The 115,693-nt window shown below is 44.8% G+C and overlaps 11 protein-coding genes and 1 long non-coding RNA gene across 17 annotated transcripts; 10 read left to right on the plus strand and 2 right to left on the minus strand.

The window, feature by feature from the left end:
* The first annotated feature begins 3,409 nt into the window (after positions 1–3,409).
* On the plus strand, positions 3,410–15,981 carry LOC6603224. The gene is given in 12 exon segments (XM_026989481.1): positions 3,410–6,702; positions 8,127–8,477; positions 9,239–9,701; positions 9,790–10,553; positions 10,630–10,894; positions 10,969–11,139; positions 11,233–11,781; positions 12,066–12,521; positions 14,345–14,529; positions 14,595–15,112; positions 15,167–15,360; positions 15,432–15,981. Coding segments are annotated over 11 exon segments (7,134 nt in total). The 5' UTR covers positions 3,410–3,427; the 3' UTR covers positions 15,304–15,360; positions 15,432–15,981.
* Positions 15,982–17,011: 1,030 nt separating this feature from the next.
* On the minus strand, positions 17,012–18,521 carry LOC6603223 (box C/D snoRNA protein 1). Its single transcript, XM_026989649.1, has 3 exons — positions 18,487–18,521; positions 17,641–18,428; positions 17,012–17,579 (listed from the first exon to the last, which is right to left on the minus strand). Exons 1-3 carry the CDS (start codon positions 18,519–18,521, stop codon positions 17,359–17,361), a joined length of 1,044 nt encoding a protein of 347 aa, XP_026845450.1. The 3' UTR covers positions 17,012–17,358.
* A 561-nt stretch (positions 18,522–19,082) lies between these two features.
* On the plus strand, positions 19,083–22,373 carry LOC6603222 (folylpolyglutamate synthase, mitochondrial). Its single transcript, XM_002028182.2, has 4 exons — positions 19,083–19,551; positions 19,619–19,795; positions 20,547–21,385; positions 21,461–22,373. The coding sequence occupies exons 1-4, from the start codon at positions 19,255–19,257 to the stop codon at positions 21,858–21,860; spliced, it is 1,713 nt and encodes a 570-aa protein (XP_002028218.2). The 5' UTR covers positions 19,083–19,254; the 3' UTR covers positions 21,861–22,373.
* Positions 22,374–23,303: 930 nt separating this feature from the next.
* On the plus strand, positions 23,304–29,441 carry LOC6603241 (NK1 transcription factor-related protein 2). Its single transcript, XM_002028181.2, has 3 exons — positions 23,304–23,733; positions 27,892–28,408; positions 29,132–29,441. The coding sequence occupies exons 1-3, from the start codon at positions 23,658–23,660 to the stop codon at positions 29,385–29,387; spliced, it is 849 nt and encodes a 282-aa protein (XP_002028217.1). The 5' UTR covers positions 23,304–23,657; the 3' UTR covers positions 29,388–29,441.
* Positions 29,442–30,535: 1,094 nt separating this feature from the next.
* Positions 30,536–31,436, plus strand: LOC6603240 (sperm flagellar protein 1). The gene has a single exon (XM_002028180.2). The coding sequence runs from the start codon at positions 30,537–30,539 to the stop codon at positions 31,266–31,268; it is 732 nt and encodes a 243-aa protein (XP_002028216.1). The 5' UTR covers position 30,536; the 3' UTR covers positions 31,269–31,436.
* Positions 31,437–35,697: 4,261 nt separating this feature from the next.
* LOC6603239 lies at positions 35,698–41,007 on the plus strand. The gene is made up of 4 exons (XM_026989650.1): positions 35,698–35,737; positions 39,919–40,042; positions 40,097–40,288; positions 40,363–41,007. Exons 1-4 carry the CDS (start codon positions 35,712–35,714, stop codon positions 41,005–41,007), a joined length of 987 nt encoding a protein of 328 aa, XP_026845451.1. The 5' UTR covers positions 35,698–35,711.
* Positions 41,008–41,273: 266 nt separating this feature from the next.
* Positions 41,274–42,581, minus strand: LOC6603237. The gene is made up of 2 exons (XM_002028177.2): positions 42,373–42,581; positions 41,274–42,318 (listed from the first exon to the last, which is right to left on the minus strand). The coding sequence occupies exons 1-2, from the start codon at positions 42,399–42,401 to the stop codon at positions 41,412–41,414; spliced, it is 936 nt and encodes a 311-aa protein (XP_002028213.2). The 5' UTR covers positions 42,402–42,581; the 3' UTR covers positions 41,274–41,411.
* A 1,242-nt stretch (positions 42,582–43,823) lies between these two features.
* LOC6603236 (putative glutathione-specific gamma-glutamylcyclotransferase 2) lies at positions 43,824–45,444 on the plus strand. The gene is made up of 2 exons (XM_002028176.2): positions 43,824–43,843; positions 43,941–45,444. The coding sequence occupies exon 2, from the start codon at positions 43,950–43,952 to the stop codon at positions 44,916–44,918; it is 969 nt and encodes a 322-aa protein (XP_002028212.1). The 5' UTR covers positions 43,824–43,843; positions 43,941–43,949; the 3' UTR covers positions 44,919–45,444.
* Positions 45,445–45,658: 214 nt separating this feature from the next.
* On the plus strand, positions 45,659–69,474 carry LOC6603235 (syntaxin-binding protein 5). 6 transcript variants are annotated; one of them, XM_026989929.1, is made up of 23 exons: positions 45,659–45,799; positions 50,104–50,702; positions 51,047–51,144; positions 51,259–51,447; positions 52,133–52,267; positions 52,362–52,425; positions 52,490–52,697; positions 52,793–52,868; positions 52,960–53,114; positions 53,691–53,872; positions 53,959–54,441; positions 54,501–54,643; positions 56,214–56,391; positions 59,458–60,508; positions 66,996–67,112; positions 67,204–67,326; positions 67,733–67,852; positions 67,923–68,381; positions 68,476–68,584; positions 68,658–68,744; positions 68,818–68,913; positions 68,980–69,104; positions 69,207–69,474. In XM_026989929.1, the coding sequence occupies exons 2-23, from the start codon at positions 50,580–50,582 to the stop codon at positions 69,461–69,463; spliced, it is 4,578 nt and encodes a 1,525-aa protein (XP_026845730.1). In that variant the 5' UTR covers positions 45,659–45,799; positions 50,104–50,579; the 3' UTR covers positions 69,464–69,474. The 6 variants fall into 6 exon arrangements, with proteins under 6 accessions (XP_026845730.1, XP_026845733.1, XP_026845735.1 ...); XM_026989932.1 differs by lacking the exon at positions 59,458–60,508 and adding an exon at positions 64,277–64,952 and having other exon boundaries at positions 45,660–45,799; XM_026989934.1 differs by lacking the exon at positions 59,458–60,508 and adding an exon at positions 64,277–64,838 and having other exon boundaries at positions 45,661–45,799.
* A 10,303-nt stretch (positions 69,475–79,777) lies between these two features.
* LOC6603233 (casein kinase I) lies at positions 79,778–81,942 on the plus strand. Its single transcript, XM_026989567.1, has 4 exons — positions 79,778–79,804; positions 80,662–80,809; positions 80,911–81,685; positions 81,783–81,942. Exons 2-4 carry the CDS (start codon positions 80,731–80,733, stop codon positions 81,940–81,942), a joined length of 1,014 nt encoding a protein of 337 aa, XP_026845368.1. The 5' UTR covers positions 79,778–79,804; positions 80,662–80,730.
* A 437-nt stretch (positions 81,943–82,379) lies between these two features.
* On the plus strand, positions 82,380–84,481 carry LOC113565985. The gene is made up of 2 exons (XR_003408876.1): positions 82,380–84,140; positions 84,188–84,481. It is a non-coding gene; the product is annotated as an uncharacterized LOC113565985 (long non-coding RNA).
* Positions 84,482–86,667: 2,186 nt separating this feature from the next.
* Positions 86,668–109,191, plus strand: LOC6603232 (protein TIS11). The gene is made up of 4 exons (XM_026989416.1): positions 86,668–86,797; positions 88,076–88,451; positions 106,181–106,554; positions 106,651–109,191. The coding sequence occupies exons 2-4, from the start codon at positions 88,392–88,394 to the stop codon at positions 107,603–107,605; spliced, it is 1,389 nt and encodes a 462-aa protein (XP_026845217.1). The 5' UTR covers positions 86,668–86,797; positions 88,076–88,391; the 3' UTR covers positions 107,606–109,191.
* The last annotated feature ends 6,502 nt before the right edge of the window (positions 109,192–115,693 follow it).

Genomic DNA, 115,693 nt, shown 5'->3' on the forward strand with positions numbered 1-115,693 from the left:
TCCGCCAGTCACTCAGTTCGTGTGCGATTACGTACATCTATTCAAGAGTGTTAGAAATAACTTCTTGAAACGACATAATTACACCAGTCGGAAAACCGACATGGAAAGTTATCGAAAAGTTTTATGAAGTCGATTCATTAAACTCTTTTCGTTTGGCACCTAAGCTAACAGAAAAGCACATCGATCCGAAACGATTTGATTACATGAAAACCAATTTGGCGGTCAACATATTTTCAAATACCAAGTGATTCAATCAAAATTCCCTGGAAGAGTATTTCGACGATTAAAAGCGAAACAATTGGCTGGCAATATGATAGCCCAAGGAGGATCCCAGTCCCATACTCCTCTCCATCTGCAAGCCGAACTCCCCCAAAGTCAGTGCCAAGAGCCCAGGGACAAGGTGTGATATGATATGAAATATATATATATATATGATATATATTACAAAGGAAAACAAGATGGAAGATGAAGAGTAGTTTCATCTGCAATGAAGTCAAATAAATTGTGTGCTCATTTTTTTATGAAATACGTGTATGCCCTCGGGTGACCGAGCTATTGGTTACATACACCTGGGAGATACGATTTTCGATAAGAAAAATACGCCTTCCTAGCAACTGGAATGCTTTAATTCCTGGTTCGATGGCTGGTCTGTGATTACATCTATTTTTGTAACTCAATTGATTGTTAAAAAAAACGTAACAAACACCCAAGCTATTGGTCAGACGGTTAAGTGTTGCACTGCAGCCAGCTTAAATGTCCGCGCTATAGTCTGCGATCAGGCAGCAGTAAGCACGGCGGCTCTTGAGAAAATAGACCGTGAAAGATTGATCAGTCCGCCAGTCACTCAGTTCGTGTGCGATTACGTACATCTATTCAAGAGTGTTAGAAATAACTTCTTGAAACGACATAATTACACCAGTCGGAAAACCGACATGGAAAGTTATCGAAAAGTTTTATGAAGTCGATTCATTAAACTCTTTTCGTTTGGCACCTAAGCTAACAGAAAAGCACATCGATCCGAAACGATTTGATTACATGAAAAGTCAGTCTTTTGAAGACAAGGATGCAGCCTTTGCTTTGTGCTGGTCGGTGGTCGTCCAATTGGCGTTAGTCTGGGTCGCAAAGGTTGAAGTATGCTCAGCGTAAAAGATTCGTTGCGGTGGTTTGAAGACGCTCCTTGCAGATTGGGTGAAGAGGTTAAGCTCCGAAAAGAAAATTGGTTGCGGTGGTTCACGTAGGCTCTGCGGAGAAGATTGGTTGCGGAGGTTCAGCTCCGAGGAAAAATTGGATGCGGAGGTTCAATTATGCTCTGAAGAGAAAATTGGGTGCGCAGGTTCAATTACGAATGTGAATGTTCAAGCACGCGACTTTGCTTATATTGCCTAAAGTCAGCTGTTCGCGTCAGAGTAGTCCTAACGCGTTCTTTGTAATGGTCACACTATGCATATCGCTTGGTATTGTGACCGTTTGCGACTGTAGTATTGGACTGCGATGTTGCTGTGTGAGAGCGTTGCCCTCGCGCTTTTGTGATTATCATTTCAAAACAACAGTCACTGCTCTTTTACGAATAACTTGTTGTTGACTTTTTTGCTTAAATCTTATTTTAGACACAAATAAATTAAAGGACGCATATAAAATAAGCCTATTTTGTAGGAACTTGAATCATCAATGGGGTAAAATTCTGTGTTTAGGGCTGACAGTCCTCTCCAGCGAATAATATTAAACCAAATATCAAAATAGAGGAATATGATATCCAAGGAACATTAGTCCTTTGTCGACCAGTGGGCAATAAAATACACTCCACGTAAATTGTGAATCTTGAAGAGTAACGCAGCTTAGGTGAGATATATTTCGTGGTCTTTTTTAACGTAAGATGAAGGATAGCATGTACCTAAAAGAGTAATTATTGTTTTGTATAGTTTTCGACGGTAGAACTCAAGTTGTTATCTAGTTTAAATAAAGGGGGTTTAAATGGGCTGAATTCGTTTTTCATCGATATATTTATGGTATATTTTGGTATATTTCTGAGGGCCAGTCTTTATATTGTATCGGTAAATGCGCATCCCTAGTCGAGTTGGCATTTGCACGGCAGGAAAATCTTTAATGGTTAAATAGACTACCAATTTAACTACAACTAATTTAGTAAATGTATTTGTTAGTCAATATCGAGAACAGTTCTTTGTGCGTGTAAAACAACGAGTTTTTTGTGTAAGTAATGGCCCAAAATTGTCCATATCTCTGCTAATTGAAAGCTGTTGCGGAGCGGAGCAAAAAAAATTAAACGGACGGCCTGACAACTGACATCCACTTGTACTTGCGTGCGTGTGTGTGTGTGTGTGTGTGTTTGTGTATGTGTGTGTGTGTGAGAGCGGCTCTCAGAAGGCGGTGTGTGTGTGACTTTCCTGTGTTAACAGCAGTGTTATTTTTATAATAAATTGACAATGGCAACTGACCAAAGAGCCTAACCAAGAAGTATTATTATAGTACATATGAAGCAAGTGACAATCCGCAAGAATCTGGGGACTGGCGACATCCGCTGGGATCACCACCGCTATAGCCACTCTTTCCATCTCTCTCTCTCTCTCTCTTCAAACCACTGCTCCAATTATTTTTTTGTTTCGAGTGTTTTCACTTTTGACGTTCAAAGCAAAAGGAAAAAAGATCGCATTGAAAATATTGAAATAATTTATATATACAACCGATCAGCCCATCGAAAATTATTAACTTGCAAATCCAGAAATCAAGAAAAAAAATAATCAAAACGAACTCACGAAAAACCTGCTGCGTTAAGAAGAGAGCGAAAACAGTGGTAGGGTAACCAGTAACAGAAGAGGAAGAGAGAGGGATAGAGTAACAGCAGAGGCGGCTGAGGAGGGGAATGAACGGACGGACGGACCCAAAAGCAAACGTCCACGTAAACTTTTAACGTTTTGCTTTTGATGTTTTTTTTTTTGCATTTTTTCTTAACTGAACCGAGGTTCTGTTTTTTGTTTTTTTTTTTGTATGGCGATAAGGATTTTATTTTATTTCATGGGAGAGCATAAGAAGAAACGGTAACTTTGCATACATACATATACATAATTCATCTGGAAAAACGGGTTTTTTCGTTACCGAGCTGCGATGTCTTGGCTGAAGGCTCGTGCTCGTGCCCGTGTGCTCAGCCTCACAGAGGCATTCAAGGAGGCCGGCAAGGGAGGGGAGGATGTAATGGAAGTGTGTGTGTTGTCCACTGCGGCGGATTCAATGGGTGAAACATTCAATGGAAATTATGCAAGAACTGGGCAGGAACAGGTAGTAGTAGCGCCCGCTGGCATTTTGATTCGATTCGATTTGATTCCCTGCTCCTTCTTCTGTGTGCAAGTGCGTGTGTTTCCTGATAACTAATCAGTGAAATTTCCTGTTCTTACAGCTAAAGGAGAGCCCGAACATGCTGCATAACAATGCTCCCTGGCTGCCAACTCAGCAGCATCCTCAGCAGCAGGCACAGCTGCAGCAGCACCAGGCACATCTCCATCAGCAGCAACTGCAACACCAACACCAACAGCAGCAGCAGCAGCAGCCGCAGCCGCAGCCTGTCTATGCCAGCCAAATTTTCCAACAGCAACAGGCACCACCACCACTTGGCCAGCAGCAACAATACTGGCCAGAGGAGCAGCAGCACCCGCAGCAGCAGCAGCAGCCGCCGCTAAATTACAGCAACTACTTTGCAGTCCCAGGTGGTGGTCAGCAGGCGCCATCGAATCTGCCTCAGCCAGAGTTACATCCCCCTCAAATGTATTACCATCCTCCTCCACCTCAAACAACAACTCCGCAACATCAGATGAATCCCGAAGTCCCAATGGATTCCTTTGACAACAGTAGCAGCAGCATCCAGAATAACAACAACATCAACACCGGCAGCACCATCAGCGGACGGAACGATGGCTGGGGAGACTGGGGCGATTGGAATGAGACGAATAATAACAGCAACAACAGCAACAACAATAGCCAGAGCCACAGCAACGAGGCCGTGCTGGAGCCACCGCCAAGTAACTTAGTCGAGGATGCATTCAACATGCAGGGGTCGCAGGGCAGCAGCTGGCAGGCCTTCGCCAACCACAACAACAACAGTAGCAACAATTTGGAACTTCCGCCACCCGTGGAACAGCAGCCGCTACAGCCACCACCGCTACAGCCACCAACGCTACAGCCACCACCGCTACAGCCACCACCGCTACAGCCACCACTGCTACAGCCGCTGCAGCAGCACCTCCAACAACTCCATTTTCAACAGCCTCCGCTAGAGGTGGGCCAGGAACCAGAACTAGATGCGATTGTTCCGCCGCGAGCCTTTCAGAATCAACCATCTGCGACTGGAGGGGCAGAAGTGGCGCCAGGAGGAGTAGGTGGATTGGTGGCAATAGCTCCACCTGCTGCCCTGCCACCGATCACAGCCAGTCCAGGCGGCAACCCCTTCAAGCGTTCCACTGGACCCAGCAAACGGGTCAACATACTGGCCGCCACACAAGCAAGTGCCTCTGCTCCTCCGCAGCCGGCCACGGCACTCGCGCCACTACCAGCACAAGGTCCTGTGACAGCAGCAACAGCAGCAGTAGTAGCACCAACAGCGGAATCTTTCAATATATTGACAACGCCGGCAGTTCCGGGATCGATTCCCACAGTTGCATCCTCCATTTTACCCGCGCCATCCACACAGCAGCAGCAGCTGGTGATTCCGCCACCACTCCACGAGTCGTCACCCCTGGAGATGGGGGCCGCCTATGAGAACCTGGAGGTACTGGCCGCACCCAACGACGAGCGGGCACAGTATCTGCAGACCAGTCACCTGTCGGAGCAGCCCGAGGGGGAGGGGGAGGCCAACTGGGAGGCGGAGACGGATACTGGCCTGCTGCCGCCGCCCGGTTTGTCGCGTTTGGTGCTGGGCCAGCCTGAGTTGGAGCAGCAGCGACTCGTCACGGGCACCGAACAGCCACCGGCCACGGCCATGAATGTTGTTCAGGCGGCCCTTCATATGGAGGAGCGTCAGGCCGATGGCGAGGACACCTCCGAGGGGGAGCAGCCGCCCCTCCGTGTCGATGATCGCAATCTCTATCAGACGCCGCCACGTCGTGTGGTGACGGGTGTGGAGACGACTCCCAACGTGTCTGTGCGGGAGCAGCGTGAGGTTGTCCTCGATGGCGAGAATCTGGAGGATCGAGACGAGCCACCACCAAACCTTGCCTTAGGCGGAGTTCCGGCTGTCGTTCCGGAGCTGCCGCTACAGCAACAACTACATCACAGCCTCCCCGAAGATGCCGAGGCCATGCATCACAATCCCGCATCACAGTCGGCTCCAGCGGCTGCCTCTTCCGGCGCCATCGCCTCTCACCAGCAGCCCCTGCAGCAGAACCAGCAGCAACAACAGCAACAACAACAGCAGCAGCAGCAGCAACAGAGATTGGAGAAGAAGCGTCCCCAAGCCGGCCAGAGGATGTCGCGGATAGGAAATGCCTCCTTGGACCTGGAGTCTGACGAGGAGTCGGACGATTTTCTGCTCAGCGAGCGCGAGCGAGAACGCGACAGGGAGCACGATCGACGAGAACTGCTCGATGATCGGCGCGGACGTCGTGGTGGTGGTGGGGGTCATGGCCACTACAACAACTACGACGGCGAGACGGAGGACTCTGTGCGGGGCGCCGGCCCACCCGGACCTGGGGAGAGCAAGTCCGTGCGGGACAGTCATCGCCGCAGCCACGAGGGCAACAGCCAGCCGTCGACGCATGGTCGGCGTCGCAATCCTGACACAGACCTGGAATGGGAGCGGGAACGCGATCGGGATCGGGAGCGCAACTGGCGCCGGCGATCGAACAAGTACCACAGCGGTGGAGAGGATCAGGAGCGTTACCCGGAGCACTCTCGCCGCTACAACAACAGCAACTACGATGGAGAGTCCGATGGTCCCGACTCGAGCCACATGGGCGCTGACAGCGAGATGCTGCTAGATGGAGGAAGCGTTGGCCCCGGCGGCGGACCCAGCAGCATAGGTGGCCGCAGCAGCAAGAATGGCGGCAGAGACCGCCAGAGACGCACTGGGACCGCGCCCGAGGACGACTACGACTATGATGACTATGAGCGAGAGCGTGGCCAATACTCGACTCGTCGCTCCATCAAGCAATCGGAGAAGAGCAGTCGCCAGAGCGGTGGGAGGCGCGATCGCGATCGTGGTCATGAAACCACCAGCGATCAACGGCCACAGAGGCGCAGCAACGATGATAGCACCCTGGAACGGCGACGTCGCCATCCGCATCCGGATCAACGGCACTGGGACGGGTACGAGGAGTACCGCCGGAAGAGCTCTCGCAACAGCGACCTGGAAAAGGAGCGCACCAATGGCGGTGGTGGCGGCGGCGGCGGTGGCGTTGGCGGTGGCAGTGGCAGCTCCAAGCGACGCAACTACGCCCCGTATGCGGGAACTGGCTACGATCCGTACGGAATGTACGAGCAGATGTCGAGAAATCCCCGAGCCTATGCGGACACGTACGCCAAGTTCTATGCCCAAATGCTCAACTCGATGACGGCAGCGGCTCCGTACAGCATGGCCGGTGTCGCTCCGGTCCAGCACCAGCATCATCAGCAGCAGACGATGATTAATGCAGGAGTCCAAATGACGGATGTCATGCGGACGACTGGTAAGGAGGGTGACCTGCTTACAGAACGAGAACGGTAAGTGGACCAACTGGATCCTGTATCCTGCATCCGTTTTCAAAAACGGTTGACTTCAATCCTTCAGCCCGCCGCCCCCTCAGATCTTGCAGAAAGCGAGACACTCGCTGGTGTTGAGACGTCACCAATGCGGTACCTTCCAATTGGAAATTGTCTGGATTCTGTTGCGACACCTTATTTGCTATAAGTGTTTCGTCGTCGAAGCTTTCCAAAGAGAGAAAGAGAGAGCGAGCTAGCGATTCTCTCATACTCTCTATCTCCCTCCAATTGGTGCCGCATTTGTCAAAAATCCATCCCTCTGCAAGGTCGCGAAGGGGTTAAAGGTTTTCGGGTATTGTCGACCGAGTATTGTTTTTTGCATTCCTTGAGTTTGTTGGTTTATACGTTTTGTTAACTTTATACCTACAACCACCCACCCACCCATACATTGTGCGTGCATACATGTACCCGTATGTACATGTACAATATGTATGGCTATCTCTCTCCCTCTTAATCAGTCCTGATTCCCCATTCCCCCCTCGTTGACGTAGCAATTGCTCCCTTATCCGTATCCGTATCCGTATCTGTATCCGTACCTGTCTCCGCGTGATGCTAATCTCAAATGTTGATTAACACGTGTATACCCACCGCCTCCCACCCGTTCCACCTTCTGTTCCACCCGTTAATTGTTGAGGTTGGATTTTGGGAATTAACCCAAAGAAATGCTAATTTGTAGAAACTCGTAATGATTAGTTAATGATTAGATAGAAAGAGGTTCTCGGTGTACTATCGTAATACCGATCGATCGTGTACTATCCTGTATGCGTATTGCCGTACCTTGCACACAACACACCCGCTCTTCATCCACCGTCATCATCGCCACCCACCCACCCACACACCCACTCATGAATCGATCTGTTCGTTCCGCTCAACCTGATCTTTCATTCGCCTTGCGCATGCTCGCCTCAGCTTTCTCTTTTCTGTGCGTGTATGTAGGTGTACTCCACATCTCACTCACTTAATGTTCCGTTTCGATCCGTTCCAGCTCCTGCTCCAATTCCATTCCATGTGTGTGTGTGTGTGTGTGTGTGTGTGTGTGTGTGTGTGTGTGTGTGTTGTTGTTGTTTTCTACTAACAAAGCACATCAGAAGCAAAGCAATTGCAAAAGAAGCAAGCAATAGCAAAATCAAGGTACACCAACATTAAGGTATGACAGTCCGCCACGGCGCTCTCTCGCTCGGATCGCAGATGCGGCTACTATGTGAGCAGAGAATGGTAGATCCTGGTCCTGCAATGGCTCACCTTACTTTTGGTATACCATGATCGTATACTGTGATCGTATATAACCTTTAAAACACTGTTCTCGTTTCTAACCAAATTCATAAAAACAAAACGCAAAAACGCCAAACATCATTTGTGCCTTCCTCCCTACTCCCCATGTCTAGGTATACACACGCATACATACAAAATCAAGCTAACGACAACCATCGTCGAAATTATACCGAGCTGCTCTACCAGAAACAGCTCCAGCAACAGCTCCAGCAGCAGCTACAGCAGCAGCATGAGTTCCTTAACCGCAGCATGGTGGCCATGGAGGCGGCGACGGACAGCAGTGCCAGCTTCTATGGCGGCGGTGAATCGTTTAGCACCCGGAGATTTATCTATGGGCATCATTTCCTGGCCAGTGCCCGATCGCTAAGCAATCTAAATGCGGCGGATCCGAATGGAACAGGACGAAGCTCACGTTGCAGCGGCCTATATTATGCTGGCTCTGAATGCGGCCTCGATATCAGGTGGTCACAAAATCTCAATGAAAAGTCTCTTTTTCTCTCTAAATATATCCAAACAACAAAGTCCTCCGCTCTACTGAGTCTTCGTTACTCTCCAGCTCTCGTAGGTCCTCCTTCTCCTTCCTCCTGGCATCCGGGACGTTTTTATGCATTTACAAGGATCACAATGTCTGTCCCACTCCCACTCCCACTCCCAATCCCACTCTCACTCCCCATCCCACTCACTCATGCTTTGGCTTTGTCCATTACATTCCATCTGTTTGGTTATGCGCCAGGGCTGTACGGAGGAAAGCTTTTGGGTTTCTATCGACTTATCGATTGCTTTTGGGCGCCCCATCTCTCAGGTCTATCTTTTTCAGTGTCTCTCGCTGGGATGTGTTTTGGGGAGTTATGGAGTTTTTTGGGGTGGGGGGAAATTAGTCCGTCCGACTGAATAGAATCTAAGCAAATAATCAAATCATTCCATTCCGTTCCATTCCGTTCCATTCTTCTCTCTTTTTTTTTCTTATCTACTGACGAAACGTTTATACTCTGCTGCATGCGGAGGGGCACTTTCTAAGTCCATCCTCTCGCCGATCGATCCCCTGTCGCCCGTCCCCGTGTCCCATATATCCCTCCCCGCTGTCCTGCCTTCAGTTTTGCATGGAAAACTTTTGTTAGTTTCACATTTGATTTGTTTCCATTATTTTGTGTGTTGCCCTCCTTTCTCACTTTTCAACTCGTTTCTAATCTATTCTCTGACTGTTGTTGCTGTTCTGCTCGCCCAGAGCTGGCGATGTGGCAGCAACTTCTCTGTCCTCTTACGGTGGCCTGGCTGCGGCTGCAGCTGCAGCTGCCCCGACATCGGTGGCCCGTCCGCCCAGGAGGCGCACCCCACTTATGTACAACCGGCCGCATCTGGTAGCCTCGTACGCGATGAGCCTGCTACTGAAGGTGAAGCCAAAGTACGCCGGACGCGGCCGCCTGCGCAACGATGTGGAGGTGGCGGCACCGCGCTTCCGTGACGGCACAAGCAGTTTGCTGCGCATGTACCCGGGACCCCTGCAGGGCCGCAAGTTGCATAAGGACAAGATCATTAGTTTCTGCAAGGAGCAGATACGACTCGGCCCCAACCGCGGCTGCACGCTGCTGTATGCCACGCAGAAGAAGCCCCAGGGCTCCGTGGAGAAGTACCGGTCCTCGCATGCACTCATGTGGAATCTGCTCATCCTTCTGCTGCGCCAGAACGGGGTAAGTCATTTGTAATTCGTCGTTCACATTCACAGCGTATCCTGGGCATCCTTCATTAAGCTCCTCCACATTCTCTTTCGCCCCTTAGTACATTGCCGACACGGATGTGGGCGATCTGCTGCTGGAGAACCAGCAGGAGTATCCCTACAATCCGGCCGAGCTGGATACCACGTCCGAAACAGAGCCCGACGCCTATCCAGAGGCATCGGAGCGAGCGGAGCCAGCTGTGGATTCGGAAGCTGAGAGCGAAGCGGCTGCCACCAGGGCCAGTCCATCCCCAGACGACGACGACGAACAGACTGCCGTTCCTGGCGCTGGATCTGGTGCTGATGCCTCCAGTGGTGCTGGCGGCACGGGGAAAGGGAATCCAGCGACGCTATCGGAGCAGGCGGCCACGGACAAGTTCCGCAGCTATGTCCTGCGCGGCAATGTGGAGGAGGCTCTCCAGTGGGCCACCGATAACAACCTGTGGACGCACGCCTTCTTTCTGGCTCTGTACGAGGACCGCTATGCCCTGACAGACGTGGCCCAGAAGTTCCTCAATCGCGCTATCAAGGCCAACGATCCGCTGCAGACGCTCTACCAGATGAAGAGCTGCCACACACCGGCCTGCGTCAGCCAGCTGAGGGACGAGCAGTGGGGCGACTGGCGCTCCCACCTCTCCATTCTCGTGACGAACAAGTCGCGCCAACCGGAGTACGATCGCAGCTCGGTGGTAGCCCTGGGTGACACTCTCTTCCAGCGCGGGGACATATATGCGGCCCACTTCTGCTATCTGGTCGCCCAGGAGGAGTTTGGACGATACGACAGCTCAGCCACCCAGCTGACGGCGCTAACGGCCAACGTTCCGAGGTAAATGGCAATGTCCAGTGCCCATCGATCATAGCTCAAAGATAGCACTTTCCAATATTCTGATTCTGATCCACAGACTCATCCTGCTGGGCGCCTCCCACTACAAGCATTTCAACGAGTTTGCCAGCAACGAGGCCATCATCATGACGGAGATCTACGAGTACGCCCGCTCGCTGTTCGACCAAAAGTTCAGCATTCCCAACTTCCAGCACTACAAGTTCCTGCTGGCCACGCGCATCCTCGACTATGGACAGCATTTCCGCTGCACCAACTACCTGGAGCAGATAGCTAAACACATTGAACTCAAGCCCGAGAGCTATGACAGTGATTTTATTCAGCGCGTAAGTTCTGAGAACCCTCTAATGCAACCCGCTTCCTTTAAATTCTGTGACGCCATGTGATGTGTTTTCTCTAGGTTTGCGGCCTGGCCGAGCGTTTGCGCTACCACGATCCCATCCTGATCAATCGGGTGTCGTTTGCAGGTCCTCCGATCGGCAACAACAGCGGCAGCAGCAGCAGCAGCAAGGACCCCTCCGCGCCTGAGGAGAAGGCCTGGTTGCGTCAGCTGCGGGACATGGCCGATGTGGTGAGTGATCCACTCGAATCTCTCTGTGCAATTGTTTTCTCTTGACCGAGTTTTTGTTTGATTTTCGATTGGCAGGAGCTGCAGGTGCAGCAGCAACAGCAACAGGAGCTGCAGCAGCAGCAACAACAGCAACAACAGCAACAGCAGCAGAACGACATCGATCAGCAATTCGCGCAGGTGAACCAACAGTTCCGGGAGCTTAATATGCAATATGATGGTGGCAACTTAGAGGATACCCTACATCTGCCCAAGGAGCAGCCACCTTTGCCTGATGTGCACCAGCAACAGCTGCCAGAGCAGCAGATGCACCAGCAGCAGCAATACTACGAGCCAACGCCGCAGACGCAGCTGCAGCCTCACGTACAGCCGCAGGAGGAGCTACCAACTGAACCGTATGGCCAGCAGACCCAACAGTTACAGCAGCAACCGCAACAGATGTACTACGATCCCAATGCAACAACAGCACAGCACTACGAGCAGCAACAGCAACAGCAGGTTGCTGCCCCGTATGGCGGCCACATAGAACCAGCGGCCGAGGCATATTCTGGTGGTGCCCAAACAGTGGATCCAGCGGCAGTTTCAGCTCCTGGCTATGGATATGACTACTGGTCGGGCACGCAGCAGCCGCCCTATGGCGATGAGGTGGGTGCTGGAATGATTTCCATATAGAAAGTGGAAGAATGTTTGTTTCTTTTGTTATTTATGTCCCTTCTGTCCCTTGATATGTCTTGCCCCTGATTCTTCCATGTGTTGTTTTGTTGTATTTGATTTCGTTCTAAGTTTCTGAGTTCTTTTCTGTCGTGACCCTTGACCCTTGTGTTCTGTTGTAGCCATGCAAATAGGAATCCATATAAATATGCTAACGAGTTTCTAATTCAAACACACACACACTTCAACGCACACATGCACACATTATTGGAATGCAGCGAACGGAAGGAATTGAGAATTTAAATGAGAACCAAGATACAGACACAGGACATGAGGATAAGGATAAGGACAAGGAGGATGAACAGAATATGTTACAGCTGCAACAAAAGCAGCAACAATATCAGCTTCAGCTGCACCTGCAACAGCACTTGCAACAGCAGCAGCAAAAACTAAAGCAACAACCACACTATCGCAGTAACAGCAGCAACAATCCCTTGAAAGGCTCGAAGGCACCAGTTACAAAGTCTGGCATGGAGATGGAGAGGACAAAGACACTCCTCCGCCAAATGGCAGCATCCTCCGCTACTAAGCCACAGACAGCAGTCACAACACGTCTCACAAAAGCAGAACCAGCAGCAGCAGCAGCAGCAGCAGCAGCAGAAGGAGCTATTGAGGCAGCAGAAGCGATGACAACGCCAGCGCCAGCAGCAACAAAGGCATTCAATTTGAATGATGTAAGTAGCTTTACTACCATAAATAAACGACACCAAGCTACCAGCAACAGCAGCAACAGCAGCAGCAGCAGCCACAGCAATATTTGCAACCGCAGCAGCATATCAACTACACTTGCCGCCGCCGCAGCATCAGCAGCCATTCCTAAGCAATTAATTAGTTGTAGAAAATCGAACATCAGTCAAAATAGTTGTCATGTTTTATCAACGCCCAAAACGCTTACAACGCCCACACGTTTCATAGCCGCTAGGGCGGCCATAGCGAAGTCCTCCACAGCGTCCAAGATCACAACAACCACAACCAGCGGAGGAATCAGAGGAGGAACAGCAGCTGGAACAGGAGCAGGATCAGGATCAGGAGTAGTTAAGCGGGTCAACTTTAACTTACCATCGACCATTGATGAGTCCTCCGAGCAGGAGCAGGAACTGGAAATCGGACAACAGAATGAGAACAGTATGGCTTTGGCTCAGGCCCAGCCGCATTTTAAGCCGACGGCCGCGGCCACTAGGCTCTGCCGCAAGCCGCACATCGTATTTAATGGGACCTATCCAATTGATATGCCCCTGAGTCAGGCGCAGGCGCAAGCCCAGTCCCAGACCCAGGATCAGACTCAGTCCAAGAGCAACAGCTATGACCCAGAGGCGAATGCAGATCGCAGCGAGTTGCAGCGCTATCGGTACATGCTACGTGACTACGTGATCGATGAAGATGCCGAGGGCGAAGAGCAGGCCGAGGAAGACGACGAGTTTGCGGAGGAGCTGATGGGCTATGGGGATGAGGATGACTGCTACGATGACGACGATGATGACGACGAAGATGGCGACTACTATGGGATGGTGCAGGACCATGATTTCCTTAACAAATATGGCATCATCCAGAGCAAGCCATCGGCTGGACAAACTAGAGCTGGAGCTGGAACAGCAGCCTCAATCTCAGCGGTTGGGGCTGCCGCTGCACAGCCACAGCATGTGTGGTCGATGCAAGAGCTGATTGCGAATCCCGCCATTCCGCTCAACTACAAGAAGATGTGCTCCGAGGTGGAGCAGAGTCTGAGTAAATTCGAGACGTATCTGGATAGCAAGCAGCAGCAGCAGAAGAAGAAGGGAGGAGCAGTGCGAACCTACGAGATTGATGCACCCACCAGCAGCAGCCACAGTCAGGGGGAGGCGCTTAGTTCTAAGAAAAGATTGTAAACAGACACAGTCTTGGCCCTGTGCCCGTAGTCGAATAATCCAGCAATCGATTGCATCGATTCCTTGATCTCACTACCAAAAAACAGAACAGTAGTTTTCTTGCCAAAATCTGTCAGTTATTTGAGAGAGGTGAAAGAGATCGTTTGGAGTTTGAGTACCTGGAGCTTGTCTAACTGTTAAACTATATATAGTATATATATATATATATATATATATATATATATATATATACATATATATTATATCCTTGTAAGCCTTCGCTAGCCCATAAGCCTTTTAATGATACTGAAATCTGTCTACCGAGATATACAGATAGGGAGAAAATATGATCGAATGTGAAGAGAGTGTTTTGACTGCGCCAGTTTTGCCCGTTTGCCCGTTTTGCCCACGATTCTGTTTCTGTTGTTCATTTATTCCGCCCCGAACTAACCAACTAAAACTAGAACTAAAGCTACAATTAAAACACAAACTAAACTCGTATTTTCATTGTTAACTAACCTTGCATACTGCATACTACGTTCTGAAATAGCCAAAGATCTCAAGAATAGTACCTATCGACAGCTACAAATCAAACAACTAATCCAATGCCATTTTTTAACTCCGCATTCGAATTCCGAATTCGCATTCGACAGCTTCAGCATCAGCAACAACAGCCACAGGGTGGGAGACCAGCAATCTCAATGCCAAAATCCAAGAGCTACGGGGATGAGGACGATGGTGCGGCTACGGGCACGGTCACGGCCACAGCCCGAGCAGCGGCCGGCAGCAAGCCAGCAGCAGGAGCAGGAGGCAAACAAGGATCGGGTGGAGAAATTGGGTAAGTCTCGACACTTCAAGAGACCCATCAATCATCCTAATCATATTTCTCTCTTGTGTGTGCAGTGCACCTGGCAATCAGAATGCCGGTTGGTTCGGGGGATTGTGGAACAAGTTGTCGCTGAAACCGAAGAACCAAATGATTCTGCCGGATGACAAGAATCCCACCATTGTGTGGGACAAAGAGCGCAAGTGCTGGACCAACACCGAAGGCAATTCGGATGAGGCGGAAAGCTTTAAGCCGCCGCCAAAGATGAGTGACTTAGGCATGGGAATGGGCATCATGGGTGCGCCACCTCCAAATATGCTGGGCAGCATGCCCTCACCCCATCTGATGAGTGGGCACGATGCGGTGGCGGCGGCGGCCCCACAGCACCCACAAATGTATGGGAATCCGCATGACTATGCAGCTGCTGCTGTCCCGACGCCCGAGCTATATCCAGCGACGGTGCCATCGCCAGCTCCAGCGCCTGCGATACCATCGCCAGACCTCGGCATCAACACACAAGCAGCACTGGCACCAGTTCCCGGTGGCACCCAGCCCAAGCTGCAGTCGAACATGTTTAAAATGCAGCGCAATCGCAGTAAGATATGCCCCCCGCAAAAGAGAGAGTGCTCTAAACTATTCCCTTCTGCAGCTCTAAAGAACTCGTATGTGGACGTGTTCAATCCTTCGGGTGCGCCCATGTCAGCGGCGTCCGAGAATGTCCTGGCCCCCATAATGGCGCCGGCTGCAGTGCCACAAGGGGGTTACTTTGTTCCAGGAGGACCCTGAATGCGCTCCTGCGCATTAGCAGTAGCGGGGGTGCCAGAGCCCAAATGCCAGCGAAATGTGAGTGGGACCGGTCCGTAGCCCACAGTGGAGCCTCCTCCTCGACTGATTCGATATATTTCTCTTTCTAGCTGAACTTCGAGCTACGTAAAGACTACCATACCAGAAGACCAGACCACACACGCGCACATAACCAGAGCACACGCACACACACACCCATTCACCCTGCCACCTGCCTGCCTGCCACATGAAACACACACACAAAAGGTGACCACAGGTGGTCACAGGGGCGGGGGGAAAAATTTCGCAGGAGAAATGTCACTTTCCGCCACGCCCCAACAACAAAAACTACTGATCAAGATGATCCGATTCTAACTTGCATTAATTTACTTTGTTGTCTGTCCTTTACCAACCTTATCTTGGTGTTTGTGTGTGTTAGTGGTGTGTGTGTGTGTGTGTGTATGTGTCGTGGTGCATGTGTACGACCATCCTTCGAACGATCTTTAAATGTTTAGCGAAAAGATGAAACCAATTTGTGTACTAATAGCAAAATATATATGTAATACCCATCCCCCCCCATCCAGTCCCCCTCTATCGCGTTCTATCCTAAAATCCCACTCCCACTCCCCTCCCCAACCCAACAAAGCAATTTCTGTTTATATATATGATATTTCTTTTGTATGTTGCATAGTTTTTATGATTATTTTTTTTTTTGTTGTTGTTGTTGTATAGAGCTGATGTATGAGAAGAGAATGATGACAAAGAGATATGTATTCAAAGAGCGGGAGGTGGGAGCGCAGGACACACAAGACAGAACAGAACAGGTCATTGGTTTATGCATTATTCACCTTTTAAAAACAACTATCTACCTATCTATCTATATATACGAGTATATGTATATACAAATATGTATGTGTATGTGTGGTATGTGTGCACCTATCTCTAATCGAAATTCTTGTGTGTTTTCTATATAGTTGAATTATCGAATTGATAGATGCGATCCTCGACTTTTTTTTTTTTTTGGTTCTCTGTGTCCCTTCTGAGATGCGATGCGATTGGTGTGCAAAATATGATTCAATATGAAATATGATTCCAATTACTATATATTATTTTGTTTTATATTTTATTCTGTTAGAATTGAATTGTGTTTATTTTTGTTGCTTTGATGCTTTAATGCTTAATTTAAATTAAAACGAAAAACTGGTGCAGGCAAAAACGATAAAAACAAACCCTAAAATATGGAAAGAAGAAAGGCAATGATAAGGCAAACCTATATACATATAAATATATATATATATAAGCACACATATGTATTATGTACAAACATCTATAAAATCGAAATTTCTGCTAATTGGTGTTTCAAAATTAAACTAAAGATCCTCCGGTCCAGCCTGCTGATATACTTACATATATATAGACATACATACATATGTATATACTGCATATACGAGTATATAAAGGTACCAATTGCTGTACTGAAAACCGAACCGAATTGTACACAAATGTCCCAAATTAGCCTCAAGCTGTAACTTGTTTTTTCACACTTCGATATACATATATATATATGTATATATATATTATGATTTCTGATGGTTGGGACGAACAGATCCGATCCCCAATTCGAGCAGAAACTTGGTATACAATTCTAAACGTTTAATTAGCCTAAAATAAATCCTAAATCAAATGTGTATGAGAGAAAAATACAACAAAATTTATGTAAAAATACATCCAACCACATCATTATTTTATTTGGCAGCGGTAGGACATGCATAAGGCTCTGTTTCATTCACGATCTTTACTTTATTTTTCATTATCGTAGTACTGGCCAGAGAAGGACATAAGGCATCTGTTCTGATTTATCTTCGCTTGGGCTGCTTGCGACTTCCCCGCTAATATTCAGGTACTAGATAATGTTACACAGGATCCTCTTATTAAGGCTAAGGGTCGATCAGACGCTTGGATCTTCCCTAGTTTCCTTCTGTTTTGCCACAAGCTAGTCAGAGACTACCAAATCTCAATCTTAAACTCTGTCGCTTCTGCTTTGGCTCTTCTCTTGGTTTACAGCTCGATGTCTTTACGAAACATTCCTTCAATACCACAGTGATCTGTGTCCCCGTCGTCGTCAGAATAAGCAGAAGCCAATGCATGGTAGACATCGTGAATCTCATCAAAATCGTGCAGTATCTTTGCCTTTTTCGGTGTATTCGCAGATGCTGGCTCCTCCTCTTCCGATTGGGAATCAGATGCGTTTCCTGTGAGCTCATCATCCGATTCTTTATCTGTAAGGAAAGTGAAATGAATTTCAGGAGTTACACGCACCTAGAGGACTTGAAAACTCACCACTGTCTATCGTCTCGTAGCCAGCCGGAGGATGCGGCGCATAGGTGACAAAGATGGTGGGGAACTCCACAATAGTCTTGCCGGAGAGATTCTCGCGCAGCGTTTTGTTTGCCTCCAGGTGATAGCAGCGAGTGGCGCTGCGCCGGACGCCCTCGGCCTGCAGCCAAAAGCTCAGGCCACCAATGCCCACCGTTTGATAGCGGACGAGGCATTTGCGATTCTTGCGGGCTGTCTCCTGCTTGGGATCCACATACTTAAGGAGGAGGGCGGCCAGAGTCAGTTCTTCATCACAGCGAGCATCCACAAAGTGGGCGGACTTCGTCTGGTCATGCTCCTCCTTCTCTTCCTCTGCAGCATTCGCAAACAGCCAATCGATGCGCCAATAGAAGCGATTCCGCTTCCAGTCCAGAAATGTGGTGTTCTCCTTGTGCCGACTGAAGAGCGGCAGCAGCAGGGAAAGCTTAATGTTCCGCTTTTGGGCTGCCGCGCGCATGCGATGCTGCGGCCCTGGCAGGTATCGCTGCTGCTGGGTATAGCGCTTGGCGTGGTCGCCCTTGCGGTCATCCGCGTACCGCGTGCACTCCTCCAGGAAGTAGTAATCGCTCATCATTTCTCGGGCCGTCATCTCGCTCAATGGCACGAACTTGGTGCGATCCCGCAGACCATCGCAGTCGAGCTCCCTCTTGTGTATCTGGACGCAGGCCACGCTGCAGGTCTTCACTTCGCACTTGGGGCAGGCATATTGGGCTTCCTTTGCGGCACAGACCTCGCAAAAACCCAGGCGCAGGCTGTCCGAAAATATTACGTCTTGAATTTCACTCAAATTCTCATTGAAATATACCATACCTTTTAACAGAAGTGCCCGCCTTTTCCTCCGACATTTCATTGACTGAGCGTATGTATGATGAATAGCGCGCACGTGCTCTCCATCTTGTTTTACTTTATGATCAGCTGTTCTTCAAATTCGGTGTTGGTTGCTTCTGTGTGTGTATCATCAAGTTGCCTTTGCACAAAATGTAAATCTTGTTCAGATCTGGTGCGCTGACGTCTCTGAAAACAGAATAAATTTTTGTAATTCGAAACTGACGAGTGTGTGTATTGCTTATGATCAAAACAAGGAGACTGGAAAATGTTTATTTTCTGACACACACATGTCTGCTTATTAGCCGCGTTTGTGTGTGTGGGTATTGCGCAGTATTGGTTGCATTGCATGTGCTCGGTGGCGTTGCCACTTGTGATGAAAATGTTGACAAAAGTTATCGCTTGCGTACTCAGCTATCGCAGTCGATAGTCATATGGCGGCAATTTGTTATCTTGCATAATATTCAAATAACAATTTGTTTATCTATTTATTTCGCTTATATATGTGTGCACATATAATTTGCCTACGTGTTTCGATTAAGCCACTGGTCTATCTTATCTGTCAATAGACCGCACGCACACGCGCTGTCTAAAGAAATTTGATATTTCAGATCTTGTGTAAACCGTGTTATTAGTTATTATTCCCACTTAAGCGTACATATCTGTCGTTCTAACCAGCATAATTGAGACCCGTACCTTTTAAATTGAATTGTGAGAGACCTGGGTTCTGAGTTAACAGTGGTCTCTATAAATATGACTGCTCGTCGGCTATTGAGCTCAGTACGTGAATACAGCAAGACCGTACGCCGAGCTGCGATAGTGACTGAAATGTCGATAGATGAGATTCGACGGGGGCCAAGGCCCACGAAACAGCTGTGCACATCCCACATCCGCAACAACATTGAGATGCCGACCAAGCTCCTATCGAATGCAGCAGTAAAGCAGCAGGAGAGCCCAACCCTGGAGAAGCTGGTCTTCGATCCCAAGGGACTGGTCAACAACAACAATGACACCGCAACGGACAACAAGGATGTTAATGCCGAATTTGAGGTGAGTGTGTGTTCTATCTCCTGCTCCTCCTCGCCCTGTCTCCATATCTCTCTTGGTATATTTTCAGGCGGCCATCAAGCAGCTAAACATTCTGCAGTCGAACGATGTTACAATACGCAACTCAATGGATAATCCCAGGGTGAACACAAAGGCGGATACTCTCAAATATCTGGAGCGCAGCGGCCTGCCCCTGACCAAACTCGAGCAGCTGTCCTTCATCCATGTGGCGGGCACCAAGGGCAAGGTAAGCGCTGATAGCTGAGGGCATTTTTGCCTGAACCAGTTTTTTGTTTGTTATCCAACATCCAAAATCCAATATCCAACATCAACAGCTGGAGCCCACCCAAATTAACAGTTGCTCTCGCACGCTCTCTGCCAGAGACTGAGAGAGCGCTGCACCACAATCAGGTTTCTCAGTCACCTCTCGCAAGTTTAATCGCTCATTTGCTGATTAGATTATTTTAGCTTTCAATTTGAAATTTGTTTATAGATTGATATGTTTTGGTTGTACCTGGTACCCGGTACCCGTTACTCGTTGCTTACTGGCGGGGTATATTCTATTCGCAGAAGCAGAAACAGAGCTCCGAGACCCCATAAACAAAATATCACTTTTCATTGGGGTTCTCGTTTATCTTCATCTGTTTCGTATCAGATCGTATGGAATTCGTAATTTACAAATACTACAGGCCTAATCTCCGTCAAATATCGTTAAGAGGCATGGGCATCTATTTACAACCCTAAAACTTAGTTTTTTGGCAGTGTATTCGTAGCTAATTCATATTCGTTTTTCGACAGCTAAGATCCTTTGCGACTACACCTATAATAGCTCTCCACTGCTCTGCTATAGTGGGTATCATATAGTCGAAATACCCTACTACGCCTATTATCCATCGCCATTATTTCTTGCCGAGCATTGAGCTTTGGCCGCAAGATAGGAGCATATATACATACATACTCGTATATGTACGTGCATATTGACACCTCCTCCTTTGCAGGGCTCAACGTGTGCTCTCACGGAATCCCTGCTGCGTCACAACGGAGTTCACACTGGATTCTTCAGCTCTCCGCACATTGTGTACACCACTGAGCGGATCCGGATCGATGGCCTTCCGCTGGCCAAGGAGAAGTTTACGAAGCAGTTCTGGAAGGTCTACAAGCGGCTGCAGGAGCGGCAGGAGTTCGAGCTGGACATGCCAGCTTATTTCAAGTTCCTCACGATCCTCGCCTTTCACGTGTTCATCGAGGAGCGTGTGGACGTTGCCGTGCTGGAGGTGGGCATCGGAGGGGAGCATGACTGCACCAACATTGTGCGCAATGTCCGCACCGTTGGGATTGCCTCGCTGGGCCTGGAGCACACCGAGCTGCTGGGCAACACGCTCCCGGAGATTGCCTGGCAGAAGGCGGGAATCATCAAGCCGGGTGCCCATGTCTACACGCATGTCAGCCAGCCGGAGTGCCTGCAAGTGATCCGCCAGCGGGCGCAGGAGAATCAGGCCATTCTCCACGAGGTTCCCCCAACCCGGCACTACTTTCAGTCGAATCAGTATGCCCAGCATTGGGACAACTTGAACCAAGTCGTTAAACTCAACGGATCTCTGGCCATTCATTTGGCCACCGACTGGCTGTCCCAGACCAGTGGACCCCTCCACCGCGACTACACCCTCAACGAAGCAAAGCTCGAACCGGAGATCCTGCTGGGACTGCTGAATGCTCACTGGCCTGGCCGCTGTCAGCTGGTGGAGTACCGGGGCATGCGCCTCCACCTAGACGGAGCCCACACCATGGAGAGCATGGCCGTGTGCACAAAATGGTTTGCCGAGAGCATCAGCCAGAGGTGAGTGTGCTCTGATTGTTAAATTACTCTCTGAACTCTTTTAACATTCTTCTTTCGGTCCTGTTCCTGTTGCAGTTCCAGTCCCAGGATTCTCATCTTTAATCGCACTGGAGGCTCGGATATCCGACAGATGCTTAGCCTGGTGAATCGCGCCTGTGCCTACGACATGGTCTGCTTTGTACCCAATTACGCCACCTCGAATCCTAACGCTCCTAGCCAGGTGATGGTCCGCTTCAGTCCCGAGCAGCGGATGATGCGTGTCCGCGACATTGCCACACAATGGAGTCAGATGTGCACGCAGGAGAAGCAGCCCGATAGCGGTCAGGTGTACAGCACCCTAACGGACGCCTTTACCTCCATCCGGCAGCGCTTTGACACGGACAACGGCCACATAGAGGTGCTCATCACGGGCTCCATCCATTTGCTGGGCGCTGCCATTTCCGCTTTAAACTACATGGATCAGTCGCAGACCTAAAACGTAACACCCCTCCTTGAGTTCATTGACAATAGCATACCTTTCCTTACAGATCTTTAGACAATAATTATGAATACTATGAAACCTTAAGTTAAAGCGAATAGTGCAACCTATTTTCCCATTTCTAAATCCTTAAAGAATAATTACAAAACTATCAGTTAATCAAAAAAAGAAAAGAAACTCGAATCGTAAAAATGAATCTGTTTTGGTGGAAATATCATCAATCGATGCGATCGGTTTTTAAGCAGACGCTCTAATTTAAATTTTGCAGGAATGAAAAAAGAAAAAGCCTTGCAGATCATAGTCCCATCGAGTCCATGGCATCGAGAGGATACATTAATCCTATTGGTTCGAATACGTTTTTAAGCTTTTGATCTAAATCTTAAGATCTATGTATTTTATAGTTTCGAAACAGCTTCCCTCTGTGCGTTAAATTATGTGGATATCGATCCTATTTAACAATATTTATCTTTATTCGTTTATTCTATTAAATTGTATACTTTCAAATTATAAGGAAACCTGTGTAAATCCTATATATGTATATGTTCATATAATCAAAGCATACAGTTTTCCGACGGCGAATTACCACTTGCACCGCGTTCACGCTCGCGCCCGCTTGTTACTTGCACACGGGGACACAACAAACAACACACACTGGTGCCACTCGCACTTGCTCCTTGCACCAACTGGCAGTGCATTCGAATGGCGACTGTCGACTGTCTCTGAGGCTGAGCAGAATGAACCGTGACTCTGGTTAGACTTTTAAGGGTGGTGTCTGGCTCTGGCTTTGGCTTTGGCGGGGGTGGCTTATGCATATGGTTATGCTTTTGCCACCGGATGGATGGATGGATGGACTGGCAGTGGCAGTGGCCAATCGGGGAGCGGCAACCCTGGTCGCGGAGGAGCGGGATGGCATCAGTGCGATGCGAGCAGTGCTCTTTGCTCTCTGCGCACTCTCCCGCAAAACGCACGTTGCAAACAAAATGGCTAACGTCGGAACGTAACGGAACGGAAGTTGGCTGTGTGCAAGCGGGATGGCAGCTGGATGACATGACTTATTAAATAACGGTTAAATGGCATGTTAACGGTAACACAAGCAGCAGCAGCAGCGGCCATTGCAAAGTTTCCAAAGCTTCTGCTTCTGCTTGTGCTGCTGCTGCGGACAACGACGACTGGGCTGGCGCTGGCGCTGGCTTCGGCTTCGACTTCGACTTCGAGCGCTAAACTGTCCCGTTTACAGCAACAAATCCACGTAATTCACTTCTGTCACTGTATGTGTGTATGTGTCCCTGTGGCTGAGGGTGGGAGCCTGTGCCCCGTCCTGTGTCTGCTCATGTTCGCTAAAAGGATTAATAAACGTTCAGCATTTCGCATTTCAGTTGTTCATTTGACTCGGCGCTTAGCGGTTCAGCTGCTGCTTCTGCTTCTGCTGCTGTGTGCGTGCTTGTGGCAAGATACATAGATTCAATTCAATTACAACTAAAATACCGTCGAGAAGAAGATTGCAGCACCAAAATTTCCATACATTTTTTACCGTCGGCTAGCAGCAGGGACTGGGACTGGTACTGGGACTTGACCTGAAGCATTCTGAAACATTCCGGGTATTCCGTGCACTCCGCCGTATTGTTTTTGTTCATGTTCAGCTAAGTGCGATAAAAATGTTAGCCAACAGCAAGGCTCTGACGGGGCATTTGCACTTGCAACACAGTAACTAACTATATTGAAACACAAACGGAAACAACGAAAGCGGAAACGGAAACCGCAACCTAGAAAACCCATCCTAACCTATACATCAAAATGCAAAGCTCGAAATCGTTTTTAATACGCGACCTGCTGGGAGACCTGATCAATCGGCGGCAAACGGCGGATTCGGGTGAGTGTCGCCACTAGGATATACAGGCATATGAAAAAGGATCAATTATGGTATGGAGCTGCCATGGTGCTTGCTCCACAGCTATCATCATCATCGGTACATTCTTCTTCGATAGACAACGAACGTTAGACGATGGACGACAGACGTTAGTTTGTTAGATATTTTTTAGAAGAGCTCAGCATATTCGTCTCAAGAGTTTCGGATATTTTTCAGATATTTAGGTATCCGGTACGAAAATCCATATTTGAGGATTTTTCTTATAAAACCCCTTTCTATCCTGAACCAACAAAAGCTTAAAAGAACGTAATTTTTACGAAATATAACATGTTTTATGTTTTACTTTAAAAACCAACTCAAAAAAGTCAAGATCATTGCAAAATAATTATTATTTCTTTTTATAGCAGTCAGTAAAAGCAGACCTTATAGTCACAATTCCCATTATCATCTTAAGAGAGAAAATTACTTTAATTAATGAATATTAATGAACATTAATGAATATAACTGATTATACACCTCAAACATTTCTCAGCCTTCTTGCCAAAATAGATGGAATGTCAGCGATAGATGATAGCATGATTATCTTATCACAAAGAAAAAAACAAGATATGAAATGCTCTTTGTTTATTTCGGAAAATAAACAAGGCTGCCTGCGATCACTGCGACGAATTCTGACGCCTGGGAAGCACTGATGATTACTCGAGCATTGTCCATGATCATTGATCATGTTTGTTTGTGCTTCTCGCGAGATAGCTGCACAGAACTCTCGCGTTTATCAGTCCTGGTTAAATGTCCAACCGCCTTGAGACTTTCCATCAGAATCAGGCTATAATCAAGAAAACCAGAAAAGCGCCAAAGAAACCAAAAGTCAAGTCGCTTATGCGAATATTCCCTTCGATTTCATACATGTACATATATTTATTAGGTATGCTAAACGTCTTGCTACAGCCGTATATTACACACCTACATATTTATGACTCTATGTTGGGCCAATTAACTTGTTCCCTGTCTGCATCCCCATCCCCTTTGATGTTTTTGTTGTTTTTCACGGAGGGGGAGTTTCGGCTTAAAACCGCTGACAAATTGCCTTTCTCTCGCTCTTTGTCTGCCTCTAGCATTTAAATCTCACACCTCGCTCAATTATCGCAAAACAAAACTTTTAGTCCAAAGGAAGGGGAACGGAGAGGGAGTGGGAGAGGAGAAGAAACGAGAGTGAGAGTACGATGAGGGGATGGTTGAAGGAGGTGTGGGGCAGGAACGGGACACAAACAAACGCTTTGGGCAATAATTTAATTGTGCACTGCTTGCTTTTCCTATACCCTTACAGAGGATATTCTAGTCCATACATATGTACTTATCCTTTGTGAAAGATACATCCACACATTTCGAGAACCTATAACGCTTCCATTTCCAAATCGTATTTTTAAAACTTGTTTCAGTGTACGTTGTTTATATCTGAACCTGTCTGAATGTTGGACCTTTATTAGTTCCTTCGTCCGATAGTCTTCTGGCTCTCGTCCACTGATTTCTTGTGCGCCATTAAAAATACAATGTTATAGGTGTTTGTCTTCCTGTTCTTCCGATTGTTTCTATGCTAATAAAAACTAACTAATAGTTATTATATGAATATTGGAGATAAGACAGACATCAAATAAATCGAAAGTAATATTCCAATAGTTATTGTTCAATTTAAAAAAAATAAAGAAATCAAAAAATATATGATATGAATCTGCTGCATATGTACTTATTGGAAATTTCATATTTAAATTAAATATATTTTCTACGAACTTCATAGATTTCCGACTATTATATATAGTTTATAGTATTTTACTATATATTTAGGGGGAATTCACTTTAATATCACCTACTTAACAACAGAATATTTAATTTATATATGGCTGAGTTTATACACACTTGATAAATGATTGGTACGCCAGGGTATCTCAAGTTCGGTGCCCAAAAGAGAGTCCTTTCTGGCGTTGCAGTTGTTGGCTGGTAACCTGTGCTCGAGCAATTTGTCACGTACAGGCACTTTGATTGTTTAGCCCCAGTACGGGGAAATGGAAATGTGACTGAAACTGGAACTGGAACTACAACTGAGAGGGCGGGGAGTGGCATTGGAGTGTGACTGCAATTGCGAATCCTTTTACAGAGGACTGTCCTGCCCTGCCCCAGGTGCCTGGCTCCATGCGGCTGGCTTTGTTTTGTGCCCTACTGTATCCGTGGGCCTCCCTGTAACGTGTGGCTGTGCTTGTGCTCATGTAATTATCATTTTGCTGTTGTCTTCTAGTTATGCATGACATTAAATAAAGTTTAACTCAACAACTAAAACTATTTAGAGGCTAATTGTCTGCAGTTATGTGCGAGGTGGGATGTGTGATGTGCAACTTTCTTAGCTCCTGGCGGTGGTTTCTTCGGTGCCTGGTCTGGTAGTTGGCGGAATTCCACCTCGGTATCCGTTCTCTCTTCCTTCTGGCTGTCCTTTTGGTTCTAGTTCTAGTTCTCCCAGGTATCTCAGTATTTAAGACACCTAACACTGAACAATTGTCTATGATTTGCCATGAATGGATTTCCTTTAAGCGAGAACTGGGCTCTGTTGCCGCCCTTACAGTCGAAGTAAAAGACGCATTTAATCTAAACAACAAAAACGAGTCTAAATTGGTGGCACATGCCAGGATATATCTCTCTTGAATTGAATCGTACTTTTCCCTTTACGTACGTACATATAGTATATGTCTGTCGCACTTCAAGTGCCTATTAAATGGCAATTGTGCCACAAATTGATACGACGTGACTTTTTAAGGAAAAGAAAGAACTCACTCGAGACGCTCCACAGGATGCCCACACACATTCACGCACAAAAACATGCACCAACAGGCACAGCACACATACTCGCATATGCATAATTGAATAACCTTTCATCCAGGAACAGGAACAGGACCAGTACCAGGACCAGGACTCTGTCTCTCTCTCTTTCGCTCTGTATGCTTCTGTTTCTGTGCTGTTGCTGGTATAAATAGAATGAAAAGTCGAATTGAATCCCATTTGGGGTTAAAAAACACACACAAATATAGAAATAATTTCCGCAACGGGGAATCCTCATTGAGCGAGAGCGGACACACGTGAGCGCCCCCGGGGCGGACCCTGAGAGGCGAGCGAGATGACGTCAAGGATGAATCTGAATCGTGAACCATGGTCCTGCTGCTGCGAGTGGGAGTGATGGAGCAAACAAAGTACATTCCAATGGGAAGCAATTGAGAGCTCGAGACGACACGTGAATTTAATCAGGCAGCCCCGCAGCGACTGCGACTCAATCGTGGACTCAATCTTGAGACGGGCACAACAGGATATGGGATCAGGATTAGGATACGTGGCGGATATATATAACATGTTGATTGCTGCAAAGTGCAACTCCGCATCCTATAATATTCAATCTGCTTCAATCTGCTCTCCGTCCGCCCTGCACTGCCCTGTGCCGTGCTGTGCTGTATGTCTTCCTAATGGACCAACGCCCACTTGAGGCAGTGCCTTGTGCTGTGATGCGTTGTCTATTGCTGGACGCCGTTAATGAGTTGACTTGGCCTGGCTGTGGCCCTGAGTCAAAAGTGGCTGCACGCGCCTCTTTCGGGCTACACTTTTAGCTTAAAAAAAAAAGAAGAAGGATGAAACGCATTAACGCTGCGCTCAAAAGCAGACTACAGTCTCTCCACAGTATCTATATCTTTCTGTTTGCAGTGGTCGTCTCTTCCCTCTATACTTTATCCCCTTCTGCGACTTCGAGCGATCAATAAACTTTGAGAGGAACTGGCATAGCGGTTGAATTGAATTGTTTTTTAAAAGCATCCTCCCCCTCTCGTATTCTGCTTCTCCACTTGCTTTCCATCTAGAATCAATCCCCTTTCCAGAAACAGCTCTCATTCGATTTCGATTGCGAATCTTACAGCTTTACTTCTTTAATAATGGATTATGCTAATGAAATTTTCGGATCCAATTAAATCCTTTAAAAATGGCTTTACATATTTCGTTTAGTCCGATTAGAAGGCCTACACTCTTATTCTGACTGACCGACCGAAACGAATACCGAATCCCACCGAATCCCACCGAATCGAGTGGGTTGCCTGTTCATGCAGGGCTCTAATGTGTATGCTTTCTTTTGTTCAGAAATCGAGCTCTCCAACGATGATTCGGACATTGATATTGAGGATCGATCCACTCCCGACTCGACGGCGCATGGCTGCCAGCAAGACCTGTTGCTGTCGCACCATCACCATTTCCACCACAATGACGACTCCAGCGTGGAGTCATGCGGCACGGGCACACCGGGTCCTGGGTCCGGTGTCGGATCGGGGCTGAGTGCCGCAGCGGCTGCGGCGGGCGTGGCAGCCGGTCTTTTGGCGGCGGCGGCGGTTAACGGTGCCAACAGCAGCGATCCAACCGGAGGAGGAGGAGGCGGAGGCCCAGGCAGTGGCGGCGGCAGCTATGCGGAGCACAAGCTGCAGATGAGCAAGAGCGGACGCAAGCCGAGACGACGACGCACGGCCTTCACCCACGCCCAGCTGGCGTACCTGGAACGGAAGTTCCGGTGCCAGAAGTACCTTAGCGTGGCCGATCGCAGCGACGTGGCCGAGACGCTCAATCTGTCCGAGACGCAGGTGAAGACCTGGTACCAGAATCGACGGTAAGTGCCATCCGAAACCAATTCATTCACCATGGATTTGATTTTGGTTTGAATACAGTTTTCTTTTCATTCAAATTTGTGAAAAGTACCAGATATACTCGAACATATATGGCAGTGTAGAGATCTACGATCTCTACTATCTCCCCCTGCAAATAATAGAAAAGCTGTCACGTATGAGTGATATTCTGTTGCTCAGACTTTTTCTTCGTATACAAATATTTACAAGAATTTACGAAATACGAGAATCTACCTGGTAAATAATACGTACCAGGTGTGGAATATGTACGTGGATACTTGTATGTATATCCGTGCTATTCACCAGAACTGCCTCAGTTTCAAGAGATGTGTGGCTGCCTGAATTCCAGTAGCCATCGGCTCCGCTTTCCTTCAAAGAGTATCACTTCTAATATGTTTACACTCGTATTCGAGGGAAACCCACCAAGCAAACAAATCGAGTGGAACTTGATCTCTCATATTACGAGTACGAGAGCACCAGGAAGTCGCCAGTCCGCACACGAGTCGACTGTTGCGACAGGTGGACAGGTGTAGCACCTTCTAGATTTCAAAAGTGGGGGGATCTCGAATACCAGAACACCGTCACCGATTGTCATGGATCATGTTTGTGATTGGATTCAATTGGTGTACACGTATTTGGGATTCTTAGTAAATATTTAAGTGGAAAAAGCAACAATGATGTATCTAACGAGTGTTCTCTTTCCGCAGCACCAAATGGAAGCGACAGAACCAGCTGCGTCTGGAGCAGCTGCGCCACCAGGCCACGCTCGAGAAGGACTTTGGTGTGCCGGAGGGCGGCGGTGGTGGTGGGGGCTTGGGCTGCTGCCCCACCGGCCTAAGCAGCTCGTTCAGTGCCGCCGCCGCGGCGGCCGCTGCGGCCAGCAATCCGTGCAATTTCTTGACCTCCGCTGCAGCGGCGGCAATCTTCCGGAATGTGAGCTATGTGCACGGCTGCCCCATGTAGAGATGCACCGCCCGCCCGCCCCTTTCCTGACCCCCAGATTCCCCGATTTCCCGATTCCCCGATTCCCAGATCCCCAGTGGCCTATGTACATATATATATTATGGGAAATATAATGGTTCTTGTGCAATAACATACCCAGATGTGGAGCGGATAACAGAGGATGCTCGTTCTCGTACTTATATACCAAACGTACCCGATATTGCGCACATATGTACATACGTACATATGTATATGTCCTTATATAAACCGATATAATCACGAACTAGGCTTAGTCAATTTACTCTTAACTGTAATATACACCAAACATGAAACCCAATTTTGTTCTCATTTTTTTTGGCCAGAATAAATATTTAATTGCTATATCTTCGGTGTTTTTATTTTAATTGGGGATCACAGAAGGATTGGATGAGTGCCACAATCCACATTCCACATTCCACATTCCACAAGGTATGTGAGTATGGGTATCTTTCAGTTAAAGTATGGACTCACCTTGCGACATACCATGTGTATGTGGGACACGTATACTCGTTTGCGGCTAGAGATAAACATTCCTTTGCAAATGATTCATTGGTCGATAGAATCGAGCTGCGGTCCTTATGGATATGGATACATACTATGTATGGTCATTCTCTATGATTCGTCGCTTTCCGTTTTTCTCGAATCTTCAAAATTATGGATGAAATGGATGATGAACACAGATTTTCGTCTTTTATGGGAGCGGAGTGGATGCGCGCAAAATTTTGAAATATGTACACTTTTAATAGTGATATGATATCCCGGGAGAGGCGTGTGGATATGAATCTGGACGAAGAGACATAACTACATCGATTTGGAAATGAATACGGACAAAGAATATATATATATATATATATTCCTTCAGACTCTTACACACAAAACTAATACAAGTACATCACGGAAATCTCTGCGCGTACTGGGTAATGTAAATAAAATATAGTTCGGTATATGCAACCGAATCAGTTTTCATTTCAAATTTAGGCCTGTAGTGTAGATTTTGTTGTCTTTTTATAAACAGACACCGACATGTCAAATCTTTTACTGAGAGTATCGAACACATACTCGTAACATCAGAACCCGATATATTTTTGTAATTTATCTTCGGTTTTCCGCATATTCGAATGTTACGGCAATATGCATACTATAAACAATAAGAATCTCAGCATCGAAGAGTTGGCGGAGGTGCACGATTGGCTTCTGCAGAATAATATGGGAACGCACCGGCTACGGCGCGATTTTTCCGACGTCTTGCCCTTGGCAGAGATATTGAAGCGCTCCTATCCGCGCCTGGTGGACGTCTACAATTACCCGAAGAAGTGCAGTGTACAGCTGAAGATGGCCAACTGGGAGACATTCAATTTCAAGGTGCTGTCCAAGCTGAACATTAAGCTAAGTCGTGAGTTTATTGAACTGCTGTCAAACAACGCACACGGGGCTGCCGAGGTGTTGCTTCATGAAATCATTCGACTGGAGAAGCGGCAGCGCATGCAGGAAGAACGCAGTATAACGATGCGTCAGGAGCAAGCCTGGGCGGAGAATGATGAAGTGAAAATCGTTGTGATCAGCAAGCAGGTTGGAGATGCCATTGTTCAAGTACCGCAGAAAATGATCCTCTACTCGCTCTATGAGAAAATGGCCCAAGAGAACATGGCGAAAGATGTCATGTTGGACTCCTACCAGCAGCGACTGACTCACATGGAGAACATCATCAAAATCAAGACGGAACGTATCGATGAACTTCTAATGCAGATGGGAAAGCTACCCCCAAAGATGGCTCCTGCTGTGACATCCAGTTACTTCCTTACTGACGATGGAAAATATCAATCTCTGGCTCCAGCCCCTTCTCTCGCCTCAGACAGAAAATGATGCTAGTTTTAAAATGATGGCTAATTCCAGCGACGTCCCATACACCCATACAAGTATTAATTTGTATTTAAGTTATCGTTATACTCGTATCTATCATCCACCACGATTGCACTTCATGGGTTGTGAGCCACCGAAGGATCGGAAATAATAAATTCATTGTTTATTGTAGCTTTCTTTCCAAGGCTCGTTTATTAAGGGCTCTATATATTTTATATGATGCAGCTATTATTATCAATAATTTTAAAATTGTTAGCGCCCTTTTGGTGGGTCTTCTTTTCCAAGTCCTGCGGCGATTTCACAAATGATGCGTTCCGAGGTTTCCTGTCTTCGAAGTTTAGGGATATATTAGATTGGTGTAGATGTGTGTAACAGACAAAAGGAATCGCTTCCGACCCCATAACTTATATATATTCCTGATCAGCATCAATATCCGAGTCAATATAGCCATGTCTGTCTGTCCGTCCCGAAGAGCGACTAGATCTCAGACACAATAAGAGCTAGAGCAACCGGATTTTGTATCCAGAATCCTGTGATAACGAAAATCTGCGGCAACAGAAGCCCCCATGTCTTCGAATTTGTTTATATTTCAGGGAAAGCCAAACAAATCTGTTCGAGACTTATGGACTACAAAGAAAAGGGATTTAAATTACTCTGCCAAAGAATGCAATTCGAATTACATATATGCATGTACATAAGATAAGTAAATTGTATTATGCAAAAGTGTTTTCTGGTGAGAAGATTGGAGCGACTTCGTTGGCGTTTAGGACTACGGATACGTACGTACATATATACGTACATATATATGTGTTGTCTGGTGCCCAAAATGAAAGGTCAATAAGAAAAGCTTGATAGAATCTATTATCAACTGAATTGTGTAATTACTTGACAGATTAAACCTGGAAGATAGTGCTTATGTTTGTTACATTTAAAAGATAGATGACCATCTTCTTGAATCATTGCATTTGTAAGATTCGAACGTGTACGATTCGATTTAAAATTTTCCCATGATAATGATTTTAAGAATGTTGTTTGAATATTCTTCTGGGATCTTTCAAATTGCTGAATACTCGTTTTTTACTTAATGAAAGGAGCATTTAAATCAGATTGTACTCCCCACTTTGGCCAAAAACGAGTAGTACCAAAATATTTACCCCTGCATATCTGCAATCCCATAGAGTAGAGGCACTGTGTCGAGAGGATGGTAATGGACCATCCCATCCTCTGCACAGCGCCAGCCGGTAGCTGCCACAAAACATACGTATACATATGGTTAAATGCCCCTGCCCCGGATAACCCCTCCGGCGGTCGGTGAGCTGTGAGTCATGCTTGAAAATCAACTTGAGCGAACGGCACAAAACGTTATCAATTTGTCGCTATATAGCAAATAACCCAGGACATATGCATATATACACGTACCCGTACTCTAGTGCCGCCGTCTCTTCCACTATATACACGATTCTATTCATATATTAATTCAATGTTGCGTCCAGGAGGCAGAGAGAGACAGGAATAGTGTGAGAGAGAGAGAGAGAGAGAGAGAGAGGGGGCTGGTATAGCGCAGCCAACCGGAAAACAAGCAACAACTCTGGCACGCAATTATAACGGGCCAAAGGAGCGCAAAGAGCGCGCGCGCCCATTTGGTATTGGCATGGGCGTGCGCCAAAATGGGATAGCAACAGTGCAGCAGCATCAGTTGACGTAGCATCACCGTTGCCGTTACCGTTACCGTTACAGTTACAGTTACATTTTCATGCGCATTTAGCTCGCTTTGGAGGGGGCTACACGAAAAGGAGGAGAAATGTTTAGCTACAAATTGAATCTTCGGTGAGTGAGTTAACGAGCAGGCAGCCTCCATCCCGTCTGTCTATCCATCTGCCTGTGAGTGGGAGTGGGAGTGAGAGTGAGACAGGTGCTGAGAGGAAGAGCAAGAGCAAGAGCAAGAGCAACAGCAAGCCTGGAGTGGGATGGGGTGGGGTGCGGTGGTTCGCTGCGTAGTTTGTTCGAGTGGTGCAGCGCTGCGCTGAGTCGGGGCCGAACAGAACAGAACAGAACGCTAATTAAAAAGATACTTGAAGGGAGCCACCGGAAACAAGTTCGAAGGCAGGGCAGGGTGAACGTAAAAAAGTTCCATTTAAAGAGGAAACGAGGGAAAGAGGGAGAAAAGGCATAGAAAAGCCAGAGATCTACCGAAGCTTTCGATACCTTTGTTTCCATTTACGGTTCCTATGGCAGCATAATCATATGAGAAAACTTCAATAAAGTGATATTATTCATTATGGATGGATTGGGACTACTTGGGAGTACTAACACAGCTACAACGTATATGACATAGGGTTCCGATTCCGAAGAAAACTTTCAGGGGTACCTAAATACATATCTATGTACATATGCAGAACCACACTGGAACATAGAAATATGAACATTCCAGCCGATTCCAATTCTCCAATTTAGAGAGGCTTCCTTCTTATAATACCATATTCAAGGGTATACGAAAGCTAAGGAGAGAGGGGAGACACATACATACAAAAAAAGCTAAATCGAGAGAGTCATAAAATGAAAGTTAAAGCAAGACCGAGGGAGGGAGTCGTAGAAAATGCCAACGAGAGAGAATAAAACGAGGCATAAAATAAAAGCTAAAGAGGGAGAGAGAGAGAGAGAGAGAGATAGAGCGAGGAGTCAAATTAGGAGTCGTATACAAGGTAAAGCGATAGAGGAGGACCCATAGAATAAAGCGGGAATCTAAATGGAAAACCGAGTTAACATTGCCATGAAATCGTCTATGAAATGCGAATGTAATTTAATGAATAAAATCTCACTCCCACTCCACTCGCAGCCCTAGCCCCCTGCCCCCTGCCCCCTGGTCCTGGGCCCGGTCTGCGGCACTTGTCTAGATAGATTCACATTCATGCGGTTCATTTGCGTAGCTATTGAGATCTCAATTGCATTTTTAATTGGTACATTTTACGCTGGCATCCTTTGAGCACAAAGGCGGGTACTGGCACTGGCACTAGGACTGGGACTCCCCTTTGAGTCGGGAGTAGCTGGAGGATCTTGCGGGGCCTTTGCCGCAGCATCCACTTTGATTTGTATTTATTTAATGAGTTATTAATTGCATTAAGCTCTCTGCGAGCGCCAACTTTTGCAAACTTTGCAATTAAAAGCAAAGAACAAGAGCTTTTGTGGAACGGAGCAGAAACGCAAACGTCAAAGAAGAGACGAAATAAGGGGCAGACGGAGGGGCGAGACGAGCCGAGCCGAGAGAGAGCCGCCGGCAGATGAGTGGAGAGAGAGACTCCACCCCATGAAAAGAGAGGAAGAGTGGGTGAACCAGAATTACATACATTTACTAAAGGGATCGATCGCAGAGAGCAGAACAGTGCTCAAAGCTCAAAAGAACACAGAAGAGTGGGTGGTGGATGAAGCCGCAAAATTCGATCGTCCCAGCCCCGAAGCAATAGATACCCCCTCCAGCCCATCTCTCGAGCCTCGAGACTTTAAATAGATAATATTTTGTAAGACCTGTAAGTCCGCTTTCAACCTGAAGGCTCTCCATGGCAATGTAAATGAGCGAATGGTAAAAAGCTCCTCGTTCTTATCATCCGTTTCGTAATTCATCCAAAAATACTTTCTTCAAAAGCGATTTCACACCACGTATTTAACGATGTCTTAAGCGTTGGCTTTGTTTGTTTGTTTATTTACAAATTATGAGCAGCACAAGTCACTGGCGAAATATTAATGCTGAAAAGTTCTTAGCATGTGACTTCCCCCAAAATGAGTTCCTATTCCAATTTCGATTTAAATTTGTTGTGTGCCATGCCCCTGCCGGAGGCCAGAAACATCAGCGTAATGATTGCGTATGCGGAGAGGACGATTATGTCATCGTGCCGGGAGGCGGCGGGTGGCTGTTGGAACACAGGACGACTGCCGACACACTTGACTTCCGGATGAGGGCTAAGAGATAAGGACTGAGGACTGAGGGCTGAGGGCTGCCAGGGTCTCAACCACGGGGCGGAGTCGGTGTCGCAGTTGGAGATGTTTACCATATTGTGTGAAAATTTTGTGGGTTTTGCTACCGTCTCCTGCCCGTGCTGCTCCTGTGTTCTTTCATTGGTGGTGGATTCTGGGTTTGGTTTCGGTTTCATTTTGTGATTAAAATGTTTGTCATTATCCGTTTGGAAAATTGTCAAAAATTGTGTTTGTGCCGCGGGCTGTGCCACACTTGTCTGGCTGAATTTGTGTTCTTTGCCCCCTCTCTCTCCTTCTCTCTCTCGTTTTTTCTGCTCTCTCTGCTGAAGTCCCTAGTCGCACGATGGGGCCCGAACCCACAGCTTTGCCAAGCAAAAGCTTCGAGCTAGAGTCGAGCTTGATCTCAGCTTATCCATGGATCGATCGGATGGCAGGTGGATTGATCAGTCGTAATCGGTTTATCAGTGGGCATTAAACATGAACCTTTCCGATACTCAACAGTCGTAAGTGTGATTGATTATTCTGTGTTCGGGGAAAAGTTGTTTAGATAAATCGTAATGTGCGTTAGATATGTGCGATATAAATGTATCTAGTACAACGAGAGAATATTCCACTTGGATATTGGGGAATGGAATTTCAGAGAGTCATCTTTACAAAGTGTTTGTTATCCTTTTGTTTTCCTCTTTGAGATCTAATGTGCCGCTTGTGTCGCCTGCCCTGCCTCTATTATTTTACATTTTCGGGCTTGGGAAATGTGATGTGCATGTGATATTATAATCCTGAGAAGCATTACAAGTGATTTCTGAATGTGATTTAGACAAAGGGAATACGCATTTAGAAATAAAATACCTGTGGAGGAATCAGACTCAAACGTGTGTTGAATCCACTGCAAAATATCAGCACAAAGAAATAGAGCACCAATGGACTGTAGAAATTTATTTGGCTCTAACATAATTTGTTTTCATTTGTATCCTCTGTGAGGTTGAAAGCGTAAATATGAATCTCATTAAACTAGTGGTTTACTCCGATCTGAAGTGATTCGTTATCACAGTCTATTGAACACAATCGAAACGGTCGTCCCGCACTCCAAACTCCCCGGACGGGCTTAACTCTTTGTAGATGTTCTTATCATCTACGATTTTTTTGTGTTTGTGTGACAACAGTGGCCTTGCCCGATCAGAGACGAGGATTGTTTGAGTGCTGATAACATTGCAGAAGGCGTGCTACTAGAGGGCTCGAAAAACTGATTGGGTCAGCCGTAGTCCAAACGAAGGAGACGCTAATTGGCTTGTAACCCACCTCTCCCGGCCCGACCGACAGGATCGGTCAAGGAACGGAGTGGAAGAAATTCGGCCAGTAAGTCCCATAGGAAGCATACCGGAGCCGGTACATCCACAAGGTGCCTTGCCCCATCATCTCTTTCAACTGAATTTGAATTGTGGACTACTACTCATCCACTCAACCACTCACCTTTACAGGAGTTTCCAAGAAGATCCTTAAGTATAGCGGGCTCAGAAATTGGAGTGCTGTGACCAAAAGGCTGATATTTTCCATATTGCTCCATTGGAAAGGATTGATTTCAATGCCGGAAAGAAGCTTGATTATTATGCTTTAGCATACTGTTTATCCATTTGAAGCAGTTGTTCCAATATCAACCGATCCTGCGTATCGCCCCCGCATTCATTATGCCATTTATGAATGGGATTCATGATTTTGACTCTTTCCTGGGCAAAAATACAGTACCTATGGCTTCTTCCTTAGCGTTGTTCATAAACCCTATTCCTAGTCATTCCCATACCATATTTTCCACCTATGAAAGACTTCTTTGCCCTTTCTTTGGTTGTACCTACATACAGACATACATACATATACATATATAGAACTGCGATCTTTTGCGATCTTTTGCTTAGTTCTTCCTTTAGTTTCCTTTGACAGTTCAGTTTTCATTTTCCCCGTATAAAAATGTTGGGAATAAAAAAAGTATTCTGCTAGCCAGGCGTCAGGGGCAATACACATAGTGCAAATAGTAGTTGACTTTTATGTACATAAATGTTCCTTATTTAGTAATTGGATTACCAAAGCAGAATACAATGCATGCCCCTTTTTATCGCCTTTCAAAGTTATGTAAGCTGAGCCTGTCTACCCATACTGTTTATATTCGAGGGAAACAACCCAAACAAATCGGTTCGAGAGTTGGAGTTGGAGTCTTCTCAAATTACGAGTTGCAGGCACAAGTCGCGACACTTCTTAGATGACAAAAGTTAGCCATAATTCGTTGGGGGATCAGGCTCGATTCCAATTGGACTCTTCCTATTATTTACATAGTACAAACAACAACTTCATTAGCCGTCAACAAGAACGCCTACAGCATACTCGTACAGTTAAGGGGTGGGAGGCGATCCAGGGCGAAGCCCAAACCCTAATCCAAAACCGAATCCAACGCCACAAATACAAATCAGAACATAATGATATGAAAATCTGTTGGCTTTTGTCAAGCCCCGAGGCCACAAAGCCCGAAAATTCTACAGGCGCTATACCAGGGATGGGACTGATGAGATTGAGAGGCACGTTCAGGGGTAGAGGGGTAGGGGCAGGGTCAGGGGCAGGCATACATTTATTTTAACAATTTGCCTTAAATTAGGCGTAAAATGCACAGATTGGTTACAAACAACAAGCGCCTCATCAGGCCTCATCTACATCCACCCACCCCCGAAAATGAAAGGGTAGTGCGCCGTGCCACTTGTCGTCTCTTAGTCCTCTCTTAGAGCCAGCCAGCCAGGCCATTATCATCATTACGATTGTTGTTGCTATTATTATTTTTGGGTTGCGGTTGCGGTTGCTGTTGCTGTTGCTGTTGCGATTGTCGGGCCAACCCTCGCTAATTGAGCGCTTTTATCAGTGCTAATTGAAGTGAAGCAGACACAGTTCATGAGTTGACATTGATTGCGTCACAAAAGGATGAGAAGGTGCAGGATTCGGGGATGGGATTTCTGTATGTATGTCACTGCACTTGTCCGTGAGATACTCGTACTCGTACTGCTGGCACTGCTTATCCGATCCGATCTGATCTGATCCGATCTGATCCCTATCGAACTGTAAGCTGATTTGCATAATTGGCTCAGCTTTGTGCGGATAGATGCACTGGGCCGCCAACAGGGCACTGGCATAGAGGTTTCCCTGCTAAGAGGATGGTGTGGATGTGGATGTGGATCGGGGCTCTCACTGGTTCTGCTTCTCTGGCTTCGGATGAAGGGGTTGAATGGGGGGCGTGACTGCTGTACATTTGTAAAATATGCATAATTAAAACAGAAAATGCACAATGGCCATTGGGACCATTGATGTCTTGGCTTGGCTTGGCTTGGCTTGCTATCTACTACTCGTACAACAAGTTGTTAATCTTTTCATGCGGCCGCATAATTAAAATATGAATATGGAAATTTCAATGGGTTTCTGTTTCTGTCCTCTGCCTGCCACAAATGGGGCAAGCGCCCCAAAATGAACCGCAAAGAAAAGGCTGGCTTCAGGCGGCCGACGCATATAATACCCTGGCAGCTGCAACGTTTTTCTCAAAACGGATAGGTGGGTAAATGATTTTAATAATTGAATTTCATTGAATCATTGGCAAATGATATGCCGATGTTCCCATATTATTTCTGTCTATGCGTCTGTCTGTACATATAAGCGGCCTCATTATGATCTCTTTTTTCTGTGTTACGACAAAAAACATTTAGAACTCATTATTGTAAAAAAATGGGTTTCTCCACAAAAATGTACATACATACATATGTAGTAAAAAAGTCAGATGGTTTTGTTCTCTCAAAAACAAACGACTCTCCTCGGCAAAGGGTAGCGGTAACGGTAACGGTAACGGTAACGCTAACAGCAAAACACAGACAAGCGGAAGGCAAGAAGAAAAGGCAAAGCACACAGAGAGAAAGAGGGATTCTCACACACGCACCAGAACACTCTCGTTGACAGCGCGACTTAACAGTAAGGTGGATGTCGGGATGGCACCTAGTGCCATCTCATTCGCTCATTTGCGCTTTTTACCGTTTGTGCGAAGTAATTGCAAAATATGAATGCATAATGAGGAGATATTTTCCCAAGTACGCAAGAAACTTCAGGCAGGCGGGGAGGAGGGCCGGAAGGCAGGAGGGCAGGGCAGCAGGAGGAGTCGTAGGAAGAGGATAGGTGACTTTTATGCTAAAATGCGCACATGGCGCGTGCATTTGCATTTTGCCAGTCGTCGTCTTCCACGAAAAGCAGCACAAGGACAAGCTGAGAACGGCACACACACACACCTACACCACCACACACGGCTTTCCTTCCTATCTCCTCTTCTTTTCACCAATTTCCTTGAACACACACACTATGCGCTTTTCACTATAATAAACACACACAAACAGATTTACAACTACACGTACACGGGTGCAGTTATCCCCCTCACTCCCACACTCACCGAACGGAAGCACAATATGGCAGCATGTATAGTGGACCCGCTCGTGCATGCACGCACCATACGAAGCTGAAAACATGTCAAAATGTTTGGTATACGGCATAAGGTTCGCTCATTAAAATGCCATTGGCCATTGGAGCATCCATCACCTCCGCCGCCGAACACTGCCCCGCTCCCCACTCCCCGCTGATATGGCCCGATGGTGCGTCTTTTTTTCTGTTCTTCCAGTGATTCGCTTTGCAACGCCATCCGTCCGCTGGGTTTCGATCTGCAGGAGCTGCGTTTGGCCATTGAGGTGTCGCCCCTTCGTCATCTGTGCCCCTTCCTGTTTTCCACTGAGAACATCTACGAGGTAAGTAGAGCCTGATGCCGGAATTCCACGCCTGATCTCACACCGGTGTTCCAGATTATGGACGGTTTCAATTCATTGATGAACGGCGAAAGGATCGCGTTTGGTGCCGGCCCTCTGGGCACCCTGATAGTGGCCGGGATAATGGTGTATATGCTGAGCCACGCCGAGCTGCACAAGAGCCATGTGAAGCGCACCCTGTTCCTGCAGCACTGCTTCAGCTACATGGCCTGCACCGAAGAGACTCACGTAAGTGGTGGTGGACAGCACATGGACAGCATGGATTTTCAGAACTAATTTCAGAACTATTATATCGGCAATAGGTGAACGATCTGTGCGCCGTTATCTTGAACAAGATCAACATCAGGGATTCGGACCACATGCTAAACCTGATCCTTTGCTGCCACCATGCCAGCCCCTTGTGTACCATGGCCCAGTTGGTGTGCAACTGCCTTCTCTGGGCCGTGCTCGACTGGCTTACGGATATGGGCGCCGGCTCACACCGCCTGCGCCCCTACTCTGAGCTGAAGCTGGCCATCAGCCTGGTGAATCCCAGCGTCTGTGTGGAGTCCTATCTGCACGGCCTCAATCTGACTGTGCGCGTCGTCTCTGCACTGCTCGTGGTGGGTCCGTACGGCAGCACCGAGCAGATATGCAACGATGTCGGTGTGGCGCCCACACTGTTCGTGCTGCCGGACGACGATGCCTCCATCGTGTTCCGCTGGCTGAGCGGCATTGTCAACGAGCTACGCCACAGCATGGGGCAGGGGGATGGTCACATGGAGGAGCGCATTGTGGTGCTGGAGGCAGCCTGCGACCTCATGCTCATGATGCACGAGCATCTGCTAATTATTTATCAGCGCATGCGCGACCTCGACCCAGAGGCAGAAATACTTCCACTGCCCGACCTGCCGCCAGAGCCAGTGGTGGTCGCCGACGTGGTGGCGAACGAGAACAATTCTGTTTAATCTTGTTTCACTCTTCAATCATTTGAATATTTTCATAATGGCTCACCTTTTTGTTTAATATCTAATCGAAATATAACATAAGCGGCCGCGGGCTTTTCACTTTTCAACCGAAGTGCAAGTCCACGCACACTCAGTATGGTGGGGGGAACGGGGAGGCAGGCGGCACCTAGGGCCATTCCAAAACACCGTATTTCCTGAATCTACATCTTAAATCTAAAAATGGCATCTCTATTTTGGACATTCTTCTTTTTTTCTTCAAAAGAGAGTTTAAAAAGCCAATCCCAAATTTAGGGACGCGGTAATTTTTATTTTGAAAGGAAAACTTAACAAGCCAAAGATTTGTGCTCCCTGTATAGAGGGAACATACATGCATATCTACTCATATGCACCAATTATTCGATTTTTTACTCGCCCAGGACATTATCCAGCCAATTCTCTACATCGTTTTTGCTAGCCGCCGACGTTGGAGTGGCCGACTGAACCATTGGCATGGGCATCGGCATGGGCATGGCTATAGGATCGGGGACAATGGTGTTTGGATCCGGCTGAATATTTGTCATGGCCAGCAGCTCCTCCAAATCATCTGCCAGGGCACCCTCCGGAGGTGCAGTAACAACGGGTTGCGGTTTTGCTGGGACCTTGGCGGACTTGGCCGAGGCAGCACGCGACTTTGAGGCACTGCCATTGGCCTCGCGCAGCACACGCTGCTGGTAGAGTGTCTCTGCCCGCTCGGCCGCCTCCGTCTGGGCCACGATTTGCTGGCGTGTGAACATGGAGGCGGGATAGTCCATGCGCTTGTAGAAAGGGATCGTCTGGAGGCCGGCATTCAGGCGGACAAGGTTTAGCGTGAAGTAGCCGCTGGCCGCCTTGGTGTGCAGCTGCGTCTGGCCTTCGGCAATGCTGGTCCACTCCTTCTCGGAACCGAAGGTGAAGTGGCCGCCACCCAGGTTGGGAAACTGCGTCAACTGCTTGTAGTCACCGGCCCGCAGTTGGGCGCGGGCGCTCTCATCGATGGGCGCTCCCGTGTCGATGCCAAGATGGTCCACGTCGTCCGTGTCGCTTGGCAGGACGTCCAGCAGGTCGCGATTCATTTGCGGAGCCAGTGTAGAGCCCCGGGATCCGCCGCCGGACGCCCAGTTGCCCTTGCGGGCAAAGCGAGGCTCGTCGCTGGAGTCGGCCACATCGACGATGCTCCGTACCGCCGTGGTCTGGGGCGAGCTGGAGGAGGTGGTAGTGGTAGTGCCACGGCGCTGCTGCTGGTGCTGCGGCTGCGGTTTGTGATGAGTGTATTGCTTCATGTTCCGCCGCTTCCTGTTTTGGGTAAAAATTTGTTAGCAGTGCCAGCAGCGATTACGTACTACATACTCCTTGGATCGATCGTCCTTGCCGGACATTCTGCTACGTAGTTGGGGTGGCGGGGGCTTCGCAAAGGTAGTTTGAATTTAAAATCTGGTTTGTTTACACCCTCAGTCAGGTGTTGTTGCTGTGGCAGCCCAATGCTGTAAGTGCGAGTGAAATGGCAACAGAGAAATGGTATCGGTGACAGCTGTGTCTAACAGCGCGCTTCAAATGGAATCATTGCACGTAACAGCACGGCCTATGTTGCGCCTTACAGCACCTACATGAACGAGCCAACACTGACTGTGTGCCATCGCAAATATTGAGTTGTGCTAAAAGCATTTTCAAATATATATGTATATAGCACAGTGCCACCGAATTGATGCTCAGAACTGTGATTTTGACGAACCTTTTTTGACCTGGCCTTTCATCTCTTAATATAGTAGAAATACTTAATTATCTTAATACAGTATTGAGGCATATTTATTTCTGCATAACCTAGGGGAGAATAGAATTGAGAAAGTGTTTGTCATCCCAGGTTCCAATGAATGCAGAATATAGGCCTTGGTTGCACTTACATTTTGAATTGCATGTGCTGGGGAACAGCTGTCCTTAAACCGATATTCTGTTACGCGCAGTTACAAGAACAGTCTGTGCTGTTACGCACACATTTATGCTGTTATGCGCAAACATTTTTTTTTGCCAACGTTTCAATAACCAAATCGGGCTGTGTCAACTGTTTGCACGAAAAAGAAAAGTGTTGTTGCCCTGAACAACTACTTCCGTGTCAAGTTTGAAGTTGGATTTAAGAAAATTATTTATAAGCAAGGCACAATCTAGTTTATGTTAATGCATCAAAACTTTTTTTTTTTCGTTTGGCAAATAAGAATTGCTTTTCTTGTATAAAAACGCGATTACTTTTCATTTCGTTTTGAAAACGGAGAAATCCTGCGGACATGATAACGGGCGCACCAATTAATGTGATTTCAAAAGAAAATTAGAACACTTTTTGAATATTGCATATTCACCTTACATATTTGTATACTTTTCATAGTATTTTCCACTAATTTTTAAAACGCGTTATCGACGCACCGCCTTGTCTAATGCACCAATGTAGAAATCGTGTAGAAATGCCATTTGGAGCAATCGGATTAGTATTCGTGATCACCATCGAAAACCGTTTGCCTAAACCTTATTTTATTAACAATGCAATAATGATGAGTTCTTAAAATTAACCACATTTGTATCAAATGGACTAGATTGTCGCGTGAAACTATACTTTCAGTGCTGAGGGTCTTAGCTAGCTAGTTATATTTAACGCAATATCAAAATTGAGGAATATGATAGAATATGAATACAAATAGTTCGTCAGTATATTTTTGGTATATTATGAAACTGTGACTTATATTTCGATATATTTTAGAGGGTCAGACCGTTTTTTGTATCTATAAATCCGCGGTCACACTGCCGCCGATGCTGCCAAAAATTTATTTAATTGGTAAGTTTTGGTAGAGACGAGACCGATTCTATCTGCCTCTGGATTTATGGAGTGTATATATAGCTGAACCGTGTTGCCGTGTTTTTTTTGCCGACAGCGGTTGGAGATGTTGTGCTTTCTTAGCTTACGGCTACACCGTAGCCTTACTCGCACCCAGCTGTCAGGCGTTGCCGGCGAGATCTTCCGGGCCTTTTTCGCAGACCTGATCACGCCAGAAGGACCAAATACAAGTACATATCCCGCCGCCACAGCACAGCTTCACAGCTTCGATTTAGCGTCTAGTAACCAGAATGTAGCCATTGCGCCTTCGGACGATGATGTGTGGATCTTCGGCTACGGGTCGCTGGTGTGGAAGGCGGACTTTCCCTATATCGACCGCCGGCGCGGCTTTGTATGGGGATTCAAAAGGCGCTTCTACCAGCACAGCATCGACCACCGGGGCATGCCCGACAAGCCGGGGCGGGTAGTGACCTTGCTGCCTGGCGATCCCGCTGAGGATCGGGTCTACGGCGTAGCCTACCGCATTGCTGCCGCCCAGAAGGATGCGGTGCTGAATCACTTGGACTACCGCGAGAAGAACGGCTACGAGCGCTGCAGTCTGGAGTTTCACGAGTATCTATCCGCCACGAATCCCATCCAGGTGATCATGTATGTGGCGACGCAAGCCAACGACTCCTATGCCGGCGACGTGTGGCAAGTGCCGTGCATAGCCAGGCAAATCTTCACCTCTGCCGGACCCAGCGGCCCCAATCGAGATTACCTCTTTAACTTGGCCCTAGCCATGGAGAAACTGTTTCCCGGTGCCGTTGACGAACACCTCACTGAGCTGGTGACCTGTGTGAGGCGCCACATCGAGCAGGATGAGCCCGAGCTGCTGCAGCGGGCCCTGCAGGAGGAGATAACCAACATCCTCTGCGAATCTGTCAGGGAGGCGGTCAGGGAGGACGAGCCTCTAGACCATGGGGAGACCTCGCGGCGGCTGGAGGCTCTGCACCAAAACTGCCAGAAATCTGGCTGGCGAGAGCCACTTCTTGACGTGCAGTTGAGACGGCAGAGCCTCTCCACACCTTCCTGACGCCCCGAAGAGCACTTTAATCGCATCAACTAGACAATTTTTTATTTATTATCGTTAAATATTGCATGTGCGTGTTGTTGTGTCCATTCCAAATGTTCCCGTGAATACATGTCGCCTGTTAGGGCGGAAGGTCTGTGTAAATCTGCGTTGATAAGCCGCAACGGATTATTTATGGAAGTCCAGTTTGAATTTATATCAGCCAGCTGACGGATGATTTACAGCAGTCTAGCCCGATAGTTTTACACTTTCCTATCGATGTTTTAATATCTTCAATATTTTGCGACATAGAAATGGCAAAATGCGTGTCAGAGTGAGATATTGCTATCCGTACCTGTCAATTCGTGGTTTGCATCAAAATCATTTGTTCGTGAGGCCAAAGAAATCAGTCGGAGAATATCGCGTTGCTATCAAAGGTACAGCTTTATCGATAAGCTGATAAAATTATGTTGATAGACGCAACCTCGTTGTGCTAACACACCTTGTAGAATTCATGTAAAAATAACGTGTAACGTAGAAATATTATTTGAAGGCATCTTCTCGACCTCTACATCGTCAATTTCTTCAAATATCATATATCTCACAAAATTATTTTTACATAACCAATATTACTTAAAAATGTATGATCAAAAAAATACAGATATATCGATATTTTGGAACATATGGCCACACTTAACTAAAGCTAATAACAATACTGTCGTGTCTGTTTTCTGCGCGTTTTGCGAACGGATTTTCGCCTTTGTTTTTTTGTTTATCTCGGGCATCGTGGCCAATAGCAATTGCAGAGCAATGCATTAACTAATTGGTTAAGCGTGACGAGCGTCAACGACAACCTGTCTGTCCAGCACGGCCACCTACGGAGGAAGGAATTCGCCATGAAACAGGTGGGCGCTGTGCGACAGTCGGTCGGTTGTGTAGTGGACTAGGGTGGTCACCTTCAGAGGGGTGTGTAGGTGTTGGATGTGCTCTTCTTTTGTTGTTGGTGCTGATGATATTTTGCTGACGATGATGTTATATTGGGTTTGTTTTTTTAATGTGCATATGCAAATTCTATTGTTTTTTTGCTGACTATAATTGTACGCAATACGTACGTCGTGCATATGGTAGTGTGAGTGCTGGTGTGTGTGAAAGTATGACAACATGTTTGCATTTGCGTATTGAGCGAAGCAACTCTTCAAGCCGGGCCATGCCCTGGCTAACCCTAGCCCACTCCTTCAGATGAATCACTAAAACTAGAGTAGAAGAGTAAATCTTTGACGTTGACATTACACTACGCTACACTACACACAGCCACATGCACTCTCATTTGCCACCGCTTATCAAACAAGAGCTGGCTGTTATTTATATGTGTGTGGACCCCTACTCTCTGTGTATGTGCATATAATGTATATCTTTATCGTTATACGCGCTCTCTGGTGCCCAACAAGTTTCTTATTAGTGGAGATTGGGGAAGATTATGTACATTATTCATATGACGCAAGAGCTTTTCTGCGCGCGTTGTTCCTTTTATTGCATACTTTGCTGAGTTATTGATAATGGCGTCGTCGTCCTGGTGCCTGGCTGCCGCCCCCGTTAGTTTGTGTGTTTGCGTGTGAGTGCGTGCTCGCTTAAAGGACATTTAGCACATTTCCAGGCATAACTCATTTCAATTTCAATGCAAATTTCCACCAACATACATATTTACATATACACTCGAATATATGTATGGGTTTGTAGGTGGGGTGTATTTACATTTTAGCAGATTACATTTTTTAGTATGTACGGGTACGTACACCCCCTTCCACCCTTCTTTAAACAGATATACCCCGTCTTCCGTCTTCATACTCGCACTCACACACACACACGCACTCCACCCACAACAAGTATCGATTCCTAGGGTTGCCAAGCAGTGCCTAAATCTAGGCCTAGAAATCAAAGCCAGCGGTGACAACCCTTAAACTCTTTGCTGCTGCTTTGCATAACCACCAGGAAGGATGTGTGTGTGTATATGTACCATATACATACACGTGGGGGAAACTGCGCGGAAACCAATTTCCCAACCATTTAGTTCAGTTTTCGGTGAAGAGCGTCCAGACGCGTGTCCCCGTAGCTAGGAGAAAAACCCTCTCAAGAAACATCCATTTGGCTATAAAAACAAAATAAAAAAACTTCCAATTTAAGAGAAAATTGCAAGTCAAAGACGTCCCTGCTCTAAACTGTCTCCAGATGTTTCGCAACAGTAAATTGTGTAAATGTCCAGAAACTAGCTGTAATTTGAGCATGGTTGGGTCCAAGTAGTGGGGCAGAGTGAGAGAAGGAGTGTGTGTGTTCTTGTGCTGTGGTGCTGCCTCTGCTGCTGGTTCTGCTCCTGCGCTGCCTCAACAAATTTTACAGTTCTGTGTGTGTGTGTGTGTGTGTGAGTGTGTGTTCGTGTCATGTGACCGCGCGCGCAAAACATTTTGCATTGTTTTTGCTACGTTCTGCTCACGTCGCTGTTCCCTCTGCTGCTGCTTTCCTTTCCTGTACGCGAAATTTTGGGGGCGCCTAGCGTAAGCATGCGCAATGGTCCCCACAATCTGGCGCTACTACATAGCGCTCACATGTTAGCTTCTGCTGCTGCTGTCCCAGCACACGTGTGCAGAATAAGTTCACGAGATTATATTTAAGGCAAGGTTTAATTTAATCCAATTTTCGCTGCCGTGAAGTATGGCGCATTAGCAATTGGCCAATTGGAATTCCAGAGGATCAGCCAGTCCATACGGCTGGTCTGTGTGTGCCTGTTCCTGTGCCATTTAGGGATAGTGTGTGTGTGTGTGTGTGTGTCTGTGAGTGTGGGTGCGAGGGAGTGCGATAGGAGTGTGTCCTGTCCTGTCCTCGTCCTAGTGAGCATCCCCTCTGTGTGTCTCTCTCGCGCGCGCTCTCACGGTCGCACTCTCTGGGCAGAAGAGGTGCAAATTCCTTCGCACTGGCAGCACACACTCTGCCAGAAGTAGCAGCAGCAGAGGCAGCAGCAGCAGCAGCAGAATTGGCACCAGCCTCACAGTAGCCAACTGACCAGCTAACCAGAAGCTTATTTTTTGTTGTCTCTCTTGCACGGAGATCCCCTGTAATCTCGCACTGAGAACTAAAGAAACTAGAAATAAACGGCGATAGAAAAGCTTCAGAATAAGCACCGTTAACGGCGCGCGCGATTCGCTCACTCGATATTTGTTTGTGCGTGTGTGTGTGTGAAGAAAATCAATTGACAGGAATTTTGATTCAATTTTTTGTTAGTTTCTTTCTCTCTGTGAAGTAACACCTTCCGCCCCCGGGCCCCCCGGGCCACACAGATAGATGCTGTAGAACAGACTAGAGCAAAAGAAAAGGCTGCCAAAGTGCGTTCCCCTCACCAATCGTCCACCACTCGAAAGAAAGCGAAAGGAAATAACATTCGTTATTATCGTTACTCTTTTTTTTGTGGAAGTGCATATTCTACTTCTAGATGTGTGAGTGGCAAGTGTGAGTGCAGCGGGCAACGTGCGCGGAGAGGAGAGATGTAGTTTAAACAAACAACAAATATGTGAGTAGCAACAAGCAAGAAATCAGTAAAGGTACTAACGGTACCCCTATGCTCGTGTGTGTAAAAAAAATCTGTAAATCGAGGTTATCTATACGCACACACGTACAGTGAGTAAGTGTCGCATGGGGAGGGGGAGGGAGTCAAGTGAGAGCGAGAGGGATATGCTTACGTACACATATATACATACACAGATTTGAGCAGCAGCATCCTACTCCCCTTCTCTCTCTCTCTCCCTCGTTCTCATCGTCTTCGTCTTCCTCTCCCGCACACTCACTCACTCTCACTCCCCCCAACGGTGGCATTTTAATCATCATTAGAAGAGGTGGTGGCGGATGGGGGGGGGGGGGGGGGGGGGTGGGAGTACGGCACACTGTCATTATCACCCCCTCACCCACTGGGCTGGAGTATGGGTGGGGGTAAGGGGGGTAGGTCCGTCGTCGGTCAGGCGCCATGTGTAAGCTCTCTCTCCTCTCGCTCCCCTCTCAGCGATGTTTGTTTTGCGGGAATTAAATTTAAAGTATGGCAACGATTTGCTTTTCACTTTCCTGTGTGGCTCCCTGCGGCTCCCCCCGATCCAGCCCACTCGTTTTTTTTTTTACTGTTGCGCTCATTTGTCCTGCCGACTCAGCGACCTATACACACACACACACACACACACACAAATATGCCAAATACCACAAGTGTGTGAGTATGCCTACTCACTTGCGTGTGTGTGTGTGAGTTTGTTTGTCAAAGCGTAAACAATTGCAAAAAAAAAATATACAAAAAAGCAAAGAAAAAAGCAGAAACAACAGCAAAAATAACGGGGAAAACATTAAAGGAAAGCTGACTCAAACACGCGACTGTATGTGTGTGTGTGCATGAGAGTGTGCGAAACAAAAAATCGATTTGTGTGCCATCAAAAAGTGCATATATAGGCAGCCCATATATCTACATATATCCATATATGGGTATCTATGGCATACACGTGTCTCTCTCTGTGGGTGTGCGGAGGGGTAGCAAGAAGCATTCATACGTTGTGCAACATAATGTTGCAAACAACGAAACGAAACGACTTTCAATTAACGAACAACAATCGTTCGGGGTGGTGATGGGGCGGAGGCCCTTGACAAGGCAGAAATCCATTTAACCTTTGAATTGAATGCAAGTCCCAGATTGATTTCATTCTGGGGCCCCTCTCCGCCCCCTCCTTGCCCGCAGTGCAACACAACGGGTGGGTGCAGTGGGTTACTGTGTGGACGCATGGGAAGCAAAGTGCTGGTGCTCATGGGGCAATCTTAATTAATCAACGTGTCCCTGCCCCGGAGGAAAGAGGAAAGGCAGAAATCAAGGTTTATGTAATCCCCTGGCACTCAACAAAAAAAAAAAAAAAAAAAAAAAAAAAAAAGAAATGAACAGAACAGAACAGAACAGGAAAGCAAAAAAACACTCTCGATAGACAATTGATGTGCCATTGTGTGTGTGCGTATATGTGTGTGTGTGAGTGCCTTGAATGCTATCGATAACGGGATAACTGTAATCCAGAACAGATGAGTATTCGCTCTCAAAGCTCACAAACAAACAAAAATATTGAGTGAATCGAAGTTTTGTTATTGAATCTGATCAATTTACTTATGCCTATGTATCTTTCCGTTTCCTTCTCGATTTCAGCTATCAATTCAACTATTGCTAACCTAGTTTCACTCCCCAACAAAAGAATCAAAGAAAAATCAAATACTACATCGAGATCTACCAAACATTAATTGCCAACAACAACAACTAATCACTCTCGGAATCAAGATCCAAATCAGAGCAAAAGCAAAAGCAAAAGAAAGGGACAACATTTTTCGGTACTCCTCGCAAGCTGAATCCTTTCCCTCCAGGCACAACACCTCTACACCAAAAGGCACCAACTCTGTCCACAGCCAGCTCTAGTTCCAGCTTGCAACCTCCGACTCTCACTCACTCAACCCGGTAAAACGCTAGAAATAAAAGGAAACCACTTTCGGAAACCACCTTCCCCTTAGCTAGAAAAAGAAAGAGAGAGAGAGAGAGAGATCCAGAAGATTGCAGAAGTACAGAGAGTACTGAAAGAAGACGAAGGAGTGTGATAGAGGAGGAGAAGGAGGACGACTCATGTTAGAAAAATGAAAAAGTTCACATTCAAAGGAGTTCTAGATGGATTTCGACAAAGCGTTCAGCCCCAAGCCACACGACAGGAGCAGGAGATCCAAGAGCAGCTCAAGGCCGATCATTTCACATTGAAGAAAGTAAGATATCGCTAAAAAATACAAACAAACTAATGCTGCCCAACCCAATCATATGAACCGATCACCCCAAAAAGTGAGCAGACATCGCGACATGGCATCTGTTGCAGCTAGCGGGTGTTTTATCTGGTAGCTGTACCCTTTTGAATCTATCATAAGACACACGCGGCTATGACCGATGCCCAAACCATCCAAGATTCAATAATTAGTAATCAATAATCAGCAATCAGCAATCCCCCCTCCACCGCCCCAGTGGAACTCCCCATCTGGAATCAGCATATATTCATTCCATCTAACGCTCTTAATCTCAACCCTCCCCATCTCTCTCTCTCTCTCTCTCTTCGCAGACCTTTCGCCATGGCTTTCCGTACTCGCCCACATCCTTTGCCTTCGATCCGGTACAGAAACTAATAGCGATTGGGGACAAATCGGGCTACATTCGCATGTGAGTGTTATCCTTTTTTGCTTCTGTGTCTGTATCCTGCCGTCTCTAATTGGAAACACACATCTGTTTCTGTTTCTTTTTCTGTTTATTTATGAATGCTTGAATCGCATGCAGATTGGGAAAACCTGGCGTCGATGCCCATGCCAAACACGAGGGCGAATCCGAGTGCGCCGTGCTCTTTGCCCAGTTCCTGGTCAATGAGGGGGCCCTCGTCACCGTCACCGCCGATGACACCATACACTTGTGGAGCATACGCCAAAAGACGCCGCGCATTGTGCAAAGTCTGAAGTTTCAGCGGGAGCGGTGAGTCCCACCCACGAACCATTGAAGGGATGATTGGATGTTTAGCTTTTGAATTAACGAGTGAAATATGCCAGTCTATTGGCAATCATCGATGAAACTTGATGGGAAATTTTTAAAGTGGTATAGAACACATAGAGCAGTTCTTGGCTACAGCTATACACCTGCTATAAAATTGAACATTGAACTGTAAATCAATTCGAACGATAAACTCTCCCATTAACTAGCTGACGAGTCAGTACGAGTACGAGTCGGAGTATTACTGTAGTAATTCCTTCAATTAAAACAAATATCATTATCATTCGAAATATGAACGCGAACCTTAGGTCAATTGATATTGCATTGAATTCGTTTACGAATGAAACATATCGAATTAAGATCATTCTTTAATTGTTCTTTCAATAGTTCATAAAATGTATACATGTATATTCTTTTTCGAATCTATACACAAAGAAAACAGTTACTAATGCATCTCTATTAGTTAGCTACTTATAATTCTCTCAATTAGAACTTCAAGAACTGGTAGTTTTTGGGCTCTCAGAGCTCTCATCCTTTTGTGCCTTAGAAACAGCATCGAAAGCAATAATTCAAGGGGGATCCATTAGTAATCATTGATGTCATTCATTATCGAAACGTACGAGTACGAGTATGCTTACGTTTTTACATTACGTTTATTTCCATATTGCAGCGTGACTTGCATACACTTGCCCGTGGGCAGCAAATGGCTGTACGTGGGCACTGAGAAGGGAAACATACACGTTGTTCACATAGATACATTTGCACTTAGTGGATATATTATTAACTGGAATAAAGCAATTGAAGTGTAAGTACGAGTACGAGTACGAGTACGAGTACGATACTGATAGAAGTCCTTGATTATATGATTTTCATTTCCGTGCTCTGTTCTCTGTGCGCAGGGTTAGAACTAGTCATCCAGGTGCTGTGATTGCGTTATGTGATAATCCATTGGATGCAAACAAGGTGAGTACTGGCCACAGAACCGTGTACATGGGCCTCCGTACTGATTCTTTTGTTCGAAACCTAGTTGCTTATTGCATTTGAGTGCGGGCTGCTTGTGTTGTGGGATCTGAAGGCGAAATGCGCTGAGATACGATGGCAGGCGGCCGAGGCTGTCAAGTCCCTGGCCTGGCACTACGAGGGCAAGTACTTTGTATCATCGCACACGGATGGCTCCATTTGCTCGTGGCCAACTAGGCCCCAGCCGAAGCCCCAGTCGCAGGTTTGTCCGCACGGTAAGTTCTCCTCACTCCCCCGTCTTGCAGCCACCAAACGATCCTGCCTCCTGTCTCCTGCGTCCACTGATCGATCTCTGTTCTCTCTGCTTTAGCAAAAATCAACAAAGATGGCAATGCGGAAAAGTGTAAACCGATCTATAAAGTTGACTTGAAGTCCAGCACAACTGGGTGAGCACTTTTTGCTAAACAATTTGCTTATGCTGCTGCTGCTGCTGCTGCTTTACTATTGATAGTTCATTTCGAATTCATTTTATTTCAGTGAAACTTTCACAATTTTCTCTGGTGGCATGCCGTCGGAGAAGGGCTCAAAGTCGAATTGCATCACCGTGATGGTCGGCAAGGCCACAACGGTGCTGGAGATGGAGCATGCTGTATGCGATTTCATCACCCTCTGCGAGAATCCCTGGCCATGCGGTAAAGTCTCCTATCAGAGGGCATGGGCAGAACGAAGCATGGGTTAAACATCAATATGTACATATGCCATTACCTCTGTCTGTTGTTTCCATCTGTTCATCAAAGGGGATCGTCTGCCCGACTAGAATACATACTTTCAAATTGGTTCTGCGCTGGTTGCTATGTAGTATTTGCTATAGCTTCAAATTCTGGAGCGTTATACCAGACTCATCGTAAAACATATAAGCACTAAGCATATTCGACACCCTACCTGTGTAAGCGCCACGCAAAGTAATGATGAGTGATTAGATTCATCTGTTTCCATCTATTCGTACAACTTAAACTAGATATGTTTATTATATATTGCCAATACAACTATCATCCTAAGAACATTGGCAAACTGGCTTAAGATTAGAAAACCATAATTCTCAAGTAGTATTTCCATTTGTGTCTGTTCGCTTATGGGAAATTCGTATAGCGAATGAACCCTACTGCATAGTATGTACATATTTCGAATGTCTGCCTATGCCTATGAATGATTATCGATCGATTTATTCAACTAATGGTGTTCCTTGTATTTTCCCTTCCGCTTTACAGAGACCCAGGAGCCCTATGCAATAGCTGTGCTGCTTCAATACGACTTAGTATTAATAGACTTATTAACACCCGGTTTTCCCTGTTTTGAATCGCCTTATCCAATGGACTTACACGAATCACCTGTTACATGTTGCACATATTTAACCGATTGCCCATCGGATTTGGTTCCTGCTTTCTATTCAGTGAGTAGTAACCTGCCTCCCCCACGAGCCTCCCAGGGCCCTGACCCTCAATAATGATATAATGATCTCTCTTGTGTGGTCCATAGGTTGGTCGGACAACGACAAGTAAAAAAAGTTGCTTCTCGGAGCGCGAATGGCCAATATCGGGCGGGGAGTGGTCGCCGGCGTCGTGCAGCTACTCGGAGATTGTCATCACCGGACACCAGGATGGTAGCCTCAAGTTCTGGGACTCGGGTGCCGGCACACTTCAGATACTCTACAAGCTGAAAACGGCCAAAATGTTCGAGAAGCCGCGCACTCATGCGGCCCAGGCCCACGCGGATGCCGACAATCCACTGGCCGTGCATCTGATATTCCTCTGCTCGGAGTCGCGACGCCTCTGCGTGGCCGGGGCCATGGGGCAGGTGATGTTGTTTAAGTTTCGGAAGGTCGAGTCCACATCGGAGGTCCTCGTGCTGGAAATACCCATACTCTATGAGAATTTTGATGACATTTACGGCACGAGTCCCGAATGTGATTTCCTAACTGGCCATCAGGTGCAGAAAACGGAATCAAGTGACTCGGACAAGGTACGGTACATGGATCAATGCTCTCCATTCCCAATTGATTGTTTTGCTTCCACTCACAGACGACGGACTGCTCGTTGAAGGTTCGCTTTGGGGCACAGCGGAAGCCGCCGGGCTTTCAGTCGCAGCTGGTCTGCCTCACCACCGGACCCAATCGCCGGAATGTTCAGGTCACATCGCTGTGCATCAGCTCCAGTTATGGCCTGTGAGTAGTGTAGTCCACACACATACGCTTCTCCTGGCTCTCCTCCACTCCTAATGTCATCTCCATCCTGCCACACTCGCCTCAACCATCCATCGATCCATCGATCCATCCATCTAGCCATCCGTCCATCCATCCAGCCACACACGTACACACACCACCAACCACCACTGCCACCTCTACCACCACCAACCCACCAACCAGACACCGGACACGGCAAAAGCGGACTTAAAAGTACCTCAAAGAAACCAAAAGAAAAAGCAAACAAGCAAAAAAAAAAACAAACAAATACTTAGACGTAGTCTAGTTTGTATTCGTATATGCATGACGTTTTCTGAAAGCGCCTGAGACTTAGCCAAAGAAAAAAACAAAACAAACTCGTAACTCTCGTATCGCTCGTATCGCTCGCCGACTATTAAGCCTCCCCCGCCTCTGCCCTAAGCCCCCTAAGCAGCACCGCTTTTGTTGAATTTGTTTACGTTGTGTATTCCGTAGTATGCAACAGTTGCAAGCAGACCGAGAACCGAGAACCGAGTATCGAGAATCCCACTCCCACCTGGGAGGAAAACACCCCGCCCGAATCACAAACCAGATGAATAGATGAACAGACAGTTACAGATACCGATAAAAATACGAACGAACACAGATCCCACGATACCCAAATCGAACCGATCATAACTAGACAAAAAACTATAGACCAGACGAAAAACGAAAAAACGAACCGAGACTGGAACCGAATTGTAGTGCCTGGTGTGTGCGCGTGTGTGAGTGATGCGCATCGACAAAATAATTCATTTATTTGTCTTTAGTTTTAGTTTTTATTAGTATTTTTAGTAATTGTATTTATTGGTATTCCCGTTTTTCTTTTTGTTTGAATTGATTTTGTTTTGTATGCACTTTATTGGGGTATGCATATACCCCGCCTACCACGTACATATTACGTATATCTTTGTTTTACTTTACTTTCGCACCTTTTTGTTTTTAAAGTCTCCGTATATTAATTGGTATTTATTAGTAATTTAGGCTATTTCTCTGGTAATTTCATGCTTTTTCATCAATTTTGATTTCCACATTTAGTCTGTATTAACCCCTTTCTTGCAATCAGTAAAGTATTTATTGTGAAACAGCAGCAGTTTCTTAGAATTTTCCGCATATTTCTTTATTTTATCCATTTGATTATTCATGCAGTTCAACTATAATGCGCTTTGTTTGTACTATTGTTAGCTCAGAATGTTTTTCTTATTGGTTAAATATCATTTTGGTATTTTTCTTGTATTTTTTTATGCTATAATTTGTTGTATATAATTTGTTTCTAATCTATAACTCTTACGTAATCTATTTATAGTTTTAATCGTTATTTTTCTTTTGAAATTTGTTCATATACATTGGTACTTTCCGTTTTCCGTTTCATTTTCATACATTTTCAGTATTTTCTGTGGTATGTTTTTGGTATCGTGTTGCGATACATACATATATATTGTATACGTATACGTATTGTTTTCGTTTTTGTTTTTGGCGTTGATTTGTATGCAGTTGATTTTTGGAAATATATATGAATATTTTCTGTTTTTAGAATGGCTTATGGTACCGAATATGGACTTGTCATAATTGATATAATCCAAAAAATTTGCCTCTTGAGTGTTGCATGCCCCGATCTGTATGGCGCACATGATCCTTACTCGCGAACACCAAAAAGTCCGAAACGCATTGAGAATAAAGAGGAGCAGAGCCGATCGCCCAGCTCAGATCAGGTAAGTGCCCTCCTCCTCTCTCTCTCACACTCTCTCTCTCTCTCTATCTGATCTCTGATCTCTGCCACCGAGCTAAATAGCCACAGCGAAACCGATTATACCGATTATATATACATACATATATATATATACACAGACACATACACAAGAATACACTGATATATCACGCACACACACACACACACACAGACAGACATTGACACAGACACAGAAACAGAATATCCGTTAGCGGAAACGGAAACAGAAACAGATACACAGACAGACTGAAAAGTATTCGCCCCCATAAGTATGCTACGGAAATCGAGACCTACACTGAACAACCAGTTTCTTCTCATGCATACATATCTCACCAAAAACATATACATATATACATACATATGTATGTATATCTATATCTACATATATCTATATCTATATCTATACATAACATACTGTATATTTGATCTACATTTAAGCTTTGATTTGTACGAGTAATTACTGCTAACCAAAATTGATTGATTACATTAATCTATAGCTAAACCTTACATATTTGTATGACATAAACGATTTTGTAGCCATCAGATTTTGTTTTGGTTTATGTTTTTTTGTTGTTGTGGTTTTTTTTGTTGACTTTTTGTTCCCCTCTCGTTCTCTCTCTCCCTCGCCCTCGCCCTCTGCCTCTCTCTCTCTCTCTCTCTCTGTCTCACTCATAGTATTTTTTTGGAATTTGTGTGGCATTTTTGAACTGAAAGATTTATAACCGAAACTAATACTTAGACAGACACACACACACACAAATGCAAGCAAGCAAGCGTATATGTATATCTAATCTATATATTTTTATATTTACACATTTCTATCTAGTCATACTAGCTTAGTGTTTTTGTTCTAGTACGAGTATCTGTATCTTTTTGCTAGTGTGTACTGTACGCCTCCTCTGACGCGTGTCGTTCGCGGGCTGCTCTAGCCCCACCTCCTTCTCTAACTCTCACTGTCTATCCATCCTGCTCTCTATTTCTGACTATGGCTACCTATCCATCCTTTTCTAACTCTAAGTACTATCTTTGCATCTATACGTCCTGCTCTCTTTGTACGGTTTCCTTTCCACTGTTTCTTCCTTGAGTTTGATGCAATTTTCTCTCCCTCTTTCACTTTCTATATCTCTCTCTCTCTCTCTGTCTTACCCTATCTCTGTCTCTGTCTTCCTCTCTCTCTCTCTCTCTCTCTCTCTCTCTCTTTCTTTCTCTCTCTCTCTCTCTGTCTCTGTCTCAGAACGCACAAAACGCAGCATGGTAAATCGTACATTAATTGATTGATTGATTTGGTTTGGTTTATTTTTTGCACGAAAGCTAGCCTCAATTGATTGATGATTGATTGATTGGTGTTTCTTGATTTCATTTTGTGTGTTTTTTTTTTTTTTGGCATACATTTGATTGCCACGCCCAGACAGACCATCGCATTGACATGCCTTGAACACTGATTGATGGCTTTGATTGTTGTAAATGTGTTGTGCTCTGCTCTCCAAATCCCCCATCTGATTGATCTGTTGTGTCTGTCAAGCCTAGCGAACCACCCAAAAAGAATTTAAAAAAAAAACAACAATAACAATAACAACATCAACTAAAACTACAACAAAGAGAAACAACATTAAAAAAATAAATAAAAAATAAAACAGAAACAACAAAAACTCCTCTCTCTCTCTGTCCCTGTCTGTATCTCTCTCTTTCCCTCTCTCTCCCTCTCTCTCTCTCTCTCTCTTTCTCTCTCTGTCACTGTGTACTAACTCATTGATTGATTGGAACGAGTGAAAGTATGCGCGTGTTTTGGCCTTTCTTTCACCTTATGTAACATATTCCACAACTCCACTCTCTCCCACTCAATGTTTGATATACATATACACACATACAAAACATTTGCATAATATAACATGATTGATTGATTGATGGATTGAAAGTAGTAACTACATTTGAATTTTAACCCCAACCAAACAAATTTCTATTCCAAATCTTAAACCTAAACATAAATCTAATCAAAATAGTTATATTGCCTGTGCGTGTGTGTTCAATCGTTTGTGTATGTGTATGTGTATGTGCCGTGCGTGCGTGTATAAGTAGCACAAAAACTGCAGCTTAAACTGTTATAAACCCCATTGTTATACCCGTTGTATAACAGACTAACTAAAACGTTGCCTAAAGTTTAAACCTCTTCTAAAACAAACCCCCAAAAACCAAAAAAAATCTAAGCAAACCTTTAACTAACTTGTACATACAATATTGTTGGTACAGTACTCTCCCACCCCAAAACACCCCAAGCCCTTAAAGCCTTAACCCCTGTTCCTCTGTTAAACCCCACACACACACACAGAAAAGAGCAACGAAAGCTTTGAGCAAACCAAATATGCAAAGAGGAGAGGACCAACAACAGTAGAGTGAGAAAGCACTCGTTATTCGAGAGGGAGCGAGTGCAATGACTAGCTAAGCTGCACCGGGAGAGAGAGCTTACCGTAACGGTAACAGGAACTCTGCAGAGTGTGATAGAGACGCCAAATACTCCAAACAGGATGAAACATTCGATTCCCTCCTTTTCTGTAAGATCTCACTAGATCCAGAGGATTGCTTACCGGGGGAATGTTCTTCCCCTAAGTAGCTCAGATTCTGCAGTCCCCAAGACTTTGTCTTGATTTCAATTGAAAGCCTTGTGCAATTTAAACGATTCTCACTCAATGAATTCCCAGCCGTTTCTGGGACTAGCTCAGAGTATGGTCGTCACATCTCGTTAGCATCTCTCGTTTTTCTAGCTGAAAAAACTCAACGTAAAATGGTGTGTACTTGCTGATCGGTTGCTCCTCCCCAAACTGATGTGTTCTTCCTCTTGCCTCTCTTGGTTTGCCGCAAAGAATATTAAAAATCAAAACAAAAAAAAAACAAAACCAAAATATGTATCTATACCGTGCTACCTCCCTTCCCCCCGAACCCCCAAAACCAAAACCAAAACCCACCGACAACCAGAACCCCAACGACAACTTTTATTTGATGCCTGATCGAAAACGAAATTATAATTATGCCCCCAACACCCCGCTTAATCTAGCTGAACGACACGACTAGCCCGGACAGTCCATCGATCGAGTTCATACCCGAGGCGACCGAGGCGTATGCCACAGGTGCAGCCGCAACCCCGGCGTCGGCTTCGGCGGCGGCCAACGAATCCTCGAGCACCTCGCGGCCCACCTCCCCCAGCAGCGGTCCCGATTCGGCGGCAGCATCAGCAGTGGCAGGGGCAGTGACGGGTACAGGGACCGGGACCGGGACTGGGACTGGGACTGGCACAGTAGCCTACCCGCAGCAGGTGATCAACAGCAGCCGGGAGACGCTGCTGATTGGAGCGGCGGCGAGCACGGCCGCCAGTGCCGCCACCGCCATGGCCAAGAGCCCACTGCGCGAGGAAGTGATGGCGGCGCCGGCACCCAAGGAGCTGCAGGACCGACGCAAGTCGATGTCCTGGAAAACGTTCAATTTGAAGCGTCAATTATCGAAAGTCAATATGAAGATCGGCGGGCTCAACGTCAACACCGATCTCGAGTCCATCAAGAACACATCTATTTTCTACACCCCCAAGGAGAGCTCCCCGGAGGGTGCCGGCGAGGAGCAAACCGCTGTCGCTGGCGCTGCCATAGTCGCTGCAGAGGCCCTCGAGTGCCGGGAGGAGGATGCTGGGTTGGCGGCGGCCAGCATGGCGCTCAACAGCGAAGACCCTGAGATGCCGATGCCATCGTCGTCGTCGTCGTCGGCGGCGATGCGCGGCAAGTTCCGCTCCTCCACCACGGACTCGCCGGACGGCTACAGCGGCGAGGTTATTTTAGCGGCGGCTGCATCAGCGGTCAGCGGTAAGCGCGTGGACTTTGAACAGTCTCTGACCAGTGGTGCAGAGGGCGGCGAGCGGCCCAACAACCTGCCCCTCTCCGGCGAGTCGCAGGCGCCGATAAAGCCGACACGGCAGCGGTTCAAGGAGAAGTCGCGCGACCAGCGTCTGCTCTCCGTTCCGAACATCAAGTACCAGCCGCGTGACCTGCGCGGCGGGGCGCGGGCCATGAAGAACGACGTATCGCCGCTGATGGGCGGCAACCTGAGCAAGAAGATGCGTAAGTATGGCCCCCATCGGGGTCCAGATCCACAGAGAGAGCGAGCCTCTGTCTCCCTGTCTTTGTCTCTCCATCCCCCTCTCTCCCTCGCGGAGAGTGTACCCCCTCCCCCACCCTTTCCCTCTAGCTTACAGAAGAGCGAACGAGCGAGCGGGCGTGCTGTGTGATCGCTAGGCAGCAGGCAGGCAGGCAGCGGCAAAAAGAGAATCCACTCCAATTCGGCATCCATCCTTCTCACACACACACACACACACACACACACACTCACTCAATCAATCACTCCTTCACTCAATTCATAGACGGGAAGAAAAATGTATCCATACACCACTTTGGATGGGAGATAGAAGTTGCTAGAAGATTTACCATGCCTTGCAACGCAGTTACCCCCCTTCTTACCGGTACCAGTCCCCCCTGCCCCCCTCCTTTTCCCAGTGTTCTGTCGCTGGTTCGCTGTTGGATTTTCCCCCTAGTACCTGCCGCTTTTGGGGCACCTCTTTTCTGCTGCTTCTCATTTTGGGTTTCTCTCTTGGTTTTTCGCTTCTTTCTGTTTTTGTATCTTTGCTTTGTTTCGATCTTTGTTTTCGTTTCGTGCAAGATGTAGTAGACATTAGCCGCCAAAAACATAAGCAACTGTACTTTTAGTACCCTTTAATCTCCTAATTCCAACCACCCTAAACCGACCTCCGACCCTCGACCCCCGACCAACCACCCGCCTCCCTGCGCATTGGTGCCCTATTGTACGGCTAGAGATGTGCATAAATAAGATCGTAAATCGTAAATCCGACATCCAAAATCCAAAATCTAGAGCTGAGAAAACCCTAACCTAACCGAAACCAAAAAAAAAAGAAAAGACAAGATCCTGCTTTTTGTTGTTTTTTGAATAAGAACCAAAGCGCTGAAACAAAATTGCATTTTGTGTATAGAAAAGCTATGTATGTAACATGTATGTACTTTGTAGAGCATACTATTCTAGAGAGCATACAAATCAGTGAAAGATCAGTGTAATGTAAATGTATTCTAATATAATTATAATACTACCTACGATATACTAATATAACGAGTATGAGAATAAGCAACCAAAAACAACAATGTAATGCCACATACATAACATAAGCACTCCAAACAAACAAGCAAACAACAAAGAAACAAACAAACAAACAAACAACAAAACTCTCAAACAATCGACAAATCAAAAATACTTTTGAAATCTCTTATCTATGCTTCTTCTTCTTATCCTCTAAAAACTAGACAACGGCTGCAGAAGAGCTGCAATACAACTGCCTTTATGTGATTGTATGGAAGTTCTTTGGTAAATCATTTAACCACCACAACAACAACAGCAACAAGAAAAACAACAATCACAAGCAACACCAATCACCACACCCGGCACCACACACGCACAGTCGAGTCAATCACTCACACAGTTCACAATACAATCACAATCAAGCACAAGCACCACCATCACAACACCAGAACACCACAACTCCACAACTCCACAACACCACAACTCCACAACACCACAACACCACAACACCACACCCATATATGTACATACGAGTACAAATGTGTAAAGTAACGTATAAAATTCTGCAAATATCTACAAACATACCATACACACATACATATATTCTATAAACGTACCTTTTAAGACTTGATATAGTACATTTAAGATCTGAAAAGTAAGCAAAGGGAGGGAGCTTTCAGGGCATTCACCACAAAACACCACACCACTATACACCTCAGTCTACCTACCACCCTATACCTATGTATGTGTATGCACTGTGCAAAACAAACCTAAAACCTAAAACCCAACGCCTTAAACTAAAACTGAAAATACGAAATTTAAATGTTGATTGTTGTGCTGTAATACAAGCCCCGTATCCGTATATTCTTAGCGTGTAAGTTCCATCAGTCATCGACGAAACGGCGAAGCATTCTCCCACCCACCCATTCACCACCAACAACTCTACACCACACCACAGCAAAATGACTACTGATCGAGGTGAGCCAGCAGCCGGGTTTTCCAAGCTCCAGGGGCCCAGCTCGGCTTTCCATATCAACTGTCCATTGTCGCCTGTCCCCTGTCCCTTGTCGCCTGTCCCCTGTTTTTCCTTGGGAATCGCATTTGTTGGTCGCCATTCTAGTTGCAGGTTGAGGATTTTTCTCTGTCCCTAGACCCAACACCACTACCCCGTCCCCCTTGTCCAGCGGGGGAATTGTGGGAGAAACTGTCGATAATAATGGTGATCGATAGCTGTTTGAGTTGAGCATTTCTGCGTTCCGTTCCGTTTTTGGTTGGTTTCTTCCTTTTCATTTCGATTTCGATTTCTCGATTTAATTGTATGTGTGTTCTGGCTATCGATAAGTCGATACATCGCTTGCAAAAGGCTTTCAGCTTTCCCGTTAACCGTTGCTTTTGCGTTTTTTCGTTACCGCCTAGAGCTGCTTTTCCCCCTCCCCCCAGTTCTCACATCTCACTTGTACATAAAAACCAGAAGAAAAACCGATGATTAATAAGAAAAAACAACACAAATTTATTAAGCTTTAACCATATACTACATAAACTCCACACATACATGCATATATAATATATATATATATATATACATACTTTGCTAATTATGAATCGAATATTCACATATAATACACACGCTAATATATACATATATTTAAACATGCATATGTACATATGTATATCACACCCCAAATACTACATGTGTACGTGTTCTATATATGTTTTATCTCTCGTATGCAGCAGATATACCCATCCGTTTGTTCGATCTGTCGTACATACATATATAAATACCTACACGCACACATATTCTGCATACATATCTGTCTGTCTCCTTCTCGCTGTCTATCTCGCCCGTATTTTTTATTTTATGTCTGTACACATACACATATGTACATGCAGTATATTTCATTGTGTTGATTGTCGTGATTGTGTTTAATAAATGTTTAAGTATCGTGTCCCGAATCACGTTCCCCGAAACACTGCCCGTCACTGCAATGGACCAATCCACCCATGTTTTTCTCGCTGTGTACTCGTCCTCACATATACATACATATAACCGTTGCACTCGTAAGAAAAATAAATGTAAGTTACTAGAAACTCACTCAAACACTCACATCTGTGTTGGTCTCTCATTCACACGCACCCCTGTGTCACACTCACAAAACACTCACATCTGTGGGTCACTTTAACGCATATCCCTCTGTACTACTGTTGCCTCTCAATCTCAATCCTCTTTGCCCCCCATCTGTGATCTTTCCATATCTTGTGTCTCACTCAAGCACACACCCACACAACCACATAGCTGACACACCCACACACATACATATATCTGCTGGTCTCTCTCTCACTTTCTCACTCTCTTGATGTTTCGTTTCTTGCACTCGTTTCGTTAACAGTTATGTTAAGCTTTTCGCAGACAGAAAGTATGCTACACATGCTCACTCGCACATACACACACACACTCACACACACACACACACAAACAAACACTCGACACAGCACAAAAATAAACCCACAAAAGAAAAACCACAAGCAGAACAAGATGTAGAAGAAGACGAAGAAGAAGAAAGCAAAAGAAACAAAATGATGATCTGTGATCCGATCCATTCAATCATTTAGTGCATTTATCTTTCTCTCTCTCTCTCTCTCTCTCTCTGTCTCTCTTTCTCTCCCACTATGTGTGTGTATCTCTCTCTTTCTCTCTCTCTCGTGTCTCCCCATTATGATTACCGTTTATTTCCGGATTATCTCAGATCAACGGCGGAGCCGGCAATACGGCGAATGCAAGCGCAGCCGCAAATGCATCGCAACAGCAGCAGCTTCAGCAGCAGCAGCAGCCCCTACAGCAGACGATAGGCGGCGGTGGCGGCAGCGATCCATCGTTGCTGTCATCGTCCCCTGGGGCAGCGACAACAGCAGCAGCCTCGTCCTCAGCGTCCTCGTCGTCGACAGCAGCAGCAGCAGCGGCAGCAGCAGCAGCAGCAGCATCAGCATCAGCAGCGGCAGCAGCAGCAGCGGGATCAGTTTACGGTGCAGACGATGCAGGTGCGGGTGTTGCTAGTGTCGGTGTCGGTGTTGGTGTTGGTGGTATTGGTAGTGGCAGTGGCAGTGGTAGTGCCAAAGCTGGCGCAGGTACGGGCGGCGTTGGCGTCGTTGGCGTCGTTGAACATCATCAGCAGCAGCAGCAACAGATGCAGCAGATACTCGTGCAGCAGCAGCAGTCAAGCTTGAGCTCTACGTTGGCGGCGATGCAGTCCTTTGACGTTGATTCATTCGATTGCGGTGCAGGTGGAGGTGGAGGCGGTGCAGGTGCAGGTGCGCATCAACATCAATATCAGCATCCGCATCCGCATCAGCATCAAACATCCGTAATACAGCAACAGCAGTCAGTGACATCGTACGAGTCCCTAAAAAAGTCCAAATCACAAGGTGGGAGCACAACAGAGCACAGTGTTTACAACCTACAGCAAACAGCAACCAAACTACCGTTAACAGAGCACAGTTTTGTTGGCAGTAAACGGCCAACAGCAAACAGCAAAACTACCGTTAACAGCCAGAACCACATGAACAACAACAAGCAACAACTACAGCAAACAGCAATACTGCAACAACAAATGCACCAACAAATCACAGAAACAACATGCGTTCTCTCTCTCTCTCTCTCTCTCTCTTACACAGACACACACACACACACGTGTAGACCCTCACCCACCCACTCTCGGTGTCTGACTATCTCCGTCTCACTCTCGCGCGTACACACAGCACAGCACAGGTCACACACACTCTCTGTCTCCCTCTCTGTCTCTCTCTCTCTCTCTCTCGCTCTCGCTCGTACACTTTCTCTCTCTGTCTCTCTGTCACTTGACACGTTGCTTGTGTGGTTTGCCTTTCGCCAGAGGCACACCCGCCATCCCCCCCTCTCCCCCTCAGCCAGCCCCCAGCATTTCAGCGGTGTGTGCGTATGCGTATGCGTGTGCGTGTTCGTGTGTGTGTGTGTGTGGTGCCGTCTTTGAATTTGGATTTGAATTTTGATTTGAATTTTGGTTTTTTAATTGGTGCGCGGGGGGCGGTTGGAGTTGGAGCTCTATCTGTCTCTTTTTCTCGCTCGTTCGCTAGCTCGCTCGCTCTCTCTCTCTCTCTCTCTCTGTCTGTCTCTCTCTTTGTACCCTTAGATAATTCTAGATAAATATATAACTGCATATGAATATGTTCTCTCTCTCTCTATCTCTCTCTATCCGTCGCTCGCTAGCTCGCTCGTTCGCTATCTCTCTCTCTCTCTCTCTATCATCGTTTCTCTCTCTTGCTCTGTTTCTCTGTCTCTTACTATACCTATATATCTTTCACTCTCTCTCTCTCTCTCTCTCTGTCGGTATTTGTATTTGCATTTGGCACGCTTTAAAAATGAAATAATAATAAAACAAAAACCAAACAATAACGATTACGATAACGATAACAGCAACAATTAAACCAAGAATTATACTAACTGGAATATACCACCTACTACATATATAGTATAGAGTACAAGCCCCCAGATCGGAATTTGCATTGGCAAAAACTCTCGACTTTTGCATAGTTCACACACACACACACACACACCCACGCGCACTCACACTTTCACACACTACCACACATACATATGTACATGCATAGAGCTGCACACAAATGCAAGCAAGATTTTGTTTGGTTTATATTTAGTCAGACGCCTGCCGCTTAACCGATTGCACTCACTCAATCTCAATCTCAATCCATAGAAAGCTTACCCAGCAAAGATTACCTTAACCCAAGTACTCGTATACACTTATTCGTAGAAGGAAAACGAAAATGAAACCCTAGAGCGGTGACCCCAAAGAATAGCGTATCAAGTGTTTTTCAAAATCATGAAACCATGGAAAATGTTGAGTATTTATTTTTATATCACTTTGTGTGCCGTTCTAGGGTTAAACGGCCGCCGCTCGTAGAGGTGTACGTACAAGATGCCGTTAACTTTCCTTCAGGGCTGCATTGTGCCCGAAAGAAGAAGGAAGGCGGCATCATCACACACACAAACCCATACACACACCCACACACACAAGCATAGAGCAAGAACCGCAATAATTAGGCAGCCTAGCGATTTGATAGTTTTGTGCAAAGCAAAAAACAAAACCAAAAATAGTGCAAAAGAAAGGCAAAAACAGTAATTCTAATTCGAATAGAAAATAAAACAAAAATTCGATTAAATATTTAAGCAAAACTAATTTGCCTACTACCGCCCGCCGCTTTACTCTCTCTCTATTTATCACTCTATATATATCTATTTCTCTATCTGCCTCTCTCTCTCTCTGTTTGACTTGATAATATCATAAAATATTTAACAATTTTGATGTCATTTTGTTTATTCTTTTGTCTTTTTTCTGTATCTGTATGCGATCATCAACTAAACAAATTTTGACCCTGAAAACAATGAAAAAAACAAACCCCAAAACTAAATTACAGATAAATTGGATGGAACTTTCTCACGATCCAGATCATCGTCAATGTCCAGCATTGATATGTCTTCCTCTGAATCTGTTACCTGTTTAGCTTTTATCGAGAGTTATGCAAAACGAAATGGTAAAGTAGAAACCAACAAAAGTAGAACAATCAGCAATAAGCTTTAATCTGTATTCTTTGTTCTGTATTCTTTATTCTGTATTAATTGTAGATATTTTGACACTTGTTCCTACTTTGTGGATTGGAACTAGTTTCGGTTCAATACTGACCTTGTTCATAACCATGCCGGAACGAGATGTGCGCAAATCTCAGCCAGTATTGATAACAATAAATGGTAAGAACGAATGGCCGAGTTTACCAGTACAATGTATCATGCCTCAGGTACTGGCTCAACGATTAAGACACATTCCTTACTATCGCGCCGTCGTAAATACAATCGTCTCAGAACCTCAAAATCAGTCACTTCAAATTGGAATAATTCTTCATATGGCTTCATTTTGGCTGTGTTTATTTCATTTTCTTACAAAAGCTATCAATTTAAGACAACAGCACATAAACACATCATGAATCAAGAAAATGGATCGTACTATGTATATTTACACTCCATTTCATAATCACTAAGCACAATCGTTAGAAATCCATCACCGATCCCTAATCAAGGTGCGCTGGTAAAGGCGCCCAATCTTTAAATCTCTCTAATCTTCTATCTAGATATAATCTGTTCTGTTTTTCTGTTGTAGGCGGCCCCGTGGTTCGACTCAAAGGCTCCATAACTTCCATGTCTTTTTTAGACTCATACGGATCGATCATACCCTATACATTTGAGACCTGGCGTGACGAGAAAAGGGACAAGACAGATCGTAATCTATCCCATTCTATATACTACATATATGTATATTACCATCTTTTACTCATCCGCATCTGTTGCAGGCACACCCACTAAGAGCAGCAGCCGCACCAGTCCCACTTTCACACCAACAACTGCCAATACAATACCAAACACTTCGGTCGCTGGAGGCGTGGCGGGTAGTGCCGGTGGCATTGGCATTGGCGGTAGTGGCAGCGCTGGAGCAGCCGCTGGAGCAGCAGGAACCGCTGTCGGTGCAGCTGGCAGTGGGGCTGCGGGCAGTGGCAGTGGGGCAGCTGGCGCCGGTGCAGGCAGCAGTGGCGCTGTCGGAGGCGTGATCAGCAGCAGTGCGAGTACCAGCAACAGCGGCATTATCGGCAGCATCAGCACCGGCCTGGAAACACTCACCGATCGACAATATATCGTTATTGCAAGCGAGAAACAAACAAAAGTCTTCGATGTGGCCAATCAGTGCTGCATTAATCGCATACAATTATCGGAAATGGATTTTGCAGTCAAGGCAGAAACTATCACGATGAAGGGTATGTATAAGAATAAAAAACTTGATCTGCCCCCTCCCGTCTGGAATAAAACTCTCTCTCTCTCTCTCTCTCTTCCTCTCTGTCCTTTTTTCAGATGGCTCTTGCTTAGCAACCTATCTTTCGAATGGCCATCTAATGGTACATAGTCTTCCTAGTCTAAAACTGTTATTGGATACTGATTTCTTACCGCTTATGGAGTTAAGGTGAGAGCAGAGCTCTGGTCTTGAAACCAAAGAAATCCTTTCGACTGCCATTTCTCTCTCTCTCTCTCTGCAGTTTTCAAACAAAATGTAAACAGGGAATTGTGGATCCAATGCTTTCGATATGGGGTCAACAGATCATTGTTCATGAAGACACAAATCAGTAAGTGGTTGTAGCAAAGGCCTGGTCCCTGCAGACTGATTTCATTTCGTATATTCTTGTATATCCCACACAGAATATCAAAAATTTTTTGCTTTAGTCATAAAGGTCATGGATTGTACATGGCATCGCCCACCGAAATTCAAAAATTCACGATATCATCGGAATTCTGGTAAGCTACCAACTTACTGCCTTTGAATAGTACCCTTATCCTAAAGGTTTTTTTTTTATTTTTCAGTCAATTTATTTTGGAGATGATGGGTGAACTATATTCGGTACACGAAATGCCCGAACAACCGAAGGAGGGTTTCTTTAAGGGTCTATTTGGCGGCGGGGCCAAACTCTTGGATCGCGAAGAGCTTTGTAAGTTTCCACAAGAGTGGAGTGGCTAAGAGATTCCCTTCAAAACATTGGACTCCGTTCATTATAACAATCGCTTCGGTCGCATCGTATTTTTGTTTTCAGTTGGCGAGCAGAGCGGGAAAGCAAATCGTTCGGTTGCACGGCATATACCCGGTCCCAATTTGGAGCAGCTCGGCACACGTGCTTCCACAGCCGCATCGGAGATTAGTCGGGCGCACCAGCTGGCCATGGAGCGCGGCGAGAAGCTCAATCTTTTGGAGGAGCGCGCCGAGCGTATGGCCAATACAGCTCAAGATTTCACCGGTACAGCGCATCAATTAATGCTTAAATATAAAGACAAAAAGTGGTATCAGTTGTAAAATATCTATTTTAGGAGCCAATTCTACCACAGTTATTGTAATATTGCTTTTATAACACTTTCTACTACATTACGAGTAAAGTACACTTATTTAATTTCTGTTTTCAAGTCGTCACGTTATTTACAAAAACAAAAACAACCAAAAACAAAAACAAAACCAACAAAAAAAAGCTGTTTTTAATAAAAATATATAGACCAAAAAAAAGGAAGAATCGTCTTAATGCTGTGGTTTTCCCTTTTGCAGCATGTGTCCTATTCCAAATAAAACTGGGCTTGGAACATGCGATCTGCTGGCCAAAGGTTGCTGGACAGTTTAGAGGAGGCAGCAGCAGGTCTCTTTGACGTGCAAATATTTTAAATCTTCCGCATCTTTCGGACATTGATTTTTTCACTATTCAAATTATCGATAGTGGAAAAAAACGAGGGGGAACGTTGTGAGTTGCTGCTGCGACCGCAACTCTACATTAATACCCGATACATAGTCAGTATGGCTACATTGAGCGACAAAGAGTGCGTGCAGAAAACGTGTCTGAACATTTCTTCGGGCGCTGCGTAGCCACTGCAAATTGATTTCATAACAGATTCGACAATCTGGTAGATATGGTCATTCTTTATGATTGTGGGTTTTCTCTCGTATCTTCAATATTGTGGATGCCACAGATATTCGTCCTTTGCGGGGTCCTTTGTTTGATCTCTGGATGTAGTAGCTGAAAGAGAGTCTCGTTGTTCAAGAATAAGGCCTGAATTAAGCGGTACAAAGAAATAGAGTTGTTTTTTTTTATCTTAAAAGGGTACAGAGTTTACTAGGTGCTCGGATCTTTCGTCTGGCTCGTCCTTCGGGGTCGTCTTTCGGGGTAGCCGAGAGGATTGGTTGCGGCGGTTTAAGTGCGCTCCGAAGAGATGATTCGTTGCGGAGGTTTAAGTGCGCTCCGAGGAGAAGGTACGTTGCGGAGGTTTAAGTGCGCTCCGAGAAGAAGGTATGAATATTACCAGCTAGTTAGGATCGTCAGCACTGAACATATACTTTTGTACGATTGATGAGTCAATTTTCTACAAGGCTGGCTAATTTAAAGGTGCCAGTCCTTCCACGCTTTAATTAACTTGCTCAAAGACGCTGGTGTCTATGAGGAAGGAATGGCATATGACGCAGTGGCGTCAATGCAATTGTCCACCATGGAACAAATCGAGGAAAACGAGGAGTACCTGCAATTCGAACGTGCCCGCTGTGCGAGCATAGTCTTACTCCTCGCTGGAGCTGCACCAATCGACCATGTTGCCTTCTGTGCTGATGGCTGAGCCCATGGCTGGTGATATGGCTATTGATGTCTCACAGCGCGATTGCGATAGTCCTCCTGAAGGGCCTGTTCATATGACTGTTCGTGCAATAGTACATCACCCCCTCGACTGGAGCCCTTCGGCCGAGCGTCAGACTTTACCCAAGCGCAGAGCTGACGGGAACAGCCACACCATCGGTTCGGAGGAAAAGCGTACTAATAGCGTAAAAAAGCGCTCTAATAAAACCGTCTGAAGAATTTAAAAATAAAATCAAAGAATTAGAATTAATATTTATACATAATGTAAAAGAACATTTCAATTTAACCACAAATGTCAAGGCAAAATTATTAATGGCTGCACAAAATGTAAATATTAACATAGACGTAAAATTATTTTATTTTAAAATTATAATTTATTTAGAATTAAGAACCTTAACAAAGAAATATCCGTGCAAAATCAGAAGCAATTTTTGCTTGCAAATGCAAAATTAATAAAAATAACTTTAGTAAAGCATGCGACTCTGCAAACCATTCCCTTTTAGCGCATAAACTTGACCTTTTAAGGTTTCCACCCAACCTCCTGAGATGGATTTCTAGCTATCTCTATTCCAGGTCTCAAAGAGTCCTCTTCAAAAACTCCCTCTCTTTACCAGTAAAGGTTCCTTCGGGAGTACCACAGGGCAGCCATCTAGGCCCCTTACTCTTCACACTCTTTATTAATGACTTGCCTTCGGTATTAAGACACTCTCGAGTACTTATGTACGCGGATGATGTTAAACTCTGTGTCCTGTATAAGGGCTTTTTATTTCATTATCGCTTGCAATCCGATCTCAATAGCTTTCAGTCATGGTGTTGTGAAAACTTGGTACTCCTTAATGCCTCGAAATGCAAAGTTATGACATTTCATCGTTCTAGCCCTTTGTTGTCTCCCTATACCCTATTTGGTGGTTCTCTTGAGAGAATTACCCTGGTGGATGAACTGGGTGTTATGTTAGACCCCAAGTTAAAGTTTTCCCAACAAATTTCTACCATGGTAAATAAGGCCATGGGCGTGCTTGGGTTTATAAAGAGGTGGTCAAAGGAATTTGACGACCCCTATATAACAAAGAGTCTCTATACCTCGCTTGTTCGTCCGATCTTAGAATACGGCTCCAGTGTATGGTGCCCTCAGTACAAAGTACAAAAGGACCGTATAGAATCAGTACAGAAAAACTTTTTACTCTTTGCTCTGCGGGGCCTTAACTGGAATGAAGGTGTGAGACTCCCATCTGACTCTAGTAGACTGCTATTAGCAAACCTCCCATCCTTAGTTAACCGTAGAAAAAGGCTTGGTGTGATTTTTATGCACAACTTGATCAGGGGTGACATAGACAGCCCTGATCTGTTGAGCCGCATAAACTTCACAATTCCTATTAGCCTTACTAGAAATTTTATACCGTTGTTCCTTCCACTTTGTAGATTGAATTATTCCTTGCATGAACCGTTTAGGGTCTTATGCTCGGATTATAATTCCCTCTACCATATCATATCCACCACTAATTCTCTTCCTCTTATTAAATTACTAATCCTTACACACCATTCTAGTAATTAGTAATTAGTAATTGTAGTGGTATTTTTATTTTTATTTTGAATGCATGCCTAGTTCTCTTAGAAACTTTAGTGCTAATCTTCCTCGAATATTAGTCTAACAGCTATCTTTCCTGCATGCTCGCGTAACAGCCTTCTGCTGGTGTCACGCGGGCCACTTGACGGTGCAGTAATTGCATCACCTCTTGAAAGATGCAGTCATTGCATGTCAACGTCCACGATAAAAAAACAATAAAAAAACTTCACCTCTTTGATTTATAAAAGGAAATTTTAAACCTCACGGGCCTGTTAAGGGTTAATCAACATCAACATATGCCGTCTCATTCACACTCACTATACTATGTGCCTTTCACTCGCATTTATTACTAACATACGTTAAGGGACTGACTTTTGCCGACGAAACCATCTTAAATCATCATTTAGCATCATGGCTACGTCAATGTTGCTGGTTCGACATTGCCATAGCATAGCCATTGAAATAGCCAGCGCATGATGCAATTATACAAGGTGGTCTCGTGGGGAGCCGAAGTTCGTTCGTGTTGTCCCTTATCGTTAGTGCGTGTTTGCTTGTGGATGTAGAAGGTTGTTCGCAGACGAATTTTGTTATAAAGTTTTAACCCTTAGGTGCCACCAACAAAAAATGACATACTGCACTTTTTGCCGAAATCATGTTCCGGGAGTAAAATTTATTCATGCTCCGAAATGTGCAGTGAAGCGGAAGTTGTGGGAGCAAAGCCTCGGGTGCAGCCTTGGCGCTCATTCTAAAATTTGCGATACTCACTTCAAAGCTTCCCAGTGGAAGTCTGCACCTAACAAAGGGCAGACTTATAAAAGGAGGAGATTGATTGATAACGCCGTTCCGGATAGAGTGGACGAAAGTTTAAAAGATGGTTTCGTCAATTCGAACACGCAAACAGAGTAAGTTTACCGTATGAAAATATATAAATAAATGTAAATAATAATGCAAATGCTCTGTAGGGACGAAATGATAAATCATGCAATGTTCAAGGAAAACGAGTGCCTGAGACAAAAGATTCGTGCTATGGAGGTGGAAATGCATCGCGTAAGCCAGCAGCTTGAGGACTCGCGCCAATTAGAAAAGTCTCTTGGAAAAATTTTTACGGATAATCAAATCAAAATATTAAAGAGTGGTGGAAAACGACAAAAATTTAATTCGGAGGACATATCTGCGGCAATTCGCCTTCATACCGCAGGCGCTGGAGCGTACAACCATCTTTATAAAAAAGGATTTCCTTTACCTAGTCGTGCTACGTTATACAGATGGTTATCTGAAGTAGAAATAAAGACTGGCACCCTGGATGTGGTCATTGACCTTATGGAAAATAAGGAAATGGTTGAGGCCGACAATCTTAACAAATAAATATCCATGGAAAGGCAGAAGCAACGTTTGCTTGCAAATTCAAAACTATTAAATATAAAACCATAAAAAAATGTAAATCCCACGGGCCTGTTAAGGGTTAATCAACATCAACATATGCCGTCTCACTCGCAATCACTATTCTATGTGCCTTTCACTCGCACTTATTGCTAGCATACGTTAAGGGACTGACTTTTACCGACGAGACCACCTTGCATATTTGCATCATGAGCTCTTAAGCTAACAATACCTACTCCCTCTTCCCACAGCGTTGCATATCAGCCGTCCTGCTCTGGGAGAACTGTGCCGATGGAGTGGAAGAGTCGACCGACATTTTCTTGTAGCGGCGCATGACTCCCGCCTCGGATAAGTGGTCATTTATGAATCATAAATGATAATTTATGAAAACTCTGCTCGGACTAGTCGGCGGCTAATCAACGTCGATGCAAGCCGGACAACCGATTACCGAAAAAACGGGGCTCGTAAAATCTAAAACTGAAACATCACAGAGCTGGTGAAGAAAAGCAGAAAATAATCATGTTTGTGGACATGTCCGCTTTCCCGGTAGAGCAGCAGTGAAAAGGAGACGGCAACATATGGCAGTCTGTTTTTGCCATGCTTTGACTTTTAATTCTTAAATTTGTTGGTCATTTGCAGCATCAGTGCTGCCGACTTTTTATCAGAAATAAAGCTATTTCTAACTTGAAGAAAAGAAAAAAAAAAAGCTGCAAATTATAAAAAAAAAAATTTAAAAAAACGTAATTAATGGTATTAACAATTTTGTATTAAAGTAATATTTATGTATTTTATACAATTTTCATTAACTCATCCAGCTCTGTGGGGCTAGCTTCTGATTCGCATACGTACGAATTAAATTAATTAAATTCAATTAATTTAAAATTATTAAATGAATATCGCTACATTTGCATTCAATTTCTGAATATTTTCAACTTAAAGCTAATCCAAAACTTAGCAAATTCCATTTTTCTTAACGAGCAATATTTTGTTGACGGAAAAAGGTCAACCTATTTTAGAATTTATAAATTATCTGGTAAACTGGCAAATATCGTTAAAAAATAATAACATTTTCTTACTTTTTATGTAAGCGGTGGCAACATCAAAAAAAGCAGCTCTGACGGGAAAAAAGCCTAATCGGCAGTACTGAATCTAGCTAATGGCGACTCTCGAAATCTGTACTGGTGTACGACCGCAGCGAAATACTATAAATACAGCTCAGCCGCTAGCCCTGCCTTCATTTATTTTTTCTGACTTTCGTGGCAGCATCAAATTTTCATATATTTAAGTTTTATTAGTTACTCAGCGTACACTGGTTGTAGTTGAACTTGGTTGATATTTTCTTGGCATCCGGGTTGCCGGTTGCGGATGGTATTTGGCTGATTTGGTGCTTGGTGCGGGGGTTGTTCGCAACATAGATTTTACCACGCCGCTCGGTGCGGCAATACTGCAACTTCTCCATGGTGAAGAGCCCTTTTTATTCCAAAAATTTCGAAGCAATGATCAGCCTGTCGAAATCAGCACCTCCGCACCAAATTGTCCAACATCTTCTCGCTGGTTATTTGCATGTCATAACGCCCAGTATTATGACGCCCACGGGCGCTACGACGCTTTTAAAAGCGCACTATCAAATTATAAGAATGTCGCTTTTTTCTGGAGGACTTCTGTCGTTTGAAAGCGTCATATCTCCGGCGATTTTGAGCAAATTATGCCGATACACAAACAAAAATAGAACGAGGGGGAACGTTGTGAGTTGCTGCGGACACCGCAACTCTACAGTTATACCCGATACTAAATCAGTATGGCTCTCCTCCGGCCGCTGCGTAGCCACTGCAAATTGATTTCTTGCTTTTGGCTACAAAAATAATCCAATCTGATCCAGATTTAGCAATCTGATAGATATGGTCATTATCTATAATTCTGCGTTTTTAGTTTTCTTCAATGTGCAATATTGTGGATGCAACAGATTTTCGTCCTTTGTGGGGGCGGAAGGGGGTGTGGAGAAATTCTGAGATATACATTTTATAGTGAGATCTAACAGGAGTGCGCATACTAAATTTGGTTACTCTAGCGTTGATAGTCTCTGAGATCTGTGGATGCCCCAGATTTTCGTCCTTTGCGGGGGCGGATGGGGGTGTGGCGAAACTTTGACACAAAACGGTCAAGTTCCGATATCACAGGAGTGTGGTTACCAAATTTGGTTGCTCTAGCTCTTATGGGTTCTGAGATCCTTGAACTCATATTTTGCAATTGGCAAAACCGACCATGAAACCTGTGTGTTAGAGAGAGACAGAGCGAGAAAGAGTGAAATTGTCTTCTTGATTCTGGTTATAATAATTATACGATTTGGTTCATATGTTGCACTCTAGAAGATATAGTCATCTTCTACGATTCTGCGTTTTTATTGTGGATGCCACAGATTTTCGCCCTTTGTGGGGGCGGAAGTGGGCGGGGTCACAGAAGTCTGGATCCAAAACATCGTTGCTCTAGCTCTATAGTCTTTGAGCACTAGGCGCTGAAGGGGACGGACAGACGGACGGACGGACAGACGGACGGACGGACAGACAGACATGGCTCAATCGACTCGGCTATTGATGCTGATCAAGAATACATATATATACTTTATGGGGTCGGAAACGATTCCTTCTGGACGTTACACACATCCACTTTTACCACAAATCTAATATACCCCAATACTCATTTTGAGGATCGGGTATAAAAAAAAACATTTTCTTAATTGAGCATATATACATAGCTACTGCTTGATTTATGAATAGCGTTTTTATTAGGAAGTTAATTTCATTAAGCAAAAATTGTTAAAGTATTCCGTGCTGTATTTAAAATAATATAAACGTATTATTTAATATGTAAATATGTAGATAATTTATTGTTATTGAACATGTGTATAGAATATAATGTTATAGATCATTTTTTTCGGTGCAATAGGCAAATCGTGTGAGGCGTTAAAAGGCCTGCATCCTAGCATGAGTTTTTACGCCTGTTGCTTTCATTTTACTCAAGCATACAAGAAAAATGATAAGCAATCGATTTGTGTTGAGAATACGCTAAAAAACAATACGAAATCTTACTTTTACCAAAAAGCAAAATTGTCCAAGGACCTAACCTTCTAAAATGCGAAGCAATAAACTTAAAGGAGAAGCTCTTTTCTCCATTTTTAAAATATTTTAATAGACAGTGGCTTAAAAAGGTGTATTTTTTTTATTGTTTAATAATTGAGTTGTATTTTACTTATTAATGGTTAACCATAATTTTTATATCCGTGTTGGAGCGGTCAACTAGAACCACGGCTCAGTAGAAGCTTATAATTTGAATTTTGGAAATAAAATCCGAGCAAATGGGCACTTTTGTAAATTAGTTCAATGTCTTATTAATGCGAATATGAAAAAGTCGCAAGTTTGCTTTACTCTTTCAAAATGGTGGTAATGGAAATCAGACAGTTAAGTTAATCATTCAAAATAATATGTTAGCTCAATTATTTTTGTCTTCAGGATCGCCCAAAAAAACAATGAGCGCAATGGATCTTTTTGAAAAAGGGGAAATAAATATACAGGGTTCTCTGACATGCACTGTTTCCTTAGCTGACCGCTTTTCAAAGCAGGGCTTCCTTGAAGGGGTGGATATTGAAGGCAATTTAACTGAAATGTCTTCCGTAAACATTTGTGGTACATGTTGGGATCAAATTGTGGCCCACAACCAAGCAAAAAACGTCTTGGAAGAAAAAGAAAATATAAAGTCTAAATGTCCAAGCTGCAACCAAGACCAGGCGGATCCGGGAACACATAGTAGACTTTTCATTAAGGTCTTAGATATTGCATCAAAAATTATTTATTTATTTACCAACAGACGACATCCAAGAAGATGCTCAGCAGCACATGGGGCCTGTCACCTGCTCTAATGCATTGGAATCTTAGTGTGGTGGCAGGCTACTGAAAAGGAGACATACCATAAGCTTATGGAAAAGACTCAGCGACAGGCTCTGCTCTGTATTACAGGGGCGCTGAGGTCAACCCCAACAAAAGCACTCGAAACTGTACTCGGAATCGACCCCCTGGACATTCACGCTCGCCTGATTGCGGGAAAGGCAGCACAACGCCTCATAGCATCAGGAAATCTATCGCCACAAGGATACGGGCATAGTTCAATCGGCAGGGAAATGACCAGATCAACTGATTACATGACCCCCCAGACTTGCCTTGACGTCAAAACAACCACATCTTTGGGACCTGAAGACTGGAAAATTGGAAGGGACCAAACTGAGCACCTTAATATATACACAGACGGATTCAAGATGGACGGAGGAGTAGGAGCGGGCCTATACTGTACAGACCCTGAGATAAGGCTGTTGTATAAGCTACCGGACCAATGCAGCATATTCCAGGCAGAAGTTTTTGCCATCGGGAAAGCAGCGGAGGTCGCTCTCCTCACAGAACGAGCACACGATGCGGTCAACCTATTCGTCGACAGCCAAGCGGCGATAAGATCCATGCAGTCGTCCGCGGTCAGTTCCAGAAGTGTCTTGGCGAGCAGGGAGGCATTAGACATCCTAAGCACGACAAAGACAGTGCGGATCTATTGGGTTCCCAGCCACCAGGGCATCGAAGGAAACGAAGCGGCGGACGTACTAGCTAAGGAAGGCGTCGGGCTGGAGAATAGGAGAACCGAGAACGTGCCTGTCTCCCTCAGAACGCTGCAAGGCGATCTAGAGAAGCAGGCTAGAGCACAGACTGATAGCAGGTGGAGGAGTACCACCACCTGCAGAACCTCGAAGATAATGTGCAAGGAGCGCAACGAGAAACTAAGCCACTACCTACTGCACCTACCACGAAAGGACTGTAGATTGCTAGTGGGAATACTAACAGGTCACTGTCTGGCTGCTGCACATGCAGCAAAGCTAGGCATCACCAACAGAGACAGTTGTAGGAAATGTGAGGAACCTGGGGCTATCGAAACCCTGGAACATCTCATCTGCAACTGTCCGGCTCTCTCAATGGCAAGGAGGAGATACCTGGGCGCCCCAGTGTTGGCATCACTGGAAGATGCCTCCAAAAGGACGCCACAGGAACTGCTGGCCTATGCTAAAAACACCTCGATTCTCGGGGACTTTTAAAACCACATTAACACTCCCGCGACGGTTCATACACCCCCCCATCCGGATAACTAAGGGCCATATTGGCCTATGCGTGGCCCCGCTGAGGGCCGTCCGGGTTAACCTAACCTAACCTACCAACAGACGTCCAATAGAGGCGCAATTCCGCAGGTGAAGCAACTCCGGTCGGTTACGGTGCACCAAAGTCGAAACAAGACCCATAGCCTGATAACGAGCAGCAGACGCCTATCAATTTAGCAGGCGTCAGCAGATCATCGGCGGCTGAGCGTTCTTCTCCCGAGCGACTCAACGAACCTGGCGAACATGGGATGCCTTAGTTTTCCAAACTGAAGACCTTGATGGAGATGCGCTTGTTCCGTGTCACCTGCTGGTGGACGCGAGCCACTGGGGGTGCTCCGTCTAGCCCGCCCGGAGTTGTCGCTGCACTCCTGCATCTCAGCCTTCATTTGTTCGCTTCGCAAGCTACTGTTACAGTTGGCGAGAGCGAGCGCCCCAATAAAGTAGAAAACAAACGTAAAAACCCCGTTTTATGAATGTTTGAATTTGTGTATCGAGCTAAAATCAGCTGAGAAAAACCTTTTATCGATTTCGGACTTCAGTATTTCACTGCATGTGAATGTTTTTATACGGTCACACTGATTTTCTTGCCGTCACACTGATATCATCCCTAGCAAAAGCATTTTTGCTGGAGTCTACCATTTTTATTTTAGTTAATAAAATATAAATATTTCCTCTCCTTATTTCGGTTGTGCGCGTACATAAACTGCTAAAGAACTATCTTTCTAACGTTGTCCGGGTGTTGAAGAGCCAGCTTGCTGCGAGATACGACCAATTTCCAACGCGATTTTCCCATTTAATTTTTTTCCACCGTACAAAATTTTTTGTGAGTGAAGAGCCAACCTTGAGAAACACCCAGCACAGCAGTTCCAATAGTTTCGCTTGCTCAATTGCTCATCTGTGGTAAGATTTTCTGCCAAAAAATGTCAGCCAACGATTTTGGATGAATATTTTACGTGTGTCTTTGCGGAATATACATTTTCATCCAGTTGAAATGCGTGCTAAGTGCGACTGTGTGGTGTGTGTGTGTGTGTGTGTGTAGCGCAGTGGTAGTATGTGTGCGAGTGCCTGGCTCGAAATTTTCTTTTGTGTAAAACATTTGTAAGGTGCAACTGTGCATGCAGCTGTATGCGTATGTGGCTGTATTAGTGCGCCATCCGCATGTGTTAGTGGCCTGACTGCGGCTACGGCTGCTGCTTGTTGTCTTTGCTGTTGTTGTGCGTCATAGTGTTGATTGGATGAGAGTATGTGTTGTCCAGTGTGTGTGCGTGTAGTTGAGTGTGTGTGCGCGTAATATGCATTCCAACGGGGTAAAATGAGGGAAAAAGAAGAGGAAGAAGAAGCCTGTCCCGTCCCGTTTCTATGTGGCGCCCACCGACGCCTTGTTTATTTAGAAATCTTTCCATGACAAAAATAATACAAATAATCATGCATACACTCTCGTATTACCCGCCAATAAACGAAAGACGCGCCTCCTCGAATTGGGGAGGCATAGCCATAGGATCCCGGACCTCCAACTCTCTGGCGATCTTCTGTCTGTCCGTAAATCGATGATGAAATTCTATAAATTTAATGCCAACTTGGTTATGAAATGCGCATTTCGGTTGACAGCGGGGAAAAGCAAACCCCAAAGCGACAAAGGGACAAGGGGGCCGCACAACCAGCGCCAAAGAGAAACGGGGGCAAAAAGAAAGTGACCGAAGACTGAAGATTAACGTGAGACCAGACCTAACTCTTCTTGGTACTTCCTGATATTATAGAAATCGTGCTCACGAACGAACATACTATATTGTTAAGTCGACGAGGCCTGCAAGGGGAACGCCTCCATCATGGACAAGATGCGTATACTGAAGGAAAGTCGCCCCGAAATAATTGTCGGTGGCAAATATCGGGTCATACGCAAGATAGGTGAGTGCCTGCCCTGCCACAGATGCAGATCCAGATCCAGATCCACCGCCCGAATGCAGATCCCCGACTAATGCAATCCAAATACTCATTCTGCTCTCCAGGCAGCGGCTCTTTCGGTGACATCTATCTGGGCATGAGCATCCAGAGCGGCGAGGAGGTGGCCATCAAGATGGAGAGTGCCCATGCCCGCCATCCCCAGCTGTTGTACGAGGCCAAGCTGTACCGCATTCTGAGCGGCGGCGTTGGCTTCCCACGCATCCGCCACCACGGCAAGGAGAAGAACTTCAATACGCTGGTGATGGACCTGCTGGGGCCCTCGCTGGAGGATCTGTTCAATTTCTGTACGCGCCACTTCACCATCAAGACGGTGCTGATGCTGGTCGACCAGATGATCGGTCGCCTTGAATATATCCATCTCAAGTGCTTTATCCATCGCGACATCAAGCCGGACAACTTCCTCATGGGCATCGGCCGGCATTGCAACAAGCTATTCTTGATCGACTTTGGTCTGGCCAAGAAGTACCGCGACCCCCACACGCGCCACCACATCTTGTACAGGGAGGACAAGAATTTGACGGGAACCGCCCGATATGCTTCGATCAATGCCCATCTGGGCATCGAGCAGTCTCGCCGCGACGACATGGAGTCCCTCGGCTATGTGATGATGTACTTCAATCGCGGCGTCCTGCCCTGGCAGGGCATGAAGGCCAACAACAAGCAGCAGAAGTACGAGAAAATCTCAGAGAAGAAGATGTCAACGCCCATCGAGGTGCTGTGCAAGGGTTCGCCGGCCGAGTTCTCCATGTACTTGAACTATTGCCGCAGCTTGCGTTTCGAGGAACAGCCAGACTACATGTACCTACGTCAATTGTTCCGGTATGTGGATATCCATAATCATTCTCTCTATAGATCTACATAAATAGATACCTTTATCATGTTGTATTCGTTCCTATATCTTCTGTGCTCTACACAGCATACTGTTTAGGACGCTTAACCATCAGTATGACTACATTTACGACTGGACAATGCTGAAGCAGAAGACCCACCAGGGTCAGGCGAATCCTGCAATACTCTTGGAGCAATTGGACAAGGACAAGGAGAAGCAGAACGGCAAGCCGCTGATCGCGGACTAGGGCGATGACGGATATCGCGGGAGGTTGTTGAATAAAAAATGAAAGGGGGGGAAACATACAAAACACACACACTATAAGAGAAATGAATATGAAATGAACGCGGAATGGAGAGCGGAGTGGAGTTGAGTTGGCCAAGGAGCGGAATGGATAACGATAGAGAAATACACTGCGAAGCGAAATAAGAAAGAGGAATCATAGGAAGAAAAGCAGAATCCGAAACAGAAACGAGTAAAAAGCAAAAATGGAGAAACGAAGTAATACACATTCGGGACATAGGATGTTTCGTAATTAATTAATTTAAATTCAATACTAAAAGAATAAGGAACAAGCCAGACACAGACACATACACACACACACACATTCACATACCCACACACAGTACAACAGTCCCAGAAAAAATACAGATAAAGACGAGATGACGATGGTTCCAAGAAGTGAACCAACAGCAGACCAGGATCCACAGATTGCACAGATCATAATGCATACACACTCACGCATAAGCATGCAACACAAGCTCACACACCCACAACCACACCCACTACACAACAACAACAAACACACTTAGTATAACAAATTTACCAGATTTAATGTAGAAGCGGAACAAAAATCGTAAGCAATTTCGTGTATATACATATATATGTACATAGGCATATATGTAGACCAGATATGTGCTCATACTATATATATATATATATATGTATGCAGGTAGACCCATTTTGAATTGTAATTGAAAATTGATTGATTCGATATCGAATTCTCTCGCACCATTGCTGCTTGTTGATTCAACAAAGATTGAAATCGCATCCAATCCCATATATACCATCCCATTTATATCATGCGATAACGATAGCGATGTATCCCCGCATGTATATGGAAACGATACGATACGATATATAACAATATTTGAATTGATTTCAATCAATTTCCACGCCACTGCTTGATTATGGCTGCGAATCAGACTCAATAACTAATTGAAATCGCATCAATAAATAAGCAGAGAATAAAACAGAAAACAAAACAACACAAAAAGAAGGGAAATCGAACGATAAAAGATTTAAAAAACGTAAAAAACATAAAGTTGCCGCCAGGAAGCACAGCAAAGCCAACTGGGACGACGAGGGGGGAAAGCAGTAATAAATACAGCAAAAGATGAGTAAAAACAAAACAAAACAAAAAAAAAAAACAAGAAAAAACATCAAATAATAATAATACAATAAAAAACAAACAAAAAAAAACAATGAAAAAGCCGAACGCAAAACTGCAAAGTAATTTTGCATAGTAAGCAGTAATAATTATAAACATAACTTATATTTAATTTTTTGAATTACATCAATAAATATGTTGAAATTATGTACATCGCTCTGTCGATCGGATCGATGGGACGCCCCGATGCCCCGGATTTCTGTAACTTCGCGACGGAACCTTCGAATGACACCTCGCCACTAAATAGACAGAGAGAGGTAGAGATGGTGCGAGGATAGAAGAACAGCAAGAAGTCGATGCAGGAAAACGTCAGGCACAGCCTTTAATCAATCGATCGTAGATCTAAAGAACTATAGAGAATTACATACCTATATATAAACAAATTTGAAATCTGAAAATCGTGCAATTTCGAGGAAGAAAACTACCTAAATTTCTTTGAAATGTCTGAAAATATACATAATAGTAAATCCCAAACATTTATAAAGATTATCTATCAATCCATAAATGAGGCATCCAAAGGCATCCCGTAATTGTCATTCAAAACTCAAAAGAAAACATTACGATTCGCGCTAAGAATCAAAAATGTTATAGGATGTTGTTATGTTGAAAATGCATACCACTTTGAGTGAGGGTAGTAGCTATTGTTTTGAGATCTAATTGTCGAAGGAATGGAATGGAATGGTTTCGACCGATCCTATAATTTAACGACATTTTGAACCCGTTTCTAGCTATGACCCATCGAGTATTATGATATTATATGCAGGGAGGGGGAGTGGAGCTCTTCTTTAACAGGAAGACCAGCAAATACATTTTCATCGGAAAACAGAATAAAGGATTCTATTCTGAAGCCATTCACGACCGACCTGCCGTTGCCTGGGATTCCATCTATTTTGGATACTATCATAGTACAAGGACTCGGTACCACTGAAATTTTCGGACCTATCCACAAATAAAGATTACAGTGCAGTGCCGCAGTTTGCATACAATTCACACAGGTAAAATGAAAACTTGTTCGACTATTAATTAACGATTACATTTACAGATGGAAGCATGGAAGGATATGCATACGAAGACAGCCCCTATAGAATGTATATAGAGAAAAGAAGTCATTCCTTTTTGGTTCTCAATGCCACTGCATTCTACTACTCGCGGATTACTTGGGACATCCTTGGGACATATTTATTAACTGTTATTTTGGCCTCTTTTCTGTTTTATTGTTCTTAATTTGTGAATCTGCATACATACAAATATGAACATTTTTATTTCCTTTCTTTTTATATTTATATTTTCATTTTATATTTACGAAAGAAATACATACTAATTCGTACAAAACTAATTTTCTATAGGTTTAAATTGAGAATGGAATACATCATGCACATACCATTAAGGCAAAAGCAATTGCAACTGCAAATAAAATATAAGCTCAAACATAAACATACATTTTTTCAAAAAGCCCGCGCCATGTCGTATTCAGTGCCTTAATCGTTATCAATAGTCGGTTGATTTCGATTGCCCCCTCAAGGAATATTTATGATTTATTTTCTGAATTAATTAATTAAATGGATTAATAAATACAATTTTTACAAATTACAGTGCTTATAGTTTCTGTGCGGCGCTTACCAACACTGCTCACCACTCGGCTCTTTTTCGCTCTCTCTTAATCGGTTAAGGGCTCTCTTTGAACCGGTAGGCAACAACGAGCTCCGTACTTTAGTAACTGTACTTGGATCCATATGGTGATGATTGGAACTGCATTTCCCAACTATTGAAAAGGTGAACAGGGAAATATACAGTTCTTGTTTAGGGGCTGGAGCGATTCGGTGATATTCGGAGAAAATTGGCCCTGAATGGTATCAGGCTGAGCCACTTTAATAGCCAAAAGCTGGAGAAAGCTGCCGCAATTATTGGAGAATATTAACACGACACAGCCGGACATTCTATCGCGGCCGTTTCCTGCCATCGTGCATTCAGCAGGCCAACAGCAGCCATGTTGGTCACTTTAACGGAGCCCAGGGACTAGTATTAAAATTGGTATTGATAAGTTAATTTTAATAAGTATTTGATATACACCACATATAATGTATCCATATAAACTTAGTTTCTCATGTGTCGGGTTTAAATATACCGCCACATTACGAACCGGTTAAAACGGGAATGGCGTGATTTTGCTTTCGGCCAATGAAATCGTCAAAAATGCTGCAGCAACAAGTTTTGCAATGCATTTTTTACGATTTTCATTGGTCAAAAGAAATTTTGCAACATCATCATGCAAAAAAGTTGCTGAAGCGGGATGCGCAACATTCGGCATACAGGGGAAAAGGATAGTATATAATTGCAGAAATGTTTGTCATCCCAGGCTTAATGAATGCAAAAACTATTCAGTCTGTGTTTAAATGGTATTTCAACGATTTTTTTAAGTTAAACGTCTTAACGAGACCAAGAATTTGTATCGGGATCAGGATGTATACAAGAAACTAATCAATTAATTACGTTTTAAAGCAGTTTGGAAAATAGTATCTTTATATATTAAATTAACGAAACAGGGTATACCAATAGCCATACTCCGGTTGACAAGCAACAGTCTTCAAATACCGGCAACATTGACGCGACAAAATTGCAACTGTTTTTTTGCTGAGCATTTTTGTTTAAACCTTGTTTTAGCCAAAGTACAATAAATGGGAGTACTTAAACGTAATTAATCTCGTAGTAAATTTATTCGACGGAATATCAAAATTTAACAATAGGAACAACTATACTTTTTCCTTTTTTTTTACCGTTTTCGCTAAAACCTTTTTTTAGTCAAAGTCCAATAAAAGCAAGTATTTATATAATAGCCAGTCAAGTAGAAAATAAGTTTATTAATTGGATTAAATTATGTGGGCAAAGCTAAAAGATCTATCTAGTTATTTGCAATCTTTGGCGGAGAACGATTAGCCCATTGTAAGCCAAGGGGGTATTTTAATAGTCCACCGAACATAATGAAAATTTAATAATTAATAATAAAGATATCGTGTTTTTTTTTAAGTTCAGAGGAAAGATGGAATGAATCTACAAGAAGAATTAACAATCGTTAATATTTTCCACCCTTTACCTCAAGTAGTTGAACTATTTAAATAGAGGGGGCTTAAGTAGGCTTAGTTCTTTCTTTCATCATACGAGACGCTTTATTGTTATTGACGCACCAAAATTGGGCCAAAAACAATCAAAGCAATCACCATAGCAGAAATACAAGTAAGTTATTTAAAAAGTAAGTCAAGTAGTAAATCGATTCATTAATCCGATTAAATTATATGGACAGGGCTGAGGATTCAATCTAGCTAGTACTATTCGACGGAATATAAAAAACGAGGAATATGTATGATGGACCTTGAATTCGTCAGTATATTTACTGTATATTTTGAAAACGAGACGGTATATTTTGGTATATTTCTGAGTGTCAGGCGGTATATTTTATCAATGGGTGCGCGGTCACACTCACAATGTTATCTTGACCCGAGCGGTTGCTGCTTTGAACAGCGGGGTACATTCAAAATTTAAAAAACTGTCGTTGCCAACGGACGTGCTTGTGCTTGTATCTCCTGTTGTTTTGCCGGAAACACAAAGTGCAAAGTAGTGTGCCACCGCCAGGATCTTTCTCGGCTCCGCAATCAAAGTAATTTTTGGCAAATCCAACCAACGTGCATGTTCCTATGTGTGTATGTGTGTGTGTGTGTGAGTCAGCCTGTAGAGTGTGCATTTTTTTGCATTTCCACGTTTTTTTTGTTACTCGTTCAAAAGTGAGCGCGGGCCATTTGGTTGTTAAAAAAAGCAGTGCAAATACTATTGTTTTTTGTTCGATTTTTTTGCATTGTGTGGTGTGCATGGTGTGACTGCAACGGTAGGTGCTGAATCAGTGTGTGGGAGTGAAAGATGCAAGAGCAGGATGCCTGGAAGCGAACAGAAACAGGATGAAATCAAAGTTCAGACGGGAAGAATTGGAAGCACAGAATAAGGATGCAAGCAAAGTAGTGTAGTATTAGTACTGTAAAAATGCCTAATCGGACACAGACAAGATTCGAAGAGGATCAAAGAGAGAGAAAGAGAATCCCAAAACAAAGTCGCCCACAGGCAGTCGGTAACGCCGTCGCCGTCGCCGTCGCATTCGCAGTCGACGCCGCAGTTGGCGTTGCCTTGCCTGCTTGCGCAGCAATAAAATAAAAATTTACCAACATACACACACTGAGGACACGGAGACACAGACATGTGATACGAGCTAAAACAACCACCAGTGGAGATCTCTCGCATTCACAGCACCAACACACTCTGACACACACATTGAGCTCCGAGTCACACTTGCGCTCTGACACTACGTACGGTACGGTGCTGTGTAGAAGAGGAGGGGTCGGTCGGACGAAGGGAGCTTATCTCTTGCTTGCTTTGAGAACGAAGACGATAAAAGCAAAGCAAACAACACACACACACACACACGTGGACAACACAGAACAGACGGACGGACGGACGGCTGGATGGACAGGGACCCAATCGGCTGTTGCTGTTTTTGGGAAAAGAATAAAAGGAACAAAGCAAAGGCAAAGGCAAGAAACGTCAGTTTGCACTGGCTCTGCTGTGTGGTTCTCTTCCTTATGGCTCCTCATTCTGATCTGCCTGTGCTTCTGTTCTCCTTCTCTGATGATTCTGTTCTTCTGCTTCTACATCTACCTCTTCTTCGTTAAGTGACTTGCACATGTGCGTAAGGACACACACACGCACACGAACACACATAGAGTCCCAATTGCCGCGCGAGCGGGCGAGCGAGACAGACACAACACACAGGCGCATGAGCACTTTGTGAACCAAACCGTTCCGTTCGCACGTGTAACGGCGTTCCATCATCGAATCCCTTTTCATTCCTCTCCTAACCATCGTATCTTCACCTTCTCCCTCTTTTCAGCTGCCTTTTTTTTGTGTGTGAAATGCAATACGCGATAAATAGATAGCGCAACAATCAAAAAATAGTTCAAGTGCAAAAAATAAACGAAAAAAAAACAAACCAAATTGTCTACCCCTCCCCAAGACAACAGTAACAATCAAAAGAAAAGAAAAGATATCTGTCGTCTTGTCCAGTGGAAACGAATTATCAAGCCCGAAAACAACAAATCAAATTCAACAAAAGGCAGGGAGAAAAACAACAACTAAAAAAATAAAAACTATAGAAAAAAGAAAAAAGGAGAAATAACAGGAGACGCAGCAGCGCAGACAACAACAAAATGTCTGCCACAATAGTGCAGAAATCGCCATACTTTGAATGCGGCGACATATTCCAGACGGTAAGTCCTCCTTTTCCTCCCCCCTGCTCTATTTAGAAATGCCCCCTTACCGAGTACCTCAGAGTACTATTGCAGGCCAAAAAGAGTCGAAATCATGTGTTTGCTCACCATTTTGGACCGCTTTAAATGAAGAAAGATTTTTTAACGTAATGCCAATCGATTCTAAAACTCGTGAAGTTTTCCTTCTGTTTCGAAGCCCATTTCCATTGAAAAACAATTGCAGTTTGAATCGATGAATGTGTATTTTTTTTTTGTTCTTACATTTTCTGTGAGTCAAGTCCAAGTGTTTTTCGAATGATTCAAATTGGAGTACATAATTCTACTACTGCTCATAGATCGTTGCGACAATACGAAGTAGGTGCAGGTGCTCGTGTACCACACAAGAGCAAATAAGAGACAGAGAGAGAGAGATATTTCTACTAATCCTAATGCAGTTCCTAAGTAAAAACGCCAGTCAAGTTTTTACTTTAAATATATGTATGTACTAAATGTATTTTTACTGTACAAATATTTGATTACGATACAAAATTGCAACCAAACAGATTTCGGTAAATTTTGTGGTGGGGTTTGGTTAGGTAGAGGCTGGAGCGGGTAGGGGCATGGCATTTGCGAACACCGGCGATTATTCTTTTTGCGCATTTCGTACGTTTCCGTTTCGTTACACGTTTCACTAGTGTGTGTGTGTGTGTGTATGTGTACGCGCGCTTGTGTCGGTGTATGAGAGTTATTATTCGAAATATTCAGCTGATTCATAATTATTTTGGTTGGCAAACACTCACAATTTTGATGGCGACATCAAAATGCACAACCGACAGACACACCGACAACGACATTAACTGGAAAACGAACTAAATAAATTGTCTGATAAGGTGGAGCGCTTGGCGGGTTTGGGGGCTGGCCGGGACCTGCGAATATGATAAGTTCTTTGGGGCACACTTGTCAGTGCCAGTTGCTGAAAAGGGTGAGGTGTGGCGTCCACAACAGGTGGCATGGACAGACAGACAGGCTTTCATTGGATTCGATTCGATTCGATTCCGTTTCGTTTCGTTTCACGCTCTCTTTGCTCAATCGTTGACTGATCTAAAAAAGAAGGATTGCAGAAGTGATGGGAACGGGAACGGGCCCTAGCCTCATGAAAATCGATCGCCTGATCCGCGCTGTAACTGTAAATTTAAGGAGATGGCAGCAATTGTCGTCATCAGGCAGAGACAGGCAGAGCATCATTAACAAATGATAATGATAATGTATAATGTGAGTGTGTGCGTGCGGAAAGTTAGTGGCTGCTGCTTGCTGCGACGGAGACGTAAGCAGCAGTCGAAGCAGCAGCTTGTGATCGACAACAAATTCGATTAAGTCAGTTCCGGGTTTGGATTTTCGTGTTTTAGTGATTTTTGTGTGTGTTTTTGTTTGTTTTTTGTTGCTTTTGGCTTTTGCTTTCAAGCGGAGGAGAGACTGCTGCTGCTGCTGTGGTCTCTCTCTCTCTCCCACTCTTGGACGCTACGGTTACGTGCAAAGTTTGTCATTGACACGAGATTCGTGGCAGCGGAACGAAGGAACAGCAGTGGTAGTGGTAGGAACGAGGGAATGGATTAAAATTGAAAAGTGGAGTGAATGGAGTTGGTTTGGTGGGGACCGCCACCAAATGGTATGCTCTTAAAAGGGGTAATCGTTGAGCACAGCTCATCGACCAATATCTGTGCCGTTGGAGTCGTATCCGTCATCCGAAAAGTTTACAAAGTATAATTTAGTAGCTTCCTGATCCCAGATCGTATTGGGAAAGGGCGTTCCAATCTGCGACTTCAAAAGCACTTCGAAAGCCTTTCCGCTTCCCCTTTCCCTTCATCGTTTTGTTTTCCAGTTTGTTTTGGTTGGTGTTGGGGGGGAATTTGCGTAAACTAAATGCAGGGCCATCGGGGGTCAAGTAGAACCCATCTACGAGTACTCCAGCAAAAACAACAACAAGAAACACAGCGAATAAGGCCAAGACCCATTTGTCGTGCGGGGCGGGTTGATGTCCGATAATGTTGCGAAAACTTTTCTGTATTTTCTGTGATTTTTTAACGAACTTTGCCTGCCAGCCGCCTGCCTGCCTGCCTGCCTGCCTGTTGTGTTATCGATTATCGGACGTAGCGACAGCAGCAGTAACAGCGATTGCAATCGCGATTGCGATTGCCATGGAAAATGAATTTGTTGCTTTTGGTTTTGCTTTTTTGTAATCGCCCCGTCATTACGCAGCATTTTTGCTCTCCCTCTCCTTCTTGTTGGCTTCTGTTGTTGTTTCTCTTTGTTTTTTATTGTTTTTCTTTTTGGCAGACCGCAATAGCAGCAAAAGCAACAACAGAAAATTTGCTGCCGAAAGCGAAAGGGCGCACTACATACACAATAGGAACTGTTGCTGCAGCGATCGCTGCTGCTGTGTCGTTTTCTTCTGCATGGTGCAGCGCGCGCGCACAGGCGACTAAATTGTCGGAAACGAACTCTTGCTATTTTCATGATAATTTCATGGTCGAAATCGACACAGTATTTCCTTAAAATTCGACCTATGGAAACACTTCTGTCATTAAAAGTATCCATTCGGTGGGAATAACTTTGGAGCTAAACAATTGTTTCTCTTATTGACTTGTTTTTCAATCGATTGATAAACAAATATTATTCCCATAGGTATCATGTCGTAAATGTGGCAACAATATACGGCTCATACTGAGACGGTGGGAATATTTCAATTCCCATAACTATCGGGTGCATTAATAAAACTTTCGAACGAAGAATTCTTTGCCTGAGTAATTCTCTCCAGTATTTGTCTACTGTCTCGATTTCCATGATTCCCGGAGCTGCAGGTTGTTCTACAATTACTTGGGGGATGCCCTTGCATGTCAGCATGCTCGCTCTGCAGAGTATTTATTTTTGTCGGGTGGATGTGGTTGAAGATGGAAGATGATGTTCGAATGGGAGGAGGATAGTTGGAATTATATTTTCTCGCATAACTTTTATTTACATCGTTATGAAATACATAGATATGTATGTGTGTGTGTGTGTGTGTGTGTGAGTGTCGAATGGAGCTGGGTATCTTGGGGCCTGTTTTTTGTGCTCTTCGCTCTTGCCTTTTCCGAAAAGTAAAAAAACGCTTAGTTTTGGTTTTAACCAAAAAAAATCCTGATGTGGTGCCTCGTAATCATCGTATTACGTTTCAGCCTCGCCTCACATGCCTCACATGCAGCGTATGCACTACTCTCCCCTCCTCCTCGCTGAGCCGCTGGAGAGCGGAGAGTGGAGAAAGGAGAGGCTCACTTACAAACGACAACGAGCGAGCGACTACATTTTTTCCGAATATAATTCCATTTCCTGCCAAGGCGATAACGCTGCCGCCGCTTCGGTTGTGTGTGTGTACATGTCCCGACGATGCCGCCATTGCTTGAGCTGCTGCCTCTGCATCGGCGGTGGAGGTGGACTAAGAGGTGGAGGAGGAGGCGAGCGGAGTAGCGGGGGAGAGTCAGCGAGGCCGCTACCTACCTACAAATGGCCTGCCGCTGCCTGGGTCTTGCTGCGACCCGTCCAGGCAAAAAACAACAACAGCAAACACACAACAACTCTTCAATCTCCGCTCTCCACGCCTGCTGCAGCGATCCTCCCTCCCCCTCCCCCCCCCGCCACTGCCGCTCTGCATCGCTCCCTCAAGAGGCGAACGTCATTTCATTTCGATTCGATTCGACTCGACTCGATTAATATGCAGCGCAGGCCGCGCTGCGCACTCACCCACACATGCGCACACACATCGACAGGCACAGACGCAGGCGGGCGCTGGCAGAGGCAAAGACACAACCATGAGGACAAAAGAGGATGGGTAGCTTCTAGAGTCGAGGACTTGATACCCTTTCGAGCCCCTCGTTCCCTTGAAATCAGTTAAAGATGTAGAGTCTACATCTAATGAAACCTTTTGTTTAAGAACTTTGACCCGACGGTATTTCAAGAATCAAGAATGCATAGCACATAAAAGTGTACGTGTGTGCATGGCCAGACGTCTGGCCTAGCTCATAATATCCTGCCTGCAAAGGGTATCAAAAACAGATTGACTGGCGGCTGACCCTAGCAAGAGGATTGAGAGTAGAAGGAAGAGATAGAGAGGTTTGTGATCCAACCCTGGAAACGTTTGATTGAAATTTTGTTTGAAAATGCTCAATATGTATGTATTTATGTACATACAGTATGTCAAGAAACTCTTTACACACTGAAATTAAATTACATTTTTTGACTTTGGATAAGAAAATAATGGTCTTTGATTCAAATTTATCAAATTTTTTTAATTCATAACCATTCAGGGATTAATTATAAAGTAGTTAGTGAAAAAAGAATAACAAAACTATAAATAGGTAACTTACAAAACAACAAAAACAATGATTACTCATTTTTGACACTGTCAAGAAACTCTTTACACATTTCGTTTACGAGCTCTGTTTTGATCTCGTTCTTAGAAAAAACGGGACTTTACCGTAATCTATGCTTTTGGCGTTGCTCAGTGCTGCTCTATTTTTGCATTGACTTTGATTTGGTTGCGAAATTTTGACCGGGTGACATCTACAGACTAACTTTCTGAAATTTTTAAAATGCCTGGCAAAAGACTAAGGTTTGACGTTGTCCAAATGATTTACTATAATCACCAGTTGGGCAAATCTGTTGCAGACATGGTAGACATGTTTTCAGTATCAAGGAAAACAATTTACAATGTCCTAAGTTTCGCGAAGAACGAAGGGAGACTGGAAACAAAATGTGGAGGTGGCCGTAAAAGGAAGATAGACAGACGGGCAGACCGCGTAATCATGGGGAAAGTTAATCCGAATCCACAAATATCGGTCAGGACTCTGGCCAAGGAACTTGACGAAGAACTTGACTTGGTTGTTTCACACGAAACAGTACGCCAGGTTATTCTACGCCATAAATACTCTTCCAGAATGGCACGAAAAAAACCGCTGATTTCGTCGGTCAATGTGGAAAAGCGCTTCACTTTCGCTGTTAACATGATCAGTAAGCCGGCAGAGTATTGGGATGACCTCATATTTTGCGACGAAACAAAAATGATGCTTTATTACAATGATGGTCCACCCAGAGTATGGCGCAAGCCGTTAATAGCTTTAGATAACCGAAACATCTTTCCGACTGTAATGTTTGGAAAACTTGCGGTTATGATTTGGGGGTGCATCTCTATCCGAGGAGTGGGAAATATTGCATTTATTGAGAACACAATGGATGTCAAACAGTACCTCTAAATTTTAAAAACAAATTTAAAAAGCAGTGCGGAGAAATTTGGTCTCATTACGGACAATAGGGCCAAATTCAAGATTTATCAAGACAATGATCCCAAACATAAAGAGTCCAATGTGAGAGCTTGGCTGCTTTACAACTGTGGAAAAGTTATTGACACAACACCACCCCAGAGTCCCGATCTTAACCCCATTGAAAATTTGTGGGCCTACTTGAAGAAAAAAGTGGGAAAAGACAGCCCAAAAACCGCAATCAGCTAAAAGAATTCATACTGGAAGAGTGGCAAAAGATTCCCTTTGAGTATGACCTACAAAAACTGATAAATTCGATGAAAAAACGGCTCCAGCATGTAGTCAATGCTAAGGGAGGACATACCAAATATTAAAATAAGTTAAATATATTAAATAATTACGAAGAATTTTGAATTTAAAAAATGAAAATATTTTGTGTAAAGAGTTTCTTGACAGTGTCAAAAATGAGTAATCATTGTTTTTGTTGTTTTGTAAGTTACCTATTTATAGTTTTGTTATTCTTTTTTCACTAACTACTTTATAATTAATCCCTGAATGGTTATGAATTAAAAAAATTTGATAAATTTGAATCAAAGACCATTATTTTCTTATCCAAAGTCAAAAAATGTAATTTAATTTCAGTGTGTAAAGAGTTTCTTGACATACTGTATGTATTTCCTATAACAAATTGCATTGGAAACCCAAGCTCGACAGACAGCTCGAACTAATTGTTCCTCAATTATTGGTTGGTTTTCGCAGTTTTATTTCTTCACTACAGTGTTTTTTTTTGTTTTTGCAAATTTAACAAAAAATGGAATTAAAAATAAATTATTTTCGTGCAATGCAGCCGCTGCGCTTAGTATTATTATTATTAATATTATTATTAATGTCTGTTATCGTTCGTTTGTTAAAAAATAATGTACATACATGCATACATACATACATATGTATGAGATTGTTGTACCGTGTCCCACTCGGTCTCTTTTCCTCTTTCGACTGGAGTGTGCACTCGCACTCGCTCTCGCCTTTGTGTGTGATGTACATACATACATAGTTGTTGTCGTCGTCGTCGTTGGGCTCGCTATCTCCCACACCCAGCCGTATGGAATGGCTCCCTCCCTCTCCCCCGTTCCGCTCCACACCAGACAGCAGTCAAATGGGTACCGTACATCCCTCGCGCTCCCTCACACCACATCCCAAAGCAAACGAATGCCTGCCTCCCCTCCCCCCCCCCCCCCCTGCCGCTCGCTAACCCCCTGAGCACCATCGTACTCTTGTTTAGCTGTTCGGCTTGCGCCTGAGACTGAGTGGGAGTGAGTGAGAGAGAAACTGAGCGAGTGATCAACGAGAAAGATGTGAGCGTGGAGACGGAGGCGAAGGCGATTGCCTGCTGCCTGCTCTGGCACTTCATATTCTATTGTCATTGCTTGCTTGCTTGCTTGTTTTTGTTGTTGTTGCTGTTGTAATCTTGAAATTGTCTTCCATGTGAGTTTTTGTTGCTGCCTTTGCCTTTTGCTAATGGCCGCTCAATTGAGTGCCAAAGTACAAGCCATCCCCTCAACTGCCCTTCCCCTAAGTACTAAGTGTAAATTCTCTTCTGTGTGTGTGTGTGTGTGCATTTTGTTGCGGTGGGGTCTCGTCTTGTTGTGTTTAGCCAGGGGTGTTGTCTTGCGGTGGATGGGAGGGGGGATAAAATTAGAATCGATATTTACCTCAAGTCGTATTAAGAATATAATTCTAGGAACGCAAAACCTGCAACTACTTTGTATTGAGTTCCCAGAAAGTTAAAACTTGGCATTCTCCAGCCCTACATTACCCTCTCAACTTTTTGTCTCCGTCACTGACACTGGCACGGCACTGGCTCTCTGCCGCTGGCTCGCTCGTTTCCTCCTTTTGCTCTCTCCCTTTTCGCTGCACTGCTTTCAAATTGAAACTGTAACTGTTCTCCTCTTGTGTGTTCGCTGGGTGTTTCGTCGCTTATTAATTTTTGTTGTCAGTAATGTTATGCTGGCGAACGAACGCAAACAATTGTTTATTCATGCGGGCCCGCCCTATTCCTGGCATCAATGGCTGAGCTGAGGGCTGGTGCTGCCAATCCAAATCCTACGCCGCCAATCCCCCCAAATCCCACAAAAATCCAATCGAATCTATTATATAATCGGCAGTCCGCAATCGGTTTGACGCAGACGCTGGCAGAGCAGCAGCAGCAGCAATAGCAGCAGCGAGCAGTAGTAGATTTCCATTCACATTCACTGTCGCTTTTTGATTGTTGCTTTTGCTTTTGGTTTTACTTTTCTGTGCGGGTTTTGCCCAGTCCCCGTCCGTCCGACCGACCGACCGTCCACCCGTCCTCGGCTCTCTCGCCAACTGGTTTTACAGGACAACAAAGATAACAGCAGCGCGGCAGCAACACATGTGAGACAGGGAAAAAGTGCTTCTAAGCAAAAGCAACCCTCGATCCGATATCTTACAATCGCTTCGCTTCTCCCCCACTCTGTCTTCTTCCCGCTCCACATTTGATGTTGATTTGGTTTGCTGCTCACGATTTCGACAAAGAGCCGAACTCGATCTGATCCGATCCCAGCCGATGCGATCCGATCCGATCCAAGCCTAGCCGACTCGAGCCAGACCACGTGTTCAACACATTCCCAACATATTGCTCTCTGGATGTCTCTCCTTCTTGGGCATTGTATTCTCCCCTCCCTCCTTTTCTAGCCGGCCTGGCCTGGCCGTCGGGCTATGCTTGTCCCTCTCTGGCGCTCTACGGCCACACCACTTTGTAATCTTGTTCTTTGATACCCTTGCAGAGGATATGATGGTTTTAAGCAAATGTTTGCACATCAGAGGGGGACGAAGAACTACCGATAATATACAATATGTATTGATCAGGATCAATAGCAATCAACTGTAGCTGTATCTTAGCCAAAGGCGATAAAACTGTTTTCAGACCCGGATCACTTTATCACATATGTACATATGTATGTATGTATGAATGAAGGGTATAAGAAGATTTAGACGCCGATTTCATCCACCTTTGTTATTGTTGTTTCGTGGTCGTTGCTTTATTTTGTTTCTGCTGGTAATCAAATGGTTGCCGATGTATTTATTGGCGTTGGAAAACAGGTAGATAGAAGGAGAGAGCGAGAGAGGGAGAGGGAGGAAGCTAGAAGGGTAGCGATACAACCTGTGAAGCCATCTCCGTGAGTTGTTTGCTTTAGAGAGGGGTAACGGGGACGGCGGACTCTGTCTTTAACTACGGTCTTGCCCCCCCTCTCCTTTTGTCAATGATCTTCCCTCCCCCGCCGTTGTCAGCTCTCCCTCTCTCTGTTTGCCTGGACTCCTATCACCAGCTCACCCTCTGCGTGTGTGTGTGTGCGTGATCTATGCTCGTATTTGTGTGTGCATTCCCATTCCCTTCGTTCGCTAATTTCTATCAGCTCTGCCGCTGCCTCGGCCTCGGCTTATCGCTGCAGCAGCAGCAGCAGCAACAAAAAGCGCTGGAACAGCAGCAAAAGATTATTATTTTTATATGAACTAACTAACCCAATAATAAGTATTCTTATCACATTAAATCACACACAAACACAGCAACAGGCACACTCACACACACACAGTCACGTCTGTCTTGTGCGCGCGCGTGTGTGTCAACAAGGGGTCGCATCGCAAGCGATAGAGAGGTGGGAGAGGAAGAGCATGCACTGCCGATTGCCCCGTTTTTATGTTTTTTATTTATTTTTCGACGTGCTCTGCTTGAACAGCGAGAGAGAAGGAGAAAAGGCACATACATGTGTACATGTGTGCGCTTTGTTGATGGGAGAGTCCATGATAGAGAGGGGATGATCGGAGCGCACTGCCATGTGCTCGCTCGCTGGCAGCGGGTAGCGGGTAGCGGGCAGCGCGGTCAGCGGTGACGTCTGCGCAGTGATAAGCGCCAAGAACGGTTCTGACTGATAAAGAAAGTGAGTGAGTGAGAGAAAGAGTGCGAGTGCGATGCGAGAGAATGTGACCGAAGGAAGTCTCTCAGATATTCCACTCTGGAACAAGCTGAGCTCTGGAAATGTGAATGGAATGGGGAACTGCATTTTGATGCGGCAGGTCCCCCCCCCCCAAAAGTCAAATGCTAAGTACACGGGACTAGAGACCGACCCGATCCGATCCACCAGAACACACATTCTTCCGATAAGGATTAATGTGTTTTGACAGCCCTCGCTACCGAGCGACTGCCCGCGCTGATAGCCGAGTGGGGTGGTATGGGGGGGGAGATTGAGAGTGGGAGACTAGGACAGAGGTTGGGACAAGGGCAAAGGGTTCAAGCAGATAGGTAGGTCTATCGTCTCCCCTTCTTGCGACTAGTAGTAGTATTTCGATTCGGAGAAGAGTCATGCTGGTAAATGCTGGTCTTTATTTCCTATATACATATAGATTTGTATGTATGTGCACGTCTCTTATGTACATATGTATGTATGTATTTATCTCTATAAATTTGTATAATTGCCATTTTCCTTGACCCTCTGATTGTTTCTCTTTCAGCGTGTCCCCATTTCCATTCATTTTTATTTGCTTCTCTGCTGCTCCTCTGGGAGCAGATCCCATTTGCCAACTCTCAATTTCGATTGCATAACTGCCGTGTAATTTTGTGGACATCCATCTCGTATGCCCTTTCCGTCCCGCTCTTCCTCTCCGTAAACCCCCACCCGTTGTTTGGCTGGTTTACTTTTAAGCAAAACAAAAACGGCAATTGCAACATTTTATTTGGTTTGCCTCTGCCTCTCTGCCTCAGCCTTTTCCTTTGCTTTTGCTGTAGCTGTTGCTATTGCCTTTTGTTTTATTTTATTGTTGTTGCTTTTGTGGGCTTTCGAGGGCAAAATGCGAAAACTGCGCAAACGCAACGTTAAAGCAAAAGCAACAATAACAGTGGTAGAAGCAGCGGCAGCGGCAGAGGCAGAGGCAGCGGCATCGGGCATTGCGACAGATAGCGTGTGTCGTGTGCTTGTGTGAGTGGGAGAGGGAGAGGCAGAGGCAGAGGGAGATGAGAAGCATCACCAGCAGAAGAAACGAAACGAATTATTGTTATTATATTTTATTTATGTGTAGCCATACACACACGCAGGCACACACACGCAGCACACACATCGATGAAACCCTTCGAATATTCGACTTCGAATTGGGACTTTGTCTGCGGGGGATTTTGTGTGTGTTCGCTCTCGGATACCCTTCCCTGCAGAGGTAATATTAATTTACACTATAGCCATACTCGTAGAGGGTATCAGTGTCACCACCCCCCCCACCAGCCTTTTCCTTTCTTGATTTTTGTTTGTGTTTTATGGCTCTTTTGCTCCGAATTTAGCAAGGCCAAGAGTTGCTGCCGCTTTTGTTGCTATTTGTGCTTGGTTAATGCTTAATGTTGTGAAGTTTTCTTTTATTGTGTTTTATTATTATGTGATTTGGTCTGCGAGTTGGTTATGTGAGTGCGCGGCATAGCCCCGAGCCGGTTTCGAAGCCAGCGCTTAATCGAAAGAGGAAGCCACAAGACAAGGCAAGACGAGAGACAAGACTGGACAGAAAGACATAGACAGAGAGAGACAGAGACAGAGACAGAGAGAGACAACGGACGATTGGCAATGAAACGAAACGAAACTGGCACGCCAGCAGCAGCAGCAGCAGCGTAGCGTGTTGCGCATGCGTCGTCGGACGTATCCCCCGCCCGTACTTGTACCCCCTCTCCGGCCAAGTGACGCGGGCAACACTCTCGCTGTCTATGGTTCAGTGTTTCTTCGCCGCTTACCAAATATTATTACCAACAACAACGGATGAACAATGAAAACGACACGAAAATGTGAAATGCTCCATTCGACCTAGACCCCAATCGATGGATGGCCCAAGCCCAAGCCCATGCCCATGCCCAAGTATTGCCAAGTCGCGTTCGTCGATCGTAATGATGATCACGACGACGGCGACGACGACGATGATGATTGGGCATTGTATTTGTGTATTTGTGTATTTGGGTTTTGAGTTTTCAGTTTTTGGGTTTGGGCCAGAGACCAGGCCCCTGTCCCCAGTCCCCTGTCCCTAGTCCGAAATTCAGCCTTTCGCAAAATTATGTAAATGCTGCTTTTGGGTTTTCCTTTTCTTTCATTTGAAAGCAAAGAAATAAAATTAAAAACTAATTTAAAAATATAAAGAAAGGGTGATTCGAGGGGGCCGTAACGTATCTGGTGTTTGTTTGGGAGTTGCATATGATATCATAATAAACCTGGGGTTGAGTTGTGCCTGCAGATTCCTATATTTAAATGTAGGTTTTATTTGCAAGGCTTTACTGTAGTTTTCTCTTAAGCCAAGAGAGTATTTTGTCTGCTTAGATCTTTCCCACAATGTAAGGAAATTCTCTCCTGCGTTGCGAAACAATAGTTGGTCCTCCTCCATTCCGCTACCCCCCACTGTAGGGGGTGTGCGCCCGAGAGAGCGAGAGAGTGTTGCCAGCCGAGGTGAGAGCAGAGGAGTCGATCAATCAGCAGAGTGAGAGCGGGACAGCGCGATGTCGCTTGCATTGGATCTTGGGCTGCAGCTGAAATGGAATGGAATGGTGGAATGGGAATGGGAAGGGGAATAAATAGGAATGTGCGCTCGTACTGCCAGTACTCTCCCTCTCCGTACACATCGAAATGAAATGAAATGAAATGCAGTGGCTTGCTGTGAGGGAGGAGGGGTGGAGTGTGTGGGGGGGCCCCCGCTGCTAATTTCCAAGTCAAATATTCCTCTGCTTTGCCTTGCCTTGCGACAATTAAAATCGATTCCGAGGCCTTGTTTCTATTTGCTCTCTTTTTTTCGTCATTCAAACCCTTCTTTACCCTCCTTTTCTTTGTGCTGTCTGTCCGGCTGCGAGAAAGGACTGTGCTGTGGCAGAGGGGTGGCGAGGAGGGAGCTTTGATTCGATCTCGATCTCGATCTCTGCCTGCTAATCAAATTGTTACCCAACAAAAAAAAAAAACGAAACGAAACGAAACGAAACAAAACAACGAATCAAATCGAATCGAATCCGAATGAAACGAAAACGAATCGAAACAACAAAACACTGAAATCTCACACTTTGCATAGAAAATTTGAGGCTTACCTTGAACTTTGATTGAACTGAAATCTGGCGGCCATATTATACTACACGAATCTGGAACCCCAAATAGTGGCTGCCAGACAGCAGACCATTATAGCGTTGCTTTCCGAACGTCACTAATTATCCATCGATCGATCTTCTTTGACAATCTGGAGACCTGGACGCCTGGCAGCCTGGAACCTGGGGATTAGCATCTTGATTCCCATTCCCATCCCATCCCCCTTATGAATATGGATAGGAGAATGGCTTTTATAATTGCTAATGTTATTCCCCCAACCTGCTAATATTTTTTTTTGCTACTCGTGCTTGTAGAATAAATCGTTAGATATTCGATGGTAAATCTTTCCAGGTTCCATTCAGTTCCATTCCATCCTCCAGAGATCTATTTACTATTTTCCACTTGATACGTTGAAAATGAAACGCTGTATGGCTTTAGTTTAGTTTGATCCTCAAAAACCGCCCGTTCTGGCGATGAAATGATGAGATATATCGGATATGATGTGCTATATCGATTCGATAGCTGTGTAAATGATGATTTCAAATTATTTTCATGTTTGTTTTCTATTACAAAAAGGTTATATTTCATCTCAAAATATGCTTTATAATACTTGCATATGGGAAAGTTCCTTGTGGAACCTGTCACTAGCGTTGAATGCTGCAAGATCTGAAAGATCTAGGCGGCACACGCCCCCACCTTGTGGGGGCCCTCACCTCACCTTCCCTCCCTTCCCTTCCCTCTCCCAATTCTACTCCCTGTCCCGCTGCCGCCGCTGCTGTCCCGTTCTTCTCTTACCTGTTTTCTGCAGGTTGTTGCTGCTGTTGTCGCAAGGCATTAAAAATAACACTCAATAATAATTTTCGTATTCATTTTCAATTCGCATATTGACGTCGACAACGGCAGAACAGAGGCCGAGGCAGCGGCAGAGGCAGAGATCTGCCCGCCTGTGCTTATAGAGTGTCTTTGTATTGGAGTTAGCTCATCGAGGTTATGGATATTGCGTCGTCGCCGTCGTCGTCGTCGTCGTTTGTTATCGTCATCGTGTAGTTGTTGGTGTAGTTTTTGTTTTTGTTGGGGACTTATGCTGTTACCGTTGTTGTTGTTGTTGTTGGTGTAGCTTTTAAAAAATAAAAACCAGTTAGTCAGAGTAGCAGGCAGCAGGTCTTCAGCATCTCACGCACACACCGGCAACAGAGAGCAGCCTGTGTGTGTGTGCGTCTGTGTTAACGTGTTTATGAGACACAAACAAGTAAGCGGAAAAAAACACACCACCAACAACGACAACAACAACAAAAGCAACAACAACAATCACCACAAAATCTTACCTAACAGCCGGAGCCCCAGTCTCCGACTCCGTCTCAGCCAAAAGACAGGCCCCAGGTCCCCCAATCAAAAACGTTGTACAGAAAAACAGACAATGTATATTGTACATAAGATACATACATATGTATATGAGATCCAATTTGTATGTTAAATAACTTAATAAATCCATCCCAAGATATGGGATACGCCGCCTGCCTTTTGGATATGGATTCAATGGTCTTCGAACCGGAACTTCAACTTGAACCAACAAAATAAATACAAAAAACCAAAAGCCAAACAACAAAAAGGCCCCAAGCTCCCCCCCCCCCCCCTCAAGGTCTAGCGCACTCTCTCCCCCTCCTTGAGAGCGGGACCAGAAAGGAAGGAGAGAAGATCTCTGGGTCTCACTTTCTTCTAGATCTCCCGCTTCTTTGGAAGGGGTTCTAGGCGGGTATCGTATCCCCTGGTCCATCTACAGGAATACGTAAGGGCAAAAGGGAAGGAAACCCATATGAAAAGGAGAGGAAACAAGCAACGGCCAAAACGCAGCCAAAACAGAAGAAGAGCATGGAAGGAATAGTAGGAGAAAAAGCATGGAAGAAGGAGATAAGTAGGAGGCAGAAACAACAACCACAATCAGAGCCGAAGAAAACGGCAAAGAGCAAGAGCATGACTGGAAGGAAAAGTAAACTTATTTTCATTTTCAAATGAAAGGGAAATTCTCACCTAGATGAAGGAGAGAAAGAGAGGGAGAAGAGGCATACAGACAAAACACACAAGGCAGAGACTAAACAGAGCTTAAGACAGAGACAGAGACAGAGACAGAGATGGGGCGAGTGAGAGCGAATGAGAGCAGCGCAAACGAGAAAAACAAAAACAAAGAAGAGAAAAAGAATGTATATCCCCGAAGCATTTGATACCCTTTTCTACCGATTTGCTTGAATCAAAAAACGATTCTAAAGAAATACAGAAAATGCAATGTTCGAAGTCCATATACACCCTGGAAAAGGGACAAATAAAGGGTATCCAAAACACCAGACTCTACTGCGATCTATCTCTAGCTGTTCCCTCTCGCGCTTTACCTTTTACTCTCTCCGCTCTCCTCTTTCGCCTGGAGTGGTGGTAGTACCCGCTCCGTGCTCTTTGCTACACTCCTGTCTTAATCTTGTTTTCACACACATGTACGGAAACCGAAATCCAGTCACAGAAGGGCGGAGCGGAGCAGAGCGGAGCGGAGGGGGTGGCAATGAGCGAGCGAGCGAGATTGTGGCGTTCGCCAACTTAAAGTTGTTTTCGAACACGTTTAAACGTTTCGAGAGACACATCGTACCACAGCGAACAGAGCAGGCCCTCCCCCTGCCCTCCCCTACCCCCCCCTCTGCCACTCTGGGGGGTACTTTATGCATGCTAAAGCTTAAGCAGCAGCAGCAGCAGCAGGAGCCAGCGTATCCGCAGTCGCAGCCGCAGTCGCAGTCGCAGTCGTTGCGATGCCGTAAGCGTCAAAGTTGGTCAAAGCAGTCGTAAAAGGTTTGCTAAAACTTGTTGCTGTTTCCCCTCTGCCCACTGCCTCTGCCCTCTGCCTGTGCCTCTGCTGCCGCTACCGATTTGCGCTCTGTGCAGAGTTACACAGCCGCCGCACAGCCGCACAGCCGTACAGGGTTGCCAGGTGGTTGAGACGCGACATCAGCTGTGACTCGATTATCGGCTGGCTTGAGGATCTCTAATTCGAGATGGAAAGCCATCCATCCATCCATCCTTCCATCCATCTATCCATCTATCTGCTCCTTTCATGGTCACAATATGTAATGCAGGAAATTGAAACGAAATTAAATTGGCATCGAATTTGAAATAATAACAATGGAAATTGAAATACAATTTTAGACCCGATTCAAATGCTCCGCAGAGATAAGATAGAGCCAGGGGCAGACCCAGGGGCAGTCAGTGAGGCAAACAAAGCAAAAGAAAAACAATAATAAAAAACAACCAAATTTCTATTCTGTTCTTCTGTTGCGTTACGATTGAGTGTTGAACCCATTAACCGCGCAGGCAAATGAATTCATTAAAAATGGAAATGTTTTTGTTTTTCCATTGATAACCTAAACTCGTATCTCAATTTATGTGTGTGTACATGTTTTTTTTATATGCTGATTATGGATTTAAAAGCGTCTAATTTGTTGGCTAAATCATCCGAGATTCGTCTGATAAAAACTATCGTTGAATTTTCCATGGAATTTTATTTTTTGTTTTTATGTGCTCCGTAATTCCTACTCCCGTTCCCATTCACCCGTCGCATTATTATTATTATTTGTTGCAATGAATGACTAAACTTATTTCGTGCAGAGATAACGGGCTGGCTCCGCTCTGTAAGTGGGGTAATCTGTAATCTCTCTCTCTCTCTCTGGTGGAAAAGTATATTTTTTGTTTGTATTTTGTAACCTCCTTTTCCTGCTTCCACAACATGGATGCACTGGTACTGCGGCGGACAGTCTGGCAACCCTGTCGCCGTCGTTGCGCATGCGTTCGCCGTTCGCCGTTCGTCGTTCGTCTCTCTTCTGTCGCACTTGTTGGGCAACCACCGTCAACCGGTTTTCGCTGCTCAGAGAGCGAGAGAGGTGGGCGCTGCTGCGACTGCTGCTGGGCCCCAAAAACGTTGTTGGCGGCTGTGCGGCTGCGCTTCTGCGTATGAGGCTGCGGCGGCTTTTAGCTCCGGCTTCAACTGTTGACTGCTCGATGGGCGGGAAAGGGAGAGTGAGTGGGAGAGGGAGGGGACGCGTAGGGGAGTTGGCTTTTCGTGTTGTTGGCTTGAACTTGAGCTCCATACATATGTAATTGGCTCTTGGCTGGCAGCTGTTGCCGCTGCTGCGAGAGTAGTTTTGGCCACGCTTGGAGTGGCATGGCACGGAGTGGGCTGCCGTTCGGGCAGAGAGTGTGGTAGTGTGTGTGTTAACTGGTTGCATAACATGTTACAGCATCGCACGAAACGAAAACGAACCAAGCGACGACGGCCAGACAGACGGAAAGACGGCGTTCCCCAAAAAGAAATAAAACCGAAACTGATGACGACACGACCAGAAGGCGGGTGTGGGGTGTGGGGTGATGAGGAGTGTCGAGAAAAAAGGGAGCGCGGCGGTTAGCAGTGCCGGAGAAGGGGTTATGGAGTGCTGGAGAGAGGGACAGCGCTCTCAGTGATTAGTTATACGAGCAGATACCCTTGCAGTCCGGGTAGTCCCGACCAGATGGATCCTTTGCTGATGACAATCCGAGCTCGGATCGGGTCTGCACTGGAAAACACATCGAAAAATATTCGATTTGATGTCGGAATCAAAGGGTCCTGCTCCACGTACCAATTCACATACTATATTGTATTTATATTTATCTATCAAAGTGACCTGGGACCTTCAGTGTTCACAACCCTAAAATATATATTCCTCATTCAAATTCGATTCCGATAACAGAAACAACGTCAAGTCGAACAGAAAATATTTCAGGATAAGCAAAACGGATAAGCAAAACGGAACAACAAAGGACCAAGTAGGTACCCCGCACCCTCCCATTGGTGGCCAATGGTGGCCCCCCACAGCCCTTTGTCCAGCAGCGGTATGGGAGTACATTGGTGTTCCTGTTCCTGTGTCCGTGTGTCGTTGGTTAATGTGTGGAAAATTATAAGCATTGGTGACTTGCAATATCCACACGCTGCAAGTGGTGCGCTTTCGCTGTCGCTGCCTCTGCCTCAGCCTCTGCCTCAGTCGCTGCTTACCGAAATAGCGCTGCTGCTGCAGTCGCTGCCGCTAGACCAATGTGTCTCTGTGTGCGTGTGTGTGTGTGTGTGTGGGGTTTTTTGCTTATAGGTCAAGTTAAAAGTAAAAGTATCCAACACCATTTGAGCCGTGTCTTTGCTGCTCGTCGCCCTCTTTCGCCCTCGTTCGTTCGCCCTCTCTCTCTTTATCATCCGATCCCTTTTGAGTCTTTTGAGTTTTTGCGAAACATTCGCGTTACGTATCCCCAAGCAGCAATGGAAATTGATTTCAACGTATCTCATTCAACCCATTCGCAGGTGGCCAGCGATCATCACCAGCCGCAGCAGCAGCAGCAGCACCAGCACCATCAGCAGCAGACAGCGGATCAACTCGTCCTGGATATCAGCATGGAGCAGTCACAGCCCCAGCAGCACCGCCTCCATGGCGCCCTCACACGCACCATCTCACAGCCGGCTCAACAGCGCCACCCTCTGCACCAGCAGCAGATCCAACAACAGCAGATCCAACAACAGCAGCAGCAGCAGCAGCAGCAGCAACAGCAGCAGCAGCAGCAGCAGGGTGTTGCCTCCTTGGTGACCATCATTGAGAATCTGGGGAACATGAATCTGCACCGTAAGCTCGAGCGCACACAGTCGGAGCCGCTGCCCCAGCAGCCCATGAACATATCTCGGTGAGTGCCCCCCCCACCAGATCTGTCAGATCTTTCATTCTGCGCCAGACGTGCCTTACATGTGACTTACTCTTTCCCTTCGTTTGTGTGTTGCAGCTACAAGACGGAGCTGTGCCGCCCGTTCGAGGAGGCCGGCGAGTGCAAGTACGGAGAGAAGTGCCAGTTCGCACACGGCTTCCACGAGCTGCGCAACCTGCAGCGCCATCCCAAGTACAAGACAGAGTACTGCCGCACCTTTCACAGCGTCGGCTTCTGCCCCTACGGGCCGCGCTGCCACTTTGTGCACAACGCGGACGAGGCCCGCGCCCAGCAGCAGGCCGCAGCCCAGGCGGCCAAGTCGGGACAACAGCAGCAGCAGCAGCAGCAACAGCAGTCGTCGGGACAACAGCTGCAGCAAGGACAACTGCAGCAGCAGCAACAGCAGGGACAGCATCAGGGCTTCCAGAAGCCATCACAGCTCGGAAGCCAGACAAGCATCAGCCAGAGCATCAGCATCAGCCAGAGCCCCTTCTTCATGCCGCTGAGCCCGCCGCTGAGCATGAGCACCGGCTCGGACCGGGAGTCGCCCACCGGATCGCTGTCGCTCAGTCCCACCAACTCGCTGACTAGCTTTCCGTTCCACGATGCCATGCCGCTGCAGCACGGCGGTTACCTCTGCATGGCCGTGGGCTCCTCTGGCGGCAAGCACGGCAACGGCGGCGGCAGCTCCGCCTCATCCACATCCTCTGCCTCGGGCCTGGGACTGGGCCTGGGCATGGCCATGGCCATGGGATCGGCCACGCCGCCAGAGAGCCCCAATGTCCCCATCTCGCCGGTGCACACCCCACCACCGTACGAGCCCAGCACCCCGTGCAGCAGCAGCAGCTGCAGCAGCAGCAGCATGAGCGGCGCAAGCGGAAGCGGATTGGGAGGACAGGCCAAGCAGATGCTGCAGAAGAGCATGAGCACGCCGATGCATCAGGAGGAGATGCCGCGCTTGCCCGTCTTCAACCGCCTGAGCTCTGCCGTGGAGGACTATAAGCAGAAGCTTCAGTCCAGCCTACTGCCCTAAGCAGCTCCAGCATCAGCATCAACACAAACATCAACACAGTCAAGCCACACCTCACCTTCGCCTTCGCCTTCGGCCTCGTCCTCGCCCATTCACCCAGTACTGTCCCGCAGCAGTCCTGCATCCTCCAGTCATTCAGTCATTCAGTCATTCAGTCATGCAATCAGCAACAGCAACATTGATAAAATCTCAACAACGACTACCCCGAACCATTGTAGACTTGATGGCCTGGCTGCTCCCTGCTTTCCTGGGATAACTTCGTATTCACTTATCCACCGGGGGTCCGCAATTCCCTTATCCTTATACAAATCCTTACCATTACCAAATCCAAACCCAAACACAAACCATCAAACAACAACGATGATCTTGACCAACGAACAGCACTCTTCTTCCACAACGGAAACGGAACAGCACCGTAACGCAACTGAATGAGGTACAGAGTGTTGCTCGAACACACAAAAACAATTGAAACGAAATCTGATCTTGAAAACAAAACAAATAATACTTGTATACACGCACGCGACTGTATAGAGATCTTCGGTCTTGCATTTATAGGACCTATTCGCGGACCCCCGCACACACATTAGAACCCAGGCACTTTTGCTCTTGTTTAATATTTATGCAAAAATTTTACTAGTTATTACATGCGATCGGTCGTATTGAGAATCGATTATCAATCGATCCGATCAATGTATCAAAATCCAATCCAAAACGTATACATATATACACAAAAAATATATGTACATGAATACATATATATATGTATAAATATATATTTATATATATAACGTTGGACCGTAACGTTGTCTTCCAATGCAATCCAAAACGGATCGCCGAGAGCCGAGAGCCGAGTAGGTTCTTTAATTTATTATCCTGCTAAATTATGTAGTAGCAACGTTGTGTACATATTGCGATATGAGTTGATATTTTTTGATAAACTTTTATATAAATTATAAATACTTATGATTACGAGACTACGATAATGATAATGATAACGATAACGATAACAGTAACAGTAACAGTAACAGTAGCGCCAATGCCAATCCACTGGCGAACGCTATTAACGATGATATACCTCTTGCAGTCCTCTGCAATGCAACAAAACAAAACAAAAACGAAACAAAAAGAAAAGAAAAAGACCCAATCACAATTCAAACAAAAGACAAAGAAGAACAAAACAGATTTTTGTCAATTGTTCATCAAAAGACTATCGATATCGAACGAGCACTACTCGATATTCGACTCGATTCGATTTGATTCGATTCGATTTTGTTCGGTTCTTGCTCATGATATCTTATTGATCAATTTTTGTGAGACGAACGGAAATGCTGATTTATTAGACACACATAATTTATTTTCACATAAATATACATACCAGATATTTTAGATGCGATTAATGTTAATAATTTATGAAACCAACCCGCTCACACATACAGATATACACACAGACACACACACACACACACACACCACACTGACACTCACACACAAGCACACACATACACACACAAACATATATATTTTGACCATTGATAATTTTATGTTTTTTTTATATGGTATATTCAGAAAGAATCATTTTGTTTATTATATATTTTTATTTAACTTAATTTATTTTATATATTTTTCTTGATTTCTTATTTTGGGTGCAGTTATATAATTATAATTGTTAGTGTTACGCGAGAAGAGAAGAGCAGCCCCTATATTATTTATACGAGACCGCAAGCCCCAGCCAGCCCAAAAACCACAAAACCTTACGCTCCTGCGAGGGAAAGCCCCCCCCACCCAGAAAACAACAAACTATTCTAAATATACGTATAGTACATATAGGCATGCATTCGGGGGGATCTTTGGTTGATCTTTGGTGTTTGTGGGAGGCGGTCGATCGGTCCGTCGGTCGGTCGGTCGGTCGGTCAACACACAACACACACAAAACTGAGTACAGTGTTAGCGATGTATAATTAAGCGAGACGGAGCAACAAATACAAAATAGCGAGCGACAACTTAATGGAAATATTTAAATTATTTATGTACACACAGACACGACACCCTCTACATACAATTATGTACATACATATGTATGTACCATTCCACCTCAATGAATAGATAATTTTGGAATCCTTATTTTTACTTTTTGTCATTGTCCCATTCAAAACCAATCACAACAATCCAATATTTAACTATTTATATTAGTTCGATTGATTTCACAGTGGCAGTGGTATTATATTTATGTACAATTTGAAACAATAGCAACAGAATAATTCGAAAAAATTCAAAACAGAGAGAGGAATAGAGAGAGATGGAGAGATAGAGAAAGAGAGAGCGCGCTCGTTGATCAATCAAATGTGGGGGGTATATAATTCTCAAAGTGCCTTATCATTAATATATTATATATGAATATGAAACAAATACAGAAAACACACAAATTATGTATAGTCTTGAGAAAGAGTGAAAAACAAAACAACAAAAAAAGGCATTAATTATTTATTTGTATTTAATTACTATCAACCCAATCAATCCCCACTTGTTACGGCAGAGTGCAAAGGTCTACCACATAATGATACTATGTAAACAAACCAATATAAATTACTGTTTTTTTTTTTGCTGTATTTATACTTAAACTTAGACGTACTGAAACCCTCAGCTTTTGGTTATTACTATACGATAATTCTTTTTATAAAAACATGCTCTTCCCTTTGTACAACAAACAAGCACAGAAACACAAAACAAAATCGTACGACCGTCAATATGTGGCCTTATCAAATGGAACCCTTTACTCTACGCCTTACGCCCCACATCGTCTTCCCTTTAAAGTAATAATGAATACTATGCTAATCGGAAGGGAGAAAGAGAGAGACAGAGAAAGAGAAAGAGAGAGAACTCTGGAATGACCCACATAATCAATATCAGAGAGGAACATGAAAGAGTTTTTGAATGCCAGTTGAATTATTCATTATTCATACAATATACTTATTATATACTACAATGCCTTGTTCGTTATTTATGTAATCATACAATCTATATACCTAGATAGTTCATAGATTTCTTCCGCACAAAAGACAGCAACGAGAAAAGACAACAACCGATCAGGATCGAACACAACTGTACATGAATTTTGTTACATGCTGAAACATGCCTATTTATGCTTCCATTGCAACACAACTGTGTATTTTTATATAGTAAATTACATTTTTATGAAGTGAAAACCATTTAGTTTACGGCGAATTTTAGGTTATTTAGCAATTAAATGAAAGCGTTACAAAATAAATGAAACAAAAAAAAAACCAAAGTCGATTCAATTTACCCAACAGCAACGGGGCCGCTGTCTATGGCGGGGGTTATCGCCAATCTCTCTTCCAGGGCGTCTGTCGACGGGGTGACGGTGACGGCGACGGTACGCTATCGGTCCGGCGGAGAGACCGTCCGGCACACCGTTTGCAAGCTCTGCAAACCTTTTTTTTATGTTATTTCCAAACCATTCGGTTCCCGCCACAAGGCATTTGCACCTGAACGATCAGAGAGGATCTCTAGGTATCGAAACGCCACAATTGACCGACTGGGAAAGTAGCATAGCATAGCAAGAGAGCCAAGGTCCAAGTAGCAGCAGGTTCAAGAAGCTTCAGTTGCGTCATTGCAACCATTTTCATAGTTTCATAGGCGCCGGCTTCCAGAGTTTCATAGCACCCAAAGAGAATAGTTGCATAGCCAGCACCTTAAATAGTTTCGTAGCAGGCAAATTTCATGGTTTCGTAGCAGCGACTTCAAGAGTGGATTTATTTAGAAATTATGGCATACTTTCAGGCTGTTTTGCAAATACAAATTCTGGTTCCAATCGGTTGGCACAACTGTCCCTATAACGAAAGATATAGCCAAGGAAAAACAAAAAGTTGAAGCGACTTAAAATTGGTACAAAACGAGAAAAATAAAAAAAAAAAACTTCAAACGCCAACCTAGCTTACAAAAGCACAATTCTCGAAATACGAAAAAATCTATTTTCTTTTATCTATTCGAATTATAATGCATCATAGACCTTATCAATACTTTTTCTATATTTTTAACATCGATATTAATAGAAAAAAGTAAATTAAAGTTTTCGCTGGCGCATCAACGAATTTTGGTGCCAATTTGCAGCCGATGCAAAAAAATGTATAATTTATACAACAAAATTGAAACTGTTGAAATTAATTACTTTTTCAGAGTTACATAAATGAAAAATGTTTTTTTAAAGGTTTTTCTCCGACATAACAGTTTTGAAGATAACCTTAAATATTTGTTATGTTTACGGTTTTAGCATTCTTCCGTGGAGCTTACCAAAAAATCCTGGACTTGTCTAGTTGGTAATTTGGTTCGTCCTGATTATAAAACAGTAAATATCATTGTTCTTTGATTGCGTCTATTTTTTTTTAGTAGTTTCATTGTTTGCCGACCAGAATATGACTAGTGTTTCAGAGTAAAGTCTGACCAGGCGTTGTAGACAATTGGATGCGTGTAGATGTATAACAGCACCCACATTAGGAACTCTCAGATTTCGATTGGGCAACTCTTATATCTCTCTATTATATTCGATATTTTACTCATATAGGCGTGAGCGAGCGAAGCGAGTGTGCAGGGGGCTTGCCCTCTAGTTATACATAGATATATATTAGTTTTTGCAGCCGCATTGAAATTTGAGGTAAATTTGAGGTGAATATTTCCATATGGAGGACTGGTAGACAGCCACTTTTCTGAGCAGCGATAGCTTGTTTTTGGGTGCAACCACGACCTGGTGCTGAACCATGATTGGTGTGGGCCTTGGAGTTCAGTGTCCTGTCCAGTACGAAACGTAAATATCTGTGGGAGCGCTTGCAATCTTGTTGTAGTCTGTTGTTTAAGGCATAGCTTCGCCATTTCTGGTCCGATCTAGACGTAGTCCATGGAGATCCTATCAAGGATCAAGGATCTAGCAGTTCAAGAATAAATCCAGCTAATCCAGAGCGAAACAGAATCAGAAAAATGTTATACACTGCTTTTGTTTTATTTGCTTGTATTTCTTTTTATTTTTATTTATATTTTGTTTTTGTTTTTAGCTTTTTAATATGTTGTATTTAATTTTATATTATTATTTGTAAGCTTACAACTTAAGGCATAAGGTTACAAACTAAAACTTAGGTGCTAAACATCATTACCATGCTATCGATCATAATCAGCTCTAGCTCTGCGCCTCGTCGCACATTATGCGAGTATGCATATTTGCCCACACAATATGCCTGTTTTACCATCTATCCCTCGATCTGTTTCCATATTGTTTCATAAATATTGGTTTATTGTTATCGATGATGTCTTCAAAAACTGTTTTTGTTCACCATATTTCGTGTATACCATATAATATATAGATTTTTGTATTGTTCCAACAACAGAATAGATCCAAAACAATAGAAAGTTCATCCAATATAGCGAATTTCCATTTGTGGTTTGCTTAAATCGTTTTAATGCGCTTCTTCTTGTTTTACATACATCCGGCGACATACATCGACTGGCGCTTTCGCACAGCTTTAAAATTCGGTTATTTTTGTTCATACATATATTTATCTGTTTTCTGTTTTTATATATTTATATGCATAGAAAGTGCTCTCTATCGAGGATCGAATCGATTCGGATTCGGAATCGGAATTGGGTCAGGATCGGGTCGAGTGGGTCGAGCAACGGCAAGCTGTTTCGTTGTGTTGTCGGCTCTGTTTCAGGCCAAGCATATGTCCATTAGTCTGTCCGTCCTCGTCCCAGTCCTCGTTCCGGCTCCGTTCGCACCACATCACCACAACCTAACCCCAATCCCGACCCCAACCCCAAAACACAACCCAACCATAACCACCCGCCAGACTGGGGCTCCGGACGCCGTTCAATTTGTTAGTTATAATGTTTTGCCGTTTTACATACATTTATTCATATATATATATATATATACATATATATATATATACATATATATATATACACATGTATATATATTTGTAAAATTGGTTTCTGTATATATAGAATTTGTTTCATTATTTAATTTGTTATATATATATATATATATATATATTTATAAAAAAAAATACGAGTTATGCTCTTAACTAAAACGTTGCTTCTGCTCTGACGCCCAGAGTTGCGTTACATGTTTCTTGCAGCATTTTCATTTCCGTTTCCGTCTCCGCTTCAATACATATCTTTATCGTTATCATTATCTTTATCTTTATCGGTATCGTTACCGTTAGCTTTTACATTCACATACATATCTATATATTTATCATTTTCCGTTAATATTTTACAGTTTTCTGTTTTGTTGAATAAGTCTTAGCGTTTGTTGTTTACTTTATAATATATGTATATATATATACTCGTATATATATGTATATATATGTATATATACACATATATAGATTGTTTTTTGTTTTAGTTTCATTATGTATTAAAAATATTGAATTATTTTGTTTTGTGGTTTTTCAATTGGTTTCATTCTTGTTTTTTGCGTTTGCATGTAAAAAAAATAAGTTAAAAAAAAAACGAATTAAACAGTAAAATAGCTAAACACTAAACTGTTTCGTAAGACATAGGGTTTATATAAAAAAATATGCATATGTATATCCCATATATATTCACGTACACATACATACACACGTACATCCATCAATATATATTGTATATATATGTATGTATAATGCTCTGGCCATCAACTGGCCCCTGCTCTCTAGGTATGGTATTACATGTGCATCGTATGTATCATTTGTATGGGGGTTTCTTTTCTTTTTTTTTGTTTTCTTTTCGTTTCTTTATTTGACTTACATGCGACATTTCATTAGCTTAGCAGTAAACGTAGTACATAATCATAATCCAATAATAGCGATCGCTTACAGTGGATGCAACACACAAAAATCCATCGTAAATTAATTTTGCGTATATAAAATTGAAAAAAAATATAATATATATATATAAACGAATAATAATCGTAATCGTAATCGTAATTGTAATCGTAATCGTAATCGTAAAGTGTTACGTATAGATAAGATCGATTGAAACGATGCTCTCGCTAAACTTAAGCGCAGTTCTTTCTTTTCTTCTTTCTTTTATGAAATTTACAAAAAGTCGTTTAAATAATGTGTGTGTGTTGGGAGAGGGCGGGGCGGGAGAGGTTATGCTACAGTTTAAAATAATAAATTTACCTCCTTCTCTAATTTCGTTTTCCTTTTATGTTTAGATCTTTTTTCTCTTTTCTAAGAACAGCCCAACAGTGTGAGTTTCTCTATATATTTCCTCTTGATTTACTCTTATCTATACGTTTACGGTGTGTGTATGTATATATATATATATGTGTATTTGTATATGTATATGTATATTGTGTGTGTGGCTTCTTGTTATACATACATTTATGTGGTTATATATATATATATTTTGTCACTACCATTCACAGTGTTCTATCGACTGAGGGCGTGGGGGGGGGGGGGGGGGCTTTCGGTTGGGGAGGGGAAGGAAGGGAAACACTTGTTGCACGACAGCAAATATACACCAAACGCAAAATACACTTACACACCCACACACACACATAGGGGAACAGTAAAAAGGTCATTGATGGAACCCAAAGGCTCTCTCACAGTGGAGGGGTGGGGGAGCTAAAAAGGGGAGATCCAAATATCTAAAGAGCGGGTGCATGTGTGTGTGTGTGCGCCATCTAAGAGGGAGAGAGAGAGAGAGAGAGAGAGAGAGAGAGAGAGAGAGAGAGAGAGAGAGAGAGATAGAGTGAAGTGGAGTGGAGTGAAGTCCAGAGTGGGGCCCAAGAGTTGCAGGAGCAGCAGCAGCAGCAGGTCTGCTTCTGTCTCTCAAGGGGGAATAGGGGGTGGGGTAGTGGGGTGGTGTGGGAGGCATGTATGTACATATGTACCAGTCCAATAAAAAACAATTTCATTTGTAATTGCGTCTAATCTAAGCTTCAAATCTAAATAAATGTCAAATAGATATCCGATTTCCGAATTCCGATTTCCAATAGCCGATTGCCGATTGCCGATTTCCAGCTTAAATCCTTTTCCCTTTCCGCTCTCCTCCTTTTGTGCTAATCCTAACTACACTAACAATGGGTGCGTA

Source organism: Drosophila persimilis, unplaced genomic scaffold (genome assembly GCF_003286085.1).
Source record: "Drosophila persimilis strain 14011-0111.01,24,50 unplaced genomic scaffold, DperRS2 tig00000431-arrow-pilon, whole genome shotgun sequence".
Classification (NCBI taxonomy): Eukaryota; Metazoa; Arthropoda; class Insecta; order Diptera; family Drosophilidae; genus Drosophila; species Drosophila persimilis.

Coding starts and splice junctions, on each gene's coding strand:
- LOC6603240 (XM_002028180.2), top strand. CDS start 30,537: ATGCATACTATAAACAATAAGAATCTCAGCATCGAAGAGTTGGCGGAG.
- LOC6603233 (XM_026989567.1), top strand. CDS start 80,731: ATGGACAAGATGCGTATACTGAAGGAAAGTCGCCCCGAAATAATTGTC. Junction 80,810..80,910: donor TCGGGTCATACGCAAGATAG/GTGAGTGCCTGC, acceptor TCTGCTCTCCAG/GCAGCGGCTCTTTCGGTGAC. Junction 81,686..81,782: donor TACCTACGTCAATTGTTCCG/GTATGTGGATAT, acceptor TGCTCTACACAG/CATACTGTTTAGGACGCTTA.
- LOC6603239 (XM_026989650.1), top strand. CDS start 35,712: ATGAACCTTTCCGATACTCAACAGTC. Junction 35,738..39,918: donor CTTTCCGATACTCAACAGTC/GTAAGTGTGATT, acceptor CTGTTCTTCCAG/TGATTCGCTTTGCAACGCCA. Junction 40,289..40,362: donor CCTGCACCGAAGAGACTCAC/GTAAGTGGTGGT, acceptor TATCGGCAATAG/GTGAACGATCTGTGCGCCGT.
- LOC6603236 (XM_002028176.2), top strand. CDS start 43,950: ATGTTGTGCTTTCTTAGCTTACGGCTACACCGTAGCCTTACTCGCACC.
- LOC6603241 (XM_002028181.2), top strand. CDS start 23,658: ATGCAAAGCTCGAAATCGTTTTTAATACGCGACCTGCTGGGAGACCTG. Junction 23,734..27,891: donor GCGGCAAACGGCGGATTCGG/GTGAGTGTCGCC, acceptor TCTTTTGTTCAG/AAATCGAGCTCTCCAACGAT. Junction 28,409..29,131: donor ACCTGGTACCAGAATCGACG/GTAAGTGCCATC, acceptor CTCTTTCCGCAG/CACCAAATGGAAGCGACAGA.
- LOC6603237 (XM_002028177.2), bottom strand. CDS start 42,401: ATGTCCGGCAAGGACGATCGATCCAAGGA. Junction 42,319..42,372: donor AAGGACGATCGATCCAAGGA/GTATGTAGTACG, acceptor TACCCAAAACAG/GAAGCGGCGGAACATGAAGC.
- LOC6603222 (XM_002028182.2), top strand. CDS start 19,255: ATGACTGCTCGTCGGCTATTGAGCTCAGTACGTGAATACAGCAAGACC. Junction 19,552..19,618: donor ATGTTAATGCCGAATTTGAG/GTGAGTGTGTGT, acceptor GTATATTTTCAG/GCGGCCATCAAGCAGCTAAA. Junction 21,386..21,460: donor GCCGAGAGCATCAGCCAGAG/GTGAGTGTGCTC, acceptor TTCCTGTTGCAG/TTCCAGTCCCAGGATTCTCA.
- LOC6603232 (XM_026989416.1), top strand. CDS start 88,392: ATGTCTGCCACAATAGTGCAGAAATCGCCATACTTTGAATGCGGCGAC. Junction 88,452..106,180: donor GCGGCGACATATTCCAGACG/GTAAGTCCTCCT, acceptor ACCCATTCGCAG/GTGGCCAGCGATCATCACCA. Junction 106,555..106,650: donor CAGCCCATGAACATATCTCG/GTGAGTGCCCCC, acceptor TGTGTGTTGCAG/CTACAAGACGGAGCTGTGCC.
- LOC6603235 (XM_026989929.1), top strand. CDS start 50,580: ATGAAAAAGTTCACATTCAAAGGAGTTCTAGATGGATTTCGACAAAGC. Junction 52,426..52,489: donor ATCCATTGGATGCAAACAAG/GTGAGTACTGGC, acceptor TTCGAAACCTAG/TTGCTTATTGCATTTGAGTG. Junction 67,327..67,732: donor AGTATTGATAACAATAAATG/GTAAGAACGAAT, acceptor TTTCTGTTGTAG/GCGGCCCCGTGGTTCGACTC.
- LOC6603223 (XM_026989649.1), bottom strand. CDS start 18,521: ATGTCGGAGGAAAAGGCGGGCACTTCTGTTAAAAG. Junction 18,429..18,486: donor GCGGGCACTTCTGTTAAAAG/GTATGGTATATT, acceptor ATTTTCGGACAG/CCTGCGCCTGGGTTTTTGCG. Junction 17,580..17,640: donor CTACGAGACGATAGACAGTG/GTGAGTTTTCAA, acceptor CTTTCCTTACAG/ATAAAGAATCGGATGATGAG.